The 139,751-nt window shown below is 42.7% G+C and overlaps 1 protein-coding gene across 1 annotated transcript; it reads left to right on the top strand.

The window, feature by feature from the left end:
- Nucleotides 1-36,793: 36,793 nt before the first annotated feature.
- LOC124607027 (arylsulfatase B-like) lies at nt 36,794-136,807 on the top strand. The gene is made up of 9 exons (XM_047139192.1): nt 36,794-36,805; nt 54,246-54,385; nt 63,272-63,431; nt 74,306-74,529; nt 80,768-81,017; nt 102,514-102,662; nt 118,743-118,878; nt 123,732-123,890; nt 136,280-136,807. Coding segments are annotated over exons 1-9 (1,692 nt in total). The 5' UTR covers nt 36,794-36,804; the 3' UTR covers nt 136,753-136,807.
- Nucleotides 136,808-139,751: the final 2,944 nt, after the last annotated feature.

Here is a 139,751-nt window from a genome sequence, read left to right as displayed (position 1 = left end):
TCATGTCAAGCACTTTCAATTTCATAACAAACTGGGAAAGGCATTTGATACCATTTCCTATCATCACGTCCAGTTGGTGTCACAAGTATTGCCTCCATATGCATGCCTTCACAACTGTAGTGAAACATTAGACGTTGATTAAATTTCTGTATGAAACATCACTATACGATCACATACGAGCAAGAATGAGGGATTCGGCAACGAGGGAGGAAATAAGGCCTGAGGGAGAAAAGAGCGCACGGTGAAACATGAAATAGAGCTAGTTGTGATAAGAAGGAAGCGTTTGAATAACGTCTGTTGAATAGAAAATACACATCTGATTAGTTTATGAAGCTAAATCGTCAACCGAGAAAACTGGAGTATGATTTTGACTTTCCGGGAGAAGATATGTGAGGTCAAACTCTGTGTAGGGTATTGGCGAATAGGAGCTGATTTCCTATGTGCTATTGGGAGAGATTTTAGGAACGAAACTTCTATCTGAACGGAAATAATAACAGGAGGAAAATGGTAACGGACAGCAATATTGTGAACTGTCGTATGAGGGCGTAAGAACGACTAGAGTCTGCCTGTTATATACTACTTGATATTTTGCCGAAAAATATCTTGTTAATAGGGATTCTCGAAAGACACTAATCGTGTTTGTATATTTTGAACTGTACATACCAATTTCACCGATGTCGCAATAATTTTGACTGTGCAAGCGTTTTCTAAATTTGAGATAACTTGTCGGATTCATTTTGTAGAGACCGAAACACACACCTGATAATATTATTCTCTCAACTTTCATGCTTCCATAAAAAGAATTTAAAGTGCAGCATCGCTACGAAAATACGGGAGTGGGAGTGTAATGTCGTTTAGTCCTGTAATACAACCCAGCACGCGTCAGCTGTGGAACATTTATCAAACTATATGAAGATGGTATCTTTTCATTCGGAATTCTCCGAAAGAACAGACACCATCTTCATACTGTTAAGGCTAACCGGCCATTGACCTTCTTCTTCTGTGCTGGATGCACAGGCATTGCCCAAACTCTTACGGGAATGGTAAGATCGTCTGCCATGAGTAATGAGTGTAATGGGCAGGGCACTACGAATGTAGTGTGTGGACATTAAGTTAGGAATGTGAGTCTCACGGGGATAAATCGCTGCAGTTGCACTGTGCTCTCGGTGACTCAGATGAATGTCAGAGGGTTAGCTATCCTCTGTAATAAAAGAACTAAGTGAACGGATCAACGAAGAACCTGAACGGCTGTCATCGGACGTCCGCCCCAAACAAATTCAACTAACAGTACAAACCAAAATGAGATAATAAAAAAGAAAAACAAGAGATGGATAGAGCGTCTGCCATGTAAGCAAGAGGTCCCAGGTTCGAGTCCCGGTCGGGACACACATTTTCAACTGTCCCCGTTGATGTATGTCAACGCCTGTCGAAAGCTCGACAGCTTAGGGTCTTGATTTAATTATCAATTCTTTTAACAAACGGTCGACATCCAAGGTGGTCATGCACTTTGTTGTGTCTAGACAAGACAGCCTAGACACAATGAGAAGGAAGCCGAAAGGCACGCGCTTAAACTCACGTAGGCTGGCGTGAGGTCTGAAACAGGATACGTAATGAATGCTATAAAGAAAAGTACGTAGCTTCTGGAATACTTAACTTTAATTCACATTTGTAGAACATCGCTCTTGATGATACATTAATAGAATCTCAATATCAATTGAATACGGCGCCTTGCTAGGTCGTAGCAAATGTAGCTGAAGGCTATGCTAACAATCGTCTCGGCAAATGAGAGCGTAGTTGTCAGTGAACCATTGCTATGAACGTCGGCTGTACAACTGGGGCGAGTGCCAGGACGTCTCTGTAGACCTGCCGTGTGGTGGCGCTCGGTCTGCTATCACTGACAGTGGCGACACGCGGGTCCGGCGTATACTAATGGACCGCGGCCGATTTAAAGCTACCACCTAGCAAGTGTGGTGTCTGGCGGTGACACCACACACTTTCATCAACCATGCGATTACTCAGCGTTACTAAGTAAGACCCTATATCCTCTGTGAACCTGTCATATATTTTCAAGCCACAATGAATGAAAACAGTAGAAAGAGATCAATGCATTACTCCAATACAAAATTTCTGCTATTTCTGAACTTTCATGAAAACCTGTAATGAAACCATATCCTTATAATAATGTGTACAAGGTTAAACCCAAGTGCACCAACAAAATTTCGGAAGTAGTTCAGAGGAACTACATAAGAATTCTGAAACAAGGGACCCATGGTCTAACGTGGTCGTTACAAAGCAATGGCCTTCCGTTTGATTTCTTACCACCGTTTACCTTTGTGTACGTCCCTGCACAAGTGTGCACATTTCGACTGTATGTACTGTGTTCTTGTTGAGAACAAAGTTGCTGTTTCCCAGCAGAAACGCTCACTTTACTCTTCTCCCGTTAGTTTCCATTTGGTACTCCACTCTTACGTCTCAGGTTTGTTTTTCGGGCAGGCCAGTCGCATCTTCTCAGCGATACGCAGGACTGTGCTTAAGCATAGCAATGAAGTGCTGGCATATCTGTACCTTGTGAATGGGATGGAGGAATGCAGTGGATGAATGGATCAACGACGATCTGCTGAGTTGTTCCCACAGCGACGACATCCATAAAACAGTACTTTTCCATCATGCATAGGTGCCTAAGACAAACCGGAAACATCCGTGTTTGGGTGACTGCATAATGTAGGCGTTTTTACTATCGTGAAGGTATTTTTACGGGAGGAAAGGTAACTGTGATAACAAACCGAATAAATAGTAAGTACAATCTTACCTTGTAACTAGCCATCACAGACTACGAGCCCTTATTCCAAAATACAATGAAAATGTTCCCGATCAACCTCTGACATTTTGTCAGTGGAGTTCGGTTTCAGCCGACGTGTTTTTAAACGACCAATATTCTGTGATAAACAGGATGTTCATTTTAACATTGAAATATCTGTAAAACTACACATCGAATAAAAAAAATTTCTAATTTCAATTTATTTGTCTTCCAATGATACCATACTATAGCCCCACCCCACCCCATGCGTGGGTGGCGTAGGCCAACTTTTAAATCTTCAGTGCGGGAACATACACTTTTTATTGCATATTACGATTCTGCGGCAAAACCTACATAAGTTTTGTCTGAAGCATTTTCTTCGTTTCGCCACAAGTGCCGCTGTAATCGGAGGTACGGAAATGGGTACACAGTCGAAATTTACGCCATTCTACTCAATGTCCCAATGACACGGGGCACACCACCTCAATGTTGTGACCGTAGGACAGGTCACTGTTTCATGACTCCTAATTGGAATCCCCATTCTCAACGCCGTATTCCCCTCGTCATATCGATCACGGGACTACTCGATGTCCTCCTATGTTTTCAAAGGTAGTAACGCCAACTGCAATATACTTAGTAATCCGCTTTTCAAATGACCTTACAGAGGAAAGAAACATATCTGCTGGAATCTCAGCACAGGCTGCGGTCGACCATGCTTCAAGACCTGTCAAACTTGCTGGTACAACTTGGCTTTTGAATGTCCCCACAGAAAGAAATCCAGGGACGTCAAAACCGGCGCCCTAGCGGGTCAATTAAAGGGCCACCGCTGGCCGCGGTGGCCGAGAGGTTCTAGGCCACCCCACAGATAGAAATCCAGGGACGTCAAAACCGGCGCCCTAGCGGGTCAATTAATAGGGTCACCGCTGGCCGCGGTGGCCGAGAGGTTCTAGGCGCTTCAGTCCGGAACCGCGCGACTGCTACGGTCGCAGGTTAGAATCCTGCCTCCGGGAATGGATGTGCGTGATGTCTTTAGATTAGTTAGGTTTAAGTAGTTAAAAGTTCTAGGGCTCTGATGACCTCAGAGTCCCATAGTGCTCAGAGCCATTTGAACCACTTTTTTTGAATAGAGCTACCTCTACCTAACCCACCGACCTGTATAAACACGGTCTAATACCTCCCTTCCTTCAATTGCCTAATGCGCTGGGTAACCATGCTAAAACTACATACGTTGTCGAATGTCCGGGGCAACATCCCGCAGCAGTTTCTGTTCCAGAAACGTTCGATATTTGCGTCCATTCAATGTGTCGTCGATAAAATACGGACCAGTGAGTTTGTTCTCCACGATGCCCGGCCATAAGTTAACCGAACAAGGACGGTGACGGTCAACTTGCCGTAACCAGTGGGGATTGTCTCCACTCCAGTAATGCGTGTTATGCCTGTCAATGCTACAATAGTTTGTCGAGGCAGACCCATCGGAAAACAGTACGTTGGCAAAGAAAGTACGGGTCGTTTTGCATTTGTTGACGTGCACACTCACAAAGCACTAAGCGGTCATGGAAATCAGCGATTGATGCAGTGACATGTGGTATGGATGATACGCATGTCGATGCAGTATTGTGACAATACTAGCAACGAACATACAGGAATCGCGGTGCAATTGCCGGCCGCTTAGACGCAGCCTGGGGATGTTTCCTCAATGAGTTTTTCACTCTGCAGCTTAGTGTGCGCTGATATGAAACTTTCTGGGAGATTGAAACTGTGTGCCGGCCCGAGACTCGAACTCGGGACCTTTGGCTTTCACGGGCAACGTTCGCAGAAGAGCTTCTGTGAAGTTTGGAAGGTAGGAGATTAGGTACTGGCAGGACTGAGGCTGTGAGGACCGGTCGTGAGTCGTGCTTGGGTAGCTCAGTTAGTAGAGCACTTGCCCACGAAAGGCAAAGGTCTCGAGTTCGAGTCTCGGGCCGCCACACAGTTTTAATCTGCCAGAAAGATTCAACGTTAGTGTTAACATTAAAAAATACACCCGTCGGGGGTTCGAGTCCTCCCATGGGCATGGGTGTGTGTGTTGTCCATACCGTAAGTTAGTTTAAGTTAGTTTGGTCCCATGAGACCTTACCACAAATGTCCAATAATTATTATTTGCATCCTATTCATGCAACTATGCTTAAAATTTTTCACCACAGAGGAAAAGGAAATATTTCTTATTCCCCATTTGTTCTTTGCCTTTTTGTACTCATCTGTTTATAATAATAATGTAGATACTTTCGATATTACAGCGATAAGTCTCACTTTACAGAATTCATCTCCTGATGAATAACATGTCAAAACTATTTTTTTTTTTTGTAACATCACAGTAACCTATAATGAAATAGTAACACTTGAAGTCTGTTTTTCTTATTTACTAAGATGCCATCACAAACTAGGACCAGTGACGTCGATACAGTGTGAATATTGACCTCCAATTCTGTACTACAATAGAGGTATATTTGAATATATTTACAACGACTGAGCAAATGCACGAAACTGCAATTATTGCATTAAACAGTTTCATTTCATGATGTACTAACAACGCTGTCAGGTATAGTAAAACGAACCCGTATTTGTTCACTGCTCAAAGCAAGTTCCTACAGTGTTGTGTTGTTCAGTGGAAGTCAGATTTGCATTCGAACGCACTCGTGAGTCCCGTTATGAACAGGAACAACAGCTGTTATTTATCTGTTGATTGTTATTGGATTTTCTACGATGTATTCGAACACTGATATCCACTTTCAATGCAGAAGCTTTTCCAAACACTGTGAAGGTTTAATCTTATTCGGGATACCAAATGCCTTACGAAGACCTGCTCCTCTGCGACCTTTGCCTTTTGTAAAGGTAAACCAGATTGGATCCAGTTTTAATTTCTTACCTTCTTGTGTGCACTTTTCTTGTTGAAAATCTTCCAATGATACATTCTTTAGTATCGTGATACTAATGATTTCCCAGGAACATGATGGTTAATAAGGTGTTTTACATATTTTCTATACCAGATGAGTAAATGTCATTGCCGGCCGCAGTGGCCGAGCGGTTCTAGGCGCTACAGTCTGGAGCCGCGTGACCGCTACGGTCGCAGGTTCGAATCCTGCCTCGGGCATGGATGTGTGTGATGTCCTTAGGTTAGTTAGGTTTAAGTAGTTCTAGGGGACTGATGACCACAGCAGTAAAGTCCCATAGTGCTCAGAGCCTTTTTTTAAAGTAAATGTCATTAGTTTTACTATGCAGGAGGTAGCTCGAATTACCAACTGAATTTCTTGAAGTTACTTGACACGCATTTCTGGATCTGCTGTTTCTTTCACACAACTTGTTACTCCTTTCCTTTCGTGCTTTGAGACAGCTCTTCTGCATCACACAAATGTTAGACGTACTGCTCCCGGTACGGTTTTCCCATCACTCGTCATAGGTTTCCGACGGCTCTGAAACTACTCCACCCCGCGGATTCTGATTTCGATTGTTTGTAATTGCTACTGATATTTTCTGCTAATTTTATTTCTAAGGAACCTATTCTGTTAGTTCCCCATGAGATTCTATCCTAACTTATTCACTGCGAGAACAAATGCGACACCCACAAGTACTGCATTCAGAGGTACCAGGGTATATAATGCCCATTTGTACTTGCTGAGGGATTATAGTGTTAATAGTTCATTCGTTGTAGTGTTTGGCGAACAGATGGCGCTCAGGAGGCCTGTCTGTGTATCTTCTATTTTGGATCTACGGGCAGTAACTGGCCTGAGTTTAGGGGTGAAAAATGTTTGCAGCATTCACTCTAGGTTACAACCATGCCGCACCGACAAGTACATACACCTGTTTAACAGTTCCAGCCACTTGAACAGGATCGCATTGATGGTATGCAGGATGCTGTATGGACACGTCGACTGATTATTGTACACGTTGGATACTGTGTGTTGGTGACGTGTCGCTGCTTTGGTCAATGGTCTGTAGGATATTCCCGCACTATAGAGCATTTTCTGGATGTCCACGTAGTATAGACACACATCAAGATGGACACATTGTACGACCAGCGTTGGCAGATTGAACGTCATCCATTGATGAAATCCTGGTACGTATTGCACCTGCTGGAAACCGTCTTCTTGCAACAGGATTAAGATCACAAGTGCCACTGACCTGGGGTACTATTTACACCACGACAGCGTCAAGCAAAGCTACTCTGGTCGTGTGAAAGAGTTGATTGAAGAATGGAATTGCACCCTTTTGCTTCAGTGATGAGAACAGGTTCTGTCTGTATGCGAGTGATGGACGTGCACGTGTATGGCTTAGACCTGGTGAGCTGCCTATCGTGATGTGTATTCTCTCAAGACGTAGAGGCTTCCCGCTGGTGTGTGTGTGTGTGTGTGTGTGTGTGTGTGTGGGCGCCTGGGGGGAACGGGGTGGCGTCAGTTATAACTCACTGTCACACACATGGCGTTCCTGCTGGGTGAAGTAATCAGTACCCTATGCGCGTCACAGGCCCTGTTTTACTGCCATTTCTTCGACAGGGAGGTGATGTGCTTTTCAGCAGGAAGATGCATTTCCACTCACTGTGCTGCGACGCAAAGTGCTCTTCGTGACGTAGAAGAACTGCCTTGGTGAGAAAGATAATCATTTCTCCGCTAATTGAACATGCATGGAACGTGATGAACCGGATCTTAGTCCTTGTCAATGGCACTGAAGAACCATTGACGCCGGCCGAAGTGGCCGAGCGGCTCTAGGCGCTTCACTCTGGAACTGCGCGACCGCTACGGTCGCTGGTTCGAATCCTGCTTTGGGCATTGATGTCTGTGATGTCCTTAGGTTAGTTAGGTTTAAGTAGTTCTAAGTGCTAGGGGACTGATGACCGCAGCTGTTAAGTCCGATAGTGCTCAGAGCCATTTGAACCATTTGAGCCTTTGCCGAATTGCAACAAAAGGCTCAAGGTGCCTGAGGCAATCTATCGCAGGAGGCCTGTAACGTAGCAAATTATTACTAGTTGTCATCTTGCATTGAGAGCGTAGCTTGCCGCGTAGCCGAGAGGAGAGCAGATGTTGGTTCTCACACTGTCACAGCTGACGCTGGAAACTGGCCTAGCGAACCTTGTAGCCTACATGACTAACCCTGCTTGCAATACGTTACACATACTGTCTACGAATCTCAAAAAGTACTAATAAATATTAATCGATCTTTTTCATACTTAGTATACCAAATTCTATGGATAAAACAATCATACAGCTAACATTTCAATTCAAGTAACTTCTATACTTTCGGAGACATAAATTTTTACCTAAAACACATGATAACCGTGCTGGCCTTGTGGAACTGAAATAGGGGCTGTAATGAATTCATCTATCATATCAACTGAAAGTACAACGAAGTCGATAGGTTCATATAATCTGATTTTCTGGAATTTTCTTTAATTTCATTACCACAGATTTCTGATGTAGTTAAAAGTACTTTGGGATATTATTATTTCATAGTGTTTTGGTTGTGTGAGTTTTTTGGTGAGACTGAGAGAGTGAATGCAGGACTTACGCAAAGTGAGAATGTCCTGTTTCACTAACTACGTAAATATGTCCGTGGGGAAGTCGTTCTCCTCTACAGGAATTTGTCCCGAATCTCCGACTGAGCTTGATTTTGTAAAAGGCAACCAGAAGGAGCTGTGAGTATATGAAATTTGTTTCTAATTTATATTGTGGACATGGTTCGTATTTTGTGTTCATTAAATTTTATTTTGTGTCGGAATGACGAGATTCCTAGTGCAAATTACTTGTCGTAATCTGATTGGCTGACATCAGAAATACCGCGAGTGTAGAGGTGCTCGAGATAATGTGATTGGCTGCTTAACATACTAGTCAATAGGAATTCAGGATATCCCGCGTGCTTGAGTAGAGTTTTGTGCCTCAGATTTATGAGTCAAGGTACTGTAGTCGCTCGGGAGCCGTCTTCTGATAAACACCTATCTTAAATCGAGCAGATCAGATCTGCATCAAAATGAAGAAATTTTAGCGTTTCATCGGTTATTGTGTCGTTGACGAAAATCGACTATAGTAATGAGTATTTTGTGAAATTTTGAGTTCTGTGAGTAGTTTATTTTAGGAGATATTCGCGTGTGAACACTTCGTGTAGTACATAAACACCGCGTGGTGTGTTTTGTGCGGATTCCGAAACTTTATGACAAGCACTTAGTTACAAGAAGCCTACTGAATGACTAAATGTGTTAACTAACAAGCAGTCGTGGGTCAGTGACTTTTTAGGAAGCTCACAATAACGCGTCGGACTAAATATCTTCTGGCTCTAACAGAGACAGTAACATTGCGTAATGATATTACGCAATGTGTGTGGATGTGTGTGTGTGTGTTGCCCTTAGCGTAAGTCAGTTTAAGTTAGATTAAGTTTGGTCCCATAGTCCTTCCCACAAATTTTGCAATCCTTAAAAGTCATTTTTTGATCCACGGCTGCGTTGTATTACGACAGCCTTATTTACATTTGTATTCCGTGCTACACGTAAGTATGTCCACACATTTACAGATGGTCTTCTGTATAATGTGCGCTCGTGAATCCATGATATTTACGTATGTAATTTTTACCATAAACCTCTGATCATTACGAGATGCGCACGACCGCGAGTTGTCATCACTGGAAGACGGTCAAGAAAAATTCCGTTCCTCATGCTCCCTCCCCCACATCGGCCAATCTGTTAACAACACACACATGTCAACAGCATAGACTGGCTAAGACGCCACCATATTGGATGTTAATTAAATACCTTCTTGCAGTCTACTTCTCTCTGCATTCCACAGGATATGGAGGTAATAGGATCCGACAGTTTTTTCGAGCGCCAGTTAAAGAAGAATCACTTGGTAAACGTTATGACTATCTATAGTTAGGCCACACTACCGACAGTGACGATAGTGTGGACACTATCGATTAATCGGTAGTTTATCGATGTTTAAGTAACACTATTAGTCCGAGCTTCTACCTTACAAGGTGGAAAGTCACAGCACAGCGTGTGACTTATAGCCCGACTACACTGAGAAGACAAGTCATGATATAGCGATATGTACATAAGCAGATGGCGCCAGTATCGCGTACACAAGGCATGAAAGGGCAGTGCACTGGCGGAGCTGTCAACTGTACTCATGTGATTCGTGTGAAAAGCTTTCCGACGTCATTATGTGCGCAAATCGGAAATTAACAGATTTTGAACGCGGAATGGTAGTTGGAGCTAGGCGCATGGGACATTGCATTTCGGTAATCGTTAGGGAATGCTTTATTCGAGATCCACAGTATGCCGCCGGCCGGAGTGGCCGTGCGGTTCTGGGCGCTACAGTCTGGAACCGGGTGACCGCTACGGTCGCAGGTTCGAATCCTGTCTTGGGCATGGATGTGTGTGATGTCCTTACGTTTGTTAGGTTTAATTAGTTCTAAGTTCTAGGCGATTGATGACCTCAGAAGTTAAGTCGCATAGTGCTCAGAACCATTTGAACCATTTGAACCACAGTATGCCGAGGATGTCAAATTTCAGGCATTACCTCTCACTACGGACAAAACAGTGTCCGACGGCCTTACTTAAACAACCCAGAGCTGCCGAGTTTGGGCAGAGTTGTCAGTGCTATCAGACAACCAGCACTACATGTACATCTACATCTACACTCTGCAAACCACCGTGAGGTACATGCACTAATTATTCTGATGTTATCCTCACGATCCCTATGTGAGCGACAAAGCGGGGGTTGTAGTATATCGCTATAGTAATCATTGAAAGCCGGTTCTTGAAATTTTGCTAATAGACTTTCTCGGAATAGTTTATGTCTGTCTTCAGGAGTCTACCAGTTCCTGCAGTATCTCCGTGACGCTCTCCCACGGATTAAACAAACCTGTTACCATTCGTGGTGCCCTTCCCTGTATACGTTCAATATCCCCTGTTAGCCCTATCTGGTAAGGGTTCAGAACACTTGAACAATATTTTAGCACCGGTGGCACGAGTGATTTGTAAGAAATCTGTTTCTAAGAGTAATTGCATTTCCCATGTTGTAAGTTAGCTTGCGTCATGGTCACTATGTGTAAGTTGCGGAAAAAATTGGCATTGTGTGTAAGTTGCGTGAAGCTCACTTCGAATAAAAAAATGCTATCTGGCATTGAAATCAACGTAAAAGATTGGGTCGCTACCAACTCTAGCCACACGACAAATACAGGGTTTGAGTGAATCGGACAATTAATTAATTTGATCATAAGAAAAATACTCATAAGAGAAAATACATTGTACTATCACTCGTAAAGAATGGGATGTAATTACTAGTTTAATCCAGGCATTGTTCACGAGAATCAAATATTAAAATAAAGTAAATAATGCGTGAACACTGTGCATAAGAGCAGCTTGCAGCAGCACTCCTGAAAACAACATCTATTATAAAGAATTTGTTTTAAATTAAAAGGGAACACTAATTACTCGACCTATGCTCATGGGAACGCTATGGATGGGCTAAAAAGGAAACTACAAGCTAAATGGCGTAGATAATAAGAGAAGTAACATCGGTACACAGGATAAGACTGGCGGCAAACGCATTTCTTCCTTAAAACGTTTCTGTAATGCATCTACACGACTGCTGTTGCCTGGTAACTAAGTACAATTTCTTGTGAAACGGTACACGATTCACGACACACTCGTATGCCCACGTGGTTTGCGGGGACATAATTAAACCACGCAGCCGCGAACAATTAACTTTTTTCAGAAGGCACATTTGAATGGACAAAGGGTGATGGCAGTGGGCCAACAAACTCTAATATTAAATCACGTGGATGTCTTCCAACGGACATAAGGTAAATGAGACAAAGAAAATTCATGAAGAGACAAAATTATCAAGGTTCAGGTAAGATTAGAAAGTATACAGACGCAGTTGCAGCAGACAAATGTTCACACCGAACCGAGGGTGCCTTCTTACATATACAACACCTTTGTGTTACGTTCTTCTTACGGATCAACGTCTACATTAGGAATCAAACTGAAAGTCTGCAGAAGCCTTGCATTCCTTACTGCGACGAGGTTAAATAATATTTGTAAGATGAGACGTGAGACCGAAAGCTAAAAGCTCCTCTCTCACTATGAGACAACGCGCCACGCTGTTAAACCAACTCTCCGTCCTTCGAAGAGAGCTCAGCTGCAGACCCTCGGCGCGCTGGAAGCACGTCTCCCACCCGATTCCGTGGCCAGGAAAACATAGAGATGAGGCTTCCGCCAAGAACGAAACACCGGTTTCACGCAAGAAGAGAAAACCTCTTTGCCTACCTGAAAACAGCAGGGGTTGGCCATTCTTACGACGACCGCATGACCCTTGGTAAAAATTGCTGTTTTGAAAAGCGCGCCACAGCGCGTAGTGTGAAGCAGTCTCCCTCCGTTTCTGGCGATGGCGCCGTTGCGGCAATCGCAGCTTTGCTGTCTCCCTCTGTTGGGAAAGGGGAAAGGCTGCCTGTTCACGTGCATTTAAGGGGCGCTATGAGCTCGCCAGTCGGTCAGCCTGGGTCAGTCTCTCGTCCCCAGCTTGCTAGTCTGTCTCTCGTCCGCAATTGTTAGTGTCTGTCTGTCGTTGGGAGTGCTAGTGTGTCTTTAAAGCCAGCAAAATGAGAGTCTTTCCACTCCGCCAGTAAGAGAACTCAGCGAGTGGTCGCCCGGTCGGGGCTTAGTTCCTGCATCTGAGTCTGCGCGTTAGGCCACCAGTCTGCTAGAGTTTGCTCAGGCAATGGTCATTGGCGGTTGGATCGATCGGTTGTTCGATCGTGCACTGAGACTCAAGATGACTTGTCCGTCTTGAGCGTCAGCGTATGTGAGGTCGCCACGTGAGTCCAGTGGGCCGTGGCGTATAGCGAGGGATAGTGACTTTGCGGTCGAAAGGAGAGCAACAGGAGTCAACCCACGACATCAGTCTGGCCGGTGCGATCTGCGACGCCGTGAGACGGGAGATCGGCGCGCCTTCCTGCGTCCGTTGAAGCGGCTGGCAGCGGACGGTTCGGGAGAGGGATTTGGGGGTGCTGTGGTAGGTCTTCTCGAGAAATCGCAGTTTATTAGAAGCTAAGTGATTGGTGATATCTTGTTTGATTTACTCTTGTTAGATTCTACTTGTTTTCTTGCTGAGGTCACCAGCCGTTTTGCTTTGGGGTCGTCCCAACATTCTTCTCCGTTTGCCCACCCGCTGGAAGGTGGTTGTTTATAAATTGGGTGGCCCGTTTTTCCCCCTATGGAGTATGGGCGGGTTAGAGCAACCTGCGGTTCGGGTTGCTCGGTAATCTCCCTATCAATCTCCCGTACGTTAGTAGCTGCCTCTGTCATGTTTGTCGGATTTGGTGTATTAACGAATTTATTGCTTGGAATGTAACGGCCTAATATCTCAAATATGTTTTGATCTTTGGAAATTTTGATATTACTGCCTGTGATCTTGAGAGGCGGTATCTGTGTATTGTAGAGCATCTTAACTATTGTTTGCCCAACCTTGTAGAATTTTGTATAAGATTGCATTTCATGGGGTTTTATTTAAATGATCATTTTGGTATATAAAGATGCCACCCTTTCACCGTAAGACGTTTCTTAGAAGTTAAAATCAAGTTGCACCTTCGGTAGCAAGGTTATTATTTTACTTGTTAGTGTTTTGTAGCATTTCCATCCCTCCTGCGGGGGGGGGGGGGGGTGCATAGTTTGTGTGCTTGCATAAATTGTTAAAACTCTTAGTTTAAAGTTATCTGGTGTGTTGCAGATTTGCACAAGTGTAGTCTTTTTAGAGGCTGTTCTGAGCAGTCGTAACTACAGCCGTGTCAAAAGGGAGCGGCAAGGTTCTCTGCCCGAAAGCTCATACAGTCAAAACTTGTTACTTTCTGTCTTCGAATAAATTTTAACTTTGATATTTAGAGGGTGCTTTCTGATTATAATTTCAATTCTGTTTCTTTTAAAAAATGCTTTTAGACACTATTTAAGTGAATAAAATTCCCATTTGTTAAAAGGAATTTGGCTATGATTTCATCAGTTACTCCCTGGCAACTACTTACATGCTTACATAGTGTGGTTAAATGTTTTAATGATCTTGATGAATCGCTAGTAAATAAAATAAATTCTTAAGAATATTCTTTGAAAATAAATCACGGTTCACTGCTGATTCTCTGCAGCAGACTAAACCACCTTATTGCAACATGAAACACACCCACACTCACGAATGCCAGAGTGTTTTGTGTCACTGGAAAGTAAGTAAAATGACAATGAAGGGGGACACTTTCAATGCGTTCTACCAATAAGCCGAAGTCTACCCTCTGCTTTACCCACGACTGAACCTATGTGATCATCCACTTCATATCGTCACAAAGTGTTGCACCCATGTATTTGTATGGGTTGGGCGATTCCCACAGTCACTGACTGATATTATAGGCATAGTATGCTACGTTTTTTCGTTTTTGAGGTGCAAAAGTTTACATTTCTGAACATTTGGATCAAGTTGGAATCTTACCAATATCTTACTGAATATTTGTAAAGCTTCTCTCTAATGGTACTTCATTATAGATGACCGCATCAGCTGAAAAAAAAGCATGATTTTAGTATTAATATTGTCGGCAAGGTCATTAATATACAACATGAAAAGCAAGTGTCCCTGGAACAAACTCAATGTTACTTCTACATCTGACAATGACCCTCCATCCAGGATAACACGTTGTCTCCTCCCTACCATAAAGTCCTTAATTCAGTCACCAATTTAGAACATTCATTTTCGGCATAGGTGTGCACTTTTCACATTGAGACTTCGTTATTTTGGCGAATATTTTTCGGAATCGTACATTTAATCCGTGTGGTTATTATTTGTATCGTTACCAATTTCGACCAGTCTCACCTTGAGCACTTGAGGAGAACTAGGAACTCCATAACATGCCACTTTAAATTGTGACAGGCTTACAAATATATGTCCCCGAAATGTCTATGAGAACGTAGGACAAATTCCATGACAGCCAGACAATTACTGCATGCTGAATGACACTACGGAGACCGTGTCATGTATTTACACATACTATAAAAATAAGAACAATCACATACATGAATAATGGCAAACACAAAACGCAGGAGAAGGGTACTTGGAACGGCACAGACACGGACACAAAAACAGAAACCGACACAGACGCTGAAGCAGATACAGATAGTTTGAACAATATACAGACCTATATGTACGGATAATACTAAATCAAAGAACACAGGAATGGATCAGCTGCTATAAAGTATTTTAATATATGTAGAAACGTCTTGTGTAACACGTTCAATTTAAATGATATAGTAAAATAATATCTGTAATGATAATGATGTAATTGCTTATTAAGTGTAAACAGAGTTTTAATATATAACACAAACACCACGCACACAATCCGTGCTAATAAGGAAGTCAGAGATGAACAAATAATTTATCGATTATGCCCTGTGTAAAGCACATATAACGTGTTACAAATGTAATGTAAGAGTAATACAAATACATGTCTGTACAAATAAATTTATAAAATGAGTATTCAAGATAATATTATGAAAATGATAGATTGCTATGCACCATAAGGAGATGCTGAGTCGCAGACAGGCACAACAGAAAGATTGTGTGGGTATAACAACCAACATCAAGTCTGCCTGCACGAATGACTCTGGCAAACTGTGGCAAAGAAAGAACTGGACTACCCAGTTGCTGAGCACGCTGCCCAACACAAAGCTTTTCTACATTTACATTTATACTCCTCAAGCCACCCAACGGTGTGTGGCGGGAGGGCACTTTACGTGCCACGGTCATTACCTCCCTTTTCTGTTCCAGTCGCGTATGGTTCGCGGGAAGAACGACTGTCTGAAAGCCTCCGTATGCGCTCGAATCTCTCTAATTTTACATTCGTGAACTCCTCGGGAGGTATAAGTAGGGGGAAGCAATATATTCGATACCTCATCCAGAAAAGCACCCTCTCGAAACCTGGCGAGCAAGCTACACCGCGATGCAGAGCGCCTCTCTTGCAGAGTCTGCCACTTGAGTTTGCTAAACATCTCCATAAATCTATCACGATTACCAATTTCACTTGAGACCCCATATGATCGTACTTTTGTGAGTAAGCATAGGTGCAGTACTGAGTCAAATGCCTTTCAGTAATCAGGAAACACTGCATCTACCTGGTTGCCTTGATCCAAAGCTTTCAGTATGTCATGTGAGAACAGTGCGCGTTGGATTACACATGATCGGTGTATTCAAAATCATGCTGTAGGGCATTGAGGAGGTCATTCTGTGATCCAAGATACCTCATTATGTTTAAGCTCAGAATATGTTCTAACATTCTGTAACAAATCGATGTCAAGGATATTTGGCGGTGGTTCTGTGAATAACTTCTACAACCCTCCTTGTAGACGGGTGTTATCTGTGCCTTTTTTTTAAGAATCGGGTATGGTTTTTTGTTCGAGGGATTACAATTAGAAGAGGGGCAAACAACCGCAAATTCAGTATAGAATCTGACAGGAATTCCATTGGGTCATGGAGCTTTGTTCACTTTTAACGATTTCCACTGTTTCACAATACCACTGACAATTACACGAGGTGCATTCAAGTTCTAAGGCCTCCGATTTTTTTCCTCCATACTGGAAAGAGATAGAAACATGTACATTGTTTTAAAATGAGGCCGCGTCCATTGTCAATACGTCCCAGAGATGGCAGCACCGTATGGCAGATGGAATTTTACCGCCAGCGGCGAGAATGAGAACCGTTTTAAATACTTAAAATGGCGAGGTTTTCCTTACTTGAACAGGGTGCAATCATTCGTTTTCTGAATTTGCGTGGTGTGAAACCAATTGAAATTCATCGACAGTTGAAGGAGACATGTGGTGATGGAGTTATGGATGTGTCGAAAGCGTGTTCGTGGGTGCGACAGTTTAATGAAGGCAGAAAATCGTGTGACAACAAACCGAAACAACCTCGGGCTCGCACAAGCCGGTCTGACGACATGATCGAGAAAGTGGACAGAATTGTTTTGGGGGATCGCCGAATGACTGTTGAACAGATCGCCTCCAGAGTTGACATTTCTGTGGGTTCTGTGCACACAATCCTGCATGACGACCTGAAAATGCGAAAAGTGTCATCCAGGTGGGTGTCACGAATGCTGACGGACGACCACATGGCTGCCCGTGTGGCATGTTGCCAAGCAATGTTGACGCGCAACAACAGCATGAATGGGACTTTCTTTTCGTCGGTTGTGATAATGGATGAGACGTGGATGCCATTTTTCAGTTCAGAAACAAGGCGCCAGTCAGCTCATTGGAAGCACGCAGATTCACTGCCACCAAAAAAATTTCGGGTAATCGCCAGTGCTGAAAACATGACGGTGTCCATGTTCTGGGACAGCGAGGGCGTAATCCTTACCCATTGTGTTCCAAAGGGCACTACTGTAACAGGTGCATCCTACGAAAATGTTTTGAAGAACAAATTCCTTCCTGCACTGCAACAAAAACGTCCGGGAAGGGCTGCATGTGTGCTGTTTCACCAAGACAACGCACCTGCACATCGAGCTAATGTTAAGCAACAGTTTCTCCGTGATAAAAACTTTGAAGTGATTCCTCATGCTCCCTACTCACCTGACCTTGCTCTTAGTGACTTTTGGCTTTTTCCAACAATGAAAGACACTCTCCATGGCCACACATTCACCAGCCGTGCTGCTATTGCCTCAGCGATTTTCCAGTGGTCAAAACAGACTCCTAAAGAAGCCTTCGCCGCTGCCATGGAATCATGGCGTCAGCGTTGTGAAAAATGTGTACGTCTGCAGGGCGATTACGTCGAGAAGTAACGCCAGTTTCATCGATTTCGGGTGAGTAGTTAATTATAAAAAAAATCGGAGGCCTTAGGACTTGAATGCACCTCGTATTTATGTCACTCTTCTTTTCAGTGGTACGAGGATTAAATTATGGCAATTCTCTTGGGTTTTGCTTTGTGAAGGACCATTTGAAAACGGAGTTCAACATTTCAGCTTTTGCTTTCTTACCCCCAATTTCAGCTCCTGTCTCATTCGCTAGGAACTGGGCACTAACTTTGGTGCCACTATGAGGCTTTGCATAAGAAAAAATATCTTTGGATTTTGTGAAATAATGTTTGAGTAGAATAACGGCAGAAATCAATGTGGGAGTACGACAAGCGAATCCGTTAGGATAGTTCGCCAAAAGTTGGCGTAAATGGGCCATTGCAGCAGACGACCGACGCGAGTGTCCTCGCTAAAAGCACGACATAGCCTGCAGCGCCTCTGCTGGCTCGTGTCAATATCGGCTGGACCCCAGGCGACTGGGAAATCGTGGCTGGGTCAGTGGAGTCCCGACTTCAGTTGGTGACAGCAGAAGGTGTTGTTTCGTTGTGGCGCAGACACCAGGAAGCCATGGATCCAAGTTGTCAATAAGGCACTGTGCAAATTGGTGATGGCGTGGGTTGTGTGTCACGTGGAATGAACTGGATCCTCTCCTCCAATTGAAACTATCATTGAGTGGAAATGGTTGTGTTGAGCTACTTGGAGACCATTTGCAGCCATTCGTTGACTTCAGTTTCGAAATACGATGCGCCATGTGACAGAGCCACAATGGTTCGCGATTGGTTTGAAGAATATTCTGGACAATTCGAGCCGCCCGGATCGCCCGACATGAATCCCACTGAAAATTTATCGGACGTAATCGAGGGTCAGTTAGTGCACGAAGTCCTGCACCGGCAACACTTTCGCAACTATGGACCGGAGTGGCCGTGCGGTTCTAGACGCTACAGTCTGGAGCCGAGCGACAGCTACGGTCGCAGGTTCGAATCCTGCCACGGGCATGGATGTGTGTGATGTCCTTAGCTTAGTTAGGTTTAATTAGTTCTAAGTTCTAGGCGACTGATGACAGAAGTTAAGTCGCATAGTGCTCAGAGCCATTTTAACCAACTATGGACCGCTATAGATGCAACATGGCTCAACATTTCTGTAGCGGGCTTCCAACGACTTGTTGAGTCCAAGCGACGTCGAGTTGCTGCAGTACGCCGATCAAATGGACATCCGACACCGTATTAGAATGGATCCTTTGACTTTTGTCACCTTAGATTGTAGCAGCTGACGAGGTCTATCTAAGTCAAAAGGAGGTTTTTGAAATGATTGTGGAAGTCTTAAAAAAAGCACTGAACATACTCTTTATGCGAAACATTGCTAGTTACCTAAACATTTACAAAATTATGATGTATATTGTCCGTCAAGTGAATCACTGTTTATAGGTAGCGAGGTTATACCGAACGTTGTTCATAATAATAATAATAATACTGTAAACATTATGCTTTTCATTTTTTTCCGCTTTCCGTAAACTCATTCTGAATTCTTTCCTTCGGAGGACGAACGATACCATGAAAATTAAATTACAACTGATAACAACAATGGTATGAATTAGCGCTAATACGCAAATGCACAGCGCTTTGTCGGAGCACCTGCAAATCGATGCTTAATGACTCATGTCTCATTTCTATTATTTAAAATCATACTTGACACTTATTAGTATTTTATTGTTGATATTAATTTTTTTGTAGTGTAACACCAGCGATTTCTATCATTTAGCCGTATAGAAGTGCTACACTACAGCAAAAGAACAAAAATTTCAATGAGAAGGTTGTACCTGTTAACTTAATAATTTGTCAAATCGTCGTTCTATTTTCGAGAGACAAATAACCAAAGCATTTTCTAATTGAAACCTATTTCTCTTCTTAGTTTACGTATTCACCATTAAAGAGAACGCTGATACACATAGGCAGGAAGCGACGACTGACACTACTAATTAAAAAGCGTCCCTTGCCAGATCTTGATAATATTCTTTTCGATTCATCCAGAAGACGTCGACCTTTTGCAAATTAAATTCCATCTGTCAGCAGCAAAATCTTTCACTCTTTCCTTCATCCTCGTGCTCTCTTCAGCCAGTTGTACTGACATATCCACAAGAGGATCTAGTTGCCGTCTAAATAAGCTTCAGATTTCAGTTCTGGAAACTAGCTTCACAGTTGCAAATTACGCAAGCTGTGTATCATCAACGAATTGAAAACTTCCTGCCACTGACTGGTCCACCCAACGATAATCTTCTGGAAACAAGGGAAAGTCTCATCATCATCTTTTATAAAGACATTGATCATAAACCAAGTATTGCGACAAATCCTTTGATTTTATCCTCGCTTCGTTATAATGGTTTCTTCTCTCCCTTGGAGGCTCTTGTTTAAAATATTTACATGGTGAAAAGATCAGACAAAAATGCTATTTTAACAGAAAATTGGGTCACAAAAATAATCCGCGTATCCAGATTTAGAATCTTGCAAGAATTCTAACTATTCAGTTTTTAGGACTCGTGTCAGTACCTTTTTCTGTGAACAGTCACCAGACCTCTAAATGCTAAAGGAGATTTAGATGAATCGAAGCTATGTCCTCACAAAGGAATCTGTTGTGTCTAGGCAAGACAGCCTAGACACAATGAGAGGAAGCCGAAAGGCACGCGCTTAAACTCACGCAGGCTGCCGTGAGGTCTGAAACAGGATACGTAATGAATGCTATAAAGAAAAGTACGTAGCTTCTGGAATACTTTACTTTAATCCATAATTGTAGAACATCGCTCTTGATGATACATACTTCATAATATTAATTAGCAATTGAATTCGACGCCTTGCTAGGTCGTAGCAAATGTAGCTGAAGGCTAGGCTAACTATCGTCTCGGCAATTGAGAGCGTAATTATCAGTCATCCAGCTCTGGCAAAGTCGGCTGTACAACTGGGGCGAGTGCCAGGACGTCTCTCTAGACCTGCCGTGTGGTGGCGCTCGGTCTGCTATCACTGACAGTGGCGACACGCGGGTCCGACGTATACTACCGGACCGCGGCCGATTTAAAAGCTACCACCTAGCAAGTGTGGTGTCTGGCGGTGACGCCACAGAATCTAAACTGTAGAAAATGGCTCTGAGCACTATGCGACTTATCTTCTGAGGTCATCAGTCTCCTAGAACTTAGAACTAATTAAACCTAACCAACCTAAGGACATCACACACATCCATGCCCGAGGCAGGATTCGAATCTGCGACCGTAGCGGTCACTCGGTTCCAGACTGTAGCGCCTAGAACCGCACGGCCACTTCGGCCGGCCTAAACAGTAGAGTTTGCATCTCTTTACCTATAGTAGACTTCACAACTTTGATCATCTTTTTAAGAGCGTCATTTAAATCAGAAGTAGATCTATTGCTGCCAGAGGCTCTCGATGAAGATAGCAGTTTGTCCATGAAACATTTGCCACTATTGACTAATTTCGCAACAAGCCCACTTTTATTGTCAGTCATAGCTTTAGCAACGTAACTAAAAATGGCGATACATCTTTTCCGATCAATCTTGTAGTTTCGAGAGCCTTATAAATATATGTACAAACACTGGCCAGTAGTGTTTGTAGGAAGTGTTCTGCAAAATAAATTTTTTTTGATGGCACTCTCGTCTGCTTCAAAGCACACAAATTCCATAAATTTCTAACAATCTGAGCGGTCTGTCGATTCATCAAAAATGTAAATCAAACAGTGGGCGCTTTTCTAATTTTTTGACTAACTTTTCTCCAGTGAAACCAGTCGTATCGTTTACACTGCGTTCAGTGGCATAGAAAAAGAAAGTGGTATGATTTTAGGCTTGTTTGGCTACTGCTTACCTGATATAATTTCAGCCATACCTTGGGCTGCTGGCAAAACAAATTTGCGGTTTCTTGCTTTAGCGACACGGTATGTGACTCGGTAGCTACCTAATAACGCTTTCTCGTTATGTAATATTATTACATAATAATATTTCAAACAGGAAAAACAAATAAATAATGAATAACATTATATTATTTTTAGTGAGGAAAGAATAATACTATTTTGTTACCTGAATCCTAGTAGTTTGCTGCTGTTTACGGGTTTTCAGTTTCCTTTCGAAGAAATGCAACAGTTTACCAGCTTCCTTGTAACTTATTGTTGAGAGGTGACACATATATTGTTATGGTTTCTTTCTCTCGCGTAACAATACTTCTTCGCAAATTACACATTGGGATTCATTGTTCACTACAATAAAACCATTCTTGAAATAATTGTCGTCGGAAAATCTATTTTTTTCGATTTTTTTCCGCTTCCGCCAAGGGTTTGGCAGATATTTTGTAATACTTCACCAATTTATGCTCGCTCGGGGCGAAGGGCAAAGACACAATAATAACGTCTTTACTCGCTCGTGTACTATGGGACTTAACATCAGAGGTCGTCAGTCCCCTAGACGTAGAACTACTTAAACCTGACCTAAGGACATCACACACATCCGTGCCTGAGGCAGGATTAGAACCTGCGACCGCAACAGCAGCGCGGTTCCGGACTGAAACGCTTAGAACCGCTCGGTCACAGCGGCCGGCTAAAACTCACTGAAGACAGAGAAAAAGCGCGCCTATGCGACCGCTGAACAATTTTCGCCCCCACGCCTATACCGAGGGAATGTATTATACACTCCCTTGCTCAATACTCTTGATTCCTCGACCAGTATAGTATCAACAGAAAGAAAATTAAATACGTTGCCTACGAAATCACTGACGTAATTTTATAACGTTCTAGGTAATCGCCAGAACTTTATTACATTGAAAGGGGTCGCGTATACAGAAAGATAAAAAACCACTGCTGTAGTGGCTAGGTCTCATTAAACTTGGCTGACGTCAGAGTAGTGGTTAAGTTTGTAGAGGGGCGGCAGAGTACTGAGATTGTAGATTAGAGGGGAAACAACAGCCGGCCGCGGTGGTCTAGCGGTTCTAGGCGCTCAGTCCGGAACCGCGGGACTGTTACGGTCGCAGGTTCGAATCCTGCCTCGGGCATGGATGTGTGTGATGTCGTTAGGTTAGTTAGGTTTAAGTAGTTCTAAGTTCTAGGGGACTGATGACCACAGATTTTAAGTCCCATAGTGCTCAGAGCCATTTGAACCATTTTTTTGGGGAAACAACAGGATCATTAGAGCCAAGTACGCGGGTGGTGTAAGTTGCGCTAACGTGCTTTACTTATAAATCACCGTCAGTCTTTGTGTACATCCAAGCATGGCATACTGTATAAGAATTCTTAATGGAAATAAGTCCAAACACACAGCTGTTTGAGCGATGGACGAATTTAATGCTATTTCCTCCTGTGCTCCATGAAATTATAAATCTTTCAGTATTGTTATAGCTTGTTGTTGCGACTAGATCATATTTTCTCGCGTACCCGTTACATTCGCACCGTGAGATTTAAATGTCAGGTGACTTCACGAGCAGCCTCAATAACGAATTGACCGCTACGGCCTATCGGGAAATCTCGTATCGAACCTGCGACCGTAACAGTCCCGCGGTTACGGACTGAGCGCCTAGAACCGCTAGACCACCGCGGCCGACTGCTGTTTCCCCTCTAATCTACAATCTCAGTACGCTGCATTTCGTTTTATATAACTGCACCCATTGTAACTAAATACTGTAACAAAATGAAAAGGAATCTCCGTCTGCAGAGTGCACGAATTCGGATTTGGTCGAACTTTGGTTTCTTGTGTTTCATTACTGTCATCGCCTCGCCATTAACGCTAGTTAGTGATCTGGCTGAAAGTTGTTATGAATATGGGAGGACGTTGATAATCACCCCTGCTGACTGAACAAAGTCAGATTCTCTACACCTCGCAACGTGGTTCAGAATATCTCTACCAGCCGTTTAGACAAGTATGATCCCAGTAACAATAGGACCGCGGCCATTCATCATCGATTTCGTCCAAATTTATGATATATACAGGACTCGGAAAAAAATGAAAATGACAGAAGTGAGACGGCCATGCGTTTAGACAAAAAGCAAAAATAGCATTTTTGGAACGGATCGGATGATGAGGCATGAGCTATTTATGTTAGCGTAGTTTCCACGAAGTGCTTGGTATAGCTGAAATACTGCAGAACAGTAATGTGGCGGTAGCGGGCTCGAGTCCCGAGGCTAACCTTGTTTTTCCCTTTCTTCTATTTTCGCTTTACTCATACTGAAAATAAACCGAAGTAATTCTCATTATATTATGTGTATTAATATTTTCATGAAAGGTACAAAAACCAAAAGCAAAGGAATATTTGGGATGGTAAATAAATTTCCAGGAAGTGTTACGAGGCATGCATGAGAATTTCGTATGTATACATAGATTCTTTTATTATTTTACGGTTGATGATTTTCACGTACTACGGGAAAACTATTCTTCGCCTGCAGCTGCCGAGTGCTACTCGGAGGTCAAAATGAAACTACCGTACACTTTAATAACTACCCGTTGTTGGAAAGTTATTTGCAGATTCCTCGTGACCGCTACAAGTAAAATCCTTTCTTAGGAACTATTAGAAATGCCAAATTCTATTTTACGTTTCCTTTTCATTCCATTCATGGATTCCAGTATATATAAAACATTGAGTACCATGTCGGGTTATTTGCGGTCTAGTAGCGGAAAAATAGAAGTTAAAAAAAATAAAGAAATTTCCCCAAGACCCTCGAATTATTTTTCTGCAGTCTGTCCGCGGCGCCAGTCGCTCGCTGCTTGACAACGAGGTTAAAGTCATTGGTTCATGCTTCGCCCGACCCGTGCCAAAGCTATTTGTTTTCTAAACGCTTGTCCGCCTGGATCTACTACTTCTGCCACTTCCACTTATGGTCAGACCTTCCGTATTACCCTGCATCTGGACGAAATCGGAAAGGCGAGTAGGCGCGATCCCCTTGTAAACTCAGTACAGGAATCTTATATGATAATCTTTCGAGCAACGACGACTCCGTGAAGACAAATAAAAAAATTCTTTTTGCAGTATTTAAGCACTGTAGAAAACAATCTCGTACTGAAACACAATTATACGTTTAACGGACAAAAAGAAAAATCATAAGATATGTAACATGGGAAGTTTGTACGCAAAAATATATCCGTTTTCTCGTAGTGAAAGGAAATAATTCTAGGATTTTCATCAAAGTTCTTTCTAACGGGGTGCACATTGGATATATTATAATGAAATCCCTATGGCTGGAGAAGTTGTACTTAGCAGTGTGGCGCAGTGGAATGAATAAGGGACAACAGCGGTTCAAGAGTCATTTACATTTCAGACGCCCATGGTATCCCTAAATTTCTTAAGCTAAGCCAGGTTGGTTAGCGGTCGATGTCGGTCCCTACCGTTCCCCAATCGCGTATTGTCTCTCACGACCATGTTATCGATAGGGCTTTATTTGAAAACCACAGTCACTGAGCTGTACAGTCGGTAACATGGATAAATTAATGGCGGGACTTTAAACACTTCTCCTCCCACCTTTAGCGGATACAAGGTGCTGCTTCTCACGTCTCACAGTGTTATCTGTAACTGACCGACTGAAATAATCAATTATAACTGGTTATTTTAGTTGGTTAACAGTTGTCTTCATCACTCAAAGTTATCCATTTAAGCGTTGACACAGTATTTAACGACGTTGTCGTGTAAAGGTAACCTAGGTAAAATCGATATAACAAGGAACAGAGCTGTATCTGTAGGATGGTGTACCTAGAAACGCATGTCGTTTCCTTTCCGGTGTTTCATTCTAGCAACCGGAATCACATGAAGGAACGAGCGTTACAAAGCGCCACAAGAAGCTTCCCGAATATTCTATTGTTTCTGCTCTTGTGAGACATGAGGTTATGCTTTGTGTCGCATTTTATGGTGAATATAACTGCGTATATAGCCGGCCGAAGTGGCCGTGCGGTTAAAGGCGCTGCAGTCTGGAACCGCAAGACCGCTACGGTCGCAGGTTCGAATCCTGCCTCGGGCATGGATGTTTGTGATGTCCTTAGGTTAGTTAGGTTTAATTAGTTCTAAGTTCTAGGGGACTAATGACCTCAGCAGTTGAGTCCCATAGTGCTCAGAGCCATTTGAACCATTTAACTGCGTATATTTTCAAAATGAGTCACATAATCAGTCGACGGTGTAGCCGTACCTTGTAACGGATGATCTTCTGCCATGAGAAACGTGATATTTGCAAATGAACAGAGTTTCCTAATCAGGCTAGGCGCAAACTGAGACGCGTATAGCGCATGTGGCGCGACGCAGCGCAGCGCGCATTTTTGTAACATCCCAGGTTCAAATGGGACCGCGGAAATTGCGACGCGACGCGACTGGGACGCGACACGCGCCTGCGCCAGGTCGCGCGGCGTTGTGGTTGAGGCACAGTTTCTCGCGCCGCACGTCGCGCGTGCCTCGCTAGCACCGTGGGAAATTTGAGGCGGGGGGGCGGAAAAGTTGCCCGGCCATATGCTCACATCGGAACGGCGCATATGAGCAGTGGTAGTATTGCCCATACGATAAATTTTGCCTTACTGTGTACTAAATTTTGTTGTCTTAGGGTAGTGTTTCGTTTTTCGCCATTTAAACGCTCCAGCTTTCTTCGTCAGTACATCATACTTTTCTGTTATTTATATCTATATAGTTTTGTTTTGTTTCACTTCTGTCAAGAAATATGCATATTTCAGTAACTGATGAGCCATTAGTCTTTGGAATGGTATCAAGTGCCTTCGCGATGTTTTCAGATCGTAAGAAGGGACAGAGGGTAGTGAATAAGGAAGCAAGGTATATTATGAAGTCATGTCATTAAGAAGCAAGGCAGGAAAGTAAAGCAAGGTTATCTTCTCGCTGCCTAGTATGCTGGCGTATCTGTACGATCTGTTACAAAAATTTAGAAAGGGATGATCTCCACAGGTATGATCCCTTTGTGCTCCTGGTAGAAAGCGTCCAAGATCTGAAGTATAGAAGTCTCACTGTGATTACTTGGATGTGGATGTAATAATGTAATACGACACAGTGTACTACATGCATGTGAACATCACATTTCCACTGCAAGTTAGAAACAGTCGAAAAGTAGTCACAAATAACAATCTTTTAATTGGTTCGCCGTGATGAGAAAAAGTATTTCAATTGTTGCATCGACATTATGAGCGTTAATAAACTAATTATACAACAGGCTACATAAATGAAGAAAGTGGTCGGTATTATTACGAAAGTAAGAATATGCTAAAAGAGTGTTATGATTAGATATATTTACTTTGGTGAAATGTACTGCTGACAAAGGCAGATCTTCTTTCATGACAATGTGTTTCGAACTCCAACCCACAAGGCACACATGGCTAGCTTGTGCATTCCTATCGCGCGCATTACCCTCCGCTGCTGATAATACACTGACCATTGTACTGTGCGACAGATCAATTGTTTATATTTCTCAATAACAACTATTTTGTTTGCGATCACACATTGTCAGTTTGGCAAGCCGTAGGTGAGTAACCAGTCTCTGGCATGTGCCTATCATTCCGCCTGAAGGAACGCTGATCCTCATTTTAATGCTGCTCAGATCAGGAGGAGGAATAAAATTCTTTGGTAAGTTTCCATTCCAGTCGCTCAGTGTTACAAATACCATGGGTTAAGGGGATTCCACCAAAATTCCAACAGAATTGCCAATCTATTTTTGTGTGAGTCCTTAACCTTTTCTCATTCTAAGAAGCGTCACCGTTTGTGAGTTACGGCCACATTTCTCTTGGTGACAGGTTTGTTTGTACTTCCTTTGTCACAGTGTGATTTGCCAAACTCATCTCACAGCAGCTATTGGGACAGAATTCCGAAGCGGAGTGCCTCATGAAACAAGTAACTGGCAATCACGGAGCTCAGTAGCTTAGGAGAAACCTCATAGTGTCGGTTTGCAGTAACATAAAAGCAGAAATTTCGTGTTTATTTTCATACTAGGAAGCTCTTGTTTCGTTAGCTGTCGATAACTCTTAAAAAATTACAGTCACTGGAGTGAAATAAATAAAATGGGAAGTGTAAGTACGGATATATCGCCATAGATAAGAAAGTTCCGTGTGTTTAAGATTTGGCAAAGCAATCTCCTGCTTGTGTGCTGTCATTCGCCAAACTTTCGTTTAGATGCCTCGAGCGGTTTAGGACAGGGGTCTCCAAACCTTTTAGTCTGCGGGTCACATTGACTCCTCCACGAAGTCATAAGGGCCAAGATCTACGTAGAAGTCATAAGGGCCAAGATCTACGTAGTGGGATTAAAGCACCCTAGCACTCCATGATCACCGTAATGTAAGGCTAAAGGAAAGATGAAATCGCAAAAATCTAAGGTTGTGGGAATAGCTAGCAATGAAACGAACTACGATTTTTATTTAATTACATAATTTTGATTGGTGGGCGTATTTGACCGAAATTCTGGCGTATTTTTTCTGGCGAATTTCACCGACAAAAAGGTGTCTCACTGCACATTCTTCACGAAAGCGTCCTACAAAGTTAACGAAATCTCAAAATCATTGTTTGCAACACTATTACTGCAAGACGTAACAGAGGTAGAGTATGTCAACGCATTGTTATTTCAAGCGGTGCAGCAATAAGTTTAGCTACGTAGTCTTGTAGCGAGTAGCAGAGATAGAGCATATATTTGATAGTTCTGTTGCGTGATTGTGTCTGTGTTGCGAGTGTCTCACGAGTTTTTTAGTGTTTTATGCGCTTCACTAGTAGGTGAGACGACGAAGTGTGGGACATTCATTGCATTTTATTTAGGCAGACTACTCCCTAGTTTTATTAGTATTAAATAGCACAATTTTATTTTCAGGTTGCAATCGTTTGTGAAGTTCTGTACAAATATGGAAGAGAGACGAAAGGTTGACAATGAATGTAGAATTTTTAAAGAGCGGTGGGGATGTCAATATTTCGTGGTGGAGTCAAGCAACAAACCAATGTGTATTATTTGCAATGAAGCAATATCAGTCTTCAAAGAATACAATATAAAACGTCATTATGAGACTAAGCACTCTCAGAATTACTCCAAGTTTACAGGATGCGAACGATTAGAAATGTATGAGTCTTTGAAACGCCAACTAAAAACCCAGCAGTCGCTGTTTAAGAAAGTAAATGCTGAACAACACGCAGCAACTCGTGCTAGTTTTCGTGTGGCTCATTTAGTAGCGAAACAGTGTAAGCCATTTACCGACGGTGAATTAATTAAGAGCTGCATTATTGCACCAGCAGAAGAAATGTGTCCAGAAAAAATTTAATTTATTTAAAAACATAAGTTTGTCGGCAAACACTGTGGCTCGAGAATAGGTGACATTGCGCAAAATATATCAGCACAACTGCGCGTCAAAAATCAAGACTTAGACTGGTTCTCTTTGGCCGTGGATGAGTCAACAGATGTATCAGATACTGCTCAAGTACTACTTTTTATTCGAGGGATTGACAAAAATTATGAAGTGTATGAAGAGCTCCTTGATGTTGACAGTATTCACGGGACGACCACTGGCGAAGATATTTTTAAAGGAGTTGAGAGGGTAGTTCAGAAAAACAATCTTACGTGGAAGAAATTAAAATTTATTACAACTGATGGTGGCAAAAACATGTGTGGAAAAATAAAGGTGTTGTTGCTCTCGTTTCTACGTCCGTAGAAGATGACGGTGGCTCAAAACCATTAGTAGTGCATTGTATTAATCACCAACATTCTTTGTGTGGAAAACATTTACATATGTCAGAAGTTTTAAAGCCAGTTATTTCATCTGTTAATTATATCAGATTCAATGCACTCAGCCATCGACAGTTCCGCGAGTTTCTTGAATATATTGAGGAAAGCGACTTGCCATATTATACTGCAGTGCGCTGGCTTAGCTGCGGTAAAGTTCCGACCCGTTTTTTTTGAAATCCGAAAAGTAACTGAAATTTTTTTGAACGAAAGGAATCGCCGTCTGGTTGAGTTACGGAACGGTGAGTGGTTATGGAAGCTAGCATTTTATACAGACTTAACTAAACATATGAATGACCTTAATTTAAAATTCCAAGGTGAAAACCGGCTTCTGCCTGATTTATACACGCATGTTAAGTCCTTTCGACAAAAGATTGTTTTGTTTCAATCTCAGTTGAACAAAGTATGCTTCACGCATTTTAATACATGCGAAACATTCAGTCAGCAAACTGAGATTCCGTTTCCTGTAACTTTCGCAATTGATGGCTTTGGACGCTTTAAAAATTAATTTTGAATCACATTTTTCAGATATCGATGCAAATTCAAACGATATCAAGATATTTCAAAATCCCTTTGACGTCGATATAGAAGCGTTCCCCGCAGAACTTCAGTTTGAAATTATTGATTTGCAATGTAGCGACTTTTTTAAAGAAAAGCATTCAAAGTCAACATTACGGGAATTTTATAAGTGCCTTCCATCCACACAGTTTCCAAATTTACATAAATTTGCCCGTGGCTTTTTTTCCGCTTTTGGCACTACTTATTTGTGTGAAAAAACTTTTTCCAAAATGAAACACGCAAAAAGTATTTACAGATCAAAATTAAGCGATGAGCATTTGAAGTCGCTGATGATTATCTCTACCAGTAAACCTGAACCACAACTGGAGGTAATTCTGAAAGGAAAGTTACAGCTACATAAAAGTCACTAATTATCATTAAGATGTTAAATTTCTTTACGTGAATACTCTAACACTGTGAGTTTTCAAGATATAAATTAGTTACAGTTATTTTTATACATCAGTTACAATTAAAATATCCAATATCATTATGTACACCAGGTATTGTATATTCTTTAAATTGCATTTAAATAAAAATATTTTATACGATTTACTTGCTATGTGTATTTTACAACGTAATCAAATGAAAGTGAAACCTCGCTTAAGAAACATCTTCCATAATGATTGATTAATAACGCTAGTCGCCGAAGTGGTGTCCATCTGAAAGACTTGCACCAGACTCGTGAGCAGAATAAAACGCAAAGATTTTTTTTACTTAAACTGTTTTCGCCAAACTAATCTGTTAACCTTTTTTTTTTCACTATCGCATGGAGAATGGTCTGTTTAACCATGACCTCTTCCGCTTTGTAATGATAGAACTCCGACAATGTCACGGTGTATTGGTCGCGATAGGCCTTGAAACTCAATTGTTGGCAGTATAGGTACCACCTCAAATATTTGGCAGGCCGGATATCGGGGATGTCCGGCCAGCTAACGTGGGCCGGTTTGCCGGCCCTCGCGTGCCGGTTTCGGCCCGCGGACCGTAGTTTGGAGACCCCTGGTTTAGGATATATGCGAGACCTTGCGGGTATTTCATTCTCGCGGGCGTGAGATCGGAAGTGAGCGCGGTACATGAGATCAATTTTCTCGAGGTCGGAGGCAGATAGAAACCTCCTCCCAAGTCTAAACAAAAATTCAACATGTTACCTAAATTTCATACGCAGCAACATATGGGATATTACTCACCAAACGCAAAATCATAGCTACCCCTAATTTTCGTTGCAAATTTTTTGAATTTTGCGTAGTGTCTTACTAAAATGTGTACATCACAATAAGAATGGTCATTAGCGCGATGATGGCCACTTCACCATGAAGCTGACATATAACGCTACAAGTACGGCAGAAATCATATATTTTCAGAGAATAGTTTCTGTAAAATCGTTTGAGAAAAATAATAGGTTCCCCGCGCTTCGGTTCTGTCAGTGCTGAGCGTCGCCAGCCGGCGCGTGCGAAGTATGGTGTACGCGTCGCAATATGCGCTGCACCCGCGCACTCGTGCGGCACGTGCGTGTCGCGCTGTAGTGTCGTGTCACGTCACACGTGCTATACGCGTCTCAATTCGCGCCTAGACTTAAGGCTAGGCGCAAATTGAGACGCGTATAACACGTGTGACGTGACACTAGACTACAGCGCGACATGCACGTGCCGCACGGGTCGCGCGGGTGCAGCGCATATTGCGACGCGTACACCATACTTCGCACGCGCCGGCTGGCGACGCTCAGCACTGACAGAACCGAAGCGCGGGGAACCTCTTATCTTTCTCAAACGATTTTACAGAAACTATTCTCTGAAAATATATGATTTTTGCCTTACTTGTAGCGTTATTTGTCAGCTTCGTGCCCATCACCTCGCTAATGACCATTCTTATTGTGATGTACACATTTTAGTAAGACACTACGCAAAACTCAAAAAGTTTGCAACGAAAATTAGGGGTCGCTATGATTTTGCATTTGGTGTGTGTTACACCATATGTTGCTGCGTATGAAATTCAGCTAACATGCTGAATTTTTGTTTAGACTTGGGAGGAGATCTCTATCCGCCTCCGATCTCGAGAAAATGGATCCCATGTAGCGCGCTCACTTCCGATCTCACGCCCGCGAGAATGAAATACTCGCAACATTTCTCATATCTCCTAAAGCGCTCGAGACATCGAAACGAAAGTTTGGCGAATGATAGCACACAGGGAGGAGACTATTTTGCCAATTATTAAACACACGGAACTTTCTTATCTGTGGCGATATATCACTACTTCTTTTTTATTTATTTCACTCCAGTGACTGTAATTTTTTAAGAGTTATCGACAGCTAGCGAAACAAGAGCTTCCTAGTATGAAAATAAACATGAAATTTCTTCTTTTATGTTACTGCAAACCGATACTACGAGGTTTTTCGTAAGCTATTGAGCTCTGTGATTGCCAATTAGTTGTTCAATGAGGCCCTCCGTTTCGGAATTCTGTCTCAATAGCTGATGTGAGATGAGTTTGGCAAATTACACTGTGACAAAGGAAGTACGATTAAACTAGTCACCAAGAGAAATGTGGCCTTTACTCATAAATGGTGATGCTTCTTCGAATGAGAAAAAGTTAACAACTCACACAAAAACAGATTGGCAATTCTGTTGGAATTTTGGTGGAATCCCCGTAACCCATCGTATTTTTAACACTGAGTGACTGGAATGGAAACTTACCAAAGGATTTTATTCCTTCTCTTGATCTGAGCAGTATTAAAATAGTGACGAGCGTTCCTTCAGGCGGAATGATAGGCACATGCCAGATACTGTTTACTCACCTAGGGCTTGCCAAACTGACAATGCGTGATCGCGAATAAAATAGTTGTTATTGAGAAAAGTAAACAATTGATCTGTCGCACAACACAATGGTCAGTGTATTGTCAGCAGCGGAGGATAAGGAGCGCCACAGGAATGCCCTTGGTAGCCATGTGTGCCTTGTGAGTTGGAGTTCGAAAAACATTGTCATGAAGGTAGATCTTTGCCCGCAGTACATTTCAACAAATTAAATATATCTAATCATAACACTCTTTTAGCATATTCCTACTTTCGTAATAATACCGACCATTTTCTTCATTTGTATAGCCTGTTGTTGTATAACTAGTTTATTAATGCTGATAATGTCCATGCAACAATTGAAATGCTTTTTCTCATCACGGCGAACCAATTAAAACAGGCCGGCCGAAATGGCCGTGCGGTTAAAGGCGCTGCAGTCTGGAAGGTTAGTTAGGTTTAACTAGTTCTAAGTTCTAGGGGACTAATGACCTCAGCAGTTGAGTCCCATAATGCTCAGAGCCAGCCAATTAAAACATTGTTATTTGTGACTGCTTTTCGACTGTTTCTAGCTTGCAGTGGAAATATGTTGCTCACATGCATGTAGTACAGTGTGTCGTATTACATTATTATATCCATATCAGAGTAATCACAGTGAAACCTCTATACTTCAGATTTTGGACGCTTTTTACCAGATGCACAAAGGGATCACACCTGTGGAGATTATCCCTTTCTAAATTTTTGTAACAGATCGTACAGATACGCTAGCTTACTAGGCAGCGAGAAGATAACCTTGCTTTACTTTCCTGCCTTGATTCTTAATCACATGATTTTATAATATTCCTTGCTTCCTTATTCACTACCCTCTGTCCCTTCTTGCGATCTGAAAACATCGCGGAGGCAATATGGTGCAATTCCAGTGGCCAATGGCTCATCAGTTACTGAAGTATACATTTTTCTTGACAGAAGAAAAACAAAACAAAACTATGCACATGTAAGTAACAGAAAAGTATAACGTGCTAACGAAGAAAGCTGGAGCGTTTAAATGGCGAAAAACAAAATACTACCCAAAGGCAATAAAATTCAGTACACAGTAAGGCAAAATTTATCGTATGGGCAATATTACCACTGCTCATATGCGCCGTTCCGATGTGAGCATATGGCCGTGCTACTTTTCCGCTCCCCGCCTCAAATTTCCCACAGTGCTAGCTAGGCACACGCGACGCTCGGCTCGAGAAACTGTGCCTCAACCACAACGCCGCGCGACCTGGCGCAGGCGCGTGTCGCGTCCCAGTCGCGTCGCGTCGCAATTTGCGCGGTCCCATTTGAACCTGTGAAGTTACAAAAACACGCGCTGCGCTGCGTCGCGCCACACGCGCTATACGCGTCTCAATTTGCACCTAGCCTAACAGTCTTCCTTGTACTGAAAATTAAAATTTGCATTACTTGTCAATAGCTTCCATTTCAAAATCTTTTTGTCCTGTAACTGTTATCTTCCAATACTTCATAATTTGATTTCAATTCCTGGTTGCTGGCGTGTAGTAAAGTTACTGAGCCCGACCAGCTAGCCGCACGGTCTAACGCACTGCTTGCCGATCGAGAAGTCGTGCCGGTCCGCGGCAAGAATCCGCCCGGAGTATTGGTGCCGAGATCCGGTTGGCCAGCCATGCTTTTGGATGGTTTTTCAGGCGTTTTTCCATCTGCCTCGGTGAATGCAGGCTGGTTCCCCTTATTCCGCCTCGGTTACACTATGTCGGCGATTGCTGCGTCAACACTCTCCACGTAGGGGTACACCATAATTACTTTACCACGCAAACATTTGATTTCCACTCGTCTGGAATGAGATGTTCTCGGTAGGGAGGGTGAGGGAGGGGTCCACCGGGGGCCGAACCGAACAATAACCATGGGTTCAGTGTGGGGCGGCAGAGGGGTGAGTGGACTGCTGTAGCCTGTTGTCGTGTTGTGAACCACTGAAGGGCTGCAGCGGGGACGAAACCTCTCCGTCGTTTCTAGGTCCCCGGTTCAATACACGGTACACAAAGTAATAAAGAACACAAAGACTATTAAATACAATAGCGGCAAGATTATCTCGATTGAAACGGTTTTTAAATTTCGGCCTATATTATTCCTTCCTCTCTGTGGTTATTAATTACTATTATTAAGTGAAACATAAGAAAGGGAGAATATATATATATATATATATATATATATATATATATATATATATATATATATATATGTGTGTGTGTGTGTGTGTGTGTGTGTGTGTATTTGTAGGTAGCCAATGATAACTATTAAATTATGTTTCAAATGAGCGCCAGGCTCCCTACAAATTATTTCAAATGCTTTCCGCGAAATGGAATGCACACTGAGTTCACTGACCTATATTAAATCGTATCTTTGTAAGTATGCACTTTTTGACGAAATAAAATTAGTGAAGCTTTGCACTTTAGTTAACTGAATAATTTGAAATGATTCTTTCTGCTCCGGCTGTGGTGATATGTTACACAGAAAAATAAATATAGATACGCTGCGTAATGGGTGCCAATTGTTGCCAGTCAAAGATCACTGCTGCTCGCTTCGCAGAGACTGAAAAAAAGCTACGTAACGCCTTACAATTATTAGTTCTAGAAGAATTGTTTGCATGGATTCTTTAAGTAACACAATGCACTCACTTTTTGTAAATATATTTCCTTTATGCACAGAACACACACTTCAATTGTTTGCTACGTACGAGAACAAACAGAACAGGAGCTACCACCGCTTTACAATAGCAAGCGTACCTTACATACAGCAGAAGAAATGATCTGACTCGTAGTGACCTTAAATATCTTTTTTGTCTTATATATAATGACAAAGATAATAATGTTAGTTTCGAGAACGTTATGCACTACGATCTCTTCTAATGTAAATAACGTCTTTTTATAACATTGCAATCGATTTAGTCTTTCTTTGAAGCTAATTTAATACGTTTTCATAATTAATTTCTCGTTTGCGTCCATATAATATTATTCAGAGTCCTTTATTATTTTCTTCAACTTTATCGGCTTGAATATTTCAAAAGGGATACTACAGACCGAATATTTGTTCCTTGGTATATGGCCACGTTGTCCTTTGGAACAAATCTTTAAATTTGTAAAACCTTACTTTTCCCGAGTAATTTCAGAAAAAGGCTGCAGTACACATAAAGTGAATATTATCATTTGAATTGGAATACGAAAATGTATGAAACCTCTATTACAACGTGGGATAGAGGCGGACGGCTGAAAAGTAATCCAAGGTACAAAACTTTTCCTTGCTGCAAAAGACGCTGTCTGATTCACTGAAATCAACTAATCTGTTTTACATTTCCGTCATGGTATTAGGAGTGGTTACTAGTACTGTTACGTGGAAACCATTCACAATCCGACAGCTAATGACTCCAACAACAGCGGCATTGGCATAGACAGTCGAACGGTAAATGCCTGTGCTGAAAGAAAAGCTTAACACGTATATATATATATATATATATATATATATATATATATATATATATATATATATATATATATATAACGATTATAAAGAATTCGCCTCGATTGCAAATAGAAACCGGATGTTGACCCAGGTTTCGGCGCGGATAACCACACCTTCTTCGGAACACACTAAAACTACAAACTGCCTACAGAGACATGGTCCAACATTAATACAGAACGCCCAAAAGGGCAAAAGACTCGCATTCTGTATTAATATTGGACAATGCCTCTTTAAGCAGTTTTAGGCAGTTTGTAGTTTTAGTGTATTCCGAAGAAAGCGTGGTTATCCGCGCCGAAACCTAGGTCAACATCCGGTTTCTACTTGCAGTCGAGGCGGATTCTTTATAATTATTAAATTATTCAAGATTGTTGGCGCGCTGCAATGTTAGAAGTTCTCATGATATATATTTCTTTATTGTATGCTAACGTTACAGATGGAAGTTAGTTTATACTTGTCTGCTACCGTTTGAGAGTCGGCAAACTACTTATCTCAATTAATGTTTGGTGGTCATTAAGAGATTCATCACAAAGATAAAAGAGTAATTACTGTCAGACTGTTTTTAAAAGTGATTTGATTAGCTCTAGCTACCAGTCGCCTCAGCACTATCACCACAGACAGTGAGTATCATGCAACTTTAACTACCGCTTGATTAACTAAATCCTTAATTCAAAGAACGGAAACTCAGTACTTGAACTGGAAACTGCTTGTAATAGAATCAGAAGCAATTTGGTAGTAAAACAGCGCCACAGTAGAAATAGGACTCACGTGTCTACTTCTCATGCCCAGCTGGGAAGGCATTTGTTTATCGGATCATGTTGTTTGTTGCTCATTATTACAATAACCTGAATGGTAAGTGCAAGGACAAAGTTATTAGCAGTTGAGATACACACCCTTATTTCACTACTGGACCATGTGTCGAATATTAATCTCAGTGTTTCGTTAAACACAACACTCCGGTAACCCACTAACTCTGGTTAATACACAGCATTATGGTGGCATTCTTACAATAACGAAACTTACCAGTACCTGATATTTTTGTGGAAGGTGTCATAAAACTGACGGGTTATATTAATAATTTTGTTGATCACTCACATTGCATATGTGCATGACCGAGGAGCTTCCAAAGAGATGTGATGTGAGATATTCCAGACGTTACATACACCTAAGCCACATACGGTGCCTGGCACTTTACTTCGTACAACATTACCATTTCCCCTTTACATTCATTAGCGGATTGCACGCGAGTAGAACGATTGTCCGTAAGGCTCCATATGGACTCAAAGTTCCCAGATTTTTCCTTGATGATCGTATACCGAGTCGAATGTGGACGGAAGTAGTATCTTGCCTTACCCTTCCTGGATAGAAGACTCCAGATATTGCAACAGTAAACGTCTCCGTGACCGCTCATTCGTGTCTGCGCCTGGAGTCTGATCGGCTTTACCTTGATGCTCTTGCAGTTACTAAACGATACCGCTGGATGCTTGCAGGCATCATTGAGGGATATCCACACTGAATGGGAGTGATGTGGAAACATATAAAAATAGAAAGTGATTAAAAAGTAAATTATTTATTGTAAGCAATTCCAAATCAAATGTTCACTGGTTCTGCGAATACAAATTAAAAAAAGTCTGTGTGCTACCACATTTAACTTTTTTATTTTTTTAAGAGCAAAGATGACACGAAGAGGGTGAGAAGTGAGTTGTGAAATAAGAAGTGTTGCAATGAAAAACGATGCTTGGTTTGATCAGATTTCGTACTAAACAAGAGGAATATATCACCACACACGCCCATATTAACTGTAGAACTGTTGGTCTGTGTTTACAGATTGTGGGACACAAGTGCTTATGAATGGAAGGAAAGAAAGGTGGAATATTAGAGGTCTTTAGACCTGGAACACGAGCTCGGATTGATTCAATGATGGGGAAGCAAATCGGGCGTGCCATGCCAAAGGGACCATCCCACTATTTGCCAGGAGCGATTTAGGGAACTAGTGTAAAACCTAAGTCTGGATGTCCGGACGCGAATTTTTGCACTGTTTTCCACTAGAATGCGAGTCAAGTGTTCTAATTACTGCCTTACCTCACTCGATTATGCCAAGAGTGTTGTGATTGTCGTAATGGCGTTTTATGAAAATTATCAAAGTAGCTATTTAGGTACTCCTCTAGGAAGGGAAACGTGTTGTATATGCTGGCGACAAACATGCACGACTTGCGGACTATTTTTATAGCCTTTTACAGTCGAAATATTAAAAATGAATTAGATTTTCTCTGTCTCTTGCTGTCGCTGCTATCTCACTGTTATGTGTTGTTTCAGAACTATTAATTACTTTCAGCAGTAAAAATGATCGAATAACGCAGGGTAACTACTACAAACGATCACTAGGCGGGTTTGATGTGCTACATTGTTCGTCAGGCAGATAAATTACCAACATAATAGATTACTGTATTGATGTTTGGTTCAAACTACCTAAATTAGATATGGCCTCAACACGGCCATCTACCAATAAATCATTCAGTGAATGAAGAATAAGAATCGACAACCGCAACACTCGCTCAGCATGTCTCATCAATAATACTGAAAGAAAAGTTTAGAAAATGTAGAGAGGTGGTTCTGCTTAACACGGACGTTAGGAAATTGACTGTCACGTAACTGAATAGTCAACAATTCTGGTAAAGTAAATGTGGACAATCGATGGCACAAATAAAGAATTACTATAAATCACATGTTAGATAAGTGTAGGTAGATTAATACTACGAGGAATGTGAAGAACTCGCTATGGTTCAGTGACAAAATTGAAAAGTTGCTCCAAAAGTCAACACAGATATTTACAGCAGACCCACATGAATTAAAGAGAGTGCACGAAATGTAAACAGGTATATTCACAGCTGTACAAGAAACATGAACTGGAAAGCAAACTACCAATTAATATACGAAGGGTATTAGTAAAACACAGAGCAAATTTGAGTGGTTACTGAGGCTATCTTGAGGAAGATGGAGAGGATGGAAATTCTTTTGGGGAAAAATCATCCAGCAATGCTGGTGAGCGTTGCATCGACTGTGGCAATTCCCTTCTCTAGCAAATGTGTATTTGTATGCTGGCGGACTGCAGAAGATGTCGTTATGATAGGCATCGATGTTTTAGATCTCATCTATTGTCCTAGATGTTGTAAGGGTTATTAACAGAGGTCTCTTATTGCCGGTAGGTGTTCCGAGTCAGAATTTGTGCTGAAGAGTTGGCCTAATGGCAGGTGTCCTCCCACCCCCGTTACTAACCCCTTACCCTATAAAATCGACTACCTGTAGAGTCTTTGGATGAGCTTTCCGAAAGCAACTTTCTGTCTGTGTTTTACTTTATCAGTTGGAAATAGTTGGCGAAATCACGTGACAGTAAAAACAATGGTTTTGTTCGTCATAAAACAAAGCTTGTTCCTCCCTGTCACAAATTTCAATTGGATATTTTCTATGCGACGCGTTTCGGGAAGTAGTTTCCATTATCAGGTACTTTTTCGTATGTTATCAAATTGTTCTGGGTCATTTTTGCGAGATGTGAGCCCCTGAGCTCAAGTCTAGACCAAGACCATCGCCAGTCACAGTGGTGTTTCTCTACTGCTCGTAAGGTAGGCGACGCGTCATTTTCATGTAGCCAGTGGGATAATACTTTCATGTAGGCCATGAGAGACGAAAAAAGAGGCAATGAATTTCTCGTGTCGATACGGAAACCATTGCCTTCTTCGCTGCTGTCACAAATATTGAACTGCTTTTTCCAAAGATAATTAAACAGCCTGTGTTCTGAGTACTGCAGTGTGGGCTGTACGCATCACAGGACTCTTGAAACATCATAAGTGTGCTCATTAACCCGCGAGAGCTCGGACCTTTAAAAGTTATGCGATCGATCACCGGTCGAACGTTTTCCTCACACTCAGTCAGTCTGAAATGTACGTAACAAGTGTAAAATAGTATGTTTTTATAATTTTTGTAATACAACACTCTTATTTTGCTATTTAAAATATTTATTTGCAGAACAATTTATTGGTAATAATCTCAGGACAATTAAGGTCGCGTCTTCTAAGGTAGTTACAAAAAATAAAAAAAATAAAAAACAAACTTATCTTGTTTAACTCTTTTGGCTTAATCTTCATCATATATCTGAGCTTTGTACATACCACACAATTTTACAGCACGCTCATTAGACAAAATTTTTTACAGTGAATACATGCCTTTTTTGTCTTCCGATTTTTGCACCTTGAACAGACGTGACAAATACCACATGGTTTTACCGCGTCTGAATCTCCACTTTTATCGGTAAGTCTTTGACAACGTTTTCGTGTATTGTCCCCTCTTAATAATCTTACTTCGGTTTCTTTATATATTGTTTGACTATTTACCCAAGTAATATTTAAAATCGAAGAAAATTATCTCAGTGGCCATTAACTTGCTACTCGAGCTGTGGAATATTCTTCTTTCATACGATCCACCACATCGACACCTCCTTCTGTCGGGTTTTGCGTATTCACCAGTGGTTGGAGTAATGTAATTATCATAGACAGCACTAACATTAGCATAAATTTCTCTTTTTTCCTTTGGTGTATACAAAACCAGAACTTTGTTCTCATGAAAAACCAAAGATACTATTGGAATTTGGTCTTATTCCAGTATCTAGGAACAATGCAGCGATTTATTTTTTATTCTTTCTGAGAATAGCAACTTTTGTTGGTTGTGCGCACATTAAATCGTCAGCCAATGGAATCGACATGAAATAATTATGAGCCGTTTTATTTCTATCTCTGTATAATATATCTTGTGATAACGATTCACGCCAGTGCTATCAAATTTGTATAGGCTACTTGGTTGCTCGTATTGGCAAACTTCCACGTTACTTGTGTAGAAAGAATTTGAATCACATATAGCACACAACTTGATTCCGTACTTGGCAGGTTTCTTTGCTACGTACGTATGGAATTCACAGAGACCTCGAAATGCTTCCAACATTTCATTTATTGTTACGTTTTCTCCAATATGTTAGAACGAATGAAACTTTGCTACAAAAGAATAAAATATTTCACGACTCGGGGGAGTTTGTGATACTTAGACGTCTTTGAGCGGATTTGAATATCCAAAAATCTTATAGTTCTCTTCAGAAAAAGATATCTATTACTGCTTGTAACGGCTAGAAAAATATCAGGAGCTGTGCTGTCTTCGTCCCACTTGCCTGCTCATTCAAGTGTCACATACTTTTGTACATCGTCCATGTACAAAATGCCAATGAACGAATGTAGTTCTAAAATATCAGCCTCCTTACATTCTCTGTCTGTTGAAAATCGGTCCTTGTTTTTATAATATGAACATTCGTATAGGGAACTAAGTCAATCAGCATTTCTTCACTTACCGAAAGAAGAAAGTAGTCTCCATCTTTGGCATTTTTGCCACATATTTTATCCCTTGTCTACCAATAATATTATGAGATCTTGTTCTCACATTGGAACGACCTGGTTTGTAACTCATCTCCTTTTGTTTCCCTTTGCATAAGGGAAATAACTGACGTCGTGATTGGATGGAAATATTTCATCTTCGTTTCCTTCTGATGACTGTTTCGTCTCGGTACAATGGTCGCCGTGTTCACAGTCTTTCAATATTATCCGCTCTAAAAGATGCTACTTCAACATCTTCTAGGCCATCTTCTTCCAGCCATAGTAAAATCCTTTCTTCTTGTCTATCCACCTATAAATATAGAAAATAATGTTAAGTTTCCCATCACGTATACTTAGAAATCGTAAATAATAAAAAAAGACACAATAAGCCAAGAACGATACACATAAAATGACACTTAAAAAATATAAACAGGGAAATTGTTACTTACGTCGACACTTGCACTATGAACCAAATATCGCACGGCGATGACTGACACAATCAACTGACATCTGTGAGTGACACTCGCGTATTGACCCAACGGCAACAGTTTCTCGCGGGTCGGTGGGCTTATAAAACCCAGTTATTGAGTGAGTGAGAACCGTGCAGGCATTGTTGACAAAATGCCAAGTTTTTAAAATGTCTCTGAGAAAAACACTCATAGCGCGAGTGCCTGCAGGTTAATTGGTGCGCTAGCAAAGTAGCTTATGCGGAAAAAATAATAGTCCCACTTTTAGCGACGAGGAGAAAATATGGCGCCGTAAGCAGTCAAGATGTGATGTGGACGCAAGAACAGGAGAGGAATGATCGAACTCATGATCTGGTGGTTCTGGATCGTTTTTATCTGAATATGGTTACAAGATATATGTGTTCATAATAGTCTTCCGACTCAGCAATATGCTCCATTCGTAATGCGATGTGGCTGACAGTCCGGTGTAATTAGAGCAATCTGCCGTCGTACGCTGTTCTTCAGATTAGGAAGAGTCCGGAGAATTATCTGGTAGGCACGAACTATCAGACGTCCCCACAACCAGGAGACACATGGATTTGGGTTGGGCGATCTGGAAGGCCATACACCTTGAAATTGCCTGCGGATGATGCGGTCTTTACCGAAGGTTTCTCGAAGAAAATCTGTCAGCTGGCAAGCAACATGTGGTATCGTCCCGCCTTGCATTCAGTAGTGGTGTGGACACAACTGGGTTCTTGCAGAGCAAGATTCACGATTTGCCAAGGAGGTCCGTATAACGTGCAGATGTCACTGTACACCTAACAGGATCGAGAGGTACTATCTGCTCGAAGAGAAGGAACTTGCCCCCCTTCTAACTGCCGTGTACCGCAAGTCTCCAGAGGAACGGAAGGTTGCAAATGATTGGAAAAGAGCACACGTAGTTTCAGTTTTCAAAAAGGGTCGTCGAGCAGATGCGCTAAATTATAGGCCTATATCTCTGACATCGATCTGTTGTAGAATTTTAGAACATGCTTTTTGCTCGCCTATCATGTCATTTCTGGAAACCCTGAATCTACTCTGTAGATCGTGTGGGACCCAACTCGCTTTATTTGTTCGTGAGACCCAAAAAATATTAGATACAGGTTCCCAGGTAGATGCCATTTTCTTTGACTTCCGGAAGACGTTCGATACACTTCCGCACTGTCGCCTGATAAACAAAGTAAGACCCTACGGAATATCAGACCAGCTGTGCAACTGGATTGAAGAGTTCTTAGCAGGCAGAACACAGCATGTTGTTCTCAATAGAGAGACGTTTACAGACGTTAAAGTAACCTCTGGCGTGCCACAGGGGAGTGTTACGGGACCATTGCTTTTCACAATATATATAAATGACCTAGTAGATAGTGTCGGAAGTTCCATGCGGCTTTTCGCGGATGATGCTGTAGTATACAGAGAAGTTGCAGCATTAGAAAATTGCAGCGAAATAAAGGAAGATCTGCAGCGGATAGGCACTTCGTGGAGAGAGTGGCAACTGACCCTTAATATAGACAAATTTAATGTATTGCGAATACATAGAAAGAAGGATCCTTTATTGTATGATTATATGGTAGCGGAACAAACACTGGTAGCGGTTACTTCTGTAAAATATCTGCGAGTATGCGTAGGGAACGATTTGAAGTGGAATGATCATATAAATTTAATTGTTGGTAAGTGACCCGTGGTCTAGGGGTAGCGTCATTGATTCATAATCAAAACGTCTTCGGTCCCGGCTTCGATCCCCGCCCCTGCCCAAATTTTGATAAATAATCAGCATTGGCGGCCGAAGACTTCCGGCATTAGAAGTCAGCCTCATTCTGCCAACGGCCGTGTCAAAGGGGGCGGAGGAGTGGATAGAGGTTCAGGGCACTCTCTTGTCCTACGGGTGGGAAATTGCCCCCAAAGGCGGAAGAATTAGCAATGATCAACGACATGAGGATGCAGAAGGCAATGGAAACCACTGCAATAAAGACACGTAACGTGTATCCACAGGACATGTGGCCTGTAATTGAAGAAGTGTCATAATGATCTCTCTATAGGCAAAAGATTCCGGAATAGTCCCCCATTCGGATCTCCGGGAGGGGACTGCCAAGGGGGAGGTTACCATGAGAAAAAGATTGATTAACCAACGAAAGGATAACGTTCTACGAGTCGGGGCGTGGAATGTCAGAAGCTTGAACGTGGTAGGGAAACTAGAAAATCTGAAAAGGAAAATGCAAAGGCTCAATCTACATATAGTACGGGTCAGTGAAGTGAAGTGGAAGGAAGACAAGGATTTCTGGTCAGATGAGTATCGGGTAGTATCAACAGCAGCAGAAAATAGTATAACAGGTGTAGGATTCGTTATGAATAGGAAGGTAGGGCAGAAGGTGCGTTACTGTGAACAGTTCAGTGACCGGGTTGTTCTAATCAGAATCGACAGCAGACCAACGCCGACAACGATAGTTCAGGTATACATGCCGATGTCGCAAGCTGAAGATGAACAGATAGAGAAAGTGTATGAGAATATTGAAAGGGTAATGCAGTATGTAAAGGGGGACGAAAATCTAATAGTCATGGGCGACTGGAATGCAGTTGTAGGGGATGGAGTAGAAGAAAAGGTTACAGGAGAATATCGGCTCGGGACAGGGAGTGAAAGAGGAGAAAGACTAATTGAGTACTGTAACAAGTTTCAGCTAGTAATAGCGAATACCCTGTTCAAGAATGACAAGAGGAGGTGGTATACTTGGAAAAGGCAGGGAGATACGGGAAGATTTCAATTACATTACATCATGGTCAGACAGAGATTCCGAAATCAGATACTGGATTGTAAGGCGTACCCAGGAGCAGATATAGATTCAGACCAAAATATAGTAGTGATGAAGAGTAGGCTGAAATTCAAGACATTAGTCAGGAAGAATCAATACGCAAAGAAGTGGGATACGGAAGTACTAAGGAATAACGAGATACGTTTGAAGTTCTCTAACGCTATAGATACAGAAATAAGGAATAGCGCAGTAGGCAGTACAGTTGAAGGGGAATGGACATCTCTAAAAAGGGCCATCACAGAAGATGGGAAGGAAAACATAGGTACAAAGAAGGTAGCTGCGAAGAAACCATGGGTAACAGAAGAAATACTTCAGTTGATTGATGAAAGGAGGAAGTACAAACATGTTCCGGGAAAATCAGAAATACAGAAATACAAGTCGCTGAGGAATGAAATAAATAGGAAGTGCAGGGAAGCTAAGACGAAATGGCTGCAGGAAAAATGTGAACACATCGACAAAGATATGATTGTCGGAAGGACAGACTCAGCATACAGGAAAGTCAAAACAACCTTTGGTGACATTAAAAGCAACGGTGGTAACATTAAGAGTGCAACGGGAATTCCACTGTTAAATGCAGAGGAGAGAGCAGATAGGTGGAAAGAATACATTGAAAGCCTCTAGGAGGGTGAAGATTTGTCTGATGTGATAGAAGAAGAAACAGGAGTCGATTTAGAAGAGATAGTGGATCCAGTATTAGAATCGGAATTTAAAAGAGCTTTGGAGGACTTACGGTGAAATAAGGCAGAAGGGATAGATAACATTCCATCAGAATTTCTAAAATCATTGGGGGAAGTGGCAACAAAACGACTATTCATGTTGGTGTGTAGAATATATGTGTCTGGCGATATACCATCTGACTTTCGGAAAAGCATCATCCACACAATTCCGAAGACGGCAAGACCTGACAAGTGCGAGAATTACCTCACAATCAGCTTAACAGCCCATGCATCGAAGCTGCTTACAAGAATAATATACAGAAGAATGGAAATGAAAATTGAGAATGCGCTAGGTGACGATCAGTTTGGCTTTAGGTAAAGTAAAGGGATGAGAGAGGCAATTCTGACGTTACGGCTAATAATGGAAGCAAGGCTAAAGAAAAATCAAGACACTTTCATAGGATTTGTCGACCTGGAAAAAGCGTTCGACAATATAAAATGGTGCAAGCTGTTCGAGATTCTGAAAAAAGTAGGGGTAAGCTATAGGGAGAGACGGGTCATATACAATATGTACAACAACCAAGAGGTAATAATAAGAGTGGACGATCAAGAACGAAGTGCTCGTATTAAGAAGGGTGTATGACAAGGCTGTAACCTTTCGCCCCTACTCTTCAATCTGTACATCGAGGAAGAATTGATGGAAATAAAAGAAAGCTTCAGGAGTGGAATCAAAATACAAGGTGAAAGGATATAAATGATAAGATTCGCTGATGACATTGCTATCCTGAGTGAAAGTGAAGAAGAATTAAATGATCTGCTGAACGGAATGAACTGTCTAATGAGTACACAGTATGGTTTGAGAGTAAATCGGAGAAAGACGAAGGCAATGAGAAGTAGTAGAAATGAGAACAGCGAGAAACTTAACATCAGGATTAATAGTCACGAAGTCAATGAAGTTAGTTAATTTTGCTACCTAGGCAGTAAAATAACCAATGACGGACGGAGCAAGGAGGACATCAAAAGCAGACTCGCTATGGCAAAAAAGGCATTTCTGGCCAAGAGAAGTCTACTAATATCAAATACCGGCCTTAATTGGAGGAAGATATTTCAGAGAATGTACGTCTGGAGTATGGTAGTGAAACATGGACTGTGGGAAAACCGGAACGGAAGAGAATCGAAGCATTTGAGATGTGGTGCTATAGACGAGTGTTGAAAATTAGGTGGACTCATAAGGTAAGGAATGACGAGGTTCTACGCAGAATCGGAGAGGAAAGGTTTATGTGGAAAACACTGATAAGGAGAAGGGACAGGATGATAGGACTTCTGCTAAGACTGCTAAGACATGAGGGAATTACTTCCATGGTACTAGAGGGAGCTGTAGAGGGCAAAAACTGTAGAGGAAGACAGAGATTGGAATACGTCAAGCGAATAATTGAGGGCGTAGGTTGCAAGTGCTACTCTGAGATGAAGAGGTTAGCACAGGAAAGGAATTCGTGGCGGGCCGCATCAGACCAGTCAGTTGACTGATGACCAAAAAAAAAGGCGGGTGCCCGGTTGAGATTCATTGGGAGAGTCCTTAGAAAATGTAGTCGATCAACAAAGGAGGTGGCTTACAAAACACTCGTTCGACCTATACTTGAGTATTGCTCATCAGTGTGGGATCCGTTCCAGATCGGGTTGACAGAGGAGATAGAGAAGATCCAAAAGAAGAGTGGCGCGTTTCGTCACAGGGTTATTTGATAGGCGTGATAGCGTTACGGAGATGTTTAGCAAACTGAAGTGGAAGAGTCAGCAAGAGAGGCGCTCTGCATCACGGCATAACTTGCCGTCCAGGTTTCGAGAGGGTGCGTTTCTGGATGAGGTATCGAATATATTGCTTCCTCCTACTTATACCTCCCGAGGAGATCACGAATGTAAAATTAGAGAGATTCGAGCCCGCACGGAGTCTCTCCGACAGTCGTTCTTCCCGCGAACCATACGCGACTGGAACAGGAAAGGGAGGTAATGACAGTGGCACGTAAAGTGCCCTCCGCCACACATCGTTGGGTGGCTTGCGCTGTATAAATGTAGATGTAGATGTAGAACCGAGAATGAAGGAGCATGCGAAACCACACGACACAGTCGCATAAGCTGAGTGCAGTGCATGCTCCTCCACAGCATGTGTCGTAGTGGAACCTCATATGCGACAGTTCTGTGTATTCGCTGCACCGTGCAGAGTAAAAAACGATGTGCCTTCTCCAGCCAAAGAATATACCCTTCCAACATCTCATCCATTTCCGTGCATACCAAAACACGAACATTTCAGTCACGGCGTTGTAGCCTAGGGGAGAGACATTTGGTGTGACACAGCTCGAGAAATGGCTGCATGATGTGAGGCATGTACTGCACGGTCGGCTATAGCTACAGCTACTTCGTCAACAAAAGCCACAGCAATGGGCCGCCTCCCCTTCCCTGCCGATCAACCTGTTTGATCTGTTTGTTCGAAGTTCTTGATCATATTCCTTAGCTCGTTTATTGGCATGGGGTCTCTTCACAGGTGTTTCTGTAGGGGATATTCCCGCAGTGCAGCCCTGCTATCGCTACCGTTCTGATAGTACGACTTTATCAACAGTGCACCGTCTTTCTTCCCAATACACCTTGCGTTTCGTACGGAAAACTTCAATCTTTTTAACCTCTTTACACCAACAGTCACTGCATAGAAGAAATCAGCATGTGTTGCCAAGCGACGAAGGAAATATTTCACATCATGACTACCTACAGCGCTACATTTTCAGCTGGTAGCAGAAAGTGGGATCTGCCGTATTCTCTTTGTCAGTTACGCGTTAGTGAAGAATGCTTCATATGTGGTCCAGAGTATACGCCCCGACATATACTGTCTTGCTGCGGACAGTAACAGGAAGGAAACAGTGTTCCCTGGAAAAAGCTGGGAAATCAGTCACAGCATCGACATACTCCTCTGGCCTGACTCATGGTTCTACCCACACACAAAAAACAGTGCTATGATGTCGATACTGGGAAACTATGTGAACTTTATTCTAATCACCATAAAATCGGCAGTGTACATGGGAAAAGACTATTGGTGAAAGGAACAGTTCTCAAATCTCTACAAGACTTTCACAAACATGCTCATGATCATATTTCAAAAATGTGAAATTGGATAGAATACGTTAAAAAACAGCAAACTTTTTTCCCAAAGACAGGATTTTGGTTTTGGACGTTTCCTTAAATTCATAAAGTAAGTACTGATTGGCTATCAATATTGTGCAGCTGCTCACGGAGGTAAATGGAAATGAGCGTACGGCATCGTTGGCCGGGAGGCCCCATTCTGGGAAGTCCGACCTCCAAGTGCAAATCCTATTTCAGTCGACGCAACAATGGGCGCCGGTGATGAGGATGAAATGATGATGAGGACAACACAGCACCCAGTCCACGAGCGGAGAAAATCTCCAACCTCTCTGGGAATAGAACCCAGGCCCGCTTGCATGGGAGGCGAGCACGTTACTACCCATCTAAGCAGGCGGTTGCTCATGGAGGTACAGTGTGACCTGCAATTATACTGGGTGCCTCACTCGAAAAAGGCCCAACAGACAATCATTTGCCTAAAATGCACTTAGTGGCTTTGCATGAAAAATCGGGTAATGGAATGAAATGAACATGTCATACCTTGTTCATGGGGGAATGAATGTGAATCACAGAAGGTTCTGGAAGTGCCCGCCCTCTACTTGTCAACACAGTTGACACACGCTGCAGATTCCCTATTGTTGCTGCCAGAATCTCTCGTGTCACTGCCTGAATTTCACCGATGATGTTCTGTCGTGAGTCTTCCAAGTTCTACATCTACATCTACATCCATACTCCGCAAGCCACATGACGGTGTGTGGCGGAGGGTACCCTGAGTACCTCTATCGGTTCTCCCTTCTATTCCAGTCTCGTATTGTTCGTGGAAAGAAGGATTGTCGGTATGCCTCTGTGTGGGCCCTAATCTCTCTGATTTTATCCTCATGGTCTCTCCGCGAGATATCCGTAGGAGGGAGCAATATACTGCTTGACTCCTCGGTGAAGTTATGTCCTCGAAACTTTAACAAAAGCGCGTACCGAGCTGCTGAGCGTCTCTCCTGCAGAGTCTTCCACTGGAGTTTATCTATCATCTCCGTAACGCTTTCGCAATTACTAAACGATCCTGTAACGAAGCGCGCCGCTCTCCGTTGGATCTTCTCTATCTCTTCTATCCACCCTATCTGGTACGGATCCCACACTGCTGAGCAGTATTCAAGCAGTGGGTGAACAAGCGTACTGTAACCTACTACCTTTGTTTTCTGATTGCATTTCCTTAGGATTCTTCTAATGAATCTCAGTCTGCCATCTGCTTTACCGACGATCAGTTTTATATGATCATTCTATTTCAAATCACTCCTAATGCGTACTCCCAGATAATTTATGGCATTAACTGCTTCCAGTTGCTGACCTGCTATTTTGTAGCTAAATCATAAAGGATCTCTCTTTCTGTGTATTCGCAGCACATTACGCTTGTCTACATTGAGATTGAATCGCCATTCATTGCACTATGCGTCAATTCGTTGCAAATCCTCCTGCATTTCAGTACAATTTTCCATTGTTACAACCTTTCGATATACCACAGCATCATCTGCAAAAAGCCTCAGTGAACTTCCGATGTCATCCACAAGGTCATTTATGTATATTGTGAATAGCAACGGTCCTATGACACTTCCCTGCGGCACACCTGAAATCACTCTTACTTCGGAAGACTTCTCTCCATTGAGAATGACAGGCTGCGTTCTGTTATCCAGGAACTCTTCAATCCAATCACACAATTGGTCTGATAGTCCACATGCTCTTACTTTGTTCATTAAACGACTGTGGGTAACTGTATCGAACTCCTTGCGGAAGTCAAGAAACACGGCACCTACCTGTGAACCAGTGTCTATGGCCCTCTGAATCTCGTGGTCGAATAGCGCGACCTGGGTTTCACACGACCGTCCTTTTTCGAAACCCATGCTGATTCCTACAGAGTAGATTTCTAGTCTCAAGAAAAGTCATTATACTCGAACATAATACGTGTTCCAAAATTCTACAACTGATCGACGTTGGAGATATAGGTCCATAGTTCTGCCCATCTGTTGGACGTCCCATCTTGAAAACGGGGATGAACTGTGTCCTTTTCCAATCCTTTGGAACACTACGCTTTTCCAGAGACCTACGGTACACCGCTGCAAGAAGGGGGGCAAGTTCCTTCGCGTACTCTGTGTAAAATCGAACTGGTATCCCATCAGGCCCAGCGGCCTTTCCTGTTTTGAGCGATTTTAATCGTTTCTCTATCCCTCTATCGTCTATTTCGATATCTACCATTTTGTCATTTGCGACAATCTAGAGAAGGAACTACAGTGCAGTCTTCCTCTGTGAAACAGCTTTGGGAAAAGACATTTAGTATTTCGGCCTTTAGTCTGTCATCCGCTGTTTTAGTACCATTTTGTTCACAGAGTGTCTGGACATTTTGTTTTGATCCACCTACCGCTTTGGCATAAAACCAAAATTTCTTAGGATTTTCTGCCAAGTCGGTACATAGAACTTCACTTTGGAATTCATTGAACGCCTCTCACATAACCCTCCTCACACTACATTTCGCTTCGCGTAATTTTTGTTTGTCTGCAAGGCTTTGGCTATATTTATGTTTGCTGTGAAGTTCCCTTTGCTTCCGCCGCAGTTTTCTAACTCGTTTGTTGTACGACGGCGGCTCTTTTCCATCTCTTGCGATCTTGCTTGGCACATACTTATCTAAAGCATATTGTACGATGGTTTTGAACTTTGTCCACTGATCCTCAAGACTATCTGTACTTGAGACAAAACTTTTGTGTTGAGCCATCAGGTACTCTGTAATCTGCTTTTTGTCACTTTTGCTAAACAGAAAAATCTTCCTACCTTTTTAAATATTTCTATTTACGGCTGGAATCATCGATGCAGTTGTGTGGGTTGTTCCTGTAGACCTCGCCTTTTAGACCACCTCACAAGAAAAAGTCAGGTGTTGTTAAATGAGGTGACCTTGGGGGCTACACTTCTTTCGAAATCACTCTGCCGACGGAAAAAAGAATTCTACCTCAGCCATGGTCACTCGAAACGTGGGGCATGTGGCGCCATCATGTTGGTAGCAGCCGAGGGTAAGTTCTAGATCGTCCAACTGGTTCACAGATTCCCGAAACGTTTTGATGTAAACTCCACATGTCACAGGGGATTTTCATTACACTACAAACATGTCTTCTGACAATTTACGCAACCAGAGGTGAAACGATGCCTAATCACTGAAACATGTGTACTGCTATATTCCTGGCCTCTGAGCAATAAATTGCCAAAACCAACGCCAAAATGTAGTGCGTTTGTATTTGTCATTGACATTCATTTCCTAAAAACTGTAAACCTGTATGTATACAAGGCGGCATTCTTCGCTGCTCTGCGGCATGTGCTCCGTGTCACTCAACATTACGGACGTATACGTCAAACAGACTTTGCAGGAGAGGGGCTAACAATCGTGAAGATCCAACACTGTTCCACCGGTCTCCATTTTGCTCACTAACTTTATTATGCAGTTAGACAATATATGCCCGTCAGCACGGGCACACACACACACTGTTGAATCAAACGATGTTACAGAATGCAGTGTTGCCCGCCGAACGTCGCAAATTACACGGAGCAATTTCAGTGCGATTACTACATTTGTTTGTGGATATCTTAACAGCTGGATACCCTGTCGTATGTCAGTGCAGCTTGGTAGATATGCCAATGAGCTAATGCAGAACCCATTTAGTTCCAGCTTTGGGCACCAGGTACAAATCTGGCGCTGTACACTGTCCGTATGACGCCATGCCATCCACGTTCCCATTTGATAAGCCATAAAGTGAATGAACAGTATAGCTGCCGACAGGGGAGACCATGCGTTGGAAGGTTTGAGGAGAGTCTCGATGTCATAAAATGGATTTAAAATGGTGATAACGAAATTCGAAAACACCAGTGAGCTTGGTGGTGCACCAGGAAGGCGTCCCATCACTTTGTAAGTTACTGATGAGGTTGTTGTTGCTGTTACTGACCACGCAGCACTTTCACCCAAGTAGAGATTGTGCAAAGTCACAAGAATTGTCCAGTCAACAGTACGGAAAGTTTTGCGGTCTCTGTTGCACTGGTACCTGTACGACATCCAGACAAAAAAAAAAAAACTGAAACCTCTTGATCCACAGCAGTGGTCTGCAATTGCTCTTCGGTTTCCGGCACCAATTGATGTTGATGACATGTGACTTGTGGGCTAAATTCTGTGGATAAGGAGGCACATTTGACACTACAGGATGCAATGAATAAACATAGCTGTCGAATTTCGGTTACTATTATACCACGTGTTGTGCACAAAGCGCCACTGCACTCGCTGTATATGATTGCGTGGTAAGGACTCACAAGCACCTTTATTCTCAGTCCATTCTTCTTTTTAGAGAATACACCCAGAGAATCTCTTAGGAGTACCACGACGTCGGTACGTTATGGAAACCTCCTTGTACGACATGTGATTCCTGTTTTGTACGACGTTAATTGCGTGGAAACAAGTGTTTTAATGCAAGATGGGGCAACACCTCATGTCATCACCCAGTGACGGATCTGCTTCATGCAACCTTCCACGAATGGGTTTTGTCCAGACGTTTTGCAGTGCATGGTCTGCTAGATTACCTGATGTGTGGCTTTTGGGTCTGGGATACGTAAAAGTAAGTGTTTACCAGGGAAAGTTTCGGTCTTCACCTGGCCAGTATACCGGAACACATTACTCAAATTGCCTCGGAACCGCTGAGAGCACCTGTTGATAGCGTCGTTTGGTGGATACAGCGTGCTTTCGAGGTCTCCTGTGCTCATACTCGTATTGAACACATTCTATAAGCGACAGTTAATAAAAAAAATCAACAATATGGGTTTCTCACTTGTTTGATCACTTCTGACCATGTCCCGTTCCTAACCCATTAAATATGAAAACATTGATATACGTCTTTTTCTCATTCACAGCGCAAGATTTGTATGTATATGTTAAAAAATGACGAAATTCCTCAAGCTGTATTAAGGTGTTGGTTTTATTGACAACTAGTTACGGTGTTTTAACAACATCGGAACTAGTGGTCAATAATACCAACACCTTAATAGAGCTGGAGAAATTTTGTCATTTTCCAACATATATTATATCAGCTGACGTCCCAAATCGTGCGTTCCAATTATGGATATACGAAGATTATGAAGGCTAATCCCCGGAACTAGAATAGTGATTGTGTTAAGGTTCTCACTAATACTTTGATTCATGAGGACAGTTCGTTTATATATTCCATAAATATTTAGTGCAAACTGACTGAACTATAATAAATTTCAGTTTCGTGAATATAATTCATAAATATTTATTGCATATTGGCTGAACGATAACGAACTGCAGTTCCTCCGCTGCGATTTTCTGTCTGTATGTGAAGGCTAATCTCAGGGACTACTGCAAGCATTTTGATGTTGGCGGGGTAACGGCACAATCGCCTCCTCGACATACGAGCGGCCGCCGAGCATTTGATGCAAGGATCGCACGTCAAAAACATACCAAATGGCTCAGAAGCAGAAATTGTACACTGACACGTAGATATATGTTATAATTATTTGTGTAATACTATCTGTGTAATGGTTGCAGTGTCTGGTGAAAAGAAGATGGACAAACTACTGGCTGCACTTTGGGTGGTCGCCTTCGTGGTGCTGGAAGCCAGTACCAGAGTCGTAGGTGACTCCGCGTCGAAACCTCCCAACATCATCTTCATCGTTGGGGATGATCTGGTAACAGCTGCTGAAACAGATTTAATATTTTTGACCGTTTAACAAGCCCCAGTTTTGAACAACTTGTGTGTATAACAGCTACCCCACTAAGACTACAAATGCTGTTCATGTGCTTTCTTCAATAACACAGATCAACGAAAATATTAATTGTTACTTTTTGATAGGCGATCCATATCTGATCACAGTCTTTGTCTAACAAGTACAGTTTCGCCACATTGTGACTATAAAATTATGCAGCACGTATAATTTATTGAAGTTTGTAGAAAAAACACCTCTTTCTTACACTAATATCACGTGACCTCTGATTAATATTTTGTTTCTTTCTTGGTAAGACATCTGACATGGTTATGTCTCTGTGAAGTGACCAACATGAGTCTCGCATCATATTAGCTGCAACAAAAATATAATGGGATTATTTTCTGTTACTTATGACCATCCTCGAACAATACTCAAGTCTCCCGCTCAGTATGGTAATTATGGCAAGAAGTTGGAATCGAACATTAGTTTCAGAAAGTCAGGTCCAATAAGGTCGTGGAATGTGGTCACTCTCAGGGAAATAGAATTTTCACTAAACCGTGGTTACTGATAGAAGATTGCCACCTCAGCACTTCGAATCTTCATCTTACAAGGTATCACACTAGGTATTTCAAGTGAACACAAAAGCTTGCCGCTTCCGCATTCTAAATCTTCATATTACAAGGTGTGTATCACACTATGTATTTTAAAAGTAAAACAGAAAGTATTTAAGAAGAACTATCTACAGTTTCTGAAGGCCTGCACAGTCATCACGTTTCCCTACCTAAGCGCCTAATGTGAGATGCCTCGCCACTTTTCCATTTAGTTTATTCATATGAAAACGATGTGGTATTTCGTTCCACTCTACCACTTGGAATGTTAATTTCCACAGGCCAGTTATGTACATCCCTAAAATCACTTTTGCATTTTAAAAATATATTTAAAAATTGTTCTTCTTGTTCTTCATGGAACTCACTTCTTAAGCTTCTCGTAATCTTGTTGTCACGTAGTACGTCCCTACTTTTTCCTAGAACTTTTCTCTGCAGCACATTGTGAGGAACATTTAATTGCTTTGCTTCTGCAAAAAAACGTCGTGTTACGATTATTCACCGCCTCAATCGCATTTTCTATTGCGACAATATCCCATGTTCGTGTCCCTGACTTCCGGACTATTTTCTATGCACCTTGATGTTCTAGTGCATGAAACAGTATCAAGCAGATGAAGCAGACATCTTTCAATCGGGTTCTTGTACTACGCCAAATGTAACAGAACAGCGGTGGTTTCCTATAATTAAATAATTAATTCAAACCCATCATAAAGTGACCGAATTGCGGATGACAACTTTCTATATAAAAGAATTTAGAATCAAACTGTAAATTATGTGTGCTACATGGAAGTAACAATCACTCACTGGGGTTAGAGAATTAAAATGAGCTGTTGGGAAATGGGGCCACACAATATATTTGGAAGATTCTGTTAAAACATTGCAATTATAAAGAAGATGAGTCTAAGTATAAATAAGATAACATGAATAATAGAAATGATTTTCTCCACATCAGAAGTCTGAAAATCAGAAAAATCGGAAGAAGCTTCTTCTGTCAAACTCACTGACAATAATGGTGCTGCACAGTGAAGTAGTATGACCCCTTCTCTGCAGGTAGCAGCACTGTTCAGGACAGAACATAAGCGGTGATCACTTTTCCATCCCTGGCCACTTTAACGCACCTTCCCCTATAGATGCTTAAACCTTTTTCCATCATTCGCTAATGCTGGGACAGACCGTTACATGAGTCCATATGAGACAGTTGAAGTGGTACCAGTAGAGACATTTTAATGTACCACAAATTCTTAAGCAAGACTTTCTTTTGATCTGCATCCAGTAAACTTACTAAACCTCAAACATGCCGTAATGCTCTCGTACTACCTCTAAACAATAAGAGAGTAAAAATCGAGTTGTCGTGGTGTTATCGTGCTCAGCTCTTTGCTCTTTATCAATCAGTGCAAACGACACGAAAAATTAAAATCTGGAAGATAGAACGCGGATTGCAAGATCTTACCGAGTACTGAGATCTGATACCGCATCTACATGCGCTTTTAGTGCGTGAGTCCAAAAAGAAAATGGATACCATCTTGCGGTGCTACAATAGTGGATTATAGCATTGTTAACGCTGTTGTAACTTTTACAGCATTCCTTAATTGAAGCAATCAATGCAGTTATTTTTCTGTACGTCCGATAAATTGGACACACTGTTTCATTATTTTCCAAGTTGCTATACAAAGTCAACTTAAGTGCTGGTTTTCTTTTATCGTACCATTTGAATCGTGCTCCACGTAGTTTGGCTAGTATTAGGTTTAGCGCCGAGAGTAATTGGTTTTCACGACGAATGAAAAAGTCTTTGTTTCGACGTGCGGGCAATTTCTATAGCCTTTTACAGTCGAAATATTAAAAAGGAATTACATTTCCTCTGTCTCTCTCTCTCACTGCTATCTGTCTATTACGTGTTGTTTTAGAACTATTAATTACAGTCTGCAGTAAAAGTTATCGGATAACGCAGGATAACTAGTACAAACGCTAAAACTATCAATAGCTGCATCTGATGTGCTACGTTGTTCGTCAGACAGATAAATTAGCAACACAATAGGCTAGGAGCCATCAGTTTAAATGAATTCTTTTGATATGAAGGTCATGAAATGATTAATAGGCCTTGCAAATTTTATCTTTCTAAGCCAGATAGTACTGGGTACATTACACTATAATAATCTAATTTCGAGATATTTATGTTAGATTCAAATTAGCTCTAATACTAGTAAATAAATGATTGGAATGGAAAATAACGTTACGAAATTTAAAAACTGGTTCTTTAAATTTGATCTTGCGTCAACACGGCCAAATGATCTACAGCCGCGTAGTAAGTTATAGGTCCCTCAAACTCATAACCTAATTTGTATCTGCATGTGGCCTAATGGAAAAGATCGTTTAGGTTTGCTCATCATTGAAAAAAAAACATTTAATTCTGGTGCTTAGGAAATTGACAAGTCAAAAATAATGTGGTACATGTAGTGCCATGGAAGGATACTGAAAATTGGATTGTTAGTTAAGAAATGATGATGTTTTCCGAAGAATCGATCAGGATAGAGGTAGTCGGAAAAAACAGACAAGGCGAAGGGACGGTATGATAGGACATGTGGTAAGTTATCAAGGAATGACTTCGATATTAATAAAGCAATGGTTCGCAAGTTGGAGTTAAGAACCGTGAAGCGGTAAGCTGAAAATTTTTGAGCTGTAGAAACCAAGAGTGTTGCCTTGTGTCTGAATCACGAAACTAGATTTTAGAGATCGTCATTATTGTCATAGGGATAATAAAACTCTTATATTGATTACACAGGACCAAAAATAACTTTTTTAAAATACTGTCATTAATGCGTTACACGATGCGGTAAAGGCTGTAGCTTGTGGAATGAATATATGATCGTTATCTTCTTCACGTATCGACTCCTACATACATACTTTGTTGCAATGTACCGTGCATCGAGAACAGCAAACGTGAGACACGTGATAAATGCTAAACTTCTCGCGGAAATTCCTTCTCCAAGTTCTAGGTAGTTCCTGAAATAGACAAAAAAAGAGCTTCTTTTCACACTTTGAAACAGATAAACGAATTAATTGACAACGCAAAACAACAGTATCTGCATAATGGCGATTGTAGCGTTATTATTGTTAGTTACTATCATCGGTGGCAATGGCCAGATGTGAATTTCTATCAGTTCAGAGGTAATGAATGCAGACATCAAGTGATTTGCGAATAATCAGTATAGTGCACGCATTTTCACTTGGTTGATTTTAAATGGGAGTGCAGGGTTTGGGTAAAGAAAATGTAGCTAGGTTCAGAGGAAATGCGCTTTGTAACTAGTGTCTAGCCTTTTTGTGTGGATATTTAGCTTACTTTTTCTGAGTAGCAGTCAATGTACTAGGAATTGATTCATCATTCATTCTTACACACACTAATCGAACTCAGCATGTAAAAAGAAGCGTGATATTCAAGATTCATGGAGGCAAAAGTAAAATTTAGGCTATAATAGCAGTGGAAAGACAAACAGGGAAGTCAATGGAGTTGGAGCCTAACTTATGATATATTATGATATACACCAAATATAAAAAAAGGTTTTTGGCAGTAACAAACTATTGTCTCAAGGATTATTTATTTCTTGATTTCGCATTCGGGAGGACGACGGTTCAATCCCGCGTCCGGCCGTCCTAATTTAGGTTTTCCGTGATTTCCCTAAATCATTCCAGTCAAATGCCGGGATGGTTCCTCTGAAAGGGCACGGTCGACTTCCTTCCCCATCCTTCCCTAATCCGATGAGACCGATGACCACGCTGTCTGGTCTCCTTCCCCAAACAACCAACAACAACAACTATTTCTTGATTTAAAAATACGGCTTCAAAAAATTAAATATCTGCTGTCTTTCGTCACCTGAAAAATATGTGTTCATTCCAAAGTTTAATTAGGTACTGACGTCGAGGACGAAGGTGTGCGCGTGGGAGGGGGGGGGGGGAACAGTGGGAAGCTACTACATGATATCTGATTATACTGAGCTGTAACCGTCTAAGAAGGCTGGGATCCATTGTACTAGAGGGTAAAAAACGGTATGGGGAGATAAAGATTGAAGAATTCGCAACAAATAATTGAGAACGTTAGGTATAAGTGCTGGATGAAGATGGTGCCTCAGCAGAGGATGTCGTGACAGGCCACATCAAACCACTGAAAGTATGACGATCCCAAAACAAATTACCAGTGGTCCCGGGGGCTTCAGCAACTCGACAGAGCCTGCGGCTAACAACGAATGAATCAATGAATGGCTGTTTAACACACTCATACAAATTTATAGTAAACACGGCCTTCGCTGCAGAAGTTAAGTTACACTAGATCAGTGTTGATCACGCCATTGGTCTCCAGACAATGTATAGTATTTATCATCGTAAATACACAGCCCATCGGTATACAGGAGAAACTTAACTGCTCTACCCTAATGATCAGCTGTCTCCGTCAGTAGCCGTCTGGATGTGAAAGTACATGAAACATCACATTGACGTGAATTGTCTTACACATATAACATTCATATAAATATCAGTTAAAACAAAATAAACGAAGTATCTCAATTTTACTGTATACTATGCATAGCGAGAAGGTATTTACCGCGATGTTTCCTTCTCCTTTTCTTTGCACCGGTGGAGAAGAGAACCTCAGAAAATTAGATTCCTCACGGATATGCGTCCAACGCCTTAATCAAGGAGTCAGCTCAACGAGGTATTTGGGAAACGTAACAAAGATCTGTAGGTTTGGCACTACACTATATCTTTTTCCGGCTCTTTCTCAATATCATTTATACGATACCGGAACAAAGTACTTATGCAGAATCACTCTGCGTTCAACAGGAAGTAGAATTTTATCTGTAATCATCGGCTTAACTTCCCTCTCGATATAACCCAGCTGTTTCTCTCTTCCTAACCTTCAGTGCACCAGTATGTCACACTGTCATCCTTGCCTGTTTCTGATTTATTTCCTCAATCTCATCTGTTAACCTTTCTCACTCTTCTCCAGGCTACTCAGTTTCGTTTATCGTTGCTGACTTGAAATTTTCAAAGAGATTATAACAGTCAACTCTTTCAAAAGCCTACGAATGCCATAAACGAAGCTTCGCCTTTCCTTAACGTGTCATCTAAGATAATTCGTAGGGTCAGTATCGCCTCGTGTGTTCTTACATTTCTCAGGAATTCATACTGATCTTCCCCGAAGTAGCCTTCTACTAGTTTTCCATTCTTCTGTAAAGAATTTATGCTAATATTTTGCAGCCATGACTTATTAAACCGATAGTTCGGTAACTTTCACACCTGCCAGCAACTGCTTTCTCTGTAATTGGAGTTATTACATTGTTCTGGAAGTCTTATGGTATTTCTCTGTCTCATACATCTTGCACACCAGGTGGAAGAATCTTATTACGCCTGGTTCTCCCAAGGCTATCAGTAGTACTGACAGAATATCGTCTGTTCCCTTGTATCGACTTAGATCTCTCAGAGCTCTGTCAAATCCATCTTTTATTATCCCATATTCCATCTCATCTTCATCTACGTCCACTTCCCTTTCTAATATTGCCTTCAAAAGCGTTTCTCTTGCATACACCCTTATAAACTCCTTCTACCTTTCACCTTTCCATTTTTGAGCTTAGGTACGGCTTTCCATCAAAGCCTTTGATATTCATACAACTGACGCTCTTTTCTTTAAAGGCATCTTTAATTTTCATATACGCTGAATCTACCATTCCCCTACTGAAATATTCTTCTAAATCCTTACATTTGTTCCATAGCCATTCTTGCTTAGCCGTTTTGCACTTCCTGTGAATCAAATTTTTAAGATCTTTGCATTCCCTTTTCCCCGATTCACTTGTTGCATTTTTGTATTTTCTCCTTTCAACAATAAAATTCAGTATCTCTAGTGTTTTCCAAGAATTTGTATTAGGCTTTATCTTTTCATCTATTTGATCCTCTGCTGCCTTCGTTATATCATGTCATAAAGCTATCCATTCTTATTCTGCTGTATTCCTTTCCCCTGTTCTAGTCAGTCGTTGTGTAGTGCTCTCTCTGAAACTCTTAGCAACCTCTGGTTCTTTCAACTTATCCAGCTATCATCTCTTTAATTTCCTAACTTTTTGCAATTTATTCAGTTTTAATGTACAGTTTGTAACGAATAAATTGAGGTTGTAATCCACATCTGCCCCTGGAAATCTCGTACAGCTTAGTATCTCGTTACTTAATCTCTGTCTTACCATTAGATAATCAATCTGAATCTTTCCGGCGTCTCTAGGTGTTTTGCTGGTATATAACCTTCTTTTATGACTCTTAAACCAAGTGTTAGCGATGATTAAATTGCGCTCCGTGAAAAACTCTACCAGGCAGCTTCCCCTTTCATTTCTTTCTCCCAGTCAATATTCACCTACTATTTTTTCTTCTCTTCGTTTTCCTTCTATCGAATTCCAGCCCTACATAGTTATTATGTTTTCGTCACCCTTTACTATTTGAACTATTTCTTTTATCTCGTCATTCATTTGTTCAATCTCTTCATCGTCTGCAATGGTAGTTGACATATAAACTTGTGCTATTGTGCTGGGTGTGAACTACGTGTCTGTCGTGCCTACAATAACGAGTTCACTTTGCAGTTCATGGTAACTTACTCACTTTTTTATTTTCTCATTCATTATTAGGTCTACTCATATATTACTCCCAATTGATTTTGTATTTATAACCATGTATTCGCCTTACCAGAAGTCCTGTTGCTCCCGCCACCAAATTTCACTAATTCGCACTACATCTAACTTCAAACGATCCATTTCCCTTTTTCAATTTTATAACCTACATTCTTCTATTAAGGGATCTAACATTCCTCGCTCCGATCCGTAGAATGACAGTTTTGTTTCTCCTAGTGACGACATCCTCCTGAGTAGTCCCAGCACAGAAATTCGAATTGGGAGACTATTTTACCTCCGGAATATTTTACTCAAGATGGCGCCGTTATCATTTGACAACACAGGAGAGCTGCATGCCGTCCGGAAAAATTACGGCTGTAGTTTCCCCTTGCTTTCAGCCGTTAGCAGTACCAGCACAACAAGATTTTTTTGGTTGATGTTACAAGGCCACATCAGTCAATCACCCATGTGCAGCACGTGCATTACTGAAAAGGCTGTTGCCCCTCGACAGGAACCACACATTTGTCTGGCCCCTAAACAGATACCCCTCCGTTGCGGTTGCACCTACTGTAAAATTATCTGTATCGTTGAGGCCCGCAACCCACTCCACCGACGGCAAGGTCCAGTGTTCATGTAGGAAAGTGTGGTCACTTCCCACATTCGACGAAAGTGAAGTGAAGAAAATACTTTGCACAATATTAAATAGACTTAAATTCTACGCAGTGGTTAGACACTGGACTCGCATTCGGGAGGACGACGGTTCAATCTCGCGTCCGGCCATCCTGACTTAGGTTTTCCGTGATTTCCCTAAATCGCTCCTGGCAAATGCCGGGATGGTTCCTTTCAAAGGGCGCGGCCGACTTCCTTCCCCGTCTTTCCCTAATCCGATGCAACCGATGACCTCACTGTTTGGTCTCCTTCCCCAAACAACCAACTTAAATTCTACGGATCGGAGCGAGGAATGTTTCATCCCTTAATATAGAAGGTAGATTACAAAATGTAAGAAGGGGAATGGATCGGTTGAAGTTAGATGTAGTGCGAATTAGTGAAATTCGGTGGTGGAAGTAACAGGACTTCTGGTAATGCGAATACATTGTTATAAATACAAAATAAAATGGGAGTAACGGAGCAGTAGGCTTCATAATGAATAAGAAAATAAAAAAAAAGGTGGTAAGTTATTATGAAATGTAAAACGAATGCAATATTGTAGCCAAGATAGACAAGAAGCTCACACCGAGCACAATAGTACAAGTTTATATGCCAACTACCATTGCAGACGATAAAGAGATTGAAGAAATGAATGATGAGATAAAAGAAATAGTTCAAACAGTAAAGGGAGACGAATGCATTACCTTTATTATTGCCATTGTTATTTACTGATGATGGAATACACATTTTTGTGGCCACTTACACAAGGTGGCTGGACAGATGTATCACAGGTCCCGTAGGTCCTAAATTTCGATGAGTAATCTAAACATTATGGTGAAATGCTCAGTACCACTGTATTTTAGTTTTATAGGTCGATATACTAACAGTTGAGAAATTAGATCCGAAAGTCTTAAATTAACACGACAGAGATTTGGGTATAAACTGAAGTACTGAAGGACTTTTGCAATTATTTTTCACAGGGATGGAACGACGTGAGCTTCCATGGGTCGGACCAGATCCCGACGCCAAATATCGACGCCTTGGCCTACCACGGCGTCATACTCAACAGCCACTATGTACAGCCCGTGTGCACGCCGTCGAGAGCCGCCCTCATGACTGGGAAGTACCCCATTCGCACAGGTACGTCTAGTCCAGATCTGCATCTACACACTTACTCCACAAGTCGCCTTACGATGCGTAGCGGAGGGTGCTTCGTGTACCACTGTCAGTCCTCCCACCCTCGTGCAACCTTTTGCTCTTCCAGTGGCCAATAGAGACCGGGTAAAACTGTTACTTACGTACCTAAATGAAGCCGATCACTTTCGGCAGCCTTTAGGGGGAGCCGGAGGTGCCTATGCTGTCCATGTTAAAATCACTAAGTTTGAGGAACATTTATGAATAAACTACCAAATAGAAAAATTTGAATTTTTTTACATATAGAGTGGTTTAGTATAGCGGTTATGACAGAGGGATTTTGGAGTATCTTTTCTAGTTTCCTTCCAATTATTTTTTTAATTAATGACCCAAATTATTTTACAAATAATTGCTTTATAATTAAACTGAAATGAAATTACTGAACATATTGCCAAATGGTTGTGTTACAATGTAAGTTTGACCACTAGGAGTGCTGCATAAAAATTTCATCTCTCTAGCTTGAGTGGATTTTGAGAAAATGTTCCTTATATTCGAAAAATGCTCATTTACGGGAAATGGCTATCAAAGTTTCTCAATACATTCCTGGACTATAGGATGGATTATCAGGGTCTTCTTCTTCATCCTCCAAAAGCTTCCTCTTCTGTCTTCTTTTCTGGCCTGTTGTTCCATCATACTTCATATGCCTTTCTCTTCTTTCTGCTCCTCTTATCCTTTCTTTGTCAATATTTCTTAGTGCTCGTACAGTGTTCACCCCAGTTGTAAATCCTAATGCCTTCAGAACTTCACACTTCACACTGTTCCCTTGGTTGTAGGTTGCTAGCATCATAAATGCTAAAGTGCAGTGTTTTTATGCTTACAAACACCCTTTCAGGAATCACTTTCCAAATCAAATTGTTCACGCTCTCATTGGGATTCTGCGTCTTTCCGTGTAGACATTTGTGTAACAATTCTGGCTGTGCTAAGTCATGAAAAATTGGTTTTATTGTTCCCTCCTGATTCTTGTACATACTGCGTATTACCCACTTTACACAAGAAGTATAATACTACCAACAACAGGCGCAACACAGAACTAATTCGAAACGGTAAACAGCAAAGAGACGATGTTCCGCGCTCTTATTCATTGTAGTATCGCAACTTGGTATTAGTGTTAATTTTCTTTTCCCTACGTTCTTCCTTTTCTTATATACACGGTTACTAAAACGTGGCATCGTAACCAGAACAAAAGTGTACGACAACATTAAATGGAGCAAGATGTTCGAAATTCTGAGGAAAATAGGAGTAAACTGTAAGGAAATACGGGTAATATTTGTCACAGAAAACAATGTAGCCAACCCTTGCACACTCACTGTATGCGTAACATAAGGCGCTGTATGCGTAACAGGCCGAGAAAATCCCAAGCAGTTCGCCAGGAAGTCACGAGAGGGTGTTAGATGCATTCAGCGGCCGCCCATTTCCTCTGCAGGCGTGGGGGAAAATGGTAATAACTCCACTTCTAGGGCGAGTAGAACAATAATTCAAAGTTTACATTAAAGAGGAATGTTCCTATTAATTTTCGGTAGCAAAAAAAAAAAAAATCGTAATTTATTGGATTTGACCACCTCCGGCTCCCCTCAACACTGACCCTTCCAACGGCGCTGACTCTCTCTAACTTTGTCGTCAGCCTCACCATAAAGTGTTGACCTCTCAGAGACCAGAGTCATTCACGAACTATGACTGATCAGACCCTATGTACCGCAACCACTCTTTCGCCATGTCCGCAGCTTGGGTCTAGGGCCATGCGTTTCTGCCTCTGAATCACGGGGTCCCAGATTCGATTCTCGGCAGTGTTGGCGATTTTATCTGCCTGGGGATTAGGTGCTTGTGTTGCCCTCAACAATTCATCATCGTCATCTTTATTTGTGAGAGTGACTAGATTGGATTGCGCAAAGAAAATGGACTATGTAAAAATTGGAACTTTGTACTGGCGCTGATGACCGCGCAGTTGAGTGCCTCATAAACTAAACTAAACTAAACATCATCATCATCATCATCATCATCGCCACAGCCCATTATCCACAAAGATATAATCATTGCGGCTACGGCAGCTGCTTTCTCCCATTCCCCTTCAACCAGATAATGAGTGATACGGAGCTTACCTACATGCCCATCACTATACAATCCGTCGCATCGTCCCTTATTTTCGATGTCAGAGTGGGGAACTTAACCTTCTCAATCCAGGCAGACATCAAAAACCAAAATTCCAACTAAATGGATATAACTCCATATTCTGGTGGAGTACGGGACTACGGCTGTTCAATGTTCAATAAAAACAATACCAATCTCCGTTGTATAGGTTTATTTCTAGGCCACCAGTTTCGACGTTACACTACGTCATCTACAGGCCTCAACTTCTCCAGCCTAGTAACCCTCGTGTTACAAATACAACAGTGCCTTTAACTGGTCTCGTAATAGCTATTACGGGCATATGTGCCAGCTGGACAACAGTCAGCAACTGTCACACCATACATTTAGGGGTTTAATCTAGAACATGACGCTAATAATACTTTAATACAATCCCTCAAGAACGTACAAAATGATCTAATTACACTTAAACTAAAACTGAAAGTAAGGGCACCTAATATACGTATAAAAGTTTCTTCGGAAATAAACATACATAAGAAGACAATGTAAAAAAGGAATGAAAACAATAAGAACAAATAGAATGAATGAAGCTTCTTTTAAAATATATTCTGAAGCTACAATTAAGTTACATAAATTGAACATCTGGCAAACATTCCTTATTTATTCTCCATGAAGCGAAGGTCAGAATTCAGTCTATTATTTCTCTATCAGAATTATCAAGTAGACACTGGAATATGGCGATAACACGAAAGTCTGAAAACACTTTAAGAATAAAGACTAACTACAAACGACATGTAGTATAAATTAAGAATGAAGCTATCATTAAACTTAACCCTATTACATGAATGCCCAGCAATTCCTGGATTCGTGCCTTAACTCCTGAGTTGCTAAAACCTTGCTATGTGTCAGTAACATATTTAGTAACATATTTTGCATACCTCACTAATTTCTTAGAGAAAAATTTTCAGTAGTATCTCTCGATTTGTAGACAAAGTATTGATAGAACAAAAGCCAGGAGTGAGATTAATATGTTGCGTTCACCCACAGACATTACAACACTATCTTGCCGTGAAACAAGTTTATGTTACCCTCTGAGAGGATTTAGAAATTTTGACCGCCCGTGTATCTAATGAATAAAGGTATCGGACCATAGTTTGAATATGGTGAAAATAACAGAAAAATTAAACGGACTTTAACTTTAGGAGTTAATGAAAGTGGTATAATTCATATGTGAATGAAAAAATGAACGGTCGCCAGCCCAATTAGGCACATTAATTTGGAAATATATGTTTAAGAGAATTGAACATGGGTTATTAAAGTTACTTTCGTTGACATTTCCCTCTGAATAGTGCACAGGATACAAACTGGCACAGGGCACTCTGACCTGTGTGTAGCAGCAGTTACCAGTAATACACACACCAGTAATCACAGGAAGAAAATTTGCACCAAGCTCATACTAATAACAGCTACATCATTACTTAAACCAATACTGAAATGTTGCTGCATGAAGTGCAGAACTAAATTCTGACATGGGGGGCTTCTTTCTTAACTGACATGAAAAAATACAAATAAAGATAAATAATTTCATAAACACGCTGTTTATACCCCTCTACATATATCAGTTTTCCTTGGCAGCAGTCACAGTCCAATTATCCCTCTAATATGTAAAGAACATGATGGGGACTCTTAAACTACCGTAGTGTCACTAGTCAAGCTCTATGATTACTTCAGTTGAAAAGACTAATTCAAATAAAGCTAATCCTTCACTTCTCTTGAAATCGTTCGTAATTTACTTTGCAAGGGAATAAATTTCAAATCTGAGCTTTATTAACTTTAAAAAAAGGAACGATTCATGATAGAAATCAAGACCACACTATTTTTAAAGTGACCTTATCTTATCTGCCTTTCTTTACCACCTGTGAAGCAGGTATTTTAGACAGTAACGTTCACACAAACTGGCACTGTATTCCTGCAAAATTTCACTTTGCGTTAAACTAAGACTACTTTAGCAAAATCCTATCTAACTTCACTTTTGTGGTTTTAACTGTAACTTTTACTACTCATCTTACATTTGACAAAGAAAATCGCTTTGAAACACTTGAATGCAAAAATTGTTCATTTAAAACAGGATAGTCGCTTTTAGCAGCACTTGTATGAGGACCCTGGAGAGGTTCGTGATGAGGATAGAAAATATGGTTCCAGACACATATTTAGATTATTATTAAAGCCACACTCAGCTGGTCCATGCCCATATACATAGCCGGATGTATGAGATTAGTAAAGCAATGACGAAGTTTTGGTGGCAATCGACATGATCGTACTAACGGTCCTTGATATTTGAATGCTCTATAAAATCTCTTCTTGGCGTCGGATTTTCAACATATTAGAGCCATTCCTTTTTGCCGAAAATACCAAATAATAGCCAGACCCACATGCGAGGCAAAAATCCTTTGCAAAGCAGCTTGCAATTGCCTCTCTTGGCACCATCGAAGTGTACTGTGCTTACATCTTTTGTATATAACAAATACAAGTGCCCTAAGCATGAACCAGCTTCGAATAAACATTGTCTTTTTTATAAACATACATATATTATAAAAAATATCATTTTAAGAAATCATTTTGCTCTTATATTCATATATATGTTACAAAACTCTAATATTGCTGTCACAAATCAATGTCTTTAACTATCACAGAATACAGACTCCATAATTGCAGATGTACAGTTGCATAATATAAACCTACTTCTCATCGATATAAGCGTTACAACATCTTAAAATTGGGTACCTTAACTGAGCCATCACATTAGATACAGGGTGGCACACACTCTGTCTGACCAATTTGTTTTTGACTCAACACTTTATTCCCAAGATAAACTCAAAGGAATATTTAATAACGTGTAAGACACTCTGTGGGGAATTGTTATAACTCAGCTCAACCTCAGTATGTCCACCATTTTGATTCCTAACTTCCTACGGACAATCACTGATGTTGGCGATTTCATTGCAAGCTTCAAGAATAAGGTCTGAACTCAATTATAAAGCTGCTGATTAAGTGACGCTACATCGATATATCGATATAAATGACGATATTTCATCTAAGGATATCCATCGATATCAAAATGGCAATATAGAGTGCCGATATTTTTATTTTATATTTCATCATAATTTTCGGTAAATATTTGAAGTTGTTCATTTGAAACTGCAGTACAACATAAATTTACTGTCACTGTGTAAAGGAGTCTTACTACTTGTTGTGCTTTCATCATGTCTAGTTGTTCTCTTTGAATGTGTGAAGCAAGTATAGGTGACACAAAAGGAGAAGTCCGATTGTACTGGGGGTGACGGTGTGAATGGTATAACAAGATTTCCTATGTGAAGAAATAGCACACCAGTTACGTTAAGAAACAATATTTAACGCAAGTAATTTGCTACTTCTGCACATCGGCATTCTTCAAAAACAGTTGCTGAAAATGACGAACGAAATACTAAACAACTAGATTGGTCATTGCAGTGGATGGAGCCGTGTGAGGAGAAACGCTGACGTAATCGGCGCTCTGCGCTATCTACGGAAACTGCAATGTCTGGCTTCAGTACGCAGTTTTGACACTACAACTGCCAGGTCACTAGCATTGGCAGAAATGGAAAGACAGGGAAGCCGACATTAAGGGTTCCGGACAAATCCGATACGTGACGACACAGAACGACGGACCCATAGGACACCTTTTATTGTGCAATTTACGTGCAGTTACCATTTTTAGCAACGCGGTTGTCGCCAAGAGCGAAAGTGCTTTATTTTCATTTCAGTTTGGCTCTACGGAAGATAGGCAGGCTTCTAGCATGTTGATGAACAGAATATCTAATAACAAATCAATTCTTCAATATATACAGCTTTATAGACGGTAGTATATTTACATTGTGCTGCCGATATTTTTATAGGCTGGTCCGTAGATACTTTATCGTCGATATGTCGATACATTTCCACGATATATTGAGTCGGATATTGATGCATCTTTTAAGTATCGATATATCCGACACGCTTTATTTAAAAAAAAAATACAACAGTCCTACTCCATTAAATCATGTGAACTTCTCAGAAAAATTGTTTCCTTTTAGTTAGCACCAGAAAAAGAAGTGACGTGGGTGGAGGCCCGAAGGACTGGGGGGGGGGGGGGAAGGGGAGAGGGAAGGGAGTGGCAAAATGGTTCTTCAATGAAACGACCTTGAAAATTGAGTGAAATGACCCGCATATCGAAACGCCCGTGCTCCATCTTGCGTGAAACATTGCTTGTTGAAGTGCAACGGAGAGGCAAGAAGCTGTGGAACGTAGTTATTGCGGAGCATGCTGAAATAACGAGCACTCTTCATAGTTTTCTCAAAGAAAAAGGTTCCAATAAGTTCTGTTCAGATGACTACAGGGTAATACCAACAGCAGCTGAAAATAGTATAAAGCGAGTGGAATTTGTATGAATGGAAAGGTAGGGCAGAGAGTATGTTACTGTGAACAGTTCAGTGATACGATTATTCATATCAGGATCGACAGTAAACCACCATCGAAAATGATAATCCAGGTACATATACCGACGTCATGAGCTGAAGATGAAGAGAGAGAGAAAGTATATGAGGATATTGAAAGGGTAATACAGCTCGGAAAGGGACCTGAAAATCTAATATTCATGGGGTACTGGAATGCAGTTGTAGGGGAAGGAGCAGAATAAAGGGTTACAAGAGTATATGGTCTTGTAACATGGAATGAGAGAGAAGAAAGACTAATAGATTTCTGTAAGAAATTTTAGCTAGTAATAACGAATGGTCTGTTAAGGAATCGGAAGAGGAGAAGGTAGATTTGGAACATAGATGCTGGATTGCAAGGCGCACCGAGGAGGTGATGTAAACTCAGATCACAATGTAGTAGTGATGAAGAGCGGACTGGAGTTTAAGAGATTAGTCAGGAGAAATCAAGAAGTGGGTGCGGAAGTGCTAAGGAATGGCGAGATACGCTTGAAGTTCTCTAAGGCTATAGTTACAGTTATATGAATAGCTCATTAGGTAGTACATTTCTAAAAAGAACAATCACAGATGTCGGAAAGATAAAGATTGGTACAAAAAAGGAAACGGCGAAGAAACTATGGGTAACAGAAGAAATACTTCAGTTCATCGATTAAAGAAGGATATACAAAAATGGTCACGGAAATTTAATAATATTGATGTACAAGGCGCTGAGGAATGACATAAATAGAAAGTGCAGGGAAGCTAATACGAAATGGCTGCATGTAAAATGCGAAGAAATTGGAAAAGAAATGATTTTCGGAAGGACTGATTCAGCATATAGGAAAGTCAAAACAACCTCCGGTGAAATTAAAACCAAGGGTAATAACATTAAGAGTGCAACTGTCATTCCACTTGTAAATGCACAGGAGAGAGTGAACAGGTAGAATGGGGACATTGAAGATTTGTCTGATGTGATAGAAGAAAAAACAGGAGTCGATTTAGGAGATATAGAGGATCCAGTATTAGCATCAACATTTTATAGAGCTTAAGAGGACTTAAGAACAAATAAGGCAGAAGGGATAGATAACATTGCATTAGAGTTTCTGAAGTCACTGGGGCAAGTGGTAACAAAACGACTCTTCATATTGGTGTGTAAGATGAATGAGTCTGGCGACATACCATCTGACTTCCCAAATAGTGTGCCGATCGATGCAACTAATTACAGCTACGAAGACTAGTAATTCGAGAGTGCGAACAAACCTTGTACACTGGAACGATTTCATAAATTAGTATGTAACGCATTTCATCACTTCCGCTCTTGAACTTTTGGTAAAACACGCGTATCAAGTAAGTAAAAGCCTACTTCCAGTTTTTCAGCTGATGATGCAAAACGTGGTCGAAACACTCGCAGAATACACTGAGAACTTGACGTGTCCGACGAACTGGTAAATTTGTCGTAGATGTATCATTACAGACTTTCAGTTATTATACGGAAGCGAGAAACTCCAACTACTGATTAGGAACAGAAAGTTGGTTTCATAAATTAACAGCGGAAATTGTCAGAAAAGGCAAAAGTTAAAAATTATGGCGTTCAGTTGTTCAGGTTTATAAATAAAATATGAAAAAACTGAACTATTTATAAATCCAGAAAAATCTGTTAACGACGCCTTTAATACAAAAGGCGAAACTCGTCGGAAAATGGATATAGTAAATCTCCAGTTAAACAGACGCAGTCTGCTGTAGACGTGTGGGGGCGTGTGCTGGATTTCGGGGCAGCCTTACCTTGAGTAGCTTCCCCACCTGCCGACTAGCCTATCTAAACAAAACTAAGCTACCAGCAGTAGTGTATTCATGTGGCATTTTTTTCCGTTGCGTGCGTATTTTTCTACTATGTCATAAACAATGAAGTACAGTGCACTGCACATTAATGTACTGTAATTCTAAAGCTGCAATTTTAAGTCTAATGAAGAACATAAGCATACCCTAAAAAGACCTTTTTTATTTGTTGGGCCCTGAAAACTTTCAAAAACACATACACACAAAAGCAACTGAGTCCACCCATGTCAAATCTCAAATTAAACTTGATATATCCTACTGTCTTAGTACTATACTACGTGCAGTCGAATTTTCATAATTTCTTATTAGTTACGTAATCCAATTAAAGCAGGTGTAGTATGTTCCAAAATTTTACATTTCTCTAATAAGGTGCTTATCTGACTACTTTTTAAATCGCGCGCCACCCGTTCGGAACGCAGCTACATACACACACACACACACACACACACACACACACACACACACACACACACACACACACACCACTGCCAACGCCACCCGTCCGCCCGATACGAGTGTGTGGTTTTCAAGTGCGCTCGTCGAGCTGCTGTACACGTACGGCATTGTTGTATGGTTTGTCGAATCAGACACAATAGAATGAGGTGTTCACGTGGTTTTTAATTGTAATCAATGCGTTCTTTTGTTTGTATTAGTCAGATTTTCGAAAAAATGACTTCGAAACGTAGACAAGGAGGTCTTCGTCCGTTTTATTTACTGAAAAGGAAGAAAGGAGAGAGAAAATGAACAAGTATTATCTGGAAACAATGACGGTGACTAATCATTGTCGGCTCAACGTTCAGCAGGAAGATCTTTGTGATTATTTTGTATGCACTTAATGAAATTCATACAAACACGATTAGTCGAGTTTGTGACTTTTTATTAGGCTGAGTTTCTCTGATCTTTCGGTTGGCGTGGTGTGGGTGGCTGTGGTCTGGACTCTGGATCAGTATTGCCAAGCTATTGATTTTTCCCACTAAATTCGGTGGTTTTCAGTACCTGTCTAGTGTGCAGATTTTGCGTCTACTGGCTGATGTGAATTATTGTGGATTTTAAAAAGATTAGGTTGATTTATGGTAAAATTATTTTTTAAATCACTTGATCCATTCTACATACAGCAATGAACAATATTTCATTTGCTAGATGCTAGTAGCTCTTAAATTTGTATCACCTAAATATTTGTAATGCACGATATTTTGTCTTCGTTTCCATGTTGTTTTGTGGCGGTATTGTTATGCACCCGTTTAGTTATGCGCTCTAGTATTAATAAATCTGCAATTGCACAGTGCATATCTGTAGTGCCAATGGTAATGTGGTGTTTCTCAAATCAGTTGCTGTTGTTTTAGTGGTAAACATATGTAAAATAAAGGGACAGTATACCCAGAAATTTCGTGTAGAGTCGCTACGCGATAGCAAATTTACAGGCTGGGTAGAAAGATTTCAAGGCTATGACACAAGAGCATATTATAAATTTTGCCGTAATATTTTGTTAGCGTGTTCTGCGCAATAATAACTCACATAGACGCAAAAAAAAAAAAAAATAGGGCAGCAGCAGCACTATTGTCAACAAACAAAAATACCTTTCAATACTGTGTAAGAGTATTCAGAAGTGAATCAAGCTGAGGGTTCCCTTGAATTATTTGTTTCCACCCACTGTCCGGTCATGTCATGTCTTCACATAACTGATTCGTGCAACAGTAAATTCACTGACAGTAATATTACCAGAAAACCTAAAATACGTAGAACAGAATGAAGTGCAGGTATAAAATAAGTAATAAGGCGGTATTTTGTGGAAAATTCACCGAGATGTGTCTGGCAGTTGGGTCAAGCCTATCTACAACCTGTCGAAGTCATTGAAGAATTTGCAAAGCGCTACCCGAGGAGACTCGCTATGCGTTAAATGTCCTTTTCAGAATATCAATGTTTACCTTCAGAAATCCTACGCTCAGTTGGGTCAAGCCCTACCGAAAACAAAATCCTGGATCTACCACTGACTACAAAATATTGCAGTAAATATTAGATGTCGATGACTCAGACGAAGAAACTGGTATCCGAAACGGCTTCCTCCCACCCCCTCGCCCTTATTTCGGTTCACTCGGGTTGTACTGTTATTATTATTATAGTTAACTTATGAAACGATATACTTTCGCCGAAACTTCATCCCACCAAAAATAATTTACTGGTTCATTCGTTGGTCAATGTATTACAAACCTTAGATACGTAAAAAGTCAAAATTCCTAGTTAAGACCAAAATTGTGTAGCTTTAAGTTTCGTCACAGGAACTTCTTATTCCTAGGTTACGCTATTATGAAATATCACAAAAATGTCCAATACTTCTAGAATCTGACTTCACCTACTATTACAGAGGCTGTCAATTTAATGCTCTGAATTAGTAACAGGTAGTCCTTCTGCCGGCAGGTATGCAGGGTCACGTGATATGGGGCGCCGAGCCCCGCGGGCTGCCAGCGGGCAAGATCCTGCCGCAGTACCTGCAGGAGTTGGGCTACGTCACCAGGGCGATCGGAAAGTGGCACCTGGGACACCACGCCAGGAACTACACGCCCACGCACCGTGGCTTCGACTCACACTTTGGCTACTGGAACGGATGGGTCGGCTACTACGACTTCATATTTGAGACTGATGTAAGATATCTGGTCGTTAAACTCACGCACATACACCTGAAACACACAGTATTGTGGTTACGGCCTATTTCGGCACAGTACACCGCTGTTGCTTAGGTAGTGGACAGGTTTCCAGTTTTCACAACCAGCATGGCTAATATTTGGATTTTCTTGCACTTAGCTACAATTTTCTAATGATACGACCTCGACGCATGTAACTGCATAGTTCTTCGAATGCAGTAGAGGTACGGGCATCATATTTTGGATGGGTTTCGATGAAGTAGTTTACACTGTTCCCACGAATGAACTGCCACGATTGTCTGGAATCACAAGGCACAGTGAAATATGGGCGGGATGAGGCCTAGTTTGCTGTAAGTAATACCTAAGGATGAGAAATATCTTCCTGAACATGTATTGGAATGAATAAATCAATTAAGTATGCAAACACCAAAAATTTTATTACAGCCAACATAATAATGATGATTCTTATTACATCATATACACAGAGTGGTCCATTGAACGTGACCGGGCCAAATATCTCACGAAATAAGCATCATACTAAAAAACTACAAAGAACCAAACTTGTCTTGTTTCAAGGAGGAAACTAGATCATAGGTCAAACGGATATCAATTGCGTTTTTTAAATAGGAACCCCCATTTTTATGACATATTCGTGTAGTACGTAAAGAAATATGAACGTTGTAGTTGGACCACTTTTTTCGCTTTGTGACAGATGGCGCTGTAATAGTCATAAAACATATGGCTCACAATATTAGACGAACAGTTGGTCACGGGTGGGTTTTTTAAATAAAAATACAGAACTAGGTACGTTTGAACATTTTATTTGGGTTATTCGAATGTGATACATGCATCTTTGTGAACTTATCATTTCTGAGAACGCATGCTGTTACAGCGTGATTACCTGTAAATACCACATTAATGCAATAAATGCTCAAAATGACGTCCGTCAACCTCAATGCATTTGGCAATACGTGTAACGGCATTCCTCTCAACAGCGAGTAGTTCGCCTTCCGCAATGTTCGCACATGCATTGACAATGCGCTGACGCATGTTGTCAGGCGTTGTCGATGGATCACGATAGCAAATATCGTTCAACTTTCCACACAGAAAGAAATCCGGGGACGTCAGATCCGGTGAACGCGTGGGCCATGGTATGGTGCTTCGACGACCAATCCACCTGTCATGAAATATGCTATGCAATAGCCCTTCAACCGCACGCGGGCTATGTGCCGAATATCCATCATGTTGGAAGTACATCGCCAGTGTGTCATGCAGTGAAACATCTTGTAGTAGGATCGCTAGAACATTACCTAGGAAATCAGCATACATTGCATCATTTACATTGCCATCGATACAATGGGGGTCAATTATCCTTCCTCCCATAATGCTGCACCATACATTAACCCGCCAAGGTCGCTAATGTTCCACTTGTCGCAGCCATCGTGGATTTTCCGTCTCTCAATAGTGCATATTATGCCGGTTTACGTTACCACTGGTGGCGAATGATGCTTCGTTGCTAAATAGAACGCGAGCTAAAAATCTGTCATCGCCCCGTAATTTCTCTTGTGCCCTGTGGTTGAACTGTACACGACGTTCAAAGTTGTCACCATGCAATTCCTGGGGCATAGAAATATGGTACGGGTGCAATCGATGTTGATGTAGCATTCTCAACACCGACGTTTTTGAGATTCCCGATTCTCGCGCAGTTTGTCTGCTACTGATGTGAGGATTAGCCTCAACAGCAGCTAAAATACCTGCTTGCGCATCATCATTTGTTGCAGGTCGTGATTGACGTTTCACATGTGGCTGAACACTTCCTGTTTCCTTAATTAACGTAACTATCCGGCGAACGGTCCGGACACTTGGATGATGTCGTCCAGGATACCGAGCAGCATACATAGCACACACCCGTTGGGCATTTTTATCACAATAGCCATACATGAACACGATATCGACCTTTTCCGCAATTGGTAAACGGTCTATTATATCACGGGTAATGTATCACGAAGCAAATACCGTCCCCACTGGCGGAATGTTCGTGATACCACGTACGTTTGTGACTGTTACAGCGCCATCTATCAGAGAGCGAAAAAAGTGGTCCAACTAAAACATTCATATTTCTTTACGTACTACACGAATATGTAATAAACTGGGGGTTCCTATTTAAAAAAAAAACACAGTTGATATCCGTTTGGATTACTCAAATCTTTAAATCAAGAGATTTTATCTACCTAAGTAGTTTGAGGAGTGAGTACAACAGATTGATTGTACAGGAATTATTTTGAAGAAAACATTTAACAGAAAGGTTGAAAATGCCGTCTTGTGCTATAAAGAACGTAAAACACTGACTCCAACTTTCAGATGCGATGTTGACTGCCAACCACGGTGGCGAAACAGAAACTGAAACAGATGCGGGGCCCCGAATTATGATGATGCACGTGCATTGACACAGACTGAACCAATACAAACAAAGATTGTTAGGTAGGATAATGATGTAATCTGAAACAATCAATTAAAGTTTGTATTACTGCCGTTGTTCTAACCCAGGGCTCCTGCTTACCAGACAGATGCGACAGCCGTTCCCCATACAGGCACTGAAGCACCCCCAGCTCGTACGTCTCCCTCCGCGATATGAACCCTGTCCATTGGTATTCCCCTTCTAAACATGCATCATTATTGCCGAGGCTCTCCAGTATTGAAATAACACATTATCGTTGTGCCAAACGGCGTTAATACTACATTTATATCAGGCGTAGCTGATACATTTATCATATACAGCTGATACTTGTAAGCCGTATTATGTCTCACTTTACCTATGACATGATGTAGGCTGTAGCAATGAACTAAAATTTGTACCAGTAGGTGACTTGGGTTCGTTGGTTTGTTGGTTGGGGTGTTTTCAGATCAGACAGCGAGGTCATCGGTCTCATCGGATTAGGGAAGGAAGTCGGCCGTGCCCTTTCAAAGGAACCATCCCAGCATTAGACTTGGGTTCGAATCCCACCAGTGGTACAAATATTAATGCATTGCTTCAGCCTACATCATTATTGTAGACAAAGGTGAGACTCAGTAAGGGCCAGGAACATTAACTGTATATGACTGAAGACTGTTAGATTAAGATTTACTATCTGCCTCACTGATTCATTAATCATTGATGAAACATGTGACTTTCAGTTGTACTAGGTCTTTTCAATATATTCCGGAACTTTGTCCACAATATTCTTCTACTCTTACTTTTTACTTTTTGTGCATGGTCTTCTTCGAAATATTCTCCTCCACAAATGATACACTGTTGCCATTTCTATTTCGGGAAGCAGTCTTGGTACGCCTCTTGCTTGATCGCGAGAACCGCCGCCTGTGAATTTTCTTTTATCTTGTCTGTCGTTGCAAATCTTTTTCCTTTCTGCGGGTTTTTAACACTGGAAGTAAAGAAAAGTCCCTGAGGGGGCAGGTCTATAGAGTACGGAGGATGAGACTGCACGGGGATTTTGTTTTTGGTGCAGTAGTAACGCACGAACAGGGATGAATGTGGCGATGCGTTATCGTGATGCAAGAGTCATGAATTGCGTCGCCACATTTCAGGCAGTTTCCTTCCTACAATTTCTCGCAGGCACCACAACACGTCCCTGTGGTACCATCGATTAACAGTTTCTTTCTGTGGCATGCATTCATGATGATCTACTCCTTCAATGTCAAAGAAAACTGTCATCGTGGCTTTGATATTTTACCTTACCTGCTAACGTTTTTGGTGTTAGATAACCTTTCCCGACCCATTATGAAGACTGAAACTTCGCCTCAACATCACAAGTGTAGACTCGCGTCCCACCAGCAGTTATGATTCTCTTAAGAAACACCTCGTTCTCATTTGCGCGATCGAAAAGGTCTTCACAGACTGCGAAACGAGGGTCTTTCTGGTGTTGACTCATGAACCATGTAGACGAACTTGGCGGCAACATGATGCATTCCAAGATGCTGTGTCAGGATTTTGTGACATGATCGAACCGAAATGTTACATTCTTCTGCAGTCAGTCTTCGAGTGGCATGCACAGTTCAACTGATGTTCCTGACGTTAGAGACATCGGTAGATGTCGAAGTGAGTCCTGAAGGAGAGTCACCATTAACTAAAGTCCGGCCATCTTTAAACCGTGTGAACCATTCTTAACACCCAGTATGGCTTAAGCACCCATCGCCGTAGGCTTCCTGCATCATTTGGTGCGGCCCTGAAAAGGTTTTCTTGAGTTTTATGCAAAGTTTAACACAGACACTTTGGTCCTCTAACACTGCCATCTCGAAATTCGCAAAACTGCGGGACACAACTTTCTACTCAGTAGAGCACTGAACAATAAATGAGAGACGCACAACAAGGAAACTTCCGGCTGTTACACGTTAAACACAGGCGTGTTCAGGTATGCCAACCGCATTTCGCTTCAACACACCGTTGGCGCGAAATTACGAATGTTCCGGAATTATATGAACAGACCTGGTATATTATCTATGTGTTGTCGTCTAAAAAAGTTAAATTTGTTGTTGAATATAAGGTTTAGTAGAGCGCTAGTATTTCCCGATTTATTGAGTGACATCTGATCTAATTTCACGGGTGATTTTTCTCGTGATGTTTGGGAGCAAAGAAGGGCTTATTTTAATAGTGGTACAAGTCCATTTTTGTTCATTTTGAGAAACAGAGTCCTAAAGTTAAATGAGTGCTGAAAAATCTGCAGTTGAGGTACCAGAAATATTCAATATAATAATTCCAATCCCAAAGAAAGCAGGCGTAGACAGATGTGAAAATTACCCAACTATCAGTTTAATAAGTCACGGCTGCAAAATACTAACGCGAGTTCTTTACAGACGAATGGAAAAACTAGTAGGAGGCGATTTCGGGGAAGATGTTTGCATTCCGTAGAAATATTGGAACACGTGAGGCAATACTGACCCTATGACTTATCTTAGAAGAAAGTTTAAGGAAAGGCAAACCTACGTTTCTAGCATTTGTAGACTTAGAGAAAGCTTTTGACAATGTTGACTGGAATACTCTCTTTCAAAATCTCAAGGTGTCAGGGGTAAAATACAGGGAGCGAAAGGCTATTTACAATTTGTACAGAAACCAGATGGCAGTTATAAGAGTCGAGGGACATGAAAGGGAAGCAGTGTTCGGGGAGAGAGTGAGACAGGGTTGTAGCCTCTCCCCGATGTTATTCGATCTGTATATTGAGCAACCAGTAAAGGAAACAAAAGAAAAATTCGGAGTAGGTATTAAAATCCATGGAGAAGAAATAAAAACTTTGAGGTTCGCCGATGACATTGCAATTCTGTCAGAGACAGCAAAGGACTTCGAAGACCAGTTGAACGGAATGGACATTGTCTTGAAAGGAGGGTATAAGATGAACATCAACAAAAGGAAAACGAGGATAATGGAATGTAGTCGAATTATGTCGGGTGATGCTGAGGGAATTAGATTAGGAAATGAGACACATAAAGTAGTAAAGGAGTTTTGCTATTTGGGGAGCAAAATAACTGATAATGGTCGAAATAGAGAGGATGTAAAATGTAGACTGGCTATGGCAAGGAAAGCGTTTCTGAAGAAGAGAAATTTGTTAACATCGAGTATAGATGCAAGTGTCAGGAAGCCGTTTCTGAATGTATCTGTATGGAGTGTAGCCATGTATGGAAGTGGAATATGGGCTATAAATAGTTTGTAAATATGGTTCCACATAAGAATGCTGAAGATTAGATGGGTAGGTCACATAACTAATGAAGAGGTATTGAATAGAACTGGGGAGAAGCGAATTTTGTGGCACAACTTGACTAGAAGAAGGGATCGGTTGGTAGGACATGTTCAGAGGCCTCAAGGGATCACCAATTTAGTATTGGAGGGCAGCGTGGAGGGTAAAAATCGTAGAGGGAAACCAAGAGTTGAGAACACTAAGCAGATTCAGAAGGATATAGGTTGGAGTAGGTACTGAGAGATGAAGAAGCTTGGGCAGGGTGGCGTACCATGGAGAGCTGCATCAAACTAGTCTCAGGACTTAAGGCCACAACAAAACAAGACAATAGCTTCTTGCTAGAGATGAACCTTTCTTTCTGTTTGTGTGGATCATTGATTTCGGAAGCATTATCGACACAAAAGTGGAAGTAATGGACTTGTACGACTATTGAAATAAGCCCTTCAAATCTTGACATACTCTTATTTTTCGTGTCTACAGTGTCTTCCTGTTTCAAGCAGAGTGTTATCTTGTAGGAGATGCATGGTTACGACATGCGCGACGACATGAAGACCGCCTGGGAGTACTCGGGCCAGTACGTGACGGACGTGTTCACGGACGAGGCTGAGAGACTCATCGGCGAACACGACACGGAGCGGCCGCTCTTCCTGTACTTCGCCCACCTCGCCTGCCACGCCGGCGACGAGGCGAAGCTGCTGGACGCTCCTCAGGAAGTCGTGAACAGGTTCAACTACATCTCTGACCCGAACCGGCGCCTCCTAGCAGGTGATACGCTGCAGCATTCGCGACAGCGGCGCTTTCTTAATAACCCTCTCTTTCAGGTTGACAAACCTCCCCTTAGAAAAATTTATCAATTACTGTGCTGATAAACCCCTTATGTTATTTGATTTTCAAACAGCTGAGCAAAACTGAACGTACTCAGACATTTCTCTCTTTACTTATTCTGATCATACTGACATACCAAATTTTTAGCGCAACGCAATCTGACTTCCAATAATCCCTACAAAAGAATGGCCCTGACTAACAATAACCTATACCTTTCATGAATCACTTACCTCACAAAAATCTTCGTTACTCGAACTACCGCAATACAGCGAACGCCAATACTGCCAGCAAAATAAAAGATTCTAACTACTGAAGGCACTAACTGCTGATAGGCCTAGTTAGCAAATGAAAGATTTGGATAGAGAACAAACAATGTAATTACCTTAATAGTGTTCAAAAGTCATCATATATATGTCAGTTCATGACATCCAGTCTTACAAATTTAGTCTCTCTAATGGACACACGTCCAGATCATCCGCTCTCAAAACTCCGCCGTCTCACTCCCCACATCCACCACTGCTGGCGGCTCACCTCCAACCACGCAACGCTACGCGCTGCTCACATCCAACTGCCCAGCACTACAATAGCCAATATTACAACAATGCCAATCAGCCACAGACTGCACACAGCACAACCAGAGATTTTCATACATAGCGCTCGTGGCGTTACCAATATAAAAACCTACTCACAGTTTTGTGAGTTTGTAGATCAGTAGAGGAGGGAAAGCGTGCTCCTATGCACATTGCGGTGAAGTTTAACTAACTAAACAGGGGCATGAAAACATTTATTCACAAAGGTATTCCTGAACTATATTTAACGTGGAGCTCATACGTCAGTATTTACGTCATCTGCAGACTGATAGTTAAAGTCATTACAAGTCGTATGTTTTAGGATGATTAGCACCTTCAAGTACATGTGACAAGAGCAAGCCCACAAATCTCGTTTTCTCCTGGGTAGCAGGTCAGGTGTTGAAATGCGTTGTGGAGCCAAAACGATTATTCTCTACTAACATGCGTAGTTCAATTAGTTGTGCTGTACGACCATTCAGAAGACATCAGACTATAAAGTTTGTGACATTCTTGTGGGAAGGCTGTTCCTCACAGAAAAAAAACAAGGCACCGATTTCATCTACACATCTACATCTACATTTATACTCCGCAAGCACGCTGGACTCGCATTCGGGAGGACGACGGTTCAATCCCGCGTCTGGCCATCCTGATTTAGGTTTTCCGTGATTTCCCTAAATCGCTACAGGCAAATGCCGGAATGGTTACTTTGAAAGGGCACGGCCGACATCTTTCCGCGTCCTTCCCTAATCCGATGAGACCGATGACCTCGCTGTTTGGTCTCTTCACGCAACCAACCCAACCCAACCCCACCGAACGGTGTGTGGCGGAGGGCACTTTACGTGCCACAGTCATTACCTCCGTTTCATGTTCCAGTCGCGTATGGTTCGCGGGAAGAATGACTGCTGGAAAGCCTCCGTGCGCTCTTGAATCTCTCTAATTTTACATTCGTGATCTCCTCGGGAGGTATAAGTGGGGCGAAGCAATATATTCGATACCTCATCCAGAAACACACCCTCCCGAAACCCGGACAGCAAGATACACCACGATGCAGAGCGCCTCTCTTGCAGAGTCTGCCACTTGAGTTTGCTAAACATCTCCGCAACGCTATCACGTTTGCCAAATATCCCTGTGACGAAACGCGCCGCTCTTCTTTGGATCTTCTCTATCTCCTCCGTCAGCCCGACCGAGAGAGTGTTTTGTAAGCCACCTCCGTTGTTGATGGACTACATTTTCTAAGGACTCTCCCAATGAATCTCAACCTGGCACCCGCCTTACCAACAATTAATTTTATTGATCATTCCACTTCAAATAGTTCCGTACGCATACTCCCAGATATTTTTCAGAAGTAACTGCTAGCTGTGTTTGTTCCGCTATCATATAAACATACAATAAAGGATCCTTCTTTCTATGTATTCGCAATACATTACATTTGTCTATGTTAAGGGTCAGTTGCCACTCCCTGCACTAAGTGCCTATCCGCTGTAGATCTTCCTGCATTTCACTGCTATTTTCTAATGCTGCAACTTCTCTGTATATACCGAGCGACGTGGCGCAGTGGTTAGCACACTGGACTCGCATTCGGGAGGACGACGGTTCAATCCCGTCTCTGGCCATCCTGATTTAGGTTTTCCGTGATTTTCCTAAATCGCTTCAGGTAAATGCCGGGATGGTTCCTTTGAAAGGGCACGGCCGATTTCCTTCCCAATCCTTTCCTCATCCGAGCTTGCGCTCCGTCTCTAATGACCTCGTTGTCGACGGGAAGTTAAACACTCATCTCCTCCTCCTCCTCCTCTCTGTATACTACTGCATCATCCGCGAAAAGCAGCATGGAACTTCCGACACTATCTACTAGGTCGTTTATATATATTTTTTGAAAAGCAATGGTTCCATAACACTCCCCTCAGTCACGACAGTGGTTGCTTTAACGTCTGTAGACGTCTCAACATTGAGAACAACATGCTGTGTTCTGTTTGCTAAAAACTCTTCAATCCAGCCCCACAGCTATTCTGATATTGCGTTGACTCTTACTTTGTTTATCAGCCGACAGTGCGGAACTGTACCTGAGAGCCTGTATCTAATATTTTCTGGGTCTCATGAACAAATATAGCCAGTTGGGTCTCACACGATCGCTGTTTCCGGAATCCATTTTGATTCCTACAGAGTAGATTCTGGGTTTCCAAAAACGACATGACACGCGAGCAAAAAACATGTTCTAAAATTCTACACTAGATAGATGTCAGAGACATAGGCCTATGGTTTTGCGCATCTGCTCGACGACCCTTCTTGAAAACTGGAACTACCTGTGCTCTTTTCCAATCATTTGGAACCTTCCTTTCCTCTAGAGACTTGCGGTACACGGCTATTAGAAGGGGGTCAAGTTCTTTCGCGTACTCTGTGTAGAATCGAATTGGTATCCCGTCAGGTCCAGTGCAGTTTCCTCTGTTGAGTGATTTCAGTTGCTTTTCCATTCCTTGGACAATTATTTCGATGTCAGCCATTTTTTCGTTCGTGCGAGGATTTAGAGAAGGAACTGTAGTGCGGTGTCCCTCTGTGGAACAGTTTTGGAAAAAGTTGTGATTATGACAAGGTACCACACTACAAAAATATCTTATTATTACCCTACACGCTGTGTAAAATCCTAATACTATAATAGCTTCTCGCAATCCTTACAAGCAAACCGTGGTAACATAACGATCATAATAATTCAGCAAAGATGTTGCTGATTAAAGAACGCAATTCGCAAATATTCGAACACGCAGAGAAGCCGATAGCAAAGTTCACCATTTTCCGGTAGTGGCTGAATCGACAAAGCTGACTTGTGACTCGCACTGAAGAGAATCAGGGAAGTGGCCACACGATGCATTGAATAAAACATGGCTGATTAAATAACATTGTATAACGTTAGTACAGATATCTCACGTGATAGTCCCGCAGTGCTCCAAACGATAGAGATTAATGGTTATACGGAATCGTAAGTCAAAACTGGACTTGCTCCTGTCCTAAATCACCGTTCAAGTGAGCACAGAAGCTGTGCACCATATTTACGTGACCATGGAGCAGCGACTACATGCTGCTAGTCGTCTCGTCAACGCCCCGTAACTTCAATCTGAAACAAAATCTGCCTCGCCTACTAGCTATGACACCGAACAATCTTGGAGGGGATGCAGAGAACAATCAGGTGGATGAATTTGCTAATGGTCTCCCATCAGAAGACTTGAGGGAGAGCACTTGGTTCCTGCGACTCAGGATTCTCCACTCGGTTTGACGTCAAAAATTAGAATACGGTGTCCCTAACGCGTGGGTCCGGAAGAAGCAATCACGTCGCCGCTTGTTTAAAATGGTTGGGCAGACAGATGATGCCACTGTCTGGCAACATGGGCCGGCTTCGAATAATATCACATCCAATCGCCTTTCCCAAGCTGCTGCCTGAAAGTTCAACCAAGAATTTCCACCTGAATTCACACAGTCGCATGTGTTGTAACTGCACCCACATTCATTCAGTCTAGCGATCATCCATGTTTTGGACAGATGTTATGGTACATAACGTATTACAGGCACATAACGTGCTGAATACCAAATGTTGTAAAAATGAAGATAAAACAAACTCAGTTTCAGCTGCTAGCATGTAAAAATGTGAGAAATCGCAGGCAAAGAAAAGATGTTATCATCCTTAATCAAAACACATTAAAAAAACACAAATTTATATCAAAGTTTGATTGGTTGACGCCTTTAGGTAATGGACCATGAATTAGGGTGGTTCACGAACGACAACTCAAGTACACATGTTATTCCAAAACGTTATCGTGGAAGCAGGGGCCATGAGGCGCTGGTGAAATAACAAAAAATGGTTCAAATGGCTCTGAGCACAATGCGACTTAACTGCTGAGGTCATCAGTCGCCTAGAACTTAGAACTAACTAAACCTAACTAACCTAAGGACATCACACACATCCATTCCGGAGGCAGGATTCGAACCTGCGATCGTAGCAGTCGCGCGGTTCCGGACTGCGCGCCTAGAACCGCTAGACCACCGCGGCCGGCATGAAATAACACACACTGCTAAAGATACCTTTTGTAGCGTTGGCAGAAGAGCCAACACCGTGTTGCTAGAGGAGCCGAAATGCACGCGTTTAATTACACGCAGACTGGCGTCAGGTCTGGAACAATTAAAGGAGTTGAGTCTAATAAGAAAAGAACGTAGTTCTTGGAATACTTAACTTTAATCCATATTTGGAGTACATCGCTCTTGCTGCACATGCTTCAATATAAATATCAATTGAATACGGCGCCTTGCTAGGTCGTAGCAAATGACGTAGCTGAAGGCTATGCTAACTATCGTCTCGGCAAATGAGAGCGTAATTTGTCAGTGAACCACTGCTATGCACGTCGGCTGTACAACTGGGCGAGTGCTAGTAAGTCTCTCTAGACCTGCCGTGTGGCGGCGCTCTGTCTGCGATCACTGACAGTGGCGACACGCGGGTCCGACGTATACTAATGGACCGCGGCCGATTTAAAGGCTACCACCTAGCAAGTGTGGTGTCTGGCAGTGACACCACATTCCTCCCCCGCAAATTGGCGAACGGCTGTGTCATAAGGCTTCCGCCCGCCGTGTGGAGGACCCCATGTTGACGTATGCGACGAGGTGGGGAGCCTAACAACAGGCGAGGCTGTGCCACCCGCACCCGGCCATTCGGTCCGAGGGGAGCTAGGAAACGCCTGAAAACCTAGTCCAGGGTGCACGCCAACATGCGGTGTATGCGCCCGTAGAGAGACAGGAGGGGCCGAAGGGTCGACCTCCATCGCGTCGGGGTACCCCGACGGGCCAAGACGCCATCTGGTCCGGAGCGGGCAAGAGTTCCATGTCGGAGGACAGCTGGTCACGGGAAGCGATCGACGGCGCGTGACCCAGGGAGGCGCTTGGCAGTTGCAGCGACGCGTCCACTGCGGGCGCCGCCGGCAGGAGAACAGGCGGCGGCGGCGGCGGCGGAGCGTCGCCATGGGGCAAAATGGAAGGCAGCGTCGGTAACACCTGGGGATGAGGCGAGCCAGTAGATGGGTCCCCAGGGCGCTGACCGGACGGCACCGTCGCTGAAAGGAGACGGGGAGCGGCAGAACCCGTGCGACGACAGAGGCGCAGCTGATTGAGATGCCGACGCCCCTCACCAGAGGCCCCCAAAACCAGATACATAGCGCGGCCGAGGCAGCGAAGAATGCACCCTGCGAGCCTACGCCGTGAACCTCGATAGTTGCGATAATATACAACGTCACCTGGCGCAAAAGCAAGTGGCTGCCGCTGCACAGTAACCTGATACGGCGGATGTAGCAAAGACATCAAGGTCTATGAGGACGACCGTGGAGCAACTCAGCCGTCGAGCGACCATCTCGGGGCTGAGAGCGATACGAAGACAAAAAGAGCAATAACGCGTCCTCCCGAGCATGCAACTCTTTCACCTTCAACATCTGACTTGGAAGTCCCGTCCAATCGTTCAGCGGCACCGTTTGACTGAGGCGAAAACGGCGCGGATGTCAGATGTTGAATACTATTGGCTGACTGAAATTCTGCGCACATGAATTGTGGGCCATTGTCGGAAACAATAGTCTGTGGAAGACCTTCAATACAAAAGGTAGCAGACAACGCTTGGATGGTGGCAGATGACGTCGTGGAAGACATCCGGACAACAAAAGGAAAATTACTGAATGAATCAACCACAACCAACCATCGAGCATTCCAGAATGGACCAGCAAAATCAATGTGTAAGCGTTGCCAAGGGGAAGTGGCCTTTGGCCATGCAAAGAATTTCCGCGGTGGTGCGGAGTGTTGTTCGGCACACGCCATGCAAGAAGAACACAAATTCGTAATCGCAGCATCGATTCCGAACCAAGTACGGTGCTGACGAGCAAGTTGTTTCGTGCGCACTATACCCCAATGTCCTCGGTGGAGAAGCCGTAAGACAGAGGACTGTAACGATCGTGGGACCACGACCCTGGACTGATCATTATCAGAACGCAACAGCAAAACACCTCGTCGTACAAAAAGTCTCACCTTGTGTGCAAAAAATCGGCGAACCAACGGATCCTCGATACGTGACTTTGACAAGGGCCATTGCGTAGCAACAAAACGCAGAACGGTAGCAAGGACAGGGTCAGCAGCTGTGGCAGTAGCTACACGACGAAAATCAATCGGAAACGATTCGACCACGTCATCGGTTTCCGAATCAATGAACATGCATGCAAGTTCGGAAGAATCGAATGCTCTATCCTCAGCAACAGGCAAACGGGACAACGCTTCGGCGTTTCCGTGCCTAGCAGTGGACCGATACAAGATATCGTAGCGGTACTGCGAGAGGAAAATAGACCAGCGAATGAATTTCTGCGCTGTACGTGGAGGTACAGGCTTGTTCGGATGAAAAAGCGATGGCAAAGGTTTGTGGTCTGTGATGATGGTAAAGTGACGACCATACAAGAAATCATGAAACTTAGTAACACCAAACACTAGAGCCAATGCTTCTTTCTCGATCTGAGAATAATTTCTTCGCGCAGACGAGAGCAACTTGGACGCAAAGGCAATAGGGCGATCGAGCGAACCATCTTTGTGCGCAAGCACAGCACCGATCCCGAAATCTGATGCATCTACCATCAACAAAAGGGGTTTATGGGGAGTATTTGAAAGCAACGCCGATTTCAACTGGCGAAAGACGCGTTCGCATTCCGTCGTCCAGACAAACGGAACACCTTTACGGCGTAAGCGATGAAGCGGAGCTGAAATGGAAGAGGCGTTGCGCACATAGTTCTTATAGTAATTCATTTTTCCCAGCACACTCTGTAGCTGCTTCAAATTCTGCGGCGAAGGCAAGTCTTGTATGGCACGGAGGTGTTCTGGACTGGGATGTATGCCTTGGGCATTGATTACATGTCCCTGATAGGGTAAGTCACGAGCAAAAAACACACATTTGTCCTTCCGCAAGCGAAGACCATTTTGTCGCAAGACCTGAAATAATATTCGGAGATTGGCTAAATGTTCTTCTTCCGTCTTTCCGGAGATCACGATATCGTCCAGATAGTTTGCAGCAGTAGGGACCGACGCACAAACAGTTCGCAGATATTGCTGAAACAATGCAGGGGCGGATGCACACCCGAACGGCAGTCTTTTGAATCGGTACAAACCAAGATGCGTGTTAACCACTGGTATTTGCAAGTATGCATCTGCTAGGTCCAACCTCGAAAAGTATTTACCCGGGCACAGTTTGTAAAAAAGATCTTCTGGGCGAGGTAAAGGAAAAGTTGCAATAACTAGTTGTGGATTCACCGTTGCCTTGAAGTCCACACAAAGTCTCAATTTTCCGGAAGGTTTTGGCAAAATTACTAAGGGTGGGGCCCAGAGAGAAGCCTGCACACGTTCAATCACACCTTATGATTCCAAATCGTGTAATGTTTTTGCGACCTCATCACGCAATGCGTGGGGAACATTGCGCGCTCTGAAAATTTCGGTTGCACGTTTACTTTCAGTTCCAAATGTGCTTTATAGTTCTTAGCGCAACCAAGGCCCGGTGCAAAAATGTCTGCAAATTCTTCACATAGACGAGAAACACTGGCTGAAGGCACAGTCTGGTTCACTGATAGGACCTGATTGACTATAGACAAGTTAAACAACTGAAATAAATCTAAACCGAACAAGTTTACTGCAGAAGAAGAACGAAGTACCTAAAATTACACAAGTTTTGTATGTCCCTTGTATGTTGCAAGAAGGCTGCACTGTCCTAACACGGGGATATTCTGACCGGAATAGCTAGTTAACTTAACATTTGTGGCACGCAAGGGAGGTGTGCCCAGTTGTTTGTCTGTGTCTTGATTGATTAGTGAAACTGCAGCTCCGGTATCGAGCTGGAATGGGACCACGTTGCCATTAATGTCCAAGTCTACAAGAAGTTAATTGTCCTGCTGACGACAAGAGCGACTGTCTCGTGCAACGTAAATAGACACTGGTACAGAATCACTTGCTAATTGACGTGATTTCCGGCGACGTCGACGCACACTTTTTGTGGGACGAACACAGTCACTGTTAGAGAGAGTGGCACTGGGCGGAGTGGAATGAACTACATGAATTTCCATGGGCGACGGTTCACGAGCCTGAGTATTCTTGGTTCGATTCCGATTCCGGCGCGAAGCAAAGGGCTCGGAATGGTTTTGAGTGTCTGATCTAAGCTTTTTCTGGCAAACACTCTGAACATGTCCTATTTTATTACAGAAAAAGCAAATAGCTTGGCGTGACGGGCAATTCTCACGCGAATGTCTAGTAGCACACCGCGGGCATGACTTTAGCACTGCATTTGCTCGCTGGCGCGGCAAACGTAGCGGAGAGTGTGCGGCAGCTGCACGGACGAGCGCGAGGGCTGTTAATGTTCCGTGCAGCTCGCCCGGCGGGCCGGTTAATGTGACACACGGCTGGCGAAGTTTCAAATGATTCCTGAGCAAAGTCAAGAGTGTCTTTCCTATCCAATATGTCGATCACTTGTTGAAGGGAGGGATTGACTAGTTTCAAAATCTGTTCCCTTATACGAACATCAGAAACGTTCTGTGCAATTGCATCACGCACCATAGTATCTGAATAAGGGAGTCCACATTCACACTCAAAAGCACAATCCCTAGAAAGGCCTTGCAAAGTTGCAACCCACTCCCGATTAGTTTGACCGGCCGTACGTTTGGTACGAAAGAACGTATACCGTTTGGCAACTACATTGACTGATTTTTTGAAATATGCATCTAATGTTGACAAAATTTCGTCGTAGGACAGAGTTGCTATGTCGCGTCAGGGAAATAATTTCACTATCACTCGGTACGTGTGCACCACAACGGATGATAACAAAAAAGGCTGCCGCTCTTTACGTTGAATTCTGTAGGCGGCGAGATGGAATCCAAATTGGCGTGACCACTCCGTCCAGCTTTCCAGTGCCGCATCAAAAGGACGAAAAGGTGGTGCAACTGCATGTTGTGGCTGCGGTAGCAGTGGAGCGGTGGCGGCCGCATCGTTTTGTATTGCACGTTGACCCTGGACGAGCTGTCCAAGAGCATCCAATAACGCCTGCGTCTGCTGATTCTGCAAGCGATAAAATTCGGACAGTACATCTGGAGATTGTGGCGAAGCCACGACACAATGAAATCAGTCTATCAACAAACACAAAATCCCATTCTCGTCGCCAATGTAGTGTTGGCAGAAGAGCCAACACCGTGTTGCTAGAGGAGCCGAAATGCACGCGTTTAATTACACGCAGACTGGCGTCAGGTCTGGAACAATTAAAGGAGTTGAGTCTAATAAGAAAAGAACGTAGTTCTGGGAATACTTAACTTCAATCCATATTTGGAGCACATCGCTCTTGACTGTACATGCTTCAATATAAATATCAATTGAATACGGCGCCTTGCTAGGTCGTAGCAAATGACGTAGCTGAAGGCTATGCTAACTATCGTCTGGACAAATGAGAGCGTAATTTGTCAGTGAACCACTGCTATGAACGTCGGCTGTACAACTGGGCGAGTGCTAGTAAATCTCTCTTGACCTGCCGTGTGGCGGCGCTCGGTCTGCGATCACTGACAGTGGCGACACGCGGGTCCGACGTATACTAATGGACCGCGGCCGATTTAAAGGCTACCACCTAGCAAGTGTGGTGTCTGGCAGTAACACCACACCTTTTTGTTTTAAAGACTTTCTCAATAATAAATTTTTAAGTCTGGCAGTTTCTTAAAAAAAAAAAAATTTCAAAAACAATTTCCAATAGCTGACAAATTTTCTTTATGAAAAGGAGATTGCAGGGTATGACGTTAACAACTTCGCAATAATAAGATTTTAAACTCATCATATATATATAACAATTCCTTAAAAAACCCTATAAGTAGCTAGTTTGTACTAAATTTAAAATAGTTGTTACAAGATAAATGTGAATAAGCTAGCACACAAACCTTCACATTAAAGGCACTTCTCAAAAAAAATTTTCCTTAGCTCGGTGAGTGACTGACACGTCTAAAGGGGTTCAGACCTGAGTAGTCGGAATAGTTATTGGTGGTCTACAGGGCCACAGCAGATCAGCCCCAAAACTTAAATTACAAGCCACCATCTCCCCGAGCTACCCAAAACCTGAAGACGTAGCAAGGACGTTGCCTGTACAGACTCTGAACCACAGAGACACACGACACCGACCCTAAATCACCCAATCAAGGTGGGAATGAAACGACCCGACCAAGAAGCAATTCCCGCAGGCAGGCAAACGAAAACTGTGGTGGGAAGACCCCAAAAACCCACTGGCGAAGACATTCATACACTTCACTAGAACTTGAAACACCCTATATACCTCTGTTACACAAAAACAGTACTCAACGTGTCACACTCCACCACAGCTCCGGGTACACGTTGCACTTCCTTATGTTCGTCAGAGCCAACCGCTGCCAGTGGTTTCAACGGCCGATAAGAAGACATACGGTCCCACGCGCTGATCTCCTGCACCACGGCTTCTAAATATCATAAGCCACGTACATGCGGGTAAGGCAGATTTAGCCCCTGACAGCCAAGAGGTCGGCCAAAGCACGCGGCGAGTGGTTGACGACCCCCAACAGCAGGGCCCCGCTCGCGCCACCACCTCTCTCGGTCACCGCCCAGCACGAGCTCCCCGATCGTCACTCGACCGTACACTTGCTCCACCTCCCGCCAGAGGGCGGTAGCGATCCAAACAGAGCGCCAAACCGAAAGCGCCACGCAAACACTAGACGCGAAGCGAAAGCACTCCGCCTGGCGCGCTTTTCGAAGAGCCGGACACATTGTCTAGTCACATTAACGTGACCACTTGTCAAATGTCTGAATAATAACATTTTGCAGCAGGGACTGCTGCGAGACGTGCAGGGAGAGAATCAGTGAGTTTCTGGAAGGTACTGAAGAAAAATGTGGAGTCATGCCGATTCCACGCTCGAAGGTTCAGGATCCATAGCGCGAGCAGCCCAGTGCAGGTTGTCCCACAAATTCTGTATTTGATTGAAATCGGGGAGTTAGGTGGGTGTGGGAGTAGGCTAAATTCATCTTTGTACTCTTTGAACCACGAACATGCAGTGCGACCCATGTGACATTATGCATTGTCCTGCTGGAAAAACAAACTGTATGTAGGGGACGACGTGGTCACCAAGGATAGATGCATACTTGTGTTGATCCAATGTACCTTCCAGAATGGCGAGATCACCCACGAAATGAGACGAAATCATTTCCCAGACCATAACGTTCCCCCTCTGGCCTGGTCCTTTTGCTTTAAGACGTCTCACGCTGTACACGCCAGCGGCCATCTGTCTGATGCAGCATAAATGATGATTTATCTGGAAAGTCCATCTATCACCACTCGGTGAACGCTGAAATTGCGGTAATAGCGTACAAACACCAGACTTCGTCGCCGACAAACAGCGGTCTTTATGGGTGCATGAAACAGGCGCCTCCTGCAGAGGCTCATACGCAGCAACAATCGCTGAAAGGTCGTTGAGGAGACACTGTTGATAGCCCCTTGGTCCATGTAGGTGGTCACTTTCTCAACAGCTGCACGTAGGATCATACAATGTAAGCTTTCACGGCCGGTATTGTCTTCACTTAAACCTTCCGGGCTGATAGGCCGTGGTCGAAGTATAAAACTCTCTCCTGACGTTTCGTCTCCGACTGCGGGAGACATCCTCGGAGGTAAAGCGGTGAACTGCAGTCGGAGACGAAACGTCAGGAGAGAGTTTTATACTTCGACCACGGCTTATCAGCCCGGAAGGTTTAAGTGAAGTGGCACGTCTGTTAGTTCGTAATCTACACAGCCGTTGTTGACCCCTGTCATCTATGGTACATGGTGCACCATAGATAAGCCGGCGCCCGTTTTGGACAGCGCCATTTAGCAATTCACGGTATAATTAAACCACGGCGGCGCGCTAATAGTTTACAGACTTAGTCATTCTCAATGGAGAGAAGTTTTCTAAAGTAAGAGTGATTTCAAGTGTGCTGCAGTGGAGTGTTGTAGGACCGTTGCTATTCACAATATATATAAATGACCTTGTGGATAACATCGGGAGTTCACTGAGGCTTTTTGCGGATGATGCTGTAGTATATTGTACTGAAATGCAGGAGGATCTGCAACGAATTGACGAATGATGCAGGGAATGGCAATTGAATCTCAATGTAGACAAGTTTAATGTGCTGCGAATACATAGAAAGAAAGATCTGCTAACATTTAGCTACAATATAGCAGATCAGCAACTGGAAGCAGTTAATTCCATAAATTACCTGGGAGTAGGCATTAGGAGTGATTTAAAATGGAATAACCATATAAAATTAATCGTCGGTAAAGCAAATGCCAGACTGAGATTCATCGGAAGAATCCTAAGGAAATGCAGCCCGAAAATAAAGGAAGTAGGTTACAGTACGTTTGTTCGCTCACTGCATGAATACTGCTCACCGGTGTGGGATCCGTACCAGATAGGGTTGATAGAAGAGATAGAGAAGATCCAACGGAGAGCAGCGCGCTTTGTTACAGGATCATTAGTAATCGCGAAAGCGTTACGAGATGACAGATAAACTCCAGTGGAAGACTCTGCAAGAGAGACGCTGAGTAGCTCGGTATGGGTTTCTGTTGAAGTTTCGAGAACATCACCGAGTCAAGCAGTATATTATTCCCTCCTATGCATATTTTGCGAAGAGACCATGAGGATAAAATCACAAATCAGAGCCCACACAGAGGGTTACCGACAATCTTTCTTTCCACAGAAAATACGAGACTCGAAGGGAGAACCGATAGAGATACTCAAGGTACTCTCCGCCACACGCCGTCAGGTGGCTTGCGGAGTATGGATGTAGATGTAGATGTAGATTGGACGCCAGCTAAATCACTTCGTTTCCGCATTATCACAATGACTCGACTGTTATCTACCTCCATCCGGTATGCTTTATATACCTCCCCTGCATGTGCTCGATCGTGTTGAAAGATGCTGTGTGGAGTGGTTATTGCACGAACATAGGTGGTGGTCACAATGTGACTGGACCGTGTATGCACTTGTAATGTACCTTAGGAATCCGTAACTTACGTTGCGGAACTACTCACACAATTCCCTGTTTTGTGTGCGACTGTAGAGCACTTCAAGCGAATTACCTATGGAAAGACGATAGCCTGTAACTTGTAGAGAAATTGAGACTGAAGTGGCACGCGTAAAGATCATACGCAAATAATTGACAACCAGATACACAGGAGAAAGGAAATGAAGGAACTTTACCGAAAGCCAGAAATATAGAGGAATACGGTTTAACTAATGCGTTTCCTTTGCTCTGAAAGGATTGCCGTTTTAGAGACTGACTGACGGTTAGGGGACTCCACCGAACTACGAGCATCTAAGGTACTTGAATTAAGGCTTACAGACATTCTCATAATAAACGAGTGGCCATGTTATAGGCGCCCACCTTTCGTGAGAGCTCATGAATGCAGGGAGACATCTGAACCAGTTTTCTACGGTTTTACAAGAAAATCCGCCTCGTACGTCGCAAGGAAACGACCAGACAGCAGTGGGAAGCGCCACAACAGGTGACAGCGTGAGAACGACTCGTAAGATGCCACACTATGTGATCAAAAGTATCCGGACACCTGGCTGGAAATGACTTACAAGTTCATGGCGCCCTCTATCGGTAATGCTGGAATTCAGTATGGTGTTGGACGACCCTTAGCCTTGATGACAGCTTGTACTCTCGCAGGCATACGTTCAATCAGGTGGCTGAAGGTTTCTTGGGGAATAGCAGCCCATTCTTCACGGAGTGCTGTACTGAGGAGAGGTATCGATGTCTGTCGCTAAAGCCTGGCACGAAGAAGGTGTTCCAAAACATCCCAAAGGTGTTCTATAGGATTTAGGTTAGGACTCTGTGGCAGGCCAGTCAATTACAATTTTGTGGACTGGCAAGACAGCCAATCCACTATGACAGGTAGCCGAAAGGCACGCGTTTAAGCTCACGCAGGCTGGCGTGAGGTCTGGAAAATGACAAGGAATTGAGACTAGCAAAAAAGGTACGTAGCTTCTGGAATACTTAACTTTAATCCATAATTGGTGAACATCGGTCTGACGGTACATGCATCACAAGATAAATAGCAAATGATAATGGCGCCTTGCTAGGTCGTAGCAAATGACGTAGCTGAAGGCTATGCTAACTGTCGTCTCGGCAAATGAGAGCGTAAATTGTCAGTGAACCATCGCTAGCAAAGTCGGCTGTACAACTGGGGCGAGTGCTAGGAAGTGTCTCTAGACTTGCCGTGTGGCGGCGCTCGGTCTGCAATCACTGATAGTGGCGACACGAGGGTCCGACGTATACTACCGGACCGCGGTCGATTTAAAGGCTACCACCTAGCAAGTGTGGTGTCTGGCGGTGACACCACATACAAGAATGTTATAGTCGTGTAACCACTCCGCCTCAGGCCGTGCATTATGAACATGTTCTCGATCGTGTTGAAAGATGCAATCGCCATCCCCGAATAGCTCTTCAACAGTGTGAAGCAATTAGACCTGTGCTGTGATAGTGCCACGCAAAACAACAGGTGGTGCAAGCGCCCCCCCCCCCCCCCATTAAAAAAAAGGCCACACCATAACACCACACCCTGCCGAAATTCATCACTCCGCACACCGTTTTTCCGCTGTTCAATCGTCCAATGTTTACTTACCTTGCACCGATCGATGCGTCGTTTGGCATTTAGCGGTGTGATGTGTGGCTTATGAGCAGCTGCTCGACCATGAAATCCAAGATTTTTCACCTCCCACCTGTCATAGTACTTGTAGTGGATCCTGATGCAGTTTGGAATTTCTGTGTGATGGTCTGTATAATGTCTGCCTATTACACATTACGACAATCTTCAATTGGATGCGGTCTCTGTCAGTCAACAGACGAGCTCTACCTGTACGCTTTTGTGCTATACATGACCCTTCACGCTTCCACTTTACTGTCGCATCGGAAACAGTGGACCTAGCAATGTTTAGGAGTATGGAAATCGAGCGTAAAGACGTATGACACAACCGACACCCACTCACCTGACCACGTTCGAAGTCTGTGAGTTCCGCGGAGCGCCCCATTCTGCTCTGTCATGATGTCTAATGACCAATCAGGTCGCTGATATGGATTACCTGGCAGCAGATGTCAGCACAATGCACCTAATATGAAATCCATATGTTTCTGGGGGTGTCCGAATACGTTTCATCACATAGTGTATGTTATACGCCTGCCGCCATCCACGGAGTATTCAGAAAAGGCTGGGAAGTTTGACAACCTGTACGAAGAATGACAGGACTGGTTACCCTCTGTGAATCGATGACTGGATGGGATCGCAAATTCGCTCCCCCCCCCCCCCCCAAATGATGATAACGATATGATGGGAAGTTCAGCATCCTGAAACATACTGGAGGAGAATGAACACAGCTGCCGAGCATCGGAGGAGAATGAGGACTCAGTGGTATCTTTTCGTCAGATGGATCAATTAGTGAGTCGGAGTAGCTGGATGAATCGATCAGGCCGAGCATTCTGAAATCTTTCGGATATCGTTTAGATTCAACCTATGGAACTCTACTTGAGGAAGATTAGAAACTAATTTTTATGTGATTGGGGAGTCACAGGTCATTTCCTCTGAGTGACAGTATATGTGGTGGGTGGTGGTGGTTAGTGTTTAACGTCCCGTCGACAACGAGGTCATTAGAGACGGAGCGCAAGCTCGGGTTAGGGAAGGATTGGGAAGGAAATCGGCCGTGCCCTTTCAAAGGAGCCATCCCGGCATTTGCCTGAAACGATTTAGGGAAATCACGGCAAACCTAAATCAGGATGGCCGGAGACGGGATTGAACCGTCGTCCTCCCGAATGCGAGTCCAGTGTGCTAACCACTGCGCCACCTCGCTCGGTGACAGTACATGCATTTCTGCCTACTGCCAAAGTGAGCCATATGAATACCTAATTATATTCGTATTAGAATTTTCCACATGTTTTCTTCGTGTCTAACAAACGGTTAAGAAAGAATAACAGACAGAGTACTGACACCACTGCGAAATTAGATCATATTACACTGAGGCGACCAAAGTCATGGGAAACACCCTAATACTGCGTCGGACCTCCTTTTGGTTCTGCGTAGTACAGCAGTTCGATGTGGCATGGATTCAACAACTCGATGGAAGTCCCATGCAGAAATAGAATTGCGAAAGTGTTGCCGGTGTAGGACTTTGTGCGTGAACTGACTTCTCGAATATGTCCCCTTTATGTTCAATAGGATTCACGTCGGGCGATCTGGGTGGCCAAATCATTCGCTCGAACTGTCCAGACTGTTCTACAAACCAGTCGAAAACAATGACGTCCCAGTGACTTGGTGTATTGTTGTCTATCAAAATTCTATCGTTGTTTGGGAACATGAAGAGTATAAAAGGCTACAAATGGTTTCCAAGTAGCAGAACATAACTATTTCCGTGTAAATACAGCCCACAGCATTATGGAGCGACCACCAGCTTGCACAGTGCCTAGTTGTCAACTCGCGATCGAGCGAGATGGCTTAGTGGTAAGCACTAAGGACTTGCTTCCGGAGGATGACATTTGAAACCCGCTTCCGCCCACCACGATTAAGCTCTTCCTTGATTTTCCTAAAACGCTGCAGACAAATCTATGCTCTTGTTTGTGCTTGGTGGTATACTGCAGCTTGAAGAACACCAGCCGCTAATTAAACACATGATGCCCCGCCCACCGTCTGCGGCATTACGTAATGGATAGCCAATCACGTAAGTTGCATTTCTACCCCTTAAGAAAGTAATGTGGTAGTTAGTGTAAGTCATTTTTACCATTTATTGGATTTATAAAACACGTTAAAATCTTATAGCTTATAAAATATAGTGTAAAAATGTAATTACTGCTACCTAAACAGTGTGGCCCTCTATGTGCTGTTATCGATCAACGCAAAGATGATGGCAAGGACGCCAGTTTAGTAACCATGGCTACCTACTCGTCTTACTAGGGCCAAAGATGACACAAGGATGCCACTCTAGTAACCATGGGTACCTACTCGTCTTACTAGGGCCAAAGAGACCACCTGTGGAAAAAGCGTCCTGCTCACTCTCACGTTGCCAGGAAGACCCAACGAAGGTCCATCAGTACATGATATGACTAAGTGATATGCACATGAGTTCCTGTTATCATTAATACTTTAATTGAAAGACATCTCGTCAAAATGACGTCAAAAATGTTACCTCTGATATGCGATATCAGTGTTGGAATGTTACAGAAATTTTATAAAGTAGGAACTATATTTCCGTTACCGCCGTTGGTCTGCATAGGATGCTACGTGATGGCTATCATGAGAATAAAATTAATGACATTGTGCCAATAAAGAACAGATAAAACCACTGTCTGGATGAGTAGCGACGTCACGATAACCCTACCTTCGCCGTAACGATTCCTTTTAAATAGATTTTTATTACAGAATTATTGTCGACTGTGTTTGTACACTACTGTTTACCACATTTGTTTGTATTTTGTATTTTATTATATCACATGGACCGACATTAAGTAGACGAATGTGCCTATGTTCTTCAACATGTTTGGTACCACATTATCAAGCTTTATATTTTTTGTGCTATATTTACATATGAGCGTTGTTATAAAATATATAATATATTACGCAGGGTTAGTTTGTAACCGGAACTGAAGAACACCTTTTCTGTATACACTGACGGAAAACAGAATCGTAGCACCAAAAAATAATTAATGTAGAGCAATGGAATTTCGGGAGTAGATTTGCCTAGGTAACATATCCATGTGATTAACATTGCAAGTTCACAGGTTAATGTAAGAGCGAGATAAGCCATTGAAAATGTGAAATGCTGGTGCATTAATAACCGATGTAACCGCCAAAATGTTGAGTGCAAGCATAGAGACGTGCATGCATAGTGTTGTGCAGGTATCGGTTGTAAGTTTGTGGAATGGCGTTCCATACGTGTTACACCTGGTCGGTCAATACAGGAACAGTTTATACTGTTTGTGGAGGCAGTTGGAATTGTCGACCGATGATATCCCACATGTGCTCGATTATTGTAGACAGATCTGGTGATCGAGCAGACCAAGGCGACATGTCATCACACTATAGACCATGTTGTTACAACATCAGTATGAATACGAGAGAAATCTTTTGGAAAACACCTTCTGTACATGAACGGCAACACAACAGGTCGACTCACTTGACTGTCGACCAGTTTGCCACTAGGGTGCGTGGGATAACCCACGAGAGTACTCATGTCGTCATAGGAAATCGCACCCCAGGCCATATAGGACCAGTGTATACAGCACGCAGACAAGTTAACTGTAGGCCCTAAGCTAGCCTCCTTCTAACCTATACCTGGGCAGCACAGGCATCGTGGCAGAACCAGATTTCAACAGACTTCCGGCCTACCATCCAAAGAGCTCTCGCTTGACACCACTGAAGTCGCAGATGGCGGTATTTTGTGGTCAATGGAATGTACGCTGCAAGGCGTCTGCTGTTCTTGCAATGGCCGATTTGTACCAGTTCGTTGTGTCACTATGGTGTCAACTACTGCTCAAATTTCAGATGCAGATGCAGTACGATGCGACAGAGCCATACGCCGAACACGATGATCTTCTCTCTCGGTAGTGCCACGTGGTCGTCCGGAGTCCAGTATTTTCGTGACCGTACTTTCATGTGACCACAGCTGCGAGCAGTCATGTACAGTGGCAAAATTCCTGCCAAGTTTTTCTGAAAGATCGCAGAAGGAAGATACATCTTCTGGTAGCCGTATTTCACGCTCTCTTTCAAACTCAGTGAGGTGTTGATAATGCCGTGTTGTCGCCTTAAAGGTATTCTTGGCTGACATCAGCTCATCATGTACAATCTCAAAGACAATTAACTGTCACGACTGTTACACCACTATTCAAGAAAGGAAATAGGAGTAACCCATTGAATTACAGACCCACATCACTGACCTCAATTTGCAGTAGGATTATGGAGCATATACTGCACTCGAACATTGTGGATGACTTATTGATACATAACCGTCACGGATTCAGAAAATTTCGTTCTTGTGCAATGCAGCTAGCTCTTTATTCCCATGAAGTAATGAGTGCTGTCGACGAGGGATCTCAGATCGACTCCATATTCCGAGATTTCCAGAAGGCTTTTGATACCGTTACTCACAAGCGACTATTAATAAAATTTTTTGCATATGGAGTATCGTCTCAGTTGTGTCACTGGATTCGTGATTTCCTCTCAGAGAGGTCACAGTTCGTAGTGATGGACGGTAAATCATCGAGTAGAACAGATGTGATACCTGGCGTTCCGCAAGGTACTTTCATAGGCCCTCTGCTGTTCCTGATTTATATAAATGATCTAGGTGATTATCTGAGCATCCCTCTTAGATTGTCTGCAGATGACGCTTTAATTTACCGTCTAGTAAAATCATCAGACGATCAATTCCAATTATAAAATGATCTAGAGAGAATTTATGTGTGGTGCGAAAAGTGGCAATTAGCACTAAACAAAGAAAAGTGCGAGGTCATCCACTTGGGTACTAAAAGAAATCCGATAAATTTTGGGTATACGATAAATCACACAAATCTAAGGGCTGTCAATTCGACTAAATACCTAGGAATTACAATTACGAGCAACTTAAACTGGATAGACTACATAGATAATATTGTGGGGAAGGCGAAAAAATACTGCGCTTTGTTGGCAGAACACTTAGAAGATGCGACAAACTCACTAAAGAGACAGCCTACATTACACTTGTTCGTCCTCTGCTGGAACATTGCTGCGCGTTATGGGATCCTTACCAGGTAGGACTGAGGGAGGACATCGAAAAAGTGCAAAGAAGGGCAGCTCGTTTCGAGTTATTACGCAACAGGGGTGAGAGTGTCACTGATATGATACGCAGGTTGGGGTGGCAGTCACTGAAACAATGGCGGTTTTCTTTGCGGCGAGATCTATTTACGAAATTTCAATCACCAACTCTCTCTTCTGAATGGATAAATATTTTGTTGATATCCACCCACGTAGGGACAAATGATCATCATAATAAAATAAGAGAAATCAGAGCTCGAACAGAAAGATTTAGATGTTACTTTTTCCCTCGCGCCATTCGAGAGTGGGATGGTAGAGAAGTAGTATGAAAATAGTTCGACGATCCCTTTGCCAGGCACTGAAGTGTGAATTTCAGAGTAGCGATGTAGATGTATTTAAAGCAAACCTGATTTGGTTCTTAATAGTGGTTCTACTAGCGCCAACCTCATGCGACTGGTGCTAAATATTAACAGACATCATCTTTTAGATGTATAAACTACCCTACCAAGCATCATTTATGTCGCACAACTTCTTCTTGGTGTTGCAAATTTTTTCCATCCTTGTACACACACACACACACACACACACACACACACACTCACACACAGGTACATACACACATACATATAGGTACATCCAGTGCATTATTTCTAAAAAAAAGTGGTTCTGTTTCACTGACTCTTTCTTTCATCAGAGGTATCTGTACGGCGTACATTTGCCTACTGTCGCAAATCAAGCACTGGGTACATCTACTTTTATATCTTGGAGTACAAATTATTACTGTCAGTCAAAGTTTGCTATGATTAGCAGCTGCAACAGATGGATTTTTACTTCGCTCCTTTGAACCACAGTTACATGTCCTCACATCCGACGACGGCCGAAAGGGTATGTACTACAGGAGACAGTATTTTTACGGGCTAGCGTGGTGCGCATCATATTGTTAATTTCTACAAGATACGAGATGGAGATATGATTTAGCAGGACGTCAACGGTAGCAGACAACATAAAACCTGTTTGTCCGCAGCTGTGATATGGAAGATGGACGAATCGGTGGGGCGAGTGGTGGCAGCCCTGGAGCAGCGGGAAATGCTCGACAACTCCATAATTGTCTTTATTTCCGACAACGGAGGTGCGACTACTATGAACTGGGGATCCAACTACCCGTTGAGAGGGGTAAGTCCAACTGGTGTTGCACAACCAAATTTTTGTGTAATTTGAGCGATTACAAGAAAGTGAACAACGAAAATCTAATTAAAGATATGTAATCTCAATGTCCTGTTGATGAGATTTCCTCTTCTCACTGGTGGAACAGAACTGTGAAATATATTTGACAAGTTAAATTAGTACAGAATACAAAACTAGACAATTAATGAGTACTTCGTAAGTATACGCTGGGAAAGTACAAGATTTATGACAACTTGTTATCATTTCTTCGGTGACAAATGTACTCTTATTGAAAGCATTGGCTCTGTCCTGCTAAGATGTCCGTTGTGCTGGTGTTAGCTTTCAAAACTACCTTTCTCGTGTACTTTGCCGAGCCCTTCTCCCTTTCTTTATTAATGTCATCTTAATTTTCATCATTCGCAACACGATACAGATTCTTCCACTTTCCTAGCTGTGCAAGTACGTTCATGTTACTGTCACTTATGGTTTGTTTCAGGCGTAGGATTGGGAAACTTATTCTTCCATTTTTCCACGTTCGACCAATGTATGACTCCAACTACATCGCTTCACTCGAAGCCCTTGTGCAAGAAACCGTAACATGTCAGCGAAAATTCAGTTTTTGAGATACTTTTCGCTGCGTTGAGTTCGAGTAATCCTAATTCCTAGGTGGGAAAACCCTGTTTTAATCTCTACGTGGCTTTTTTTTCGTGTTTATTATTAAAGTTCATTGTTTTATTTATATTTATGTTTAGTGCATCTATAGTAAATCTACAAATAATTATAGAATATGTATACCTTTCTTCAATCAGATCGATTGACTTACACCGCCTGTGATACGGAAGTAACACGATTCCTTTAAGTGGATGTTGTGGGTTTCCAACTTCTGCCTTACAATATTAAAATAACGGTTATTATCTACAACTTATTATAACAATAAATAGAAGTTGCTGCGCAAGCGTTTAAAATCTACGGTTATTGTATTACCGTGCCAAAACGTCTTTAAAGAAGATAGAAGTCGTTGTTGTGATGTGGAAACGCAGTGATTTATCTGTCCTCCGTTAGGGCATGATCATGGACTTTCAGACCAAGGGCGGAAGCGTTTCCGAAGCAGCTAAATTTGTAAACTGTTCGTGTGTCCCCATGGATAAAGTATAAAACGCCACCATCCAAAATAGGTACTGAGGCAACTGTGGTGCACCACGGGCCATAGATGACATGGGTGATCGACGGCTGGGGAGATGTGCGGGGGCGAATAGACGAACAACTTCAGAGCAACTAACAACGCAGATGGACCAGGGGCTATGAGCAGCGCGTCTTGAACGACCGTTCAGCGAACGTTACAGTGTATGGGCCTCCGTAGCAGGCTCCAGGTTCATGTACCTATGATGTCTATTGTTCATCAGCGACGAAGGATGGAATTTGCACTCCAGTACCGCAACTGGATGACCACTAATGGAGACAGGTGGATTTGTAATGTGAGTCACGTTTTGCACGCTATCGGACAGATGGCAACTGGCATTTACCGTCCTGCAAAAATTGTCGGAAGGGCCGCGGCCGGAGGAGAGAGCTTTACGGTCTGGGGAATGTTTTTGTGGTATTATCTGGGTGATCTCGTGACTGTGGAAGGCGCGTATGCAGTCTGTCCGTGGGTACCATGTTCACTAATTCATACTGTCTGCTTTCTCCTCGGCACGGTGCCACCTACCAGCAGGACAATGCAATGTTGCACAGAGCTCGCTGTGTACATACTAGGTTCTAAGAATGCCAGGATGAGTTTGCTGTATTCCCGTGCCCACTAAACTACCCGGATTTAAACCCAGTCAATAATCTGTGAGACCACCTCAATCGGACTGTTCACGCCATAGACCTTCAGTGGAGAAACCTTGAAAGACAAAGTTAATAAAATAAGAGATCCTGGCGGGGGACGCCAGTTGAAATCCTTCTACTTACGTTTCAAATCTAGACATTAATAATATAATGCCAAGGTACTGTTAATCAGAACTCAGGGAGAAGTTGTGATCTAAATGACAATAGATGTACTCATCCTTAACATCACAAAACGACAAAAATGACTAAAGTAACGTCACACAAACACTTTTATTTGACAAACTCTTTAAATGACATATGGTGTATGGTGGACAAGGTGATCAGCTGGGGATCGACACATGACACTAACCGGAACACTAATAGCTTTATCTGACTTCATCCGGGTTATGGCACAAAACTACACCACCATCAAGTTCCTATATTTTATGGTTCCAAAAGAAAAATGTGGTTCAAAAGAACAGGGTGCTGAGAAGCATATATTGTAGCCCTACGCCGTAGCAGAAAATACCTTACCCTCCTGCGTTCGGCGACTGAACTCATGGACGGCCACAATCTGTTGTTAATGGCGAGCCCCCGGAAAATGCAAGTACGCGGTCTTACGTTCACTTAATTGGGAATGCAGGTACTTTGCTATGAGCCTCTGGAACCCTAGTAGATTCCAGTGTACAGGTGGACCCGTTTGCTGGTCTGCCAAACCAATTTGACTCCGTGCCATGACTATGCATGGCAGAATGTGTCAAATGTTTAGACAGCTGACTCAGGGCAAATAAATACACCCACGCATCACTCGTTGTGTGCATGATGCTAGCAGCAGTACCTCTGACGGTTCATAAGGTGACTGGCACAGGTTCTGAGTGGCACCCTAGCAAAGGACACGAGTCTCACTGTTTAGGCAGAGACCTCCCGTTCTTTTCTAGTGAAGCGCCATTGCAAGAGCGACCTCTCTTCTCTTTCTGAGTGGCCGTGCGGTTCTAGGCGCTGCAGTCTGGAACCGCGAGACCGCTACGGCCGCAGGTTCGAATCCAGCTTCGGGCATGGATGTTTGTGATGTCCTTAGGTTAGTTAGGTTTAACTGGTTCTAAGTTCTAGGGGACTAATGACCTCAGAAGTTGAGTCCCATAGTGCTCAGAGCCATTTGAACCATCTCTTTCTGACCGCTTGCTCCTCAGCTTGGTAGCAAAGCACATTTGCATCTTAGACTTCCGCCACTTTAACACAAGCCTATCACGAGCTGGTGCCCAGCATTCGAAGCTGGGAGAGTGGCTGTCACTCTGCATATACCGATTTGACCAATCAGAGACTTTAAAGTTAATTGGGAGAACAGGAAAAAAGATTCAGCTTTGCGGCCTCTTTCCCATGCGTTTGCTGTGTCTTTTGTTTACAACATGACCAGGATGGAACTGTTCAAATGTGTGTGAAATCGTATGGGACTTAACTGCTAAGGTCATCAGTCCCTAAGCTTACACACTATATAACCTAAATTATCCTAAGGACAAACACACACGCCCATGCCCGAGGGAGGACTCGAACCTCCGGCGGGAGCAGCCGCACAGTCCATGACTGCAGTGCCCAAGACCGCTCGGCTAATCCCGCGCGGCTCAGGGTGGAACTACATCCCTCCATAAAAGTGTGTTATCTCTCCTGTTGCGTCCATTTCAAAGTTTCCAAAGAATGGCCATAAACTCGCTAAAAGCCTCATGCTTTCATAAATATGTTTTGTGACAGGGTCTGGACGTCTGTACGCCGATGGCCATGTCCCACGGAAATTCACAGAACACTCACAGTGGTTTTGTCGGCTTCCTGCCTAACAAGGGCCCATCCTCTGCTTCATCGCCGGTCTACATTGCGCTGGCCATTGCAGTAGCGACTTCTCAGCCCTAGTCAGTCTACCTGGACGTGACTGCCTCCCACCCAGTGCCAACCAAAGTGGCTGCACTTTGAGACCGTGGAACTCGTCCATCCAGACATGCCTCCCCCAGGATCTGTGGGAAAGAAGGGCTTCCCTCAGCCCACCGTCGCCATGCACTTTTACTTTGAATTCAGGTAAAGCTTACTGTTATTCCTTCCCTAGGGCACACAAGTAAGAGCACTAACTACTGCCCATCATCATCACGATGTATGAAGTCAAAATTGAGATAAAGATCATTTTCCCTAAGAACATGAAGCAGCATAACACCGAATCAGGGGTGAGTGCCCTGCAGTCTCTCAACCTAGAGCAGTTGGCCACAGCACTGGAATCAGCATTGTTTCCTATCCCTGTAGGTACCATCCAGAAAGTCATTGACTCTCTTCCTGCACATCTGGGCTGCAAATGTTCGTTATTGAAGATTGAGATGGGCGATCACAATGAACCATGTTTGTGCGCTGCATTGCCGCTATTTGTGCATGGCAGAATACACACTTCTTGGTTGCTACCAGCAGACGAGCAAGCGCAGCTGCGCACTTCTTTACCCCCAGCGCAGAGAGCAGCAGACGGAGTACAAGCCAAGTGCCACAGGTGCCGCAACCTCGTATCTATCGAATCATCCATCTGTAGAGGCTGCGTCAGCTAGGGCAGTTACTGAATGCCGCCCAGCGGTCCTTCAGCCGTTCACCCGAAACGGCTCGGCCTCCACTGTTTCTGTTTTTCTGTTCATTATTGTGTAGAAGTATCTGAAAGCGATCTACGTTGAATGGGGGCAATGCTTTCTCAAGCTATCATCACTCTCTAGAAGTTGCATTGAATTATCGACTTGTGGATATTAAACACATTGTTGCTACCCTCACAATCGACCTCTGTTAAGAACCGGTGACTTTGGGACCTTACTGGAGGCACCTAGTCCGTAAGCCAAAAATGTGACGCTTCATATCGTTGATGATTTCTCGTAAAAACTGCGTCAGTCAGCGCACTCTACTGGTGGACGCTGAGGGTGGCTGGTCCGTCCACGAGCGTGTTAGCTGGTTCGTTCTGTCACCACTGGAGTAAGGAGCTAGGATTTCTGTCATCATTACTCATATTGCTAAAGGCCATCATACCGCCTTTCATTTAAGACGATTGTGTACGTTTTTTTCTCCCGGTATGAAGTTGTGACCACTAAAGACTTATTTTAGCCTTTTTATGACAAGCACGTGGGATTACGTTCTAAAACTAGTTTGTTTGTTGGGCGCAGTATCTTCCTTTGCCGCCTTTATTCCGTCTGCTAATTATCAAGTGACACTGGAGTTACAATTGGTGAAACTACGGTTTTGTAACCAGTGTCATGTACTGCACTCTTAACTCGTTTAGCCGCCAATTGCTAGTTCTACATGTATTCAGGCCCATATGAATATCATTACTTCCCGTGATCTTCCTTTAGGATTACTTACACCATCGGTCTTTTTGTAATCAGAATTACTTCATAATCTTTTAAGTAATTGTTACGTCAGTAACGAGTTCTCACGCTGCGGCCCCAGCTAATGGTTACATGTCCTGACATTAATATCTACACTTGGAAACCCACTATCTTTGCTGTCATTTTTCACCTTAATACAGAATTTCAGTAAAAATTGTAAATTCAGGATGTGGTATGTAGATGAGAATTCAATTGCATATGACAAAGCAAGAAAACATGTATGTTTTTTATCATTACCATTCACAACTGTGCGTGTTAGAGGAAGGAGAGGGACGGAATAAGCCACTTTACGTCATCACTTAACAGATTCAGTACAACGCGCGTGCGTATGTGGCTGTTTTGATGTTGCGATGGCGTGTCGATTTTCCACAGAATCATGTTTGGTGTTGAGTGGCTATTAGTTGACTGTCAGCACCTTCATCTTTCTGTCTCATGATTTCTTGTAGGGCTGCCCTGAGAAGCATATTCTTCCTTCCCTTAATCCCACATAATTCTTCTCCAGGTAAAATGGAGGTCGACATGCTGCTATGGACCACGTCCAAGGCAAATAGTCTGTGCCGTTATAGGCTCGCAGAGTCGTTGAGAATGTTATATTTGAAATCTGTGGGAAACACAGACGGAGGCTTAAGGCTTCAGGCATCAGGCCATAGGACAGACCATCATCAGGCCGTATGAAAGACAACCCGACACTCACTGTGAAACGAGGCTACCACAAATTGATACTATACAAGGGAAAGAATATAGGCATCCCACTCGAAGTCTGATAACTGTTTTGACAATAACTTGACATACTTCCAGAAGGTAAAGTCAGAAAACGTCATACAAAACATCATGGAAATCATGACACATACGAATCTCCTGAAAGGACGTGTGACTCTCAATTCACCTAAAAATTAACTTAAAATCTCAAGTAAGGCTCCACAGGTTGAACTCTGAATGATCTAAAGATTTATGAATGCTCCAACTCTAATTGATCTTCGAAAGATTTCTGAATCCTCCGATTGGTCGAAACATCCAACGCGGCGACTCAATAACTGATCCATCTGACGGATAGATGCCACTGTGTCCTCTTTCATCCTGAGGTCACCGCAGGTCGGCAGTTGTGTTCATTCTCCGGCAGTGTGTCTTTGTCACTGGTGGGATGAATATGCAGTCCCAAACAACCATCCGTCGACAGCGGCTGACCAATCCTGTCAGTCTTCGTAAACGGTCTCAAACTTATCATTTTCTGTTGAAAACCGCAGAGAGTTCCTTCAGGTGTCTTTCTGCATTCCCGAGTTGTCAACAAAGCATCAGGCCAAGAACAAACCTCAGATCCGTGGTGTTTGGAGGAGTCCGCCACTTAACAGTCAGTCTTTAAACGGGACAACGCTTTCAGAGCGAAGGAAACCCTTTAGTTAAATCATATTGTTACACTTTTCCGGCTTTCAGGAAAGTGTCGTCGTTTGCAGATGTAGCTGAATTTGAGCCCTTCGTCCTGAGCTTCTGGCTGTGAAATATTACTCTACAACCCTGTCTACTGATGTGCGAGTGTGTCGCTTTAGTTTCAATTTCTCTATCAATTATTGCATATCTTTCTTCCGCAAGTGGTTCACTTTATGTGTTCTACTATGCAGCTTGGCACTCTGATTAGGGAATTCTGGGAGCAGTCGCACACTGCAAGTTGTGGATTCCCAAGGTACAGCGCAGGTGAATATACACGGATGAGTCACACTGATGTGACAACCGCGTGTGTTAGACGTCAAAGCGCTGTAACCACTCACAGACAGCAGTTGGCAGTAGTAGTACTGTGGGTACATAAACAAGTATGTTGGGGGTACGCTGAAAATCGTTCCGTCTTTTTCGTAATGCGGAAACAGAGCGATTTAGCTGACGTTCAACTGGCCAAGGTTGGAAGGATTTCCGAAACGGCTAGTTTTGTAAACAGTTCAAGTGCCGCCGTAATTATAGTATATCGTGCATGTCGAAATGTTCAGGGAACGTTGCTAAAAAATGTAAATGTCATGTGACTAGAGCCTTCCTTCGGGTAGACAGGAGCGAGTCCTTCGATTTGACGCCAATTCGGTGACTTGCGATTCGATGTTGATGAAATGATGATGATTAGGATAACACAACACCCAGTCCCTGAGCGGAGAAAATCTCCGACCCAGCCGGGAATCGAACCCGATCACTTAGGATTGATATTCCGTCACACTGACCACTTTTGTTCCCTCATTTTGTTCGATATAGTTCGTTACGTTTGCTCGGGCGGACGTCACAAGACATCCGTTCAAGTTCCTGGACTCAGTTTTTTTTTATCACAGAGAGCGCGCAGCCCTCTGACCGAACACACTGAACTACCGTGCCAGCACCACTCAGCTACCGGGGACGGATAGGGAACGTTGCTGTTTAAGGGCTACCGCATCAGCCGCCTTGTTGATGTGCCAATGCTGACAACTGTTCATCGGGGACAAAGATTGGAATTTTCACGCCAATTCCCCCACTGAGTTTACATTGAGTGGTGGCAGATAGCCTTCTCTGATGACTCACGTTTTATGCACCATTGTAAAGATAGCCGTGGGAGTACGGCGTCAAATATCTGAAAGCAAACACCCTGCGACAATAGTCGTTAGGATCCAGGCCGGAGACTAGAACAATGTGGTGTGGAGAACGTTTTCCCTAGGTGATCTCGCCATTCTGGAACGCACAATGGATCAAGACAAGTATGCATCTATCCTTGGGGGCCGGGTGCACTCCTTCACGCAGCTTTTTTTTTCCTCGGTAGGTTGGCATCTACCAGCAAGACAAAGGAACATGTCACACATCACGCAGCGTACGTGCGTGGTTGGAAGAGCATCAGGATGAATCCGCCGTCCTGTTCTGACCATGAAACACGTCGGATAGAAATCCAGACGAGAATCTGTGTCACCACCTCGATCGGGCTGTTCGCGCCATGGATCCTCAACCGAGAATCCTAGTGCGGGTGGCCACGGCACTGGGGTTGGCATCCCTGTCGGTACTTCCCAGAATTTCAGAGACTCTTCTCTTGCATGCCTCGCAGCAGTCCGGCCTGCAAAAGTTGGTTATTCAGCTGGTCACATTTGATTAGACGGTGTAGTTTAGTTTGTATAGTTTATTTATTTACGCGTCCCATATAGCATGGCCATGATGAAAGCATCACAAATTTACACGTATTTCAATAAGCTCATTTCCATGGCGGAAGGTGGCTGCGATGCTCTGCATCACGTACTCGTAAGAATGGGCTGCTAGCTTTTACTAATGAAATAATTTTTTTTTAACTGGGTAGTGGCGTCCCTTCTTTAGGGCCTTTAACGATAACGGAACAACCACACATCGTACTACCGCTGAAGTTACCAGTACGATTGACGTCTGCACGTAATGAAAGACAAATACCTTAAATACACAATGTGACTCAAAGTATCCAGTCACTTGTCGGCGGTCATTGTTCACTTCCAGGACTGCCTGAACTCTGTTTTGGATACATGCAGTAAGTTGTCTGAATGTCTTTTGGGGAATGGCAGAACATTCTTTCTTAAGAGTCCCGAGTTCGAATCTCGGTCCGACAGACAGTTTTAATCTGCCAGGAAGTTTCGTTCTTTCTTAAGAACGGGAACCAGAGAAGGTAGTGACTTTGGACGCCGAGTTAAAAGGAACAAATGGTTCAAATGGCTCTGAGTTCTATGGGACTTCACTTCTAAGGTCATCAGTCCCCTAGAACAGAACTACTTAAAACTAAGGACATCACACACACCCATGCCCGAGGCATTATTCGAACCTGTGACCGTAGCGGTCGCGCGGTTCCAGACTAAAGCGCCTAGAACCGCTCGGCCACTCTGGTCGGCCTATGGAGAACAGTCGACGTCCTAGCTCACCCAGAAAGTTATCCACTGCGCTCAGTTCGGGAGTCAGAGCAGCATAATCCGTGTCAGGAATTTTACTGTCCGTTGTGACCGAGCGGTTCTAGGCTCTTCAGTCCGGAACCGCGCTGCTGCTTCGGTCGCAGATTCAAATCCTGCCTCGGGCATGGGTGTGTGTGATGTCCTTAGTTAGGTTTAAATAGTTCTAAGTGTAGGGGACTGATGAGCTCACATGTTAAGTCCAATACTAAGTACTTAGAGCCAATTTAACCAATCTTACTGTCCAGAAATCATTGCCTGGTACACGCTGGTCTATAACAGATTGCATTGCCATGCTGATAACAACCATCATTGTCTTCAAACTGTTCCTCCACGTTACGCAATACAGAATGCTGTGAAATGAGTTCATATTCTTCCGCATTTAGCAGTTTCTTAAGTGCGGAAAAGGGACCACAAGCTAACCACGGAAAAACATAACCGTACAGGAACTCCATGTCCTCTGTACACAACGAAAAATGGTAGGTAACGTTCCCAGTCGAAATCCAATCCCAAATGCTTTCATGGGATTGCTACAGAGGGCAGCGTGATTCACCACTCCAGGTCACTCGTTTCCAGTCGTACAGTGCCCAGTGATGTGGCTCTTTACGCCACCTCTACCGTTGCTCTGCACTGACTACAGAAATTTGTTTCTTAGGGAGTGGCCGCTCGGTTGTTGTACCCCAATATTTTTAACTCCCTATGGACAGCCATTGTGGTAGTTAGAAAGCCGGTAGCACTTCGGAATTAATGAGTGATTCCTTCCACTGATTCCGTGCAGCTGTTTAAAAGCATCCTCAGCAATCTTTAACGGTTCTTGTCCTTCAGTACATGATGTCTGCCAGGCCTTGTTTTAGCTGTGGTGGTCCCTAGGCGTTTCCACTTCATAGTCGCATCGCCTACAGTCTACTTGGGCAGCTTTAGAGGGATTGCAATGCATCTGTTATTTAGGTGACATCCTATGACTAATCCACTTTCGAAGCTACTGTGATCTTCTAACCACTCGTTCTGCTGCTGCTTGTCTACAGACAGTTGTATATTCCCTGCCTGCTTTTATACTGGCGGGTCCGCCTCTCCTGAAATCTTGTTGTCATTTCTGCACTACATAGGGTTCCAGAGGCATGTGACGAGATAATTATCTTTCTGTTCGTTAACTACTCCATTACACTCCCAATTTATTTATGCTTCAAAATGAAAAGGAAGGATATTACGGTGCCACCACACACGGATGCCATCTGAACTTTTACAAGAAACTGATAGAAAATCAGAGTTTTCACCGAAAAATTGTAATAGGGAGAAGATAGAATAATCACAGAACAGATTGTTTGACTTTTTCAGACGATCTTGGCATCTTAGCTAAATCTGTATAAAACGGTACAATGCAGACTAATCTCCTACAAGAACAGATTTAAAAGTAGGCCTACGTACAGCTTTAGAAAAAAACAGAACATGTAACACACGAAAGAGGTACCGAAATAAGAGACAATTGATTACGTAAGGCTACGAAATTTACATATCTAGCTGAAATAATACCGCTGAATTCTTTGGGTAAAGAAGCCTAAATTAGCAAAGGAATGGAAAAGGGAAGTAACATTTCGATTAAAAAAATGTGTATCATGAAATGCTGATCCAGAAACGTAAAACTCCGCTACTATATTACTCCTATTAGACCAGAAACCTTTGACACTTCAGGATGCCTTTAGTAAAATACAGTCAAACAGGAAAGGAGGAAAGTCTTGGGACCGAAATGTAATGATAGGAAATGGAAATTAAGAAGTAACAGAAAAGTGTGTGAAAGAATAGAATGAATACTTTATACGCTGAGGAAGAGAGGGGTTGTATTCTATGGACTACTAATGAGGCTAGAGATGAAAATAACAACAAAAAGAATTTTCAGCATTTTGACAGGGAAGCAAAACATCAAAGACGTGGATGAAATAAGTTTAAAGAGACTTGAGGGAAGAAAAAAATAACGAAAGAAAAAATAGGAAACAGTGAAAAGTTCAGAAAAAACGTAAAGAGATTCATGGACTTCCAGAGTGAAACAAAGAGAAAGGTTGGCGCAATATGGACAGAAGAACGTACAAAACAGGAAAAGAACAAAGGACTACTAGAAAAGAAGAAAGGAGAAAAGAAAGAAGACAGTAGCTACTTCCCTCGGTCCTCGGTAGGTCAGACCAGCAATAAAACGCAAGTAGAGATGGGGAGCTCGTGAATGAGTCGCTCAAATAAACGCTTCACTCCCGTGAAGTATGAACTAACCTTTCAATTTCAATGAACTGGTACTTCAAACTATTCACAGATAGAACACTCCACACGTTCTTCCCCTCTCCCTCTACATCGGCGCTACGTCGCTCATTCTCCCTTAACTTCAGTCCTCCCTCTACAGCCTGTCGACGAATCGCGCGATGTTTGTGGGGAACGATAGGTTTAGTAGGGGTTGTGGAGGTGAGGGGCGGAGGGAAGGCAGCGTCAACTGCTTCCTGCAGTGCTGACATCATTACCCGTGACTATTTGTGCAGTTATACTTCTAGTCTACGGGTAGTCTACCGTTGGCAGCGCTTGCAGACAAATGAATATTAAAGATACAAGCAAAGAGGCTGCCTGTGTGAACATGCACAACCAACATGAAAATAAAATGCTTACATTGTCAGTATGGAACTATTGCATGCGTGGAATCCACTCTTGGAAGATAACCGTTTATGTAGGAATGTTTATATCTTACACATGATTGAAATACACTCCTGGAAATGGAAGAAAGAACACATTGACACCGGTGTGTCAGACCCACCATACTTGCTCCGGACACTGCGAGAGGGCTGTACAAGCAATGATCACACGCACGGCACAGCGGACACACCAGGAACCGCCGTGTTGGCCGTCGAATGGCGCTAGCTGCGCAGCATTTGTGCACCGCCGCCGTCAGTGTCAGCCAGTTTGCCGTGGCATACGGAGCTTCATCGCTGTCTTTAACACTGGTAGCATGCCGCGACAGCGTGGACGTGAACCGTATGTGCAGTTGACGGACTTTGAGCGAGGGCGTATAGTGGGCATGCGGGAGGCCGGGTGGACGTACCGCCGAATTGCTCAACACGTGGGGCGTGAGGTCTCCACAGTACATCGATGTTGTCGCCAGTGGTCGGCGGAAGGTGCACGTGCCCGTCGACCTGGGACCGGACCGCAGCGACGCACGGATGCGCGCCAAGACCATAGGATCCTACGCAGTGCCGTAGGGGACCGCACCGCCACTTCCCAGCAAATTAGGGACACTGTTGCTCCTGGGGTATCGGCGAGGACCATTCGCAACCGTCTCCATGAAGCTGGGCTACGGTTCCGCACACCGTTAGGCCGTCTTCCGCTCACGCCCCAACATCGTGCAGCCCGCCTCCAGTGGTGTCGCGACAGGCGTGAATGGAGGGACGAATGGAGACGTGTCGTCTTCAGCGATGAGAGTCGCTTCTGCCTTGGTGCCAATGATGGTCGTATGCGTGTTTGGCGCCGTGCAGGTGAGCGCCACAATCAGGACTGCATACGACCGAGGCACACAGGCCCAACACCCGGCATCATGGTGTGGGGAGCGATCTCCGACACTGGCCGTACACCACTGGTGATCGTCGAGGGGACACTGAATAGTGCACGGTACATCCAAACCGTCATCGAACCCATCGTTCTACCATTTCTAGACCGGCAAGGGAACTTGCTGTTCCAACAGGACAATGCACGTCCGCATGTATCCCGTGCCACCCAACGTGCTCTAGAAGGTGTAAGTCAACTACCCTGGCCAGCAAGATCTCCGGATCTGTCCCCCATTGAGCATGTTTGGGACTGGATGAAGCGTCGTCTCACGCGGTCTGCACGTGCAGCACGAACGCTGGTCCAACTGAGGCGCCAGGTGGAAATGGCATGGCAAGCCGTTCCACAGGACTACATCGAGCATCTCTACGATCGTCTCCATGGGAGAATAGCAGCCTGCATTGCTGCGAAAGATGGATATACACTGTACTAGTGCCGACATTGTGCATGCTCTGTTGCCTGTGTCTATGTGCCTGTGGTTCTGTCAGTGTGATCATGTGATGTATCTGACCCCAGGAATGTGTCAATAAAGTTTCCCCTTCCTGGGACAATGAATTCACGGTGTTCTTATTTCAATTTCCAGGAGTGTAATTACACTAAATGTCAATCTGAGGGTTGTCCTAATTAAATTAAAAAAATACATATATATTTGTGAATAAACATAAACGGATTTGGCGAATCTTCAGAGATTTCTGTTTAAAAACATGATTTGTTCCACTTCTTTCGTGTCAGGATATTTTTTCTGTCAATTATAAGGTGTCCTGCCTTCGAGAACACTCGTAGAGGCTGCAACAATAGTCGCATTTTTGTAAGTTTACAGAGCGAGGTGTATACTGACAGCCGTTCAGACCACCACTGAAGTGGATTGCCTTGTCTCTGTAGCAGGGGCTGTTGAAAATATTTGATCACTTCCACTATTGCAGCAGCTCTCGGGTGTGGATTACTCTGCAGCCCGGAAAAAACTTCATCAAATTCGAGCCAGAGACTAGAAGTAGATTCAGTGGTTGTAACTGAGATTGCTGAGATTGTTGCAGTAGCAGTGGATGTGTTCGTCACAAATTTCTCACAGTGCCTGGTTAGGTTTAAGTTTACCATCTCAGCAGAGTATTTATCAGAAAAACCATGTAATTTGAACCGGAGATTCAATGAAGTTGCTTCTGCGAAAATGGAATTTTCCTCTATATTTCGAAATCGTCGTTATAGGTCTTCAGCTCACTTTTCGGCCATCTGTTGCACGTCTACATGAATTTCAGTGTTATTAACAAACCTGCAATACGATTATTTCAACGAGCGACTAAGGAGTATAACTTTAGAAGCAGCGAGAACATTTTCACTTGATATTTCCTCGATGAAGCCTTTAAAACTTTCAACAGGTCGCAGTTTTGTGTTACACTTGCAATGTCCTCGGCAGTCAGATTTGGAAGATCCGGATAATTCAGAGTGATAACCGTCATTAGGGAATTCTTTTACCTCGATTATCCTTCGAAGCATATCATAGGCTGAATTCCATCTTGTAAGTGTCCTGTTTTAGTGTCAGAACTGGCTCTTTTAACTGTTCCTACTTCTTTTTTAGTTTCGTGCAGGCATGCGACTTTCTTTTAAAAAATTCAACATTTTTTTTTACTTTATTCAGAATGGGTTGAATGTGTGGAAGCCCATTCTTAACAATTAAATTGAGTGTGTGTGCAAAGCAGGGGATGTGCTTCCAGGCTGTGAGTCTTACAGCTGCCACAATATTAGCAGCATTGTCGCTAACAACACAGACGACTTTTTCTTGAATGCCCCATTCCCTTGTGACACGTCGCAGTTCTTCGGAGAGTTTTTCTGACGTGTGCCCGTCGTCGTATTTAAAGCACTGTAGGAGGGAAGACGCCAGCTCCAGGCCTTCAACGTAGTGTGTTGTCGCCGACAAATAACTCTCATTTGTGGTTGAGGTCCACCCATCCATTGTCAGCACAACCGCTTCCACAGAATTAATTTTGACTCACACAATTTCTTTCATCACAGCGTACTGTTGTTGTAGTAGTGTATTGGAAATGGTCTTCCGAGCTGGCATTCTGTAAGCACCATTCAGTTTGTCTACAAAACTTTGGAAATGTTTGCTTTCCACTATGTTGAAGGGCAAATAATCCTTTAGAACAATCTCCAGAAGTGCGAAATCTATCTCCTGATTTCTTTTGTTCGAAAGAGATTTCGGAAGATACATAGGTAATGTTCCGTGATATTGATGTCTGCTGTCTGATAATGAAGTGATAGTGTTATTTTCTGGCACCGACTGCTATTCGCTTCTGGCAGTTGCTGATGTTGGTTCCTGATTGTCTGGGTTATTTGTCCAAGAAGTATCGGAAGCTGCAGGAGCAGGGGACGTTAAGCGCCTGACTGAGAATGACACTGTTGGATGCAGCACTCGAACACGACGCGTTAGATTAAATGTATTTCCTCCTTTATGTGAAATATACTTAGAACAACAGTTCCACTTTGTTTTCCCATCAACTAAATCGGCGAAGAAACCCCAAATGTCATTACTTTTACGCGATCGCGAGTTGCTAGCCATCGTATAGGAGCGAACAGACACAAAAACTGCTTTCCGAATAAAATAAATAGGGCTTTTACCTGAAATCGTACCATTGACTACAGGTGAAAGTTTACGTTTTGAATTTGGAGGTTTATTATTCTCAACAAAAGTAAAATCTACAGGAAAACTTCTGAATAATTACTTAACGTAGGTATAATGAATTTGTGACAGAGGTAAACATACTCATTCTATTTTGGATTAAATTTGAAAAGGAACATAAAATAGGACTGCATTTCGTTGGCAGCCCTAGTTTTCAGTCCACGAATAAAACAAATAAGATTTCATTAGGCAGATAAAGACTTTTTTGGGCGCTTCATGAGAAAACATTGAGCAAGATTAAATATAATACCTCCTTTATATGTGACAGGCTTCTCTGTTTATATTTCCTTTGTCCCCTTCGACCATGCTCTATTTAAGTTAACTCAGAAGCTGTAAGAGAGCGTAGCCGTGGCTGGGCAACTTCGCCATGCTTCCGTACTTCATGAATGAACTACTTCATTTGAACGCTTCACGGCAAAGAGTGAAATGAATGAAGTAGTTCACGGGAATGAACAAGTTCGACCCAGTGCGGAGGGCCACTCCGGAGGTCTGGAAGCGCACCAACAGGCAATGACTGGAGTTCTTGCACTGACTGGCCCGACAGCATGTTACTTGTTACAAAATACAATAATGTCATAACCTGAAGAAGGGATTTTAAAATCTAGAAACCGCTCGTGTTTTGAATGAAAGTTAGTACAACTGAAGCGGATCTTTCTGCATTAATCATCATTCCTCTCAGATGCGTATGTCCTGCTTACCAAATCTTGTGTACCGTCAGGATGTCCAGAGTGAGGCGTGGCTTGTGTTGCAGATGAAGGCCAGCCTGTGGGAAGGCGGTGTGAGAGGCGCGGCCGCCGTGTGGAGTCCGCTGCTGCAGAACACGCCCAGAGTGTCCAACCATCTGATGCACGTCACCGACTGGCTGCCCACGCTGTACGCCGCTGCAGGTACGTGACGAATCTGTAGCAGCAACAACTGCTCTGGGAAGCGGTACGTCTGAGACGACGGGGTGTAAAGGTGAGAAGGTAGACAACTCCAAGAAGGCAGTTGCTGGCAGGTGCGAATATTATCCAACTCTCACTGCAATCCGTCATGGTTGCAAAATACTGACACGAATTATTTACGGAAGAATGGCAAAACTGGTGAAGGCCACCCTCGAGGAAGATCAGTTAGGATTAGGGAGAAACGAAAAGCAATGCCGACACTTAGACTTACTATAGGAGCTACGTTCACGGAAGGCAGATCTAAGTTTATAGTATCTGTAAATTTAGAGAAAGCTTTTGAGAGGATTGTCCGAAATACGGTCTTTGAAATTCTGAAGGTAACAGGGATAATATACGGGGAACAGAGAAACCAGACTGCAGTCGTAAGAGTCGAAGGATATGGAACAGAAGCGATAGACGAAAAGTGAAGGAGACGGGGTTGTGAAATATTCCCGACGCTATATCATGTGTGCATTGAGAAAACTATGAAGGAAACGAGGAGAAATTGATTACCGTTTTCATAAAACTCAACAACTACAAAATTTGCAAAAATGAGTTGTATACGTATTCGCGTACTTCTAAGACAAATCCATTGCAGTACACGGAATTTTCGAAATCTTACTATTTGCTTGTTTAATCTTGCACAAAAACTGCGAAATTATTCTAAACTTGACATCAACAAAAAATGAGTTTTGCCAAATTTGAACACCTACTGGTTGTGATTAGTTTTCAGCAAAGTAGCTCAGTAGTACCCAGTCAGGAGCCACGGTTGCATACCTATTGATAGGATATTTGGTATCATTGAAAAGGAATTGAGAAAAGGTGATAACGTAACCTTACCATCACATTATCTTACGGTTCTCAGCCACCATGGTGCCCGTATGGATCTGGGTGAAGACTGGCATGTGTGTGATGTCAAGATCACTAGTAAGAGATTAATCAAAGCGAAACTACCCTTCAAAATATGTGAAGCCCGAGTTATTATTTATAAAAAAAGCAAAAAAAAAGGTAGTTCCATCTGCAAAATCGAGACAACATTTGCTTCCTCCTCGATCAATGTTGAAATGAAGAAAACTAATATAGATGGTTTCAGGGGCCTTGATGAGTTAGCTGTAGTCAAGATGCCAATCAAATTTTTCGACTTTTTGGCGATATAATGAAACTAATGTCTTTTTGGATACATCATCAAAAAAGCCATAGAGTTCTATGGGAAGGCCTTAGAGTGTTGCGATTAACATGTCTATGAAAATAATGTTCAGTAACATAATGAATCAATTTATTGAATTATTATTTATCCAATAGGATCAAATAACTAGAACATTACTGCTGTAAAATAATTAATCTGTAGATGCTCAGTTTTGCGAAAATTCATGATTTTTTATATCTCTTTTGTTTATGAATGAAAACTGATGGAAATGTTTTCCGTCACAGTATAAAGTATGTGGAGTTTATTTTTTAAATATAATTTAGACACATTTCAGCACTGCACACTGTTGAAGTAATTCCATAAAATGTGTTTCCTGAAAATTTTGTTTTTGCTTGGTATCGACATTACGATACTTAATTACAAAAAAATTAAAGGCCAAAGATTACAATATTTAATTTAAAAAATAAATAAAAGCCCAAGGATGATATGGTAATTCTGTCAGTGGAGGAGCAGTTGAACGAAAGTATAGTCTCTAGAAAGAGGTTATAAAAGTAAAACTACAGTAACGCGAAGTATTACAGTTACATCAGGCGTACTGAGGGAATCACATTAGGGAATAAGGCGCAAAATTATTAGACGAGTTTCGGTATTAGAGCATTAAATTAACTGATTTTGTCATAATTCGAGAGAACATACAATATGGACTGGAATTAGTAAGGAGAACACTTCCGGAGAAGAGAAATTTGTTAACAACGAATTTTGATTTCGATGTACCCACCTGTGTATATGAGAGCGCTAGCGGACCCGCTTTCGATACACGGGCAGACGAGCAGGTACCGGATCACACCCACATCGCTGATTAACGACGAGGGCTGGTGAGTCGAAGAGCCCAGATGTGGTTTTTAGGCAGTTTTCCATATTCGGCTATGTGAATACCGGGATAGTTCTCACGTCCCACCACGGATACACACTAAACACGGAACAAAACGTACATCCTTTTTTTAGTTTAGAAGACGGTGACTATGTTCCCCAGCGGCAGTATGCCCTCCCATGAAAAGCATTACATGCATGTATATCGGGTGGGTAATACACAACTTGTATGGAAAATATATTTCCCGAAAGAAAAGGTGAAGGGGCCAGCAGAGAAGGAGGAAACGAAAGGGAACTTCACGGATTGAGACGTTTGTAGTATTATTTTCGTAATTACAAAACGAAATCACAACGACGCAGATTTACCAGTATGATGCCCATATTATTGTGACGTTGTAGCTACTGTGACCTCGATGCTGGCTGCGATTCGATTGGAAAGGCTACTATCAAGCCGTTGTGATCTCCCCTGAAGCAAACTGGCCCACAACTGTTGCAACTGGGCCTTCATACCCTGGATATCGTATCTGGGACCCAAGTGACGTCGCAAAGTCCTTTTATCAAGGACAGACTTGGGGATCTTGCCGCCAACCGGAGTACCTCAGCATCACGCAGGTAGTTCATAGAGTCACGTAACAAGTATGGAGGGGCATTGATATGTTTAAAAATGGCGCAACAGTGTTGTCGCATCAAACGTACCATATGAGGACGCAGAGTTTCCTCACTCACTACCAGTCATGAACTGGAGTCATACCCAATGGCCTCCAACACTACGACGCCTGGAGTAACAACGCTGTGCCTCTCCAAAACTGTGCAATAATGGCACCTCTCCCCAAGAGGCCACCATGGTTACCGACAGTGGCCACTTGCGGTAGTGCAGAACAGCGATTCATCACAGACTACAACACGACGTTATTCACCAGCAAATAACGCTTCCCAGTAGCAGCATCATTTCAAACGCAACTGTTTTTGTTGTGATGTTAACGACTACCTCCATGATTACGATTCCATGCAGTACAGCACCAGGCCACAGTCACGTCCGAATGTCACACAAAAAGGATATTGCACGATTTGAACAGCCTGCCAAATGGAGACACACAATGAGATGGAGTGCTGCTAACGCTGTCTCACACGTGTACTCGGGATGTCCGTGTTCTTCCACCAGGCCTAGTATCAACATTTTACACCAACAACAATAACGCACTCTAGTGGCCGTTCTACTTGTCACTTAAAACTTCTGCTCTAATCGTTAATATACTGACCAGTGGTGTGTGCATGTACGAAGCTACACTAACATTCGGCCGTGTCTTCCGGGTGCTTAACATTTATTGTCAGGCACTGAGTTTCGTATACCTTAAGAGAGACAGTCCAAGTTGCATTATCATCCCCGGACCCGGAAGATAAAAGTAGGGTTGCCTATTGCAAGGTACACGAAATATCTTCTCCGTCAGTTTTATTTCGTCCGTCCTGTATCTTGTCCAGTGCCTGGCGTCGTACTTGTGACCAAATAAATAGTCTTTGGGGAAGCTCATAATTCCAAGCCTCAGTCACGTACATTACTTTTGCTCCACCTGTCGACTGACTATATCATGTTGGAGGGGTAGAGCGCTGTTATAACGGCGTACACGTCGTCCCAGCTTTCGTGTTTTGGTGGCTAATACATTTTAATAATCGTTATATTTACTAATTGTGTTTCAAATGCTAGGATGTGCAAATAATATTTTAGAAGTTTCTTATCTTAGAATTACGAAGTAAAGTCAAAATTAATCAGAATAGCAGGCAGGCAACTCACTTTCGTATCGTTTAAATCTAAGAATAGAAGCAAATCCAGTTTCGTGAAAGGACTGTCTGAAATCTGAACTATATGGTATCTTCAGGCTCCAAGACTTTCTAAATATGTGTGATGTGACCAACCTTCTATCCATAATTGAAAGCCACCTGGAAACGAGATTTCAAGGAACTTCTGACAATTTTCTGCACGATTCTTACGACTACCGCTGAGCTTGAAAGACGATTCTCAACTCTGAAGAGGATGAAGGCAGTTTTAACAAGTGGAATGAGGGAGAGTAGGTTGAGTGCATCTCCATAGAAACGGACATTATTCAAGCCTTACATCCTTTCAATGAAAAGGTTACTGACTTCAAAGAATCCTACCGCTGTGGCCGAGCGGTTCTAGGCTCTGCATTCCGGAACTGCGCTGCTGCTCCGCTCGCAGGCTCGAATCCTCCCTCGGGGCCGGCCGTAGTGGCCGAGAGGTTCTAGGCGCGCCGTCTGGAACCGCGCTACCGCTGCGGTCGCAGGTTAGAATCCTGCCTCGGGCATGGATGCGTGTGGTGTCCTTAGGTTAGTTAGGTTTAAGTAGTTATAAGTTCTATGGGACTGATGATCTCAGATGTTAAGTACCATAGAGCTTAGAGCCATTTGAACCATTTGAACTTCAAAGATAGACAGAAGAGTGGACCTTATGTTCAAGAATTTCGTACAGCTACGTTTCTCTGTCATGTACAGAGGACAGTGATACTTTGATTTGCAGCGACGTTTTGGTGTGAACTTACATGTGATTCATATTAATTTGGTAATATTTTACTTATGCACAGAGAATTCTGGTTTCGTTTGTGGACCCACACGTATATTAGTTACGAGCCGCCTCTGCCTTGTCTATGAGAAAGTAGCTTACAAGTGTCCTGTATCTACAAAAATTCAAGTGAATGGCAAAAGACCTTTCTGTAAACAGAGTTCATTTGAAAAATGTACAGCAACGCAAACTGCGAAGTTATTTGCCTACATGGAGGTCAATTTCCAGGAGGTAATGCGTCTGCCCTCCCCGATGACCTGGACGGTGTGGACATGTGGCCCGAGCTGGTTGTCGGTGGTTTCCACCCACGCACTGAGCTGATCGTCAATATCGACGAACAGGCGGAGAACGCAGCCGTGCGTGTTGGAGACTGGAAGCTCGTCAGAGGTGAGTAAAAGGACGCATACTACTAGGCAGCTATACTATTTATCTATAGATAGCGAACATTCACTCGCGTAGGGTGTATCATACAGACATATGAAACGCATATTGAATAAAAAACATTCGGGTGTATTAAAGCTGATGTTTGTAGAAGGGGCACTGTAGTAGCAGTAGTAGTAGTAGTAGTAGTGGTAGTATTAGTAGTACAGGAGGGAAAAGAACATTGACCCAGAAAATATGTAATGCATCTCAAGCCGTATTACATCACCCACATCAGGGACACTGGATGCAAGTTCTGTTGCCGTTCCGTTGCCTGTCTTGAGTTGCCTTAAATATTTTTTGAGTCAATATTATTTTGCTCACCCTATACTAATAGTAACAGTATAGTTTATGCTGTTCCACTGAGACAGCAATATACAATTTCACTGTACACATAATAGAGCCTTTAAATAGTAAAATGTCACCAGTAGGAATTTTCTGTGACTTGTCCAAAGCATTTGATTGTGTGAACCATGACATTATGTTACATAAATTACAATTCTGTGGTATAAATCGAATAGGATATGAATGGTTTAAGTCATACCTACAGAACAGGAACTAAAATGTTTTCTTATATGGGTAAAGTGATTTAAATAAATTTTCCACTTCATCTAAATGGGGTGAAATTACATTAGGTGTTCCACAGGGTTCAATCATGGGTCCCCTTCTGTTCTTGATATATGTGAACGAATTCCCTTCCTATCTGAAACAGGAAGCTGAACTGACCCTGTTTGCTGATGATACAAGCATTATTATTAATCCAGTAAGATAAAGTCAAATTGAAATTGATAGAAAAATGAGGTCTTCAGAAAAGTCATTAATTGGTTTTCTGCAAATGGCGTTGCTCTAAACTTTGAAAAAACACAGTACATCCAATTTTCTGCTGCAAAAGTGCAATTCCTTCAATAAATATAACACATCATCAGCAGTCAGTAGACAGGGCACAGCATACTAAGTTTTTGGGTGTACATATGGATGAGAATCTTCATTGGAAAATTCATATTTTCGATCTCCTAAAGCGACTAGGTTCAGTAACTTTTGCGATCAGAATAATTGCCAATTTTGAGGATATAGAAATTAGTGAGCTAACATACTTTGCATACTTTCACTCTCTGATGTCATATGGAATAATATTTTGGGGTAACTCGACATTTACAGAAAAAGTATTCCCTGCTCAAAAGTAAGTGGTTAGATTAATGTGTGGTGTTCATAGTCGCACACCTTGTAGGTATCTTTTTAAAAGAGTGGGAATTCTTACAACAGCCTCACAATACATCTACTCACTAATGAAATTTGTTCTCACCAACAGTGACCAGTTTAAAAACAACAGTGACAGTCACGATTATAATACCAGAAGAAAGAACGACTTACACTATCATTTGCTCAACCTATCTTTGGCACAGAAAGGGGTAAAATATGCTGTTATGAAATTTTTTGACAAATTACCAGATGAAATGAGGTGTCTGACAGACAGCAGTAATAGCTTCAAAAATAAATTGAAATTTTGTTTCATATGTGCTTTTCTTGTACACTTGACACGTTCCACATCATAACGGCTACCGTACCGTGTGATTTCTGAATGAAACACGCCACCAACTAACTAACTAACTAAATTCACAACGTCCGGCCGATTTTTTAGGACCTTTCAGGGAGCAGAGAAGTCAACCTCTGCTTATCAAAGCTGAAGACATTGACAGCTATGGGGAGAGTGTTGGTGTGGCAGAAAGAACTTGCACACTTGTCACGCAATTCTGGCGTAGCGCATGAGCTTGCAGTTTGGCATGACAAACACTTTAGAACAGCTACAGTACCCTCAGGTGCTGTATTGTTGTACTGCTAATGTTAACTGTGGTACGATATACTCGTCGCCCAATGCTGACCGGCTTCTAGTGGCTCCAACAGATCGAAAACTAAGGAGCGCTCGTTCAGGATGTTGTAAACAGACTGCACTGGCTACACTTTTATTGATCCAGGGATATCTTAAACAACATTAATGAACGTGTATTGCCATTATATTTTAAGAAGAAACAGTATTTCATACATACATCCATTTCAATATTCACAATTATAGTCTGGTAGGGATCGAGTAGGGAGTCTGCTACGTCCTTATCGTTGGAAATCATCGCACTATACGTTTGAAGTATTTTTTTAGGGTAACCACAAAAAACGTACATCAGAGTGGGCAGATGGGGATTAGTGCGTCCACCCTCCAATGTCAAGGCCATTCTGTTTCACAGCTCAGAAATAAGGTGTGTAAACGTGCTTTAAACTCGTCAGCACGTCCTATTGAAACGGCTCCTTCGTCCTACAGAAAAATATCCACTCGCACTGGGGTGAATTTCTTCTTCTGGAGCAGCTCACACGCCTGCCCTGTTACAGAATGAACATTATGTCTGGACTGGAAAAGCTGTAGCGGCACTAGTCACTCTTTGCGTGTCTAGTGGGTGTAACAAACTTTTTCAGGTTAACTGAGCTATTGAAGGGTAATCAGTGGAAATTTCGATCTATTGTTACTCCTTTTGTACAAAACACCGCCACGCCAATGCTAATCAGAATTACAGTTCCGACATTCACGCGCAATCACACTCACTCGTTATAGCCAGCTTCAGGTACTGAACCAAACCCGTCACCAAAGGGATTAACGAAAGTATTGTATGTGACAGAATCGTTGGTCAAATATTTCACAACTAGAAAATTGCGAACGTTCATTTCTTGGTCTCTGTTTCATTTCAGTTACTTCAAAAGTCACAGTGAAGCATAAAAATCTGAATTTCGCCCCTTCGGTTTGTCACCCTCTCGCGGTAACTTTGCGGCATGTGTTACATATTATTCTGGATAATTATTACTTCTGCTCAAAGACTGTAATACATGCGCCCGAGCATGATGCAAACTGATCTCCGAACTTTCGTAGACTTCACAAAGCAATCAGTTTTTCCCCCAAAGTAAGAACGAATACAATGTCCTCTGATCAGCTGTTATAGATAGTAGCCAGTCAAATATCATTAATTCGTACAATCACACATCTTTTAGATTTGATCAATCACTACTTTATAGTTTTTATGGCAGTTTATTAACAGAACAAATTTACAAAATCCACAGATATCAAAACGGCTCCCGCTTTAAATAACGAAATTAAGGTAAAATGTTTCTTGTTTTCCCACTACCCGAAATTGCCTAGTGACACTTTATAAATTTCTCCTGAGAGTATAATACACTGATTTTGTACTGGTGCAATTCCTACGCTACGATTTTCTCAGTTAATAGACTAAAAATATTCGTTTATTATACTACTGTGCACTCACACCATCATTCACACTAATAACTAAACATATTAAATCAACACCAATTAATAGAAGACGTAATACTCAGGTAGAAGTAGTTTCATTTCTAAGATACCTGAGCTGACTACAGGGCCGGCCGCGGTAATCGAGCGCTTCTGAGCGCTTCAGTCTGGAACCGCGCGACTGCTACGGCGCCCGTTCGAATCCTGTCTCGGGCATGGATGTGTGTGATGTCCTTAGGTTAGTTAGGTTTAAGCAGTTCTAAGTTCTGGGGAGCTGATGACCTCAGATGTTAAGTCCCATAGTGCTCAGAGCCAGTATTTTGAGCTGACTACATACTGTTTTACTCTGTAAGAGGCTGACACCTTTCGGCAACAGCTGTAACTACTTGTAAATGCTGCTTCGTGAGAACATATCTGTCGTACCAGATGGCGCTGCAATGGGTCAGACGGATATCAACTGCGTTTTTTTAAAATAGGAACCCCCATTTTTTATTACATATTCGTGTAGAACGTAAAAAAATATGAATGTCTTAGTGGGACCACTTTTTCGCTTTGTGATAGATGGCACTGTAATGGTCACAAATGCATAAATACGTGGTATCACGTAACATTCCGTCTGTATGGAATACTTCACCCGTGTCATAATGGACGTTTACCAATTGCGGAAAAGACATCGTGTTGATGTATGGCTATTGTGATCAAAATGCCCAACGGGCTATGTAAGCTGCTCGGTATCCTGGACGACATCATCCAGGTGTCCGGACCGTTCGCTGGATAGTTACGTTATTTAAGGAAAAAGGAAGGTTTCAGGCACATGTGAAACGTCAACCACGACCTGCAACAAATGATGATGCCCAAGTAGGTGTTTTAGCTGCTGTCGCAGCTAATCCGCACATCAGTAACAGACAAATTGCGAGAGAATCGGGAATCTCAAAAACGTCGCTGTAGAGAACGCTACATCAACATCGATTGCAACCCGTACCAAATGGAGGTTCCAATTTATAAAAAAATGCTGTTTGACCTATGGCAGTGCCAACTAGCGAGCCAACCATAGCGCCATCTGGTTTCCCCCTTCAAGTTTGACAAGTTTCGTTCTTCGTAGTTTTTTGGTTTGACGCTTATTTCGTGAAATATTTGGCCTGGGCACGATCAATAGACCACCCTGTATATGCGAAATTTGGTTAAAATGTACCCAAACGTTCCTGATTTATGCTTTTGTGTCACAATTTTGCTCTCCCAACCTCAAGCCAGTGTCAGCCTATTGCTACCCCCCAAAGATCTACTTTTGAGACAGTATGTGATACGTGTACGAAGATTCGTACGTACACACACACACACACACACACACACACACACACACACACACACACACACATTTAGCCGTATATGTACACACAATGGTTTTTACAAATATATAGACAGATGCATAAATGAACAGGTGCATTTATGTTGATTTATATAAATAAAAAGCAAAGCAATACAAAATGTATATAAGCTCACGAGGAGTTTTACAAGACAGAATCTCTGTTTGTCAATGTAAACGTAATTATCACAAAAGAGCAGCTCTATTGAAACACTCTACGCAGAAGAATTTGTTATGGTTCATGATCAGACAATAAGAACACAAAATCAAAAGTATAAAGCGAAAATTATGAGGAAAATTTATATAGGTATCAGTCGTCTCCCTTTAAATGACCAACAACTCTACAAAACTTCTCTTCCTATCAACATTAATGATAGGAACGATCCTGTCCATTTCATCAAATTCCTGATTTGGAGTTTGGATAGGACTTGAGATCAAGCACCTCGTAAATTAATTTGGATAAAGAGGCCGTCGAGAGGGATCTACAAACAGAAAGGAACAGTAACGACCACTTTTAGAAAGAGAGGGTGAAAATACTATGGACGAAGGTGGTTGATCATGAACAGGTTCACAACACAAATCTTCCAGATAGCTAACAGCAGGAAAAAAGAAGGCAAAGCGAATCACTGTAACAGAAGGAGATATGAAATAAGTGGAGAGCACATTAGATTACATAAGAAATTGGGAACATATTGGAAGCGTCACAAAGACGTACGAGAAAGAGGACAGAAAGTAAACAGTCGGAAGAACGCATGAGATAACACAGTGAGCTTACGAAGAGAATCTGTGAAGACCAAACAAAAATCATGTCATCAACAATGCTGTCTTAAAAGGAATAGTTTAAATAACAACAATAAAGGACAAAGAGTATCATATTAGCCAATAGAAAGATTCATTTGTTTAGTAGCAGCACGCTGTTTTCTCAAAAAAATATAAATAATTTAAATTCAGTCTCTATTTTGTTCAAAATGTCCAATGTACTGTAAATAAAACAATTAAGATACTTTTTCCTCAAAATTTTAAAATAGTGGCAAATAAAGGGTTAAATAGGCGACGTCTCATTATTTATCCTTATTCAACGAACTGTACGGATTGATGCGAACCGTACGGATTGATGATCAGTTCTCAATCCCGTCTTAGCAGCCATCCACCCATCCACACACACACACACACACACACACACACACACACACACACACACACACCATAAACACAGTGGATATCACATCCTCACTTAAATGACAAAACGGAACAATGCAATACATAAAAAACTGTCTAATATTCAGATAACTACACGATACGCACTTTATGTAGAACACAGTCTGTAACAGAATTAACAATGTACGCTGATGAGCGAAAACATTCTGACCACCTGCTTGTTTGTCCGTCTTTTGGAACGAAATACATCACTGATTCTGCGTATCGGGGGTCCAACTGTTTGTTGGTAGGTTTGTGGAGTATGTGGCATTAGTTTTCTCTGCACAGATCATGTAATTCGCCTAAATAACGGGGTGCTCTTCTGCGTACGCAGTGATGGCGGCCGGTAGCAACCCGGAAGGGTTCCGTGTGATTCACATCAGGCGATTATGGTCGCCTAGACATCAACATGACTTCACTATAATGCTTCTCAAACCATTGTAGCGCGGTTCTGGCTACGAGACACAAACATAACTGCTGAAAGATGACATCGCCTTCGGGGAAGACATCAAGCATGAAGGGACGTACGTGGTTCGCAGTTGTCAGCGTGCCTTCGATTACCACCTCAGGTCCCACGCAAGCGCTGGAGAGTGTCTCCCATTGCATAATACTGCTCCCACCACCTTGCGTCCGTGGCGCGTTGCATGTTTCAAGCCGCCGTTCACCTCGATGACGATACTTGCCGAAACGGTCACAGACTTAGTGCAGCAAAAATGTGATTCACGTGAAGAGCCAACACGTTTTCATTTATCGACGGCCAAATCCCGATTGTACCGTGGCCACTGCAATCGCTGTTGACGATGTCGTCAGGTCAACGTGTGAAGGCGTATGGGTGTTCAGCTGCGAAGCTCCATGTTCAACTACAGGGTTATTACAAATGATTGTAGCGATTTCACAGCTCTACAATAACTTTATTATTTGAGATATTTTCACAATGCTTTGCACACACATACAAAAGCTCAAAAAGTTTTTTTACGCATTCACAAATGTTCTATATGTGCCCCTTTAGTGATTCGGCAGACATCAAGTCGATAATCAAGTTCCTCCCACACTCGGCGCAGCATGTCCCCATCAACGAGTTCGAAAGCTTCGTTGATGCGAACTCGCAGTTCTGGCACGTTTCTTGGTAGAGGAGGTTTAAACACTGAATCTTTCACATAACCCCACAGAAAGAAATCGAATGGGGTTAAGTCGGGAGAGCGTGGAGGCCATGACATGAATTGCTGATCATGATCTCCACCACGACCGATCCATCGGTTTTCCAATCTCCTGTTTAAGAAATGTCGAACATCATGATGGAAGTGCGGTGGAGCACCATCCTGTTGAAAGATGAAGTCGGCGCTGTCGGTCTCCAGTTGTGGCATGAGCCAATTTTCCAGCATGTCCAGATACACGTGTCCTGTAACGTTTTTTTCGCAGAAGAAAAAGGGGCCGTAAACTTTAAACCGTGAGATTGCACAAAACACGTTAACTTTTGGTGAATTGCGAATTTGCAGCACGAATGCGTGAGGATTCCCTACCGCCCAGATTCGCACATTGTGTCCGTTCACTTCACCATTAAGAAAAAATGTTGCTTCATCACTGGAAACAAGTTTCGCACTGAACGCATCCTCTTCAATCAGCTGTTGCAACCGCGCCGAAAATTCAAAGCGTTTGACTTTGTCATCGGGTGTCAGGCCTTGTAGCAATAGTAAACGGTAAGGCTTCTGATTTAGCCTTTTCCGTAAGATTTTCCAAACCGTCGGCTGTGGTACGTTTAGCTCCCTGCTTGCTTTATTCGTCGACTTCCGCGGGCTACGCGTAAAACTTGCCCGCACGCGTTCAACCGTTTCTTCGCTCACTGCAGGCCGACCCGTTGATTTCCCCTTACAGAGGCATCCAGAAGCTTTAAACTGCGCATACCATCGCCGAATGGAGTTAGCAGTTGGTGGATCTTTGTTGAACTTCGTCCTGAAGTGTCGTTGCGCTGTTATGACTGACTGATGTGAGTGCATTTCAAGCACGACATACGCTTTCTCGGCTCCTGTCGCCATTTTGTCTCACTGCGCTCTCGAGCGCACTGGCGGCAGAAACCTGAAGTGCGGCTTCAGCCTAACAAAACTCGATGAGTTTTTCTACGTATCTGTAGTGTGTCGTGACCATATGTCAATGAATGGAGCTACAGTGTATTTATGAAATTGCTTCAATCATTTGTAATAGCCCTGTATGTGCGATAAACGGTGCGATCCGAAACACTTGTGCGTGCACCAGAAATGTGCTCTTTCGTCGCAGATGCCACAGATAGTTATCTGTCCTACTTTACAGAGCAGACAAACTTCCGAACCCCACGTTCTGTGAAGAGCCATGGACGTCCAAACATTCATTGCCTAATGGTAGCTTCACTGTCCTGCCTCCTTCCGTAGATGCTCACGACAGAATCACGTGAACATTCGAACAGCTTCGATGTCTTCGAGCAATTAGTTCGCAGACTCTGCGTAGTAATAATCCGCCATTTGTCAAAGACGCTTATCTCAATGGATTTCTCCGTCTATAGCCCGTATCTTCACTAGGGTGATCCCTCATCCGCGTGAGCTCCATTTGTATTCTTTCGTTACGCTGTCACGTGCCCACAACTCCTTCAGGTGGCACCCAACCTCGCGATGGGCTGTGATCGTAACGTTTTGCCTTATCAGTGTTTTTCTTCTTTTTCTTTCGGGCAACACATGAAACTGGCAGCGTGGCTTACAGACCACCTCAAACACCTTGAGGGGTGTCGGAGATGCAGCACAGGATATGCAAAAGCTACTCGACCTTTAATAATAATCTAACCTGAATGCAAGTACGAAACCGAGTTAGTCAATCTGGGAGGAATGCAAAGCTCAGATATGGCCACTCACTAGCTAAGGGCTTTCACAGACACACAGTCCTGTGGAAATATCTACAACTTGTTAGAATAGCTCGCAGCTGAACCTCTAGTTCCTATTTAGGATATAATTGAGCACTTCGCCACGCCGATATCCTGACTTGACCAACTTAACAAGGGCAAAAACCTTCGAGTACCTTGATGTATCAGTTGTCGGTAAAAACTAAACATTTTTTTCTGTAGCCAGTGGCCCTAACACAGTCCACAAGCCAACTGCACGAATTCGTTCGGATGCTGCAGGGTGAGATAACATAACAGTGCAAATGATCAATCTTTTAGTTGATACTCTACATCTACATCTACATCCATACCCCGCAAGCCATCTGACGGTGTGTGGCGGAGGCTACCTTGAGTACCTCTATCGGTTCTCCCTTCTATTCCAGTCTGGTATTGTTCGTGGAAAGAAGGATTGTCGCTATGCCTCTGTGTGGGCTCTAATCTCTCTGATTTTATCCTCATGGTCTCTTCGCGAGATATACGTAGGAGAGAGCAATATACTGCTTGACTCTTCGGTGAAGGTATGTTCTCGAAACTTTGACAAAAGCCCGTACCGAGCTACTGAGCGTCTCTCCTGCAGAGTCTTCCACTGGAGTTTATCTATCATCTCCGTAACGCTTTCGCGATTACTAAATGATCCCGAAACGAAGCGCGCTGCTCTCCGTTGGATCTTCTCTATATCTTCTATCAACCCTATCTGGTACGGATCCCACACTGCTGAGCAGTATTCAAGCAGTGGGCGAACAAGCGTACTGTAACCTACTTCCTTTGTTTTCGGATTGCATTTCCTTAGGATTCTTCCAATGAATCTCAGTCTGGCATCTGCTTTACCGACGATCAACATTATATGATCATTCCATTTTAAATCACTCCTAATGCGTACTCCCAGATAATTTATGGCATTAACTGCTTCCAGTTGCTGACCTGCTATTTTGTAGCTAAATGATAAAGGATCTCTCTTTCTGTGTATTCGGAGCACATTACGCTTGTCTACATTGAGATTCAATTGCCATTCCCTGCACCATGCGTCAACTCGCTGCAGATCCTCCTGCATTTCCGTACAGTTTTCCATTGTAACAACCTCTCGATACACCACAGCATCATCTGCAAAAAGCCTCAGTGAACTTCCGATGTCATCCACCATTTCATTTATGTATATTGTGAATAGAAACGGTCCTATGACACTCCTCTGCGGCACACCTGAAATCACTCTTACTTCGTAAGACTTATCTCCATTGAGAATGACATGCTGCGTCCTGTTATCTAGGAACTCCTCAATCCAATCACACAACTGGTCTGATAGTCCATATGCTCTTACTTTGTTCATTAAACGACTGTGGGGAACTGTATCAAACGCCTTGCGAAAGTCAGGAAACACGGCATTTACCCGTGAACCCGTGTCTATGGCCCTCTGAGTCTCGTGGACGAATAGCGCGAGCTGGGTTTCACATGACCGTCTTTTTCGAAACCCATGCTGATTCCTACAGAGTAGATTTCTAGTCTCCAGAAAAGTCATTATACTCGAACACAATACGTGTTCCAAAATTCTACAACTGATCGACGTTAGAGATATAGGTCTATAGTCTTGCACATCTGTTCGACGTCCCTTCTTGAAAACGGGGATGACCTGTGCCCTTTTACAATCCTTTGGAACGCTACGCTCTTCTAGAGACCTACGGTACACCGCTGCAAGAAGGGGGGCACGTTCCTTTGCGTACTCTGTGTAAAATCGAACTGGTATCCCATCAGGTCCAGAGACCTTTCCACTTTTGAGGAAAAAAAAAATAACGGATACTTTTAACTGTTCTCTGACCCCCGTTATCTCTCCAGCAGCTAGGAAGCAGGGACTCATAAAACCATTATCCAAGAAGGAATCTGCCAAACATCCCTCTGATCGATTTGAATTCTACCAGCATTTTCCGAGACTTTAGAATACATGCACTGAGATGAGAAAAGTCATGTGATAGCTCCTAATATCGTGTAGGAGCAAGTCTGATAATTCCCGTAACGTCGGACACCTTTTCACATGGACCACCTGAGTACCAACGAGAGGTCCCGCCAGTGCACGCGATACTACAGCCAACTGTATATGCGCATATCACTATCGCATGACCTGTCACCTCACTGTAGTTCACGAACTCCTCACTAATTATTTATTTATAAAATAACCTTTCAGAGGAATACTAGTCCAGTTCGTGGCAAAATCGCAATACCTCGACTTCTCGTACAAAATTATTTGTTGAACTTAAACAAGCTATTGATGAGGAATAGACGTCTATTATGTGATTTTTGGATGCAACCTTAGCTAGTCACGAAAGACCTATAACAGTTCAGTTCACAGAATCTGTTCCACTACTGATCCCAAACGGCACAGAAGTAATCTTTCCTTCTTCTGTAAAAACCTGAGAAGAATTATGCACTATCATTAAGACTAGAATGAATGTACGACGGCGTTCGGTAAGGATGTGCAAGCTTCACTTAACTCACTACAGAAATATAAAAACATATTACGTTTAGAACTTAAAAAGAATTTCGCAGCAACAGTAATACTCCCACATGTGACTAACTTGGTGCCACTCTCCAAAGACTTTTTTGCGAAGCTTCGCGCAGGCTGGAACTGGCGATGAATGCTTACGTACGATAAATTTATGGCGTAACATTTTGGACCGTATGACACTAGCCTACGAAGAGTTATCAGGGCTACGTGCCGATATACGTAGACATAATCATCTTTACTGTATCGTCTTCTCAGTCATTGCACTCCCTCTTGTTTGTCTTCAGCTCTAGCTCTACCATCTGAACAACACAGCAGGAATATTCGTTTTGAATAAAGCAAAATTATCTCTTTACCGTCACATAACACTGCCACGTTCTCTTAATAATTTGCTCTATAGGAACTCGACTTTGCAACAACCTTCCTCAAAATATAACATAAATTAAATTCTTTCCAAGCTCCGAAAGAGAGCTAACGGTCCATTTCTGTCACAACAGCCAGCTCTCGTACTGTCTGTGCAGCTGATTCCGTCAGTCGTCCCCCTTAGAACTTTTTGCTATCCCTTTTCGGCAGAGCTCTCTGTTTACATCCTGTTCTTTCCTAACAGCCGCCGTCACTCTCATTTCAAACTGTTCCTCTTCTTTATCCGTTCCACTTATGGTAATATTAATCATAGATTCAAATGAGTTAAGCTTATTTGTATCGTTCTAAATGTCCTTTACTGTTAAAATAGCTTATTTTTTATTACTGTTATTGGTATTAGTTATTATTATTATCATTATTATTATTATTACTCGGAAGGTTTGTAATATCTTTTGTATGTGTTGCTCCTGGTCAGATTAAGAAAGAGCCCTGATCTAGTCAGGCTAAGTAAGTAACAAATGCCGGCCGGGATGGCCGAGCGGTTCTAGACGCTACAGTATGGAGCCGCGCGACCGCTACGGTCGCAGGTTCGAACCCTGCCTCGGGCATGGACGTGTGTGATTTCCTTAGGTTAGTTAGGTTTAAGTAGTTCTAAGTTCTAGGGGACTGATGACCTTAGAAGTTAAGTCTCATAGTGCTCAGAGCCATTTTTTTCGAAGTAACAAATAAATAAGCAAATAAAGTTATTATCTGTCAGGGACACAAAATAGTCAGGAGTACACGGGGGCGACCGGCAGCGAAGACGGTGCGTCCACGCCAGTCTACAGCCCTGAGCAGGTGCTCTCCAGCGCCGCTGGGCAGGCAGTCTCCAGCGTGCTGGGCAACTCCACTCCAGCAGAGGTGATGCTGAGGCTGCGCACAGAGGCCACCGTCTCCTGTCCGGACCGCCCCCAGGAGCCGCAGTGCTCCATCCAGAACAGCACCGACTACTGTGTCTTCAACATCGCGGAGGACCCGTGCGAGGCCGGCGGCGGCGTGGCTCCAGACGGCGTGCTGTCAGCGCTGCTGGAGCGCCTCCAGGCCATGTCGCAGCCGCTGATGCCGCAAGGTGATGTCGCGTCGGAGCCCGACCTGGCCGACCCCCGGCGCTGGAACAACACTTGGGTGCCCTGGACCGACTGCCTCGTCGACGAGACGGATGAGGCCTGCAACGTCGTAGCACAGTCATAGAAAAGTGACTGCGCTCATCAGAAGGGCTCTGTGTCGGTATCGTCTTCCATCACCTCAGCGCTCCAATAAAAAGAGATTCTGTTTTCCAACAATGCGTTTTCACTTTGATTATTGTACATATAGATCTGTACTTGTCAAGAAGTTTTATAGTGTAGTGGTGGAGTTAATTGAAGGGTTTATTTCAATAGTAGTACAAGTCCATTTTTGTTCATTCTGAGATACAGAGTCCCAAAGTTAAAAGAGTGCTGAAAAATCTGCAGTTGAGATACCAGAAATATTCAAGAGTATCTTTTTCAGAGCTCTTTTAACTTTAGGACTATGTATATCAGAATGAACAAAAATGGACTGGTACCACTATTGAAATAAACCCTTCAACTATTGCATCACCTTCCATTACTTTACTCAACGTAGAGAATGTTTTCCTTGACAATTACTTGTCAGCAACACCTTTCCAACCTTTCCATACGGCTTCTGACCACCCTGAATAAGGAGTTATAAGAATATACTGACTGATCCAGCTTTCCATACCGATGGTGTTTTATGTAACCCGCAATGTTTTATCTGGCCTTTAAAAACCACATGCGCGACTTACATATTTTCTCGGTAGCTACGCGCAAACTATCAATACCAAATAAAAAATTGAACAGGAACATTCCGCAGGAAACTTACTCTGGTTAAATTTTGTACTGTGATACTTATTCGGCGGAAGCTACAATTTTCGAATAACTCAAGAAAAACTACAAAAGTAACCTCCACCCCTACATTCATCCCTCACCAATCTTGATTTTTGTTAGTGTCACTCCCCACATACTACTGTAAAATTAAAAAAAAAATCCGATTACACGAACTATTTCCGATTTTCTACCTTTTTCGTCTCTGTTGATTGGGCTATTACGCCACCAGCATAGTCGGCTATATCGTTAAAATTATTTATTTAACGTGTCCGTTAGGGCAATGAAAAAAACTGACTTTTGTAAAAGTTACGCTAAAACTAATTACATTGAAAATACGATCCAAAGTCAACCCTTTCAAGCACCTTAGTTTCGTAGTTAGGAGGCCTGAAGAAAATACAACGATCTAATTATTTATTTTATGGTCTTAAAATTCATAAAGCTGTTAGCTAAAATTTACAGGAACGTTAATTTTACAGTTTGGTGCACTAGGCCGAGGGTGTAATAAATCCAGTCAATACAGACCAAAAAACGTCAAATTTGGGAAACAGTTCGTGCAGTTGAAAATTTTTGTACAGTGGTAGGAGGGAAAGCCATGTACCAAATCCTAGAAACGCTGACCATCAGGGCTGAGTGCGGCAGTGGTGGGTGCGTTTCAAGGTCGCTATTGTACGTCTTTCTTGAATAACTCAAATAATAGGGCCTCTAGTGAAAAAGGTATCCCAGTAAAAATCTCGCCTGTGATTTTTAACGACCAGATATAACATTGCGGCTTGCATAAACAAATATCGGTAGGGTCAGATGACACCCCCTGCGTACTATCTGATCAGAGGTATCCGGTGTCAGTGGACATTACTGTGGAGTCTGTCCACCCATCTCTCCTATGGTGGCTTGAAATCTGCGGGAGACATTTGGGTGTCTGAATGTCCGTGGAGGAATGGAAGCCCATTCTACTCAAGAGCTGAAACCACAGAAGGTCGTGACGTTTGACGTTGCGTCCTCGCCCGCGAAATCGTCGTTCTAATTCATCCCAGAGGATTTCCATTGCTTTCAGGACAGGACTTCGCGCAGTCCAGTCGATTTCAAGAATGTTATTAACCAAAAACCATTGCTTCACAGATGCTGCTTTACGACAGGAAGAATTATCGTTTGGATACAAACGATCATTGTTTCTGAATTGCTGTGCTACTGCAGGCAATACACAATACTGTTAAGTGTGTTGGTGTGTGAAGCAGTATGGAGTTGGCTGGGCTTTGGTGAGGCACTGGGACCACAAAATAAAGTATGCTTGCTTGTTATCAGAAACAATTAAAGTCTTTACATTGAGAAAATAGACAACGGATCACAGTCCTTGTTTTACATGTAATAAACAAATTAACGCCATACCACCCAGTAGGAAAACAAAATTATCAAAATAATTCAAAGAACAAAGCACTTTCATGCAAATTATTAATTGCATTTGGCGTTGCTCGTTATGAAACGATTACAGGTCAAGAACGACAGTTCCTCATGAACATGTCGGTGTTTAGCAACTGCACAAACGGCTTAAAGCCCAATGATAAACGTCTACCACAGTGAAACCAATTCAACTAAAACAATCTGACATAAAAATTTCATTAAGGAATACAATGCTTCGGACAAAAACCCTAGTTCACGGCAAGAATTGCCACCCTAAGGTATACAGAATTTCACTACAAGGAACTTAATAGCACTCAAAACAGGTGCAGGATAGCTGAATTAATGACCGGTGGACAAGCAAACAGCCTTTATAATAGGTGAAGGTGCTTCAAATTTACATGAGATTTGGTTTAAATACAAGAAATTCATTAGTAACTGTTTTGAAGGATGGTAAGCTTATGTCTGAATACGTCTTCATGAGCAGGCAGATTATCAGGCTTACAAATACAGAGATCGTTAAGGCGCAATGGCCGACCAGAACTTCAGGCTAAATTTAAACTAAAGGCCACCTCAAAACTGTGTTACTTACATTTACCTAAGTAGTATTTGGAAGAAATAAATTGTATTAAATCACATAAAACTTAAATTTAAAACATCAGATCAAGGCAAATGCTTAATATCAGAGTTCAAAGGAAAGCTAACAGCGGCAATAGCTGACGGACGGAATAAACTAGGTGCGATGGATAGAAACAGCAAATGAATTAATCACAAGTTAATTATTAAGCAGACAGCTAGTTCAGAAAAGAGCTTAATGAGGAGTTATGTTGTTCAGCTGGTTACCTGTCTGACCGAAATAGTTACCTATTCCACAGGTGTATGAGGAATTTACAAGATGATCTGATGAATATCTGTCTGCACCTAGGATCGATA

Source organism: Schistocerca americana, chromosome 3 (genome assembly GCF_021461395.2).
Source record: "Schistocerca americana isolate TAMUIC-IGC-003095 chromosome 3, iqSchAmer2.1, whole genome shotgun sequence".
Taxonomy (NCBI): domain Eukaryota; kingdom Metazoa; phylum Arthropoda; class Insecta; order Orthoptera; family Acrididae; genus Schistocerca; species Schistocerca americana.
Note: the sequence above shows the minus strand (reverse complement) of the source record. Positions and strands in the feature narration are given on the sequence as shown.

Bases quoted from the DNA above. Each gene is read 5' to 3' on its own strand.
- LOC124607027 (XM_047139192.1), top strand. The intron at 81,018-102,513 runs GTGATACGCTGC...GTTTGTCCGCAG, and splicing joins GAACCGGCGCCTCCTAGCAG to CTGTGATATGGAAGATGGAC. The intron at 123,891-136,279 runs GTGAGTAAAAGG...ATTATCTGTCAG, and splicing joins AGACTGGAAGCTCGTCAGAG to GGACACAAAATAGTCAGGAG.